The sequence below is a fragment of the Phodopus roborovskii genome, unplaced genomic scaffold (assembly GCF_943737965.1).
Source record: "Phodopus roborovskii unplaced genomic scaffold, PHOROB, whole genome shotgun sequence".
NCBI classification, from domain to species: Eukaryota; Metazoa; Chordata; class Mammalia; order Rodentia; family Cricetidae; genus Phodopus; species Phodopus roborovskii.
The window spans coordinates 2959596-3103774 of NW_026126645.1; the positions used below are offsets into that span (position 1 = coordinate 2959596).

At 47.2% G+C, this 144179-nt stretch overlaps 1 protein-coding gene and 1 pseudogene across 2 annotated transcripts; one reads left to right on the forward strand and one right to left on the reverse strand.

Moving 5' to 3' along the window:
* Positions 1-20137: 20137 nt before the first annotated feature.
* On the reverse strand, positions 20138-86386 carry Zbtb40 (zinc finger and BTB domain containing 40). 2 transcript variants are annotated; one of them, XM_051173573.1, is made up of 19 exons: positions 86238-86386; positions 55177-55915; positions 54446-54579; positions 45439-45601; positions 44740-44882; positions 40079-40271; positions 39774-39854; positions 38266-38402; positions 37192-37393; positions 36516-36649; positions 34737-34905; positions 33979-34425; positions 33094-33300; positions 30198-30362; positions 28336-28550; positions 25089-25251; positions 24371-24457; positions 22825-23051; positions 20138-21314 (listed from the first exon to the last, which is right to left on the reverse strand). In XM_051173573.1, the coding sequence occupies exons 2-19, from the start codon at positions 55862-55864 to the stop codon at positions 21120-21122; spliced, it is 3750 nt and encodes a 1249-aa protein (XP_051029530.1). In that variant the 5' UTR covers positions 55865-55915; positions 86238-86386; the 3' UTR covers positions 20138-21119. The 2 variants fall into 2 exon arrangements, with proteins under 2 accessions (XP_051029530.1, XP_051029529.1); XM_051173572.1 differs by having other exon boundaries at positions 28336-28553.
* A 15722-nt stretch (positions 86387-102108) lies between these two features.
* On the forward strand, positions 102109-102628 carry LOC127213269 (peptidyl-prolyl cis-trans isomerase-like 3; annotated as a pseudogene).
* Positions 102629-144179: the final 41551 nt, after the last annotated feature.

Here is a 144179-nt window from a genome sequence, read left to right on the forward strand (position 1 = left end):
TGGGGCCTGACAGCCTAGGGCTACTATGGGGGAACATATGGACTCCCCTTGGGACACTGCTGGTGTGATGGTGGGGAGACTAGACAGGCCAAGACATCTAGTTACCAATTCATGACAGCGAGACAGGAACACAAATTGCTACTCAGTGGTCCAAAGGAAAGACAGTGCAGGGACAGTGTGCATAGTGTGCATGTGGGAGCCAAGGGAGTGGCCTCAGGACCAGAGAGGGGATGACTCCCTTGAGGCCACACAGCTGATCTCCCATCCCTCACTTAGCCCTCCAGCCCCTCTGCAGACAGAGAGGAGGCCAGGCTATTGGCCTGTGCACAGGCCAGCTCTCCGAGTAGGAGGACTAGGGTGTGGCATTGTGAACTCCCAGCGGTGCAGGGGGACACACAGCTGGAAGGAGCTGTCGTTGGTGAGGTGCCCACAGTGGTTGGGTGCTTTGCCATGTCCCTGTGCACTTGCCCTGAGGCTGCCAGGGTCCCAGGCCACTTCTATTAGGCTCCATGGAGATTCATGGTGGGGAAGTGACCTGCTGAAGCTCAATCAGGAAGTAGGTGGGCTGAGATGTGGGCCTAAGATGCCAGCCAGTGAGGCTAATGCCCCATTAGCCAAGGGAGGTCCTGAGATAAGATTTCTTGGGATAACTTGGAAGCTAGAGACCCATTAAATGGCTCAGTTCTTGAGATGCCATTTTAATTTGGAATTGCCCTACATGCAAACAGGTACCCTGGGGATAATGGACAATCGGGGCTAGCCCTACCCCTCTGAAGAGCCCAGGCCAGATCCTCAGGGGCCCAGCCAGAGGTCCCTGTGTCCAGGGTGACCAAACGCCTACTAAGCTAATCTGCAGTTCAAGGTCATCTTGAAGGGAAGAAAGGCAGCTCCTGCCCACCCCTGCTGCCCACTGAGCTCAGGCTCAGGCAGGGCTGACAGATACCTCCTGTGAAAGCCTGGGAAGGGGCTGGCTGGGGAGAGGTAGTGACAGGTCCGCAGTGACACCATGTCTCCACAGGGAGTTTCCTGGGACTGCTATGATAGCTTCCTCTCTGGCTGTGGAGGAATGCAGGGTGGGGCACAGACCAGCCCTCGTGCTTTTTTGTGGCTTCCTGAGCAAGGTTTCAACACAGGGTTTCCTTCCCAGGAGCCCTGGGACTAATCAGTCTCCAAAGACCAGCGACTACAGCCAGCCCTGTTTAACTCTGTTGCTTCTTGTCTCCTGGCCACAGCTTCATGGGGCTTTTCTGCTTCCACCCCTGACCAGGGTGCCTTCCAAAAGCAGGGCATACCCCCTGCTTCTTAGCTACAGCAATGCCCCTGACCCAGGAAAAAGCCTTCCATGTCTGTGGTGTGGTTTCTCCTGGTAGTTCATCCCACATCTTGCTGGCTGTGGGCCCTACTACATGTGTGGCTCTCTCTGCCTCCCATGGACCTATGCAGGTGTCAGCTTGGACATCACCTCACCCCTTCCTTGAAGCCTTTCCTGACTCAAAGGCCCAATGTTGGGTAGAGTGAACCCACCCCCATCACATACCCCTTAGACCATCTGTCATTACAGCAGGGTGCTCTCAAAGCCAGCTAACTGTGCTGTTTGCTGGGATGTCGAATTCCACCCCAGCACTGACCATGAAGATACTTGCTCATTCTTTTACCCACCCACACTAGAGGCCACAGAACTGCTCTTGACAATAGAACAGAGGTGATGTGCCCACATAAGGGGGAGATCCAAGGACTCTGACTTACCCAGCCCTCTTACCACATAGTGCCCTCAGGTCTGAGCATTCAGCTCTTACTCCACACCTTAGATCTTCATATCCCTATTTTGCATCTGGCCTCTTGGCCCACCATGCCTGGAAGTCATGTGTTCTCAGCGCATTTGTAAAATGACAATCATGCCACAGTGTCCATTAATACAGTTATCTCCTAAAACAATGCCCGGTGCTTATGATGGGCTAATTGCTGGTGAGCTTTGTGCCACGTTGGGCGGTCTGAGAAGTACCCTAATCCTAGAGCCCACCAAACCCCATACTGGGCTTGGGCATGCTCTGTTCCTGTCCCCCAAACAGCTTGTAAACCCCAGAGGAGCTTAGCTCAGGCCCTGCCTCTTCCCCACTAGGGGAAAGGGCTGGGGGCTGGGCATGATGAAGTTGTCAGAGAAGGACGATGCTAAAGATGTAAACGAACCCATGAAATCCCGGGTGACAGCCGTGACCGCTGTAGCTCCAGCCATTAAGCACGGAGCTTTAGCGGCCCTGAAATACACCTGGGGCGCTTGTAGCTGCGCCTGCTCGACACACAGGCACACGTAGCTGTGCATGAGCATACACTTCTGCAGCTCAGGGGGCTGAACAGAAGGGTAAGAGGAGGGCGAGCAGCCCCTTGAAGGGGGACAGCAAGGCCCCAGACCTCCTTTTGTCCGCACCCTCTTCCAGGCCATATTTGACACATGTATGCAGCACTCGCTCTTCCTCTGTGTCCTTCTACAAAGGCCGTGGGTCACGGGCTACTTAATATCACACCTCCCTGTCCCCCAGCCCACCCTCCAAAGGTGCAGTCCAATGCCAGGCACTGGAAGAGATCAGGGACTCTGGGATCTGGGTTCCAACCTTGGCTCTGACTCCTACTGGCTAAAGGAACAGGGCCTCTTCTGCCCCGCCTCAGGGCACTCTGTGGATTTGTCTGTAATGGAGTACTGGGTGAGCAGTAGTCCCTGCAGCCTGGTAGTGGGCTCAGCACCTGCCTAACATCCCTGTTGGGCATCATGTCTGTTCACCCAGCACTAGACATGAGGCCCACGTAGGTGCTGAGGGAATGCTGCTGTGTGTGTGGGGGCACAGGAAGGGTTCAGATGCCCTTCAACTGTACTGCCCCACACCCAGCAGGTCTGCTGTGGCCTCTGGCTCTTCTCTTCTCTCTGGCTGCATGTCTCACCACTCCTGTGTCTGTGGGAGCCACCCTGAACTTCCCTTTCCCTGTCTGCTGTGGCCTTCTCTAAGCTGCTGTGTGCTCTCTCTCTCTCTCTCTCTCTCTCTCTCTCTCTCTCTCTCTCTCTCTCTCCCTTCCATTCATTGAATTCAGCTTCAAATCACTTAAGCTTCAAGTCTCCAAAAGACTCCCTGAGGAGGGCATGGCGCCACACTCCTGTAATCCCATCACTTAGGAGGTGGAGGCAGGACGGTAAGTGTAGGGCTAGCCTGAGCTACACAGTGTAATCCTGTCCCCCAAATCTAAAGCCTCCTGTACCTCCCCACTCAGGCCAGCCGTGTCCTCAGGGTTTCCCCAACCTTTGGGACATCCCATCGTCTCAGACTGGTCATGATGGCACAGCCATGCCAGGTCACATTGTCCTTCTCTTGAAGTGATGTGGGGACACCTTTTCTAATCAGTGTCTTTTTCTCTTGCTCCTAAAGGCCTCGGAAGCTCATCTTTCTACTTCAGGCAAGTGACTTCTGTCCTTTCCAGGGGTCATATGTCACAGATCACAGGAACAAAGTGCCAAGGACTTTTATTCTGAAGTCCACAAGTAGAAAAAAAAAAAAAACCCAAAAACAAAAGAAGGCCCCTCCATCTGGGCCTGATGGTAGATGGTAATAAGACCAAACCCAGAGGGCTTTTCACAGCAGAAAGATCCGTCTGGCAGAGGCCAGGAAGGTGGTCTGGCAGAGAAAGATTCCAGATACCTCCAAGTAGGAAGTCACCCTGTCAGGAGGGGCTGACAGCAGGGTCTGTGACCTTAAAGAGGCAGGTAGACATTTCCAGGGGACACTGAAGTGCAGGCGGTAACTGAAGGCCAGACCTGGGCCTGGGGCTGATGGTGGAGGCTCTGAACCTGTGGGCAGGGCAGGCATCTGCTGGGCTAAGAACCAAAGTCATGTGTTCTCAGCCCATTTGTAAAATGACAATCATGCCACAGTGTCCATTAATACAGTTATCTCCTAACACAATGCCTGGGGCTTATGATGGGCTAACTGTTACTGAGGACTATGTTGTGTGGTTTGCCACTGTTGCCATTCTGCTAGTGATCCTCTGTGGAACAGGTGCCATGGGCTGGGTGCTACTCAGGGCATACTGAATTTACCCTCACCACACCTTGGGAATCATACTCTATGCAGAATAGACCTAGAGGGGTGAGGTCAGCGGTCGTGGGTCACAGAGCAGCAGAGGTACAAAGATGATCCAGAAGCCATGACTGACCCCAGAGTGCCAGAGTGCCCCTTGGGCAAGGGCTCGAAGGGCAGGACCAGACCACTTCCTCTGTCCTTGCTGATTCCAGTCCCCCATCTGTGGGGGACTGTCTGTGCCTGGGTGAGGCTGGTAGCTAACTCACTGAGCTTGTTCTGTGGATGTGGCCTGCGGCTATGGTCAGGAGGAGGGACCTCCCTTTCCTGGTGACCCTTCCTGCTGCCCAGAGTCTCAGCCCACAGTTTGTTTCCCACCGGGACTCATTTAAGAGCACTGGCCAGCTTGCTAGGGGACTTCAAAGATAGTATTTGATGAGTTTTAGCAGCTTCAGCAAAACTCTAATTTGAATTTCAGGCGGTGGTGTGTGATTTCCTTGGTGACAGCTCCGAGGGATGCGCAGGCTCGGCTGTCATCCATGGGGCTTCTCCATTGCTGCCATGCCCGCCTTCCCAAGGAGGAAAGGCAATCTGTGAGGGGCCCAGCTCCATTGAAGCTGGGGAGGAGAGGATGAACAAGTGACTAGGAGGGGACATAATAGCCTAGAGGGAGGGAGAAAGTGGGAGGAGGGGGAAGAGGAGCAGGAGGAGCTGGTAGCGACAACCAGAAAAGGTAATAGGGGAGACTGGGGGACCTGGGGGTAGCAACAGAGACCAAGAGACACCAAAGTGTGGGGGAGGGGTGATTAGCTCCAAAGGGAAAACGAGAGAGAGAGAGAGAGAGAGAGAGAGAGAGAGAGAGAGAGAGAGAGAGAGAGGAGACAGAGACTGGCAGGCCAAAAGCTAGACTGAAGAAGAGAAGAGATCCAGAGAGATGGGAAGACTTGAAAGCCTCAGAGCTCTGAGGGAGACCCAGAGAACAGGAACAGGAAAGGGTGGAGGGAATGGCAGGGGACATCTATAGTGAACAGAGAAAGGCGCAGAGAATAGCCAGAGGAGACAGACGTCCACACAGCCAGCATGCATTTGCTGGACAGCTACTCTGTTCCTAGTGGACCCAAGACAGGTCCCATCCACAGGGCATGGGGATGGCTGTGTGTTGCTGCCCAGCCTTTCCTACTTAGCCCATGGCTGCTCCCAAGGTCAAGGAGCCATTGTCTGTCTCACTGTCCTGCTGAGAACTGACCTTCATCTGATGCCCTGACCCCCTTGGCTGGGCAGTTTACAGACAGGAGCTCTCTCTCTCTCTCTCTCTCTCTCTCTCTCTCTCTCTCTCACACACACACACACACACACACACAAACACACATACACTCACACAGACACAGACACACACACACACACACACACACACACACACACACACACACACACACACACACACACACGAGAGACTGAAGCCCAGGAAAGGAACTTTCCCCAGGTTCAGGAGCCAGAAAGGAATGTTTGGAACACTGACCTGAGCAACGGTCTTGGGGACAGAGCTAGGACAAGACCAGTAGTTGGTTTCCACCCTCTCCCATCCTCCTCCCATCCTCCCATCCCCTCCCCACCTCTGGCAAATGTTGGCTGAGTTTTCATTAGGACAAGATTTGAAGACATAATTTCCCAGAGTTCAAACACCTGCCAGGTGGATTAGGAGCTTGAAAAGGCTCCTGCCAAGGCTGTCAGAGGATTCTGACCCCAGCCGGAGGCCTCATCAAAGAGGAGGCCAGAGAATTCATGACACCACAGCCCGAAAGGAACGCACTCATTTCAAAAGCCGCGGGGGGCTGGGGGGACCGGTCAAGCTGAACTGCAGCCGATTATGGTGTGTGCAGAGCCCTCCCACGGCTGAATAAAAGACAAGAATGAAGTCCTGAAGATATTACCGGTTCCGTGCCTGGGCCCTGAGGACTCAGCTGAAGGCCCTGCAAAGAATAAAGACAGTGTTTATAGCCACAGCTGGCTGAGTGACCTTGGCAAGGCCTTGCTAGCGGGTGCAGGACCATCCTTGGTGGCAGGATGTCTGGATGTGAGTCTGGAGACCAGGTCAACCTGGTCACCAGATTCTGTTACTTACTAGCCCTGGGCCAGCCTCTGTGGGTCCCTGCTTCTACACCTGAAACCATATGCTGCCCGCTCAGAGGACGGCTGAGAGGATCAAGCGGTGACAGATGTGGTTAGCCACGTGGTGAAGGGAATTCACTCAGCAAGCATTTCCTGGGCACCTGTACCAGTCCAGCTGTGGGGACCCAGCAGCAAGCACAGCTGGCCATGTCCCTACCCTGAGTAGAGGCTGTCCTCATGGTGGGCAGAGACATAACATCAAGGCTCAGTTCAGAGAGAAACAGTAGGCATGTCGAAGGGAGGAGAATATGAGCTGCCCTGTGGGCACGCTGTTCTTGAAGGTTGGCAGACGCAGAGTAGTGTCAGGGTCCTGGATTGTAGCTCAGGGGTCCATCACAGCTGTGCCAGCAGAACCGAGGCTCTGATGCCTGGTCTCTGGGGCTTTATCCAGAGCCACCTTGGGAGTATATACCTCAAGGCAAGCCATTTCCCAGCTTGGTTGGGAATGGTGGACATACTTTGGGGGTGGTGACAGTCACTAGCCCTAGAGGCAACTTCTGATTGGGCACAGACAAAAGCAGCAGAGCCCAGGTTCCAGGACCAGATGCTGCTGTACAACAGCCCCCCCCCCAAAGCTGAGGGGTCACATTTCTACAGGCTCCCATGAGCAGAGAAGATTCTCCTTGCCCAGAACTGGGGCAGCAGAAATGGGGGTGAGGTAATCTGAGTGAAGGATGAGTCAAGGACAGAGAGATGGGGCTGGAAGAGGTCAGGTCTTGGGGGAGCCGGACTGGCGAGTGAAGCTGCCAGGACCTCATCTCAGGCGCCACGGGGGCCCTATCAGGCCTCAGTGTGGTCAGCTCTGTGTCCAGTGCAGGATCTGACAGCTGAAAGACCTGTGGAGAGAGAGAGAGCTCTGGCCCCCTGGGCTCTCCCTTCCCTACTGCAGGTCTTCAGAGCCTCCAGCCGCCCCAGCCTAACTCCTTAGTGCCTGGTATGTTTCTAACAACTCCAGGAGAGCAAGATGGTGGCTCTTGGGCAGACAGCCCAGGCCGCCCATAGGAAAGTCAAGCACAGGGAATCTGTGGGTGCCTGGACCCCCCCTCACATATCACCCCACCACCAAACACCTGTGTTCTTCCTGGCTCTGTGCCTGCTTTCAGTCACTGGGCTAAAATCCTGGCTCAGTCCTATCTGAGTGACTTCTGACAAGTGATTGCCTTCTCTGTGCCTACTTCCTCACCTGTAGAATGGGGACAGAATCTCTCCCTCATACGAGTGAGCTCGTTTATTACCAGGCTGTGATCTTTGAAAGAGGTGGAGGGGGTGGGGGGCTATGCTTACCTCTCACTTCAGAAGATAGCCAAGCCCAATCTGAGAGGAAAGTGATCTATCTGGGGGCACTAGGAACCCCCCATACCAGTACTGGAATTTTTACATTAAATCGAGGAGTTACTCTGAGCTGAGCTTCCTGGCTCCCTCATCCTACCTGTCCAAAGGGATCCGTCTACATAACTATCTGTGTGCTGGCACTGCCCATGGAACCTCGAAGCCTCTCCTCTCCTGGCCTCTGGCTTGGTGGCTCTGTGCACAGGTGTCATGCTGCCTATTTTGCATGCCCCTCACTAGATTGTGGGCTAAGAGCAGTGTCCCTGAGCTTGGCCATCATTATTTCCCAGCACCAGGATTGGCCACTGTATTCCCAGCCTCAACCTCCTTTCCTTGGCCTGGGCTGTCCCATCTTACTTTCAATGTTATTCCCCAGTGGCCCTTTTGAGATTTTTTTTCCTAATGCAAGTTTCATACTATTGATGAACTGTATGTCTGTGTATGCAGCTTGTGCACCTTGTGCATATCTACTTTGGAAGGAGCAAGATTTTCCGACCCAGTAGCTCATTATCGCCCCCTTAAGGATGCACACCCCAACCAAGGCTGCCCTGGTCCTGAGCACACATGCTGGGCTGGTATGATTGCCTCACCAAGGAACTTGCAGACAGCAAAATTGATGTCAGGGCACATTCTGCTGGTCAGCTGTGCATTCTAGGAGGACACAAGGTGCTGACACAGAGCCCTCCCCCAGCTTGGAAGATTAGGGCAGCCATACTGATCTTGTGAAGCTATGGGGTGGGGGTGGGGTGTCTGGGTTCCTGGGGCAGTGGGGGGTGCTCTGATCCACAACAGTTTACTGATAGAGGAACCTGGCAGTTGGAGACCTGGGAGGGGGAGCAAGAGCTGGAAGGGGAGACTGGAGAGTTTGTAACTGAAGTGAGAGCCCTGAAGTCAGGCTAGTGCTTGTTCCCTGCTGAATCTACTGGCTGGGTCTGACTCGGGTGAGGCAGGTCATATTAGGAGAACAGAAGGATGATGGGTGGATAGATAGACGGATAGATGGGAGAGCAAACTGACCCGTCTCTTCCCTACACTGAGTTGGTAAGTCAGAGCTGCAGCAAGGGTCTCCAAGGGGGTTTCTGTGATGCCAGGTGCCAAACAGAAGGCAGCAGAGGACTACTGGCCATCGTGTTCTGTAATAGTAAACAGGTTCCCCAGACTACAAGCACCCAGCATATTCCTTCTCTCCCCAAACATGCCTTTCTCCAGGTTCTCCCACAGCCCTCAAACCCTGTGGAACTATCCTGGACTCTTTTCTTTGAGATCCCATGTCTAACCTACCAGCAAATCTGCTTGCTTTCCTCTGCCACCCATCTCAGAATTTTGTTGTTGCTACAGTCTCATTCCATTTGTATAAAGCACTGCTGTGATAAGACTGAAGAACCCCTTAACTACTCCCCTACCACCCACCCTTTTCCTTATGTTTATTCTCTACTCTGCAGCCCAGCACTTCTGCTCAAAATCCTTCTCTGGCCATAGCTGTAAAACGACCCACAAGTTCCTGTGTAACCAGAGCCCTCGTTATTTATCTAGCTTTATCTCCAACTGGTCTCCTGTTTGCGGACTCTGCCCTAGCTATTTCAGCATTCCACAGGAATGCTCCTGTCTCAGGGCCCGTGCACCAGCTGCTGCCTCTGCCAGAAATGTTCTAAGATATTTGTGTGGCCACTCCCTGAAAGCTACCAGGCCTTCACTCCTTGAGTCACTGCCATGGCTAGGACAATTTGAATGTTGTCATCCAAAAGATCACATACAGGGAGCCTGCCATGGCTAGGACAATTTGAATGTTGTCATCCAAAAGATCACATACAAGGAGCTTCAGCTTCAGTGGAATGGTTTGGAGGAAGGGAATTAGGTGGTGGGATGCTGCCCTTGGCAGGCATTAACTCCAGTCTCACAGAATGAGTCAATTCTAAGTGAGCAGTGGTTAGGAGTCAAGGTCACATCATATGCTTGCTTTTTTTTTTTTCTTTGTTGGGGGGTTGTTTTTCGAAACAGGGTTGCTTTGGAGGCTGTCCTGGAACTCACTCTGTAGAGCAGGCTGGCCTTGAACTCAGGGATCCACCTGCCTCTGCCTCCTGAGTGTCAGGAGTAAAGGTGTGCGCCACCAATGCCCGCCTACATGCTTGGCTTTTTCTGCATATGGCTGTCTCATTTTCCTTTTGTCTGCCATGTAAGTGATACAGCCTTGAGGGCCCCACTCACTAGAGGACACATAGATAAGCCACCGACTTTCTGCTTCCAGAGGTGTATGCTAAGTCTATTTCAGTTGGGTGTGTTTTGCACATGCTTTTAGTTCCAGCACTTAGAAGGCAGAGAGAGGTAGGTCTACCTCTGTGGGTTTGAGGTCAGCCTAGTCTATAGTGAGTTCCAGAACAGTCACTGCTATGTAGGAAGCTTGTCTCAAAATAAGAAAATTCTCATATTCTGGGTTTTATTTTGATATTAATGAGACAGTGTCTTAGTGTAAAGCCCTGGCTAACCTGGGACTTGCTGTGTAATCCAGGTGAAGCTTGAATTTACGATCCTCCTGTCTTTGTCTCCTTAGTGTTAGGATTACACCATGTCAGGGTTATAAATCCAATTTCTTTATAAAGTACCCAGGCTCAGACATTATGTTACAGTAACAGAAAACAGACTAAGACACCATCTAAAATGGTATACACTGCCTGACACCTTCCTACATGTCCTTCCCCATTTCAATTCTTCCCCCTGGTGTTTATTCGCCACCAAGCCCACTCCTCGTTCTTTATCTGTCTGTTCTATTAAAATGTGAGCCCCACAGCACGGACTGCAGTCTGATTTTTTTTTTCACTGTGATTATCCTGGAGCCCACTCCCCCCATCAGGCCACAGTAAGTTCTCAGTAAATCCTTGTGGGCTGTCTGGATTCTAGTGTTCTAGAGATGTGTGATGGGTGTGATGGGGTGCAGTGCCTGGCTCAGGCAGCCAAAGATATGACATTCTCTTTTTTCCCTGCTGCTCTAATGCTGTTTTCGTGCTGGGGACCTCACAGAATCAGAGCTACTGTCTCAAGATAGAACGCTGAGCCATACTCCCAGACTCATGCAGTCTCAACCACAGGCTCTACAGAGCATCAAGACAACAGTAACACTACACAAATCGTCTTATGAGGGCTTGGTGAGTGACAGTCGTAGACAGTGAAATGGTTGTGATAGGGGACTGGGGGAGGGCTGACTGCTGATGGATAGGAAGCTTCTTTTGGGGGTAATGATACAGGGCTGTAATACAGAAGATTGGAAGCAGCCTAGTAGGGAGGGTCATGGCAGGAATGTGCCTGAAATGGCTCAACTTTGCACTTAAACTGAGTTGGCAGATTTTTATGCTACATATATTTTACACCAAAATAAATAAATAAATAAATAAATAAATAAATGCAAACCCAAAACTCCCAACATGAACATAAATGGAGCTCCATACTGTGTTTTCATGTTGTTGGAGGAGTGGAGGGACCGGCTAGTGATGGTACCCATCTAGAGTGGGAACATTTGTATAGGTTGTGGGGGAAGGGAGAAGCTGGGTGCAGGGGCTGGCAGTGGGTGGCCACAGCTGGGTGAGTGGCTCTGGGAGTGTGTGCATGTGTGGGGCACACCCTCATGTTTCAATTGCAGTGACCTACCTCGCCCCGAGGTTTAAGACCCAAGAATGGCTTGTGGGAATGTTGAGGGGGGGCAGCTCCCTTCTCAGGCCTCCCGAGTGACAGGATGAGGAGGTGCTCTGGCATCACCAGGCAGGTGTGGTCTAGAAGCCACATCTGGAAGCACTGGGTACTTCTCAATGCTCAGGCCCTGCCTCTCATAGCTGGCACCGAGGCCACAACCGTAGGTCAACAGGAATCTCCCATCACTCATGGGCATCAGTGCCCAGGCAAGGAAGCATGGCTCCTTCGTGCAGCAGGCAGGCAGCATCACGGTCCTCACACCCTGCCATGCTGGGCAGGGCTCTTCCCACTCTGGAAAACTACTTTCTTCCAGGCCAGCTAAGAGTGGTTGCAGGGCCACATCTGCTGTGGGGAGGCCCTTCCAGAACCATGGTCTAAAAAGGACACAATCCCTCCGCATCTGCATGAGGACAGACTTCTCCCAAGGCCTTGAGAGTGGAGCTGTGAAGCTGCCAGGGCACTGTACACACAGCACAAAACCTGGAAAGGCCTTCACTGCACACTGGCACAAAATCTCACTCCTTCCTCACATTGCAAGGGGCATCACTATACAAGGAAGTGTTGGCGTAGACGGAGCACATCACACATGTGGTGTGCACAGCTTGTGTGTAGATCATCTCAGTGCTGTGAGAGGGAGAGCCTCCTGGCTGCCTCATTGGCCCCCTTCCCATTTCTCTTCAGCCCTGGTCTACTACTGGGGACAGATAGGATGGAGAACATGGGACTCCCCATTGACACCAGTCTGACCATGAAACCTGAGTGACCTTAAGCAAGCTCCTTTTCCTGTGTCCTGAGTATCCAACTGGTCCCTCTGGATGAGGAAGGCACAACTGGGATGTGTTCCTGTGGGACCTCAAGGCAGGGGACAGCCTTAGTGCTGACATTGTCTTCTTGAAGCGCACAGTTGAACAGATGTCACCATTAAGTCAGCACCACCCACATCAGGTGCCATCCCTTCCTGACCTGGTCACCAGTGGGAATGTCATAGGCTTTGGAACCTGATGGCATAGCTGGGCTGGGAGATGGGTTCAGCCATTTGTGGTCCTTGTTCCTGAGCCTCCATAGAGTTCTCTGTTGTTCAGTGACAGTCACCAGCTGCATCTGATGCTGTGATGGAAATTAAAATCAGGTCCCTCAGTTGCACCACATTTCAAATACTATCAGCCTTTGTGGGTCTAGTGATTTCCAAATTGAATGACACGGTAGACTGTTCCCATTGTCATGGAGTCCCATGAGACACTGCTGATCCAGGGACCGGAACACAGATGTGGTGCCTGCACTGGGATTACTCACAGTAGAAGTGTACCCTGTTGTGATGCAGACTTCCTTGGGAAGCAGACTTAATGCCAGGCCCAGCTGTCCTGACTGCTGGTCTTCTCATGTGACTTAGTAATCTGCTTTCCTCAACTTCTTCACAGGCAAAACAATGCCATGTCCTTCCAACCTCAAGAGCACTAACGCCAGAATCAATGGTTAAATGACCAGAGGTGCCCTGAAATGTGGGGGCCCAGGACAGAGGGACAGCATGATGAGGGAGACCAGCCTGAGTATGGAGTCAGGGAAGCCAGACTCCAGCTAGTGAGGAAGCTTGGGAATAAGGCTGAGGTCTCATTCTCCATTTCTTCACTGCAGAGGGGAGGTGGAGAAATTCTGAATGTCCATATTATAAGGATCGGAAGAAAACACATATGAACCAGTGGAGTGCTACTAGGAAGGGAGGCATGATGAAATATTAGTTCTGCTCATCCATAACTGAGGGCGCCCTCTTAGGTCGAGCCTTTGCCACCCTCTCTTCCTGAGCTCTACCTACTACAGAGCCTGGAGTCTTCTGGTTGGGACAGAAATAGGGACAATGTATGGATAAGATAATCTGTTCAGTCCACATAAGAGATGGAGGCTGGAGGAGCGCTGGTCCAAGGCACCTGCCCAGTGGCCTCTGCCATCCCTGTATGCACACTTCAGAAGTTTCCAGAGTGTCAGCCATGCCCTGGCACCAGGGAGTAGGAAGGCAGCTGGGACCAGGCCTTGCCCTCTGATACTGTTTTTCACCTTCTCCTCCACAGTCCCACCTTATCTGAGCATTAGCAGCACCCTGTGGTGTCTTTGTACCGGACTCATCATGTGACCAGTTACTATGGTCTCTTCTGAGCACTGACTGCACACCAGTGACTATACCAGAGTCTTTTATATGTGACTGTCCATCTTGTCACTCTAAGAGTGTTCATTACCCCCATCTTACAGATAGGACAGCACATCCAAAGTGACACCTAACAAAGGACAGGACAGGGATTGGAGCCCAGATCTGAGTAACTCCAAAGCTGGCTTCTGCCCTGACGCTTTCTAGTGTCGTCTTCAGACCTGACACTGCTAGGATGGATGTTGCCATGGGAAACATTTTACTTTAGGAGCCCAGGATGAAATGAGAAGCCAGAGAATTTGCCCCCTAAGCTGCTGGGCCAATGAAGCTCCCCAGTGTGCCTTGTACTGTGCTTGAGCTCAGACCCCCCCCCCCAACATGGAGTTCTAGAAGGATCCATGATGGTACTGCATTTCAGGGGAGCCTTGACTGAGCTAGTAGGTGTCAACTGAATACTGGTGAAGCTACAAGGGGTTCAGTTATCAAAAACAGGAACAGGTCACTGGCCAATGCGCTCGCAGCAAGATGCCGCTGCTCTCAGCTGAATACAGTGCAATATTGTGTCTCTATTGCAAGGTAAGGAGGGAAAGGGAGCCAGCTTGCCGGGAATGCTGTGTATACTGGCTGTGATGGGAAATAGAATCAGGGGCCTGTCACTTACCTGGATGACCAGGCAGTAAGCAGGAAACACAGCAAGGTTACGAACCATCTCCAGGTCAGACAGCTAGATTCAAGCTCCAGCTGTGCTCACTGCTACTGTGACTTCTCTGATTTCCTCTTCAGTCACCTGGGAGCATTAACCTCTAACTACATGTGTACTGGGATTTTATGGAATGAGGATCTTAAAAGATCCAGTGTCCACTGTCATCACTTAACACCAGTTACTAATGATGGTAATATTTTTGTGTGTGGGTGCACATGTATGTGTGTGCATGTGAAGGCCAGGGGTCAATGTTGGTGCCTTCTGTGATCACTTCTCTGCCTTTTAAGGCCTTTTAAGACAGAACACTGAACCTGGTGCTCACTGACTGACTACACACAAGCTAGCCACCAAGCCCCAGGATCCTGTTTCCACCTCCCTGGCACCGAGATAATCTAAGTGCTGAGGTTTTGAACTCACGTGTTCATGCTTGCACAGAAAACGATCCACTGAGTTATCTTCCCAATTATGAGAATATTTCTTTTTTTTTTTAAAAAAGCACCTCCCCAAGACAAATAAAACAAGTGAAAATTATACATCTGTAGCTCTCACAGCTTTAGTCTAGACTGGCATGGTATTCTTGAACTCATGTCTGGCGTGTACTCCCTGTCCGGGTAACTAGGTCAAAGTTGCCCAGGCAGAGAAGCCCTGTGTCTTTTCAGCCTCATCTCAAATGGCCAAGGCACGTGCATGGGATCAGTCATTCCTAGGATCCCTGGTCTAATAGATCCATGCAGCCGTACACCTGGTGGTCCAGACTGTCTAGATGCTCCCACGTGTGCACTTGAGCAAGGTCAGTGCCGTCTTCACCCTTGAAGGGGGTCACAATTGCTGAGGGAGGCCTGAAGTCAGCCTGTGACAATCTAATAATCTCACAGACCCAAGCCTATCTGTGTGCCATTTTACAACATTCTTCCCTGCGTGCCACAGGAACATGTACACAGCCACCTTGTTCCTCAACTACGGTCCCTGGGCTCTGAGGCTGCTCCAGTGCTGGCCTTGAGAGTTGGCTTCTGTCCTGACCCTGCCTGAATCAGGCACTTCCATCTTGCACAGAGTGAAAAGCTGCTGGGCCCCGTGCCAGTCCCCAGGGCCCCTCTCCATGACGTCCATTTTTATCAGGCCCTCCTGATGGCAGGACTACAAAATCTTTCCTGGAAAGGCCTGCAGGTCCCTGGACTGACCTTGTCCGGATGTGTTTGATCAGCTGTCCCTGGCCTGCACCGGGGGAACCCAGTGCAAGGAGAGCGGCAGGCATGCTGTTTGATCAGAGCAGCTGGGGAGCTCAGGCTAGCTTGCTCAGCCTTCTGTTAATCTCATCTCAGAGGACAAAGAACGGAGGCTGTTCCCACAGACTCTCCCGCAGCTATCTATGGGAGCATCCTTGCCAGAGATGGGAAGCAGTGTGGGGAAGACAGCAAGCAGAGTACCGGCACTCCCCACTTTCCCAGAGAAACAGTTTGTCAGGTTTGGTCCCTTCCTCAAGGCTCAGAATCCAGCAGGGATGGAGCTGCAGAACTGTGGCAAAACCTAACTTCTGCTGCCAGGGTTTCCATTGTATAGCAGCTGGAGAGGAACCTGGGCAAGCCCCACCTCCCTGGGACTCCAGCAGCACTCGCCCCAGGCCGGTGCTGCTCTGGCCTGCCAAGCTGCAGATGGGCTGTGAGCAGGAAGGAATGGATGGAATTATAGTATATGCCACCCGTGGGAAACAACTCCTGCAGGACACATGGGGCACAAGCTCTGTTCCTGCTCAGCAAAGCGTGCCTGGGCTGAGTCCCATCTCCTGCGGCCAGCAACACCTAAGCACCCAGTGAGTACACTGTCCACAACCAGCTCTGCAGAGACAGGCACACCACAGTTGATGTGGGACCTATGTTTTAATAGCACTCAGTGAGGGAGCAAAAAGATTCAGAGAAGAGGGGAGCATGGTGTTGCACACCCTAGATGCCTCTTCTCAGAGAAACCCAAGCCACAGTGGTGATGACATCCCCCAGTACTTTATTCCTCCCATTTTTCTCTTTGTGTATACTTTGAGCCAGGGTCTCATTATGTAGCTGGCAGGCTTCAAACTCAGAGATGCTCCCGAGTGCTGGGGTTAGGCACTCACCCAGATTTTTTTTTTTAAAAGGGTCTTGCCAAGTAGCCAAAGCTGACCTCCAACTTGCTCTGTGGTCCAGACAGACTTCAAATTTACAACCTACCTGTTTCTTCTTCAGGAAGGCTGGGGAAATGAGACTTGTGTCATCACACTAGGCTGCTTTTCTTTTTTTCCGCTTTCGCCCGAAGACATCCATGATCATAGGCTCACAGAGAGTGAGACAATGAACAGTAGAATGAAGATGCCTGCAGCTTAGCCACGCCCACCACACTTGGTCCAGTGGTGCTTTTACTCTGCTGTGACCCTTCAGCTGTGCTGCAGAGGACTCCAGGAGCCCGTTTGTCCTAGGGAGGCTCTGGGCTTACTGTGTTGCAGCCTAGAGGCCCTGTTCTCAACCTCCCTTGGATTACAAAGGGCTCTGTTCCTCTTGGCTCTTGCCCATTCCCCTTGAACCTATCACAAACAACGGCAACCATTTCAGAGCCTTTGCACTCAGGTACTTTAAAATGTTAATGATTGTTCACAATCACTCTTAGGAAAGGTTTGTCCAAGGTCATCTTCTTAGGAAAGGGTGGGGCTCCCACTTCCATCCCTTGCCTCTATGCTGCGGTGCTGCCCCTCTCAGCCAGCGACCCTCATCTATTGGCTCACCAGGGATCCCTCAGCCCATTTCCTACTGTGTTCAAACCATCCAGGGCCAGCCCTCTCTATATTCCCCTTCCTCCAGGGCCCAAGGACATACTTCAATTAGCTCCCACAGCAGTGCAGACACTCAAGACTATTGGTCCAGATGAGACCTGGACCAGCTCTAGTCTCTCTGCAAAAATCTCATGTGGACAGAAGGGTGTCTGTGGGTTCTGCACACCTCCACCTATGTGCCCCAAGACTATTCCAGCAGGGTATGGGACCTGAGTCCTGCCTTCTCAGCCTTGGGGCCAAGCCTAGCTCGAAGATGCAGGCCTCCCCCCTTCTAGCACCACCTCTTGTCCCTTGCCAGTGGATAGCAATGCGACATCTTCAGCTCTGCTTATTTTAGTTATCTGTTGCACACTTGCTGCTTTAGGGGCCACAGAGATTCAATACATAAATGAAAAGTGGTAGATGTCGCAAGGGATCTCAAGGGATTCAGGGCAGGGGAGACAAGGACAGGAGAGAAAAAAGATTCTCCTTGTATAGGCTGGTCTGTGTGTAAACCTTCCCCACTAAACTCAGTAAATCCAGACTTTGACTTGTTCCCTAGCCAAAGAGTAGCCACCCGCCCCCCTTCAAGGAGCTGAGCAGGTGTCCCTCAGACCCCGTGCTCTGAAATGTGGCCCACACTGCTCTTTGGAAAGAGGATGTAAAATGAAACTCTGCACCATTAGAGTTATCTTCCCCGCTCCCCCTGAAGGTGCACAGTGGTCCTAGGACAGCAAGACCTTTGTCCAGAACCAAAAAGAAAAAGGGTCCACATCACTAGTCTCCTGAATACATGTACCACAATTGCTTCACACTACACACTTTATTTCTAGCCACAGTGCATGTTGAGGGGCGTTCTGACTTGCAATCCAGTTTCCACAACATTCCATGGGGCTGGTTGTACTGGTCATGGGCAGAAACAAGCATCACTGGCCTTGCTCAGGGCAACCATGGCCACTTTCATAATTTTGAGGCCATGTAAATTAGTCCAAGGAATTATTTCCTCAACAACATGGTCCCCAGAGAACGCACCCCTCTCCTCTTCTTTATAGGCCCAGTTAGACTAGAATAAGTTTGAGTTTCATTCTGAGTTTTTAGCATAAGTCCTCAGTGCTCCAAAGTCTCCATAGCAACAAAACTATTAACCTGCCTCTCACTCCCTTGGCCCCACATCTTTCACTTTCTTCCAGGCTCCCAAGTATCTACTGTGACATCCAGGGCCCTGCAGAACATGGCTAGGCTGGGAGAGCTGATTGGAACAAACCAGTGCCATTGCCACCACTGGCCAACTTTCTAGTTCCAAAAGAAATACTCCTGTCCCCTAGAAGCACTTGCCTGCTCCAAGTGAGGCTGTCAGCATCTCCATCTTTCCTCAGTACAGGTTCTCAGGCACGTGAAATTTAAAGGCACACTCTCCCACCCCTAAGAGAACAGAGATCTTTTTTCCTTATTTGGCATGTCTGTCCCTCATCCCTCAGCTCTGACCACTGGAGCTCAGGCCCTAGGGAAGAGACTGAGGAATACCTGCTGTGGTCGGCATGGGACAGAGGCTTCCATAGAATGGCCAGCACAGCACGCAGGCCTAGAGTTTAGGTCACAGACTTGGGTACTGACTGAACTCAAAGCTTTTCCAACACAGAGCTTCGAAGACAGAAGAGAAGTCTTATAAAACAATCAAGAAGGACTGTTACATTGGCCCAAATGCTCACAGCAGTCTCTGCTCTTCAGTCGTCTGCTTGCTGTCCATGTACTGATGACGGGCCAACCAGACATCAGCTTGGCATCTGCCTTCCCCTCTTCAGTGACTGGATCAGGCACCCTGAGGAGGCCTGGGGCCCCATTGCACAAATACACAAATTTCCAGAACCCGGAGACTATTCTAACTGCTGCCCAAGGACCAGGTAGGCAATATTCATGGAACCACACTTCCATTGTAAAAGCAATGTGGACTAAGGCAATCCATTAACGATGCCCTTGGTGGCAGTTCAGGCCTCTGGGGCAGCAGCGGCAGACTTTCCCCAAGCTTCTTTGGAGTCACTGTAAAAAGTCAGGCAGCTGATGCAGAGGCCACCGGTCACCAGCACAGAACTCACTCCCTGTGCTCCTATGAGATCCAGCACTGCAGTGTTCCCAGCAGAGTGTGTGCCAGAGCTGTGCATTCAAGTATGGGTGGCAAGCCTACCTGCCCCATGGCTCTCTGCAGCAGATGACATCTGGTCACTGAAGGAAGTGTGTGTATGAGCACCACCTGGGTCCCCAGGAAACCTGAGGCTGGGTTTCTCAGGCTGGGAAGGGTCTGACTCTTGGGTCTGTAACCTCCAGCTCTCCATATTCAGGCTGACTTTCCCTCACAGGCCCTCAGCAATGTATTATTTTGCCTTTTGTCAGGAAGAGACTTTTTTGATAACGCTCATAATGGTTCCTAACTCCACTTCATGGCTTGTGAGGTGCTGTTCCTGACAGAGCCTGGAAGCATGTGCCATTCCACTGTCTTTCAGTGGGTTACTTGATGTGGAGGGACCAGCACACCACTTACAGATCAAGAGCTCCCCTGGTTGGCTGCCACAGGTCCGAAAGCCAGTGGTGTGGGAACGCTGAGCTTCCAGGGAGGTGAAGCCTCGATGTTTGAGCACCATCTTCTGGTCAGGGTTTGGTTTCTGAGGCTGACTGGCTTTGAAAAACATTTACTTTAGAAAGGGAAAGATTCCTTAGCTGATAAATTCCAGCAACCTGCATACATAATGAGGAAGATAGGCTTGACTGGGATATGCTGGCCAGAGTTGAAATTCAGCATGGAAACTCACCTGGGCTGCCTGTGCCCAGCTGAGGCCAAAGGGGAGCCTTTGAACACACTGTCTGGTTAAACTGCTACCTCCTGTCCTCCAGGGGGACAGCTGCAGGGATGGTGGCATTAAACACTGCTGTCTGGTTAAACCGATACCTCCTGTCCTCTGCAGTGAGCCAGCTGCAGGGATTGGTGACCAAGCACCTCATCAAGACCAGACTTGACCCTCATCTCTGCACATGGTCGTGTGAGCTGCACTTGGCCAGAAGGGGCAGGCTTATCTCTGATAGCAGGTGGCTTAAAGGCAACAGACCAAATCAGGGCATTCCTTTCTGTATGAAGTCAAGCCACACTAGGTACCAGGGAGCCCTGCCTGATGGGCAAAAACTGTGCTAGCCCACTTCGATCTTTGGGCTTCTAGGAAAGGAAGATAAATGTGAGCCCTTCTCTCTAAGCAGCAGGAACCAACATCCACCTAATTGCACTTCCAACTGGATTCCACAAGCCATCAATTACCAGACTGTATTTCAAAAACTAAAGATAAAAGGCTCTGTGACACTCAGGCTTGAATGGAGCACCGATCTGCAGTAAGCCTGCAGCCAGGGGAGCCCAGAGAGCAGGCCGTGCACCAGGCAGGTGGGCCAGTGGCAGGAGAAGCAGAGGCCCCCTGGGATGCTTCTCATCCGTCACATGCAGACACAGGCCTGCTGTTCATTAGGCTATCACATGCTTCAGAGGAAGCTAGCAAGAGGTCTCCAGGCTGAGGAGACGTTTCAGCCTCAATTACTGGAAGGCGTGGAAGGCCTGAGGATCACAGGGAAGCTCTCCACAAGGAATGCAGTGAAGAACATCCAGGAAGACAGACGCAGCTGGATGACCTCCCAGCAGCAATGCTCCGAAGCTTTGTTTTGGGAAAGACAGAGCAGGAGGGCTTCCTGTACTATTAACATTGCCACCTGCTTTAGAGTCAAACTCTGAGGGGCACCTGAGCAGAAGGGAGGATGGGGAAGGGCAGGCTGCTAAGCTGGGTTCCCTGGAGGCTGTGTTGGTGCTTTACAGGCAGAGGCACTGGTGGTGTATGCAGGCTGTCTGTGGGCTCAGGTAACCCCCCTGCTCCTGAGAGTATCCAGCATGCTGTATCTCCTTGGCCACCTTGGCCACCAGGTCCCACCAACTACTCCTTCAGACTCCAATTTCAGAAGCCAGACTTCCCGGGGGGGGGGGGGGTTGGAAGAATCTGGGCCTGAGCCACAGCCTGGAGGACTGAGGCTGTCTACCACACAGGCGGCAGTGTTGGCGTCAGAGGGGATGGCTTACACACTGTCCTAGGAAAACAACAATGATCTCCAAGTAAGAGCATTAGGGTGGGGTTAAGCGGAGCAGCTTGCCACTTGGGACCATAGTTAGAGCAGAGCCCGGCTGGCTGTGAGCTTCCTCTTAGGTACAGTACAGTCCCCCTCTATTAGAGGGGCACCCAGTCACTTGGCCTCACCACAGATCAGGGTGACAGTACCGTCCAGCAAATCTTCCACAGCTACTGCCACAAGCTCAGAGCTGTTCTGAGATGTCTGGGAATCTGGCAAGGTCACAAACACCTGTGAGCCAGCAAGTTGAGTCTCCTCTAACGTGATCACCTGTTCGGCTGGGGCCACTGGCTCTGGAGCTTGGATCACCTGAAAGGAAAGACAGGAAGGCTGCTCCGGGCAGTGTCCACAGTGAGCTCCCCAGAATTTACATGGCTCCAGTCTCACACGGTAATGATGATATTTACGCTCTCACCTGAGGAGAGCAATTACTTACACCTAATGGGAAGAGGGAAGTTTCATACACCAGTGATGCAAAAGAGAGGCAGGCAGACAATTTAAATAACTCTGTGCACTAAATTGCTATAATTTCGCTCAGTACGCCACCTCGGGGTGCATGGACTCTGTGATTACACCCCAGTGAACACTGGAGCAGCAGCTTGCACTGGCTTCTCCTGTCTCAGGGATGGCATTGCAGAGTAAGCGCCATGCAAGAGCTACAAGGAAACAGAGTGCTCGACCCAGAGCTTGGACCTCTCGGAGGCCGAAAGACTTCTTGGTGGCTCAGCTTGGTGGCTCAACTATGGCTTCTTCCAGTCTCTTCAGTCACTTGGCTCAGTGGCTGGTGGGGCAGACACAGGCTCCTGTCCCCTCCACAGGCCACAGCTGCCCCTACAAACCTGGACACTGTTAACAATGGCCTTCCCAGCTCTTCTGTGGTCCCTGCTACACCTCCAAGCTGATACTTTTGACAGCTTGATGCCTTGACATTTCTAAGGCAGTATGTCCCCAAGGGCATAGCCACCTGGCTCCAGACGACCAGCTAGGGTTGGAGAATGGGCACTGGGGAGGAAGGCAGGCTCAGCTCTGTGGCAGGGTTGTGGGGATAAGTTAACTGTGGTAGCCAGTTACCAGGTATCAGGTATTTCTAGTACTTCTGTAAACTACCCTGTGAACTGACTTCCTTCCTTTAGGATTGGAGATCTCTTCCACCTGCAAGACACTTTGTCTAAATCTTGTTTCTAGGAAGACAGAAGGAGAGCAGCTCAAGGTGGGACGACAATGGTAGCCTCACCTAGAATCCTGCCCACATGACCTGTCCCGCTCCTGAGAGGCTGCAAAACAAAGCTGGCTTACACCTGGACAGTGTGACAGCTGGACAGAGACTTCCATCAGTATACAACCCTACCCTAACTTCTCTAGGAACTACTGACAGCCGCCAGAAACCAGTTTCTTTTCCTGTCTGCTGCCTCTGGAGAAGATGGGAGAGCGGAAAGCAGCAGGGAAACAGGCTGGCTCAGGCTTGGCCATCACATATCAAGAGGCAGGCTCTTCACCAGGTAAGTGAAGGCACCGGCTTACACAAATGCATACTGTTATCCAGCCAGGGCCTTGCCCAGCAGAGTACAGCTAGCCTTTTCCAGGGTTTCCTGATAAACCTCCAGATCTCACAGTGCTTTTCAGGAGGTGGAGAATGTGAGAGCTGGAAGGCGAAACTGCTGTCCCACCTTGGCAAATTCCTGTTCCAGCGTCCCTCCATCTGGAGGCCACCAACAGACAGGAATTTTCTGCTGTCTGATAGGCAGAACGGAGATGCAAAGATCAGGAGGGCATCATGTCAGGGACCTGGGAGAGCCCCACACAGTGGCCCCAGACTCACCTGCACCATCTGAGAGGCGGCTGCCTGGGTCTCAGCGCCCATTACCTTTGGGTGCTCAGACTCCAAGTGGCCATCAAGCTGGGCCTGGGAAGTAAAGAGCTCCCCACAGAGCTCGCAGGGGAAGGTGCTCTCAGACTGCTTGAAGTGCTCTGTGGTGACATGGTGCTGCAGCGCCCCAGGAAAGCGGAAAGTGGCTGCACAGTACAGGCACCGGAATGGCTGCGACCCTGCAGGAGGCAGAAGACATTGTCTGACTGCGAGGGAATGACGGCTCAGGGCAGGGGAGGGAGGAGCAGCGAGGGTGGGGCAGTAGATGTAGGGCTCATACACCCTCCTTATGAAGCTGCAGATACACAGCAGGCTAGGGCCCTCAGACCACAGTGCCATTTGCAGTGGATTTTGGCTGAGTCATCTCTACTGGTGCCCACTATTTATTCATTAGCAGACAGCCTGACAATGGAACTGCATTGCCTCTAACCCCAGAAGCACCTTTTCCTATGCTGGGAATTGAACTTGTGGCCTTGAAATGCTAGGCAGGAAGCCTACCACCGAGCTTTACTATCTGCCTCAGGAAGTACATCTTGAGACTTCTGAATGGGATGGATGCACCTGACTGTTGCAGTCTAGACTGCAGTCAGGTGCATTATCAACAACCTATATGCACAAACATCAAAGCTAGCAGGACCAGAGCCTGTGGCTTAGGGGAACATCTCTAAACAGGATGGGGCATACTTTTACCTCCAAGGGATTCAGCAGTCTAAGAGGGAGAAGGCTACATTCCAAGACTGGGGACCAAAAGCAGTCTAATTTTATAAAGTGTTCAGGAGACAAAACCAATGGCTTCCTGTTCTTTGATGGAACCCTACAGCTTGTGCCCTGTAATCAATGCTCTGATGGCAAAGTAACACTGGAAAAGGGACCAGTGGTTACTCTGTGATGCTCGTCTTCCCTTAATTTATGTCTTATGTTTTCTTTTTTATGTATGTACCTGAATAAGTGATAAGATAAAAATTGGTATCAATTAAGACTAAATACTTCCGGGTAGTGGCACACCCACTCAGGAAGCAGAGGCAGGCATATCTCTGTAAGTCTGAGGCTAAACTGGTCTACAAAGCTAGCTCCAGAACAGCTATTAACAGAGAGAAACCTTGTCTTGAAAAACAAAAACAACAATAAAAACAAAACAAAAATTAAAAAGAAAAAAAAAAAAAACCACTAACCACTTTGAATAGCCTACAAATTCTAACCATAAAAAAGGCACAGCTTTGTTGGCAGCACTTTTCCTTCTTGATGTTTCTTTAAAAGTGGTTCAATTTATATTGGATGAAACACAGCACCAGTGACGGTCATGGTTCCCACACAAAGCTGCATACCGGGGCCAGGCCTGAAGCTTCCAGGGCTTCAGATGAGGTTGGGACTGATATGCCTGCCATCTTCCAGACAAAATGGAGGCACAAGACCAAAAAAGACTTAGGCTGTGAATGGTGGAGCCAGGACTCACTCCCCACTGCTGAGCTCAGAGACATGCAGAAGAGGAGCCACTGACCTGAATGCTGGCATTTGACGTGAACCTGTAGCAGGGCTGGAGTGGGGAAGAGCTCCTTACACTGGTCACACTCATGGAACTTTAGATCTGTGATTGGGAAAGGAAAGAAGTGGTCAGGACAAAGGACGGCTCGTCTACAGCTGGAGGGGAAGAGGGCTGGGTGGGGCGAGGACCCACATTCTACATAGCATCTGCCAACTGTTAGAAACCTGTGCCTGTAGAGATCTGTGTAACCTATTGGTAGAGAGCACTGATCTGCTCCAGACTATGGATGCAAAGGGGGTTGTGAGAATTAAATGACAAAATATACAAAGTGCTCGGCTGGTGCCCCGCACATAGGAAATGCTCTGTAACTGACAGCTGCTGTGATTAACCCCAAATGTACCTGCAAGGGAGGTATTAATAACTTCCATTCTGAAGGGAAGAAAACAGACTCAGAAAAAAGAGATGTCACCTGCCAAGGTCATGCAGCTGCTATGTGCTAGAGCCAAGACTCCCACCGGGACCCATCTGCCATGAAAGCCGACACCCTTTCCAGGAGCTGGCTGGAGCTTGCACTGCTCTGTGCTAAGGGGCTTGAGAAGTGCTGCCACTTAAACTACAGCTCCTGATGTATGGGTGTGGCCTCCTCTGGTGAGCTAGGGCAGAGCAGAGGCAATCACCACAGTGCCTGGGCAGAGGACACGAGTCCGTCTACCCTCGGCTGCACCAGCGTCACCTGCATGCGCTGCTTTGATGTGCTTCTTGTGTTCGATGGTGTTGGAAAAGGTCTTGTCACAGGAGCTGCACTGTAGTGATGAGAACTTGGGTGACCGATGGTTCTGGGCAGCAAACACATCTGGGTGGTGGATCCGATTGTGATACCACAGGCCAGACAATTGCTGCAAGGCATTTGGCAAATATTAGGTTCTAGACAGTTCCAGCAATGATGGATGTTCTGAGACAAGTTTATGCCCCTGGAGGCTGATGTTAGGGGAGAGGCCGCTACAGGCAGAGCTCAGTGAACCCTTCAGTGAGTCCTCACTCACACAAGCTTAAGTGGGGCTGGAAGGATCTACCTGTGGAGGCAGATTGCCATACAGAAGGGTTAGTTAGGGACTTGCCCAGGGCCACATCAGCAAATAGCCAGACTAGGGTCAAAGCCTGGCCTGATTGGAACATGTACGTGTTTAGTACACTAGGCTGGACCTCAGAGCTGCTGAGGCCTGGGGTGTGTAGACTGGCCTGCTGGAACAAAGCCAGAAGCTGCATCCATCCCTCTCTGGGCCTAGCTCTAAAAGTGCACTGGGGGCATCTCTCCACAAGTCCTTGGGCTCCTAGGGACCACACCCAGTCTTACTCCACATCACAGAGTGTGGCCTGGTACCGCACCAGCCCTCCATATATAAATCAGAGGTTGTTCTGTCTAAAATTTAGTCATAAGCAAGGCCTGTTGTTCTCTACGGCTAGTTTCTGGCAGATATGTTTCCTTTCTGGGCCTCTGTGCCATTTCACTTTAACCACACATTGATCTTCAAAGTAAAACCCAGAGCCCTTCCCTGAGAAGCAAACAGCAGGCAGCTGTTTAAAAGTCAACTAAGTACCATACAAGATTCAGACACTCTGTGTTTCCCATCTTTACGTGGCTTTTCCCCTGTATATTATTTTACTCTCTCTTTAAAGACTATTGTCTTAAACGATTTACTTCTCTATGACTGTACCCATTTTCTTTTCTCTCTTTAGTATCTAAGCACCTTTTTTATGCACCTGTATCTGTTCAGAGGTTTTCTTGGTCTGGACCTGATTTTACTAAATGCCTACAGCTGCACACTTGCAGGGTTCTCTGATGCATGAGCCAAATGAGCCAAACCATAAACTGCTAAGCAGTGGCTAGACTCTCAGCTGCTAATATATGGCCTGGCGGCTAGCTCCACCCACCTTGGGTCAGTGTGAGTGGAGCCTCATGCCTGTGGCCCTGGCCTGAAGTCAGTCATTATCCCAATTTTTTCAAGAGTTTCCTAAAGATACTGTCGCTCCTCCCAGACACCAGGAAGCAATCTAGAGAATAGGATGGCTACATCCCAAGAGGTGGGGTGGGTAGTTTTTGGTCATTCTATGGGTCATGGATATTTGTCATCGTTTAGAGGGGTTGGTTACAAGTTCTTATTGGTCATGGCCAGGAAAAAAAAAAATGAACAAAGGAGATTAGAATCAGAGATCTCTATCTGATGGGAAAAAAGGATGTATAATATAAGAATTATGGGATAAAATTATTGACTTTGGAGTCTACTTTTGAACAACCACTACTCTCAAATATTTTACATTGGTATGAATTTTTGTATATTGATATGAATTTAAGGTTATTTTTGTTATGCTGTGCATAAGTTTCTACTCTTGCTTAAGGTACTGTACCTATGCAGCTAATTTAAAGTGTAAAGTTTTAGTCCTTGAAAGCTATTTAGGATAATAAAGAAGGCTGAGTTAGTAGTTAGTCATCTATAACAAGCAAACTTATAGTCATGTTAGGTATGTTTTCAATGTCATACAAAGATATATTTTAGATAGACAGGAGGTCTTCAAACACTTCAAAGACTGACAGAATATGGCATTTAAAGTGTTTTAATAACATAAGGCTTTTCATGACAGTGAGACACATCTATTCTTGGAAGCACCAATTTACTTCAAAAAAGGATGATGGGCATCAAAGACTCTCCATACAGAGTTAGATTTCTTTGTGGCAAGGTTAGCTACTGGGTAAATAAACTACCCTTGCCTCAACTGCTGACAAAATGCTGTCCAAATTGAACAAGCAGAACACAAAAGAAAGTGACTCCTGAACTTTGCCAAGACAAGATAGGATAGTCCTTTAAAATTCCTGCTTCATAGAAGTCTGTATGCTGGGCCTATAGGCTAAAGATGGATGCCACAACATTGCAGAGGAAACTTGGAGGACTGTCCAGGCAGCCAGCTGTCTCTGTCATTTATATAATTTTGGAAGTTGTTTGCCCTATATTTCCTGTTTACTCAGGTAATATTATATCCTTCTCCAGTCTCTAATGGAGTTGAAGACAAGATAATTTTTTTGTTTTTCTTGTTTTTGTTTTTCTTGTTATCAAATTCAAAATAGAAACTTACACAAGAGATGTAAAGTTTATAAGGTTGAGAAATATAAAAGCTTAAATTGTTTATCTAAGAAAAGGTTTTTAGGTCTAAAAGGAGAGTTTAAAGGATGATAATAAAGTCATGATAAAAAAAAGTGGTTTAGGTATAAAACTTTAAATTCATCAAGATAAGATAGATAATAGAGAATATTTTCTCCAAATATGCCAAATATAAATGAACTGGACATTGTGAGTATAATTATTACCCATATTATATTCTTATTATATATGTTTAATTGTATATAATTCTTACTGTACATAGTTTTACTGTGTTAGAGTTAAAACTTTTCCTTTTGTTTAGACAAAAAGGGGATAGTTGTACATGGTGTGAAGATACATTGTTGTGATTGGTTTAATAAAGAGCTGAATGGTCAATAGTTAGTCAGGAGGTATAGGCATGACTTCTGGGCAGAGAAAGGAAGTAGGAGGAGATAACTGAAGCATGCAGAGACACCAAGGGAGCAAATCAGACATACAAGACAGAGGAAAGGTAACCAAGCCACATGATAGAATATAGAGTACTAGAAAGAGGTTAATTAAGTTTTAAGAACTAGTTAGGAAAAAGCCTAAGCTAAGGCCTAGTTTTCGACATTAATAATAAATCTCTATGTCATTATTTGTGAGCTGGCAGACCAAAAAACACCTGACTAAAGTCTGCTGGGGATATAACCCAGGGCCTCATGGATGATAAGTGTATGCTCACTGAGTATACTCCAGGCCATGCCTTTTCAAAGTCAAATGGTCTGTCACATCTTGGAAACAAACTTGGACAACATGCAAGAAACAAACACCAATGGGGAGTAAGGCAGTGATGGGGGCATGCACCTGATAAGCCTTGTTGCAGATCCCACAGCTAAAGGGCTTCCCTCCAACATGGGTCACCATGTGCCGCTCCAGCATGGAAGGGGCACTGAAGATCTTCCCACATGTGGGACAGGGATGGTATTCTTTGGAGTGCACCTTGTGGATATGCTTCCGGTGATCCTGCAGTGTAGGGAAGCTCATCTTGCATTTCTTGCAGTCATAAGGATCTTCGATGTCTGCTTCCAGGCAGGGCATCCATGGGGGGGGGGCAGAGGGAGACAATAGCACAAGCAGCAGTCAGTGATATGCCACTGCTTCACACAGCAAGATGAAAGGATGCTCAGACTTCCTGTGGGGCCAGAGTCCAAGGACGCTAAGTCAGTGTGACAACAATCTGGCTCTACTTCCTTTCCCCAAGAGGCAGGAGCCCTCCAAGCCTTTGGACTCACCACCTATTTGTGCAGAGTCAAACTGCTCACCTCTACCACTTGCTTCCCGTCTTACATGTCAGACTCCCTCCAACATGAGTCTACTTACAGGGAGTATCATGCTTGTTCTCCCTGTTCACAGTGACAGGTCTGTCTTCCACTTCCCATCATACCCTCTAGAGTGTCACTGTGTCTCCTGCCAGGGGCAGTAAGGGGACAATTTTTTGGTCTCCAGTTAAGATCCAACAAGAAAGCCTTTGCACTGGGCAGGTGTGTTCAGAAGAGGAGATGATGGGAGATGTCATTCTGTATATGTTTCTCATACTGGTTAATGAATAAAGCCAATAGGAAAGCTAGATAGGAGGGACTAGGAGACAAGGAGGAAATAGGAAGTAGTAAGGAGAGTCAAGATCCATCTAGTCTGGAGAGACTAGAACCACCAGCCGCCTCTGGCTGGTAAGACCAAGTGGAAATACATAGAAATGGTTTAATAATTAACACGGAGCTAGCCGATAAGAAACTAGTAATGGGCCAACAGATTATATCAAATACAGAGTCTCGGTGTGCTTATTTGGGGCTGGCGCGGTGGCGGGACCAGACCAGGCAGCGGGAGGAAAAACCGAACTCTTTACAGAGGAGGGTCTAGTGTGAGTCTTACCTTAAGATTAGGAATATCAAGGTTTAGAGATCAACCATACCTTTTTCAAGGATCTAACTAGGAAGAGGTCTTATCTATACATCCATGGACATGCCAACTCCTCAGTGGGACTTCAAAATAGGAACTACTGCTGATGGACACCTTTGCCATCTAGATGACAGAGGACATCAATCTTTTTCTTAAAGCAACTGAAAGCAAAATATTTTGGTAATAAAATCCTCTGTCCACAAGAACGGTCCAAGTCATAGCTTCACCTGCATATAGAGTGACTCTGCTTTACTCAGCAATCCTGCCCAGAGAAACCTTCAGAATCTCTGGCTAGCTTCCCCATGGAATTGCCAGGTTTACACTGTCTTTTAAGGTACTCTGGCAGTTTCTATGAGCAACACTGCGGTCAGGCAAAAGTGGGGCCTGAACATTGGGTTTGTGTGAATGGTGCTCTCTAGGGTATGCCAGTGGGCTCTAGGGTATCAAAGATTAAGTTTGAAGATTAAGTGTTACTCTTTCCTGATCCTTCTACCCATCCTCACTTCTTCCTACATAATTTGCTTCTGCTAGTCAAACACTGTGATGGGAGCTAAAGAGACAAGGAGACAGGCTGGACAGAGAAGCAGGAAGCACACAGAGATATGCTAAGGAGGGACTCAAAGATTGCGGGTTTCACAACCTTGTGAGTGAGGAGAAGGCCCAGAATGAAGCCCAGCTCTGGCACAGTGACATCTTCGTTATGTCATAGGTCTCCTGAGTGTCAAGCATGGCCTGTGGTGCCTGACACTGCAATCGCAGTATGTACGTACTGTGAAAGGTGTGCAGGTGGATGGAGAGGCCATTGGCTTGCCGAAAGCCCTTTCCACAGTCCCTGCAGACATACGGCTTGTCCCCAGTGTGGGTCCTCACATGCCGGGACAGCTCGATGGATTGGGCGAACACAGCATCACAGTATTGGCATGCGTACATTTTCCCTGCAAATGCATGTGAGCGTGTGAGAACAAGCAGTACTGAACACGGACGGCACTCCTGCAAACAGAACCAACTCTAAAGCACACACCAGAGAAATGTCACTGGCAGGTGACATTACCTCGGGCAATGCTGGGTAAGTCTGAGGCACCTCATCAAACGCAGGTGCCTTGCAATCATAACCCATCACACAATGGGTGAGCACAACTGGATGGGGAACAAAGCTCTTGTCTCTAAGAGAACCCGTTTATTTATCAGGTTTCTGCAGAGAGAAAGAGCCCACTCCACTTCCAGCCAGAGATAGGTCCTTCTGTCCAGAAACGTGAGTTAGATCTTGTAAAACACAGTGTGATCTTGCAAAACACAGCCAAGACTACGGGAGACCTGTCTCACAACTAAATCTAACATGGATTCCCACTACTACAAAGGTGAGCTAGGGATTCAGAGGGGACAAGGCCTTCTAGTGACCCACTGCAGTCAGCCCACAGCCCTTGAATCCTTCACTTTCCCATGTGCATGAGAACGTGAGTTAAAAAAATAAGTGATGAGCAAGACTGGAGACCTGGCATCTGACACCAGGATCCCAGCTCCTCCCAGGCCAGGAAGCAGCCACTGGGGAGCAGGGTTGCAGATCAGCAAGCCCAGTGCTAGGCCCCCTTCAGCTAGAGCAGCAGCCCTGTTCCCATTTTTTTACTGACCAGGCTTTGAGTAAGATTTTGTACAAGTATGCACACGCATACAAACACATATGCACAGTGTAAACCCCGGCCTATCATCACTCTCATCCAAACTCTTTGGTGGCTTCTTATAGTCAGTGCTGTGACCGAGTCAAGTATCTTGCGATGAGAGACTGTACTATTCTATTGAGATGACCTAGGGGAATCCCAGATAAGAGGGAGGACGTAGAGTCCAAGGAGGAGGCCTACAGTAGGTGCAGAGGCTGGGGTGATGTGGCCCAGAGCCAAGGAAGCATCTAGAAGCTTCTCGGTGATAAACTGAGTCTCCTGATGAAACCATCCCAGATGAAACCTTGGTTTTAGCATTCAGGACCCTTTTAAAAATAACTACTTACTCCCTGCTGGTAATAACACATGTTATTTCAAGCTATTAGTTTTATTAATTCATGAAAACAGAAAACTGAAGTCCTTTCCTTGGCTAGTAGAAAACCCTGCAAATCTTGGCCTTTGACAGCCCATCTCTGAACACTGCCTCTTAATGTAGTCCCCTCATGATTCTGCATCCAGCTCTCTGTGGTCCATCTGAAGCTCATTTGCACTAAGGATGTCCCTCTGGCTGGATTGCGTATCCCTCTGAGTCCATCACTGATGGTGTGAACAGCACACACCAGCTCTGTCCTTCTCCGTTGCTCCCAGCCTTAGTTTCCACATGGCAATGATGGCCCTTTCCATTTCTGTCCCACATGTGTATAGCCCTAGCTGTCCTTGAACTCAGGGATCCACTTGCCTCTGCTTCTGGGATTAAAGGCAAGGGCCACCATGGGCCTGGCAAGCAAGTGTTTCCTGAGGGTCTTTTGTTGCCATGTACTGTTCTAAGTTCTCTGGGAAGACTAGCAACTCTGTCATCACAGAGCCTTGCGCTCTAACGCATAACGAATTATGATGCAGATGCCCTTCACAGGGGAAGCATGAGGAGAAATTATAAAACAAAAGAACCGGTTGAGAGCAGTTTTCACAAAAGAGGCCAAAGAACCATCACAAGAAGGTGTACCTGGGAAGGAAGAGGAGCAGAACCCTCTGAAGGGAAGGGCCCCGAGATAGGAAACGAGCACAGAAGGCCTGGACAAAAGTGCCTGATGGGCCTGAGGCCTGGCAAGGAAACTAGTGCGTGCAGCAGGGTGTGGGTGAACAAGCGTGATGAGCACAGAGGTCAGAGTGGTGCCGGGCACGATCATGGTCAGCCCAGCAGGCTCTCAGGACTCAGACTCCCACTGCAGATGAAAAGCCACTGCACTGCTGAGCAAAGAAGCGGCCTGCTACGGTCTAGTTTCAAAAGAAAAGAGGGTGCTGGAGACATGGCTCAGCGGTTCACAGCATTGGCTACTCTTCCAGAGGACTCAGGTTCAATTCCCAGCACCCACATGGCAGCTCACAACTGTCTGTAATTCTAGTCCCAGGGGATCTGACACCCTTACACAGACATATATGTAGACAGAACACCAATTTACATAGAAATAAGTAAATTGGTTTTTTTTTTTAAAAGGGTAGAGGGAATGCTTAGACAAAGATGCTTTGAGGCCATGGAAACCAGCCAGATAAGGTGATGGAGGCATGGCTACTCACACCTAGGAGCTCTGAGTCCTTCCCTGACCAGTCACTGGACTGGTCCCACCATGGTCTCCTCCACCATCCTAGGATGCTTCCTAGTGATGTACTGATAGGGTTCCACCCATCTCTACCCCTCCCCAACCCTTAGGTCAGCAGGTTCAAGAGCACAGAATTCCAGAATAGTCACCTTGCACTTAGCACAGCCAAGCCACAGAAGCATTCCATCACTTCTCTCTCTTGCTCCAAGGCTATTGTGAGTGCCAACAATGCCAGGATGCATGTTAATTTCTGCTCTAGCCCACTCTTCTGAAGTCCTCCTGGGGAGCATTCTACAGCCCATGCATATGGGGTTACTTATGCTTTACTTTTCCAACTACTGTGCCTGCCTACGGCCAAATGGGGTTTAGCTCCCCGAGTGGCACTGTGCAGGAAAAAGAAGGGTGCCCCTCACCTTCCGAGTGCTTCTTCTTGGTGTGGTAAGCCAGGGCAGAAGCCTGTGTGAAGGTCATGAGGCAGTGTTTGCACATGAATGGGCGGTCCCCGGTGTGAAGGCGCAGGTGGTTCTTTAGAGTAGAGTTGGCTGCGAACTTTGCCCCACATTCTTCACAGGAGAAAGGTTTCTCATCGAAGTGCTCGGTCAGCTTGTGGTACTGCATGCCTAGGTAGGAGTACCAGGCCCCCAGGAGAAACCATCCGTCAGTCAGGAACACAGCAGGAGGATGTTCAAACAAGCTGCATTTACCAAGCTCATGCCTGACCACAGGCCAGGCCACACTGGCTTCAGCACTGCCTGTCTTACAGCTCACTGGTTCACTCCCTGCTTCCCAGTCAGCTTAGCCTCACTCCCAGTTGAATCCAGTATAGACATTCTTAGCCGATCTTCTCCATTCACTCCTCTCATTTCATGTTTCATTGGGTTTACCTTACACCTGAGGCAAGGCAAACTGATTCTGACTTAATACCTTAGGGTTTCCATATCGATAAATTTCTTACCAGTAAGTAAATGGGATGTGGGCATCAACAAGCTAGACGTCAAACATCTACCCACAATTATAATCTGCGGGGTGTGGGTGTGGTGCTAGGTGTTTAGTTCTTCTTCTATCTACAAATCCCCTAACAATGCAGAATGGTGGGGTGCAGGACCGCCCTCATAGTTGGGAGAGCAATGCTCAGGGAGCCCATTGCTGAGCCTATACTCTTCTCAGAACAGCATCGAGCTTCTACGAACCTATCCTAGTGCCGAAGCCATCCACTCATGGTACAACCAGGGGGCCAGGCTGGAGCCCAAGCTACAACATCTGCAGCCACTGTCCTCTGTGACTGCCTTCTGACCTACCTGAGGCATGGGCAAACTCTCTACCGCAGAGGTCGCACGCCACTGGCAGCCGCTTCTTCTTCTTCTTGGGGGCGTCGGGCTCTCCGCCTGTGCTGTGGGTCTCCGGCTCCTTCTCCAAGTCCTTGGTCTCACCGCTGTCCTTGCACTGCACCTGTTTGCTCTTGGCCACCCGGCAGCGCTTCATGTGCACCTTCAGACGACAGTAGAAATGGAAGCTCTTGTCACAGGCTTTGCAGATGAAGCTCTTCTTGGCAGAGTCCGGGGAGGCAGAAGCGTCTTTCTCTCGTTGCTCTGGCACGGACCCAGGTTCCCCCTGATCCTTTTGTTCCACAGGCTGGCAGTCTTCTCTGGCTGCGTTGGCTGCCTTCTCCTCTTTGTCCTTGGCTCCAGGGTGAAACCTATCACTCACCGTCAACCTCTCCTCTCCATTTTCCTTGGTAAGAAACCCTGCACGGGAGAACACTCGTGGCTCTAGGGCTCGGCTTCTATTATGTTTTGCAACTTTTCTAACGCACGCTTAGACGTGACTGGATTATCTGGGTCCTCAGGAAACTTAGAAGTAATATTGCTGTCATCTTTACTTCCCACTAAACACAAATAGCACCATGTCACACCTGCGCTCCTGGCTGTTAGGTACCAAGAGCACATAAAAGGAGACATATCTTGAAACAGGACATCCTCTCACATCAACCACTGTTTCTTATACTCAATATAGAAAGTGCCCTGGGGTCTAGCAGGCCCCAACCCCTGTTCCTTACCAATATGTGTCAACTCCTGTATAAGGGGTTGCAGGCCTGGGAAAGACTTGTGGACATCACACAGGAGGTGACAGATTGCAGTGGCCGAGACAGATTTTTCCGTGGCCCTGCTTAGCACTGCTCTCAGAGCTGCTTCAGGGCTCAATGTCTCGGAGGGTATGCTCAGCATCTAAATGAAAACAAGAGACAGAGCAGTGTTAACATCAGATTTTCTTCACGCTCTTCAATGGGGGTAGGGGGTTGAATTCTAGAAGACACAGAGCTTTCTAGGTGGCTTACAATTCTCTGTGAGAGAAATGAACTTCTTAGCACCTGGCACCTCTCAAGGAGCTCTAAGCAAGCCTGGGCGGCAGAGCAGGATATAAAATTATAAAACTAAGTAAGCATGGGAAGCCTGGGAGGGGGGGCGAGCAGGGTGTAAGATTATAGAACTAAGCAGGGCAGGATATAGGATTCTAGAAGTGAGCATGGGAAGCCTGGGCGTGGGGGGTGAGGGGTAAGGGGTGAGGAGTAATAAGATTCTAGAAGCATGGGAAGCCTGGTGGGCAAGGTTCAGGATTCTAGATCTGCGTGCATGCATGCATGCGTGTGTGTCTATAGCATTTAGCAGCGGCTGCTTCTATAGAGAACAGGATAATTTTTCATAATATATAATTGTCTCCATGTCTAGAAGTAATTCTGCATAGAGAGTGGCTTCATATTTTTAGACACTTAGATGTACCCTTTTAAATATCATTTTTCTTTCATAAGAAACGGCGTTTTAAAGCAGGTTCAAATAGAGGCTTTAAAGAGGCCAGGAATATGATTTCAAAGCTGTCCTCTTTCAGAATGTTAGCACTGTGGGCAGAGTCAGCACACTGAGAAAATAAAGTGAGACCATCCACAGATGGCCATGTGGAACTTTCATTTCAGAAGGTATTTTATTTCTGCTTTTTTTCAGGTCTATCTAAATAACCCTGATGCCCCTGGAGGCAGGCAGGAGACTAATTAGTGAGGCTAAAGCGATCAACGGCAGAGGCCCCAGCTCTGAAGTGCACAACTCTCTGGAGAGAGATGGGCAGATGAGCCTTACCTCTGGAGCTCTGCAGGGGCATGTGCCGCCTTCTTCCTGTCTGAGAGGCAGCCTGAGGTGGGGCTGCTGCCAGTGGAGATGGTTAGAAACCTGCCCTTTTGTCTATGTGGATCAAAAGGACGTTCCAGGTACATCTGTGGTTTAATTTTATGTTCCTTTACTATCCTTCCCTGTTGGAGATGTACATACCCAGATCTGAACATCTCTTCTGAGTCTTCCTCAGCCCCCATCTAGACTTTCTGGGATGCCGGTCACATTGTGAGAGGCCTCGAAGAAAATGAGCTGGCACTATTTGCTGCCCCATATGGGCAAAGCTTAGTTCTATCTATGTTTATCTTGGCTCCTTCGAGAAGCCAGAAGAAAACATGCAATAAGACCAACTTCCTTCATCTGAGACCAGCTGCTTCTGAGAACATGATAGAGAAAGAGTCATCATTTCTCCAGCTGAGGCAATTGGAAGGTATGTTCGCTGGGCTTGTGTCACTGGCTTAAATTCTGGCTTCACTGCCTTCTCACCAGTGCCTGAGACCAGAAACGCGAACCACTCCCTCACCAGCTTCCTAGACTGGAAACAACTGTGGAAGCCTGCACTCTCCTATACGCAGTAGGTATACTGTAGAGAATGACGATGGCTCCAGCCATCTACCCTGCATAGTTCTAGAGAATTCGGTGACCCACCAGCCTTTACCCACTCCTCCACTCCCCACCTCTCTGATCATCTCAGCCAGGTGCTCATCCTCCGAAGAGAGGTGCCTGAGCTCTAGCATCTGCTGCATGGCCTCTGTGACCAGCTTGCTATGCCTCAGGATTGCTTCCAACACAGTGCTCTCTGGGGCAGTCACTGAAAGAAAGAGAGACCAGAAACTCAGCCAACCACGGGTGTCATTTTCTCCTTCACGTCTCCACTCCATTCTTCACAAAGACAACTTGTGTCATCTGTTGCTTCATTTGGACTAGGAGTGAGGAGGACAGCTAACCACTGTAGTCAGAACATAATAATGAATAAGGGCTTGTCAGTACCCACATCCCCAAACACAAATGTTCTTGTATTTCCTTTGACACAAAAGCCTTTGTGTGTTTTTACCACCCGATGTTTCCATGCATGTGGATGCTGTGGCCCTGTTTGAATCAGGACTCACTATCTAGCTCCTCAAACACCACTTTTTTGAACACACTCAAAACCCTTACTTCTTGCTTTCCTCAAGCACACAGCACCTTGGTCACCTACGGTCACCCCATTGTGCAGGAGAACTCAGAAACTTACTTGCCATTGCTTCTGAGGGGTGGGACACAGATGGCAACTGTAAGAGAGTCCTCTTATTTCCTGGGGGTCAAGAGTTGTCTCTACTGGGCCAATACCAAGGCAGAGCACAGACAACTCACCTGCCCGGAAGAAAGTCCCAGTGCCAGGTTCCTTTCCTATTTCCTCCAAGAGCAGATTCAGTGGGCAGGTCTGGGTCTCTTGAGCTGCTAGCAGCAGCTGCCAGATGGCTGTTGCAGGGAGAGTCTGCCTCTCCAGAGCTGCTGACATGAGGGAACTGAAGCCAGCTGAGCCAGGGGCCTGTTTCACGAGTGTCTCCATAACCTTCAAGATGCAACATAAACATGGGTGTAAGAGACTGGTCCTGAGCTGGGGCAAAACATTTAAGTCTCAGTACTGGGTCCAGGTGAATGTGCTGTGGAGGGGGAGGTCTTTTCAATATTCACCTCTCTTAACCTGGGACACTTTTAAAATCAAATTTACTTTGTATGTAAGGGGGTGGGGTATGGAGTCAGGGACACAGCCTAGTAGTAGAGAACTTATTTAACATACACGATGCCCTGGGTATGGCTTCTAACACACACACACACACACACACACACACACACACACACACACACACACACCACACACACACACTAATCTTAGCTGAAAGTCTCTGTTTCTCTGTCTCTCTCTCTCCCCGTGTGTGTGTGTGTGTGTGTGTGTTTTGGTTGGCTGGCCTTGAACCCATAATCCTCTTCTACTAAACCTGGCTACTACTGACAGAGTTCCTATCTATGATGAAGTTCTTCATTTTTTCTCATGAATGCTTCTCTTGATTACTGTAGAACTATGCAGTACAAAATACTTACAAAATATAACTATTTAGGCCAGTGAAGTGACCGAGGGAGTAATGACGCTGGTCACCAACTCTAATGGCCTCGGTTTGATCTCTAGACCTCTCCTGATAGGAGAGAACCGACTCCCACAAGTTGTCCACTCTACAAACTAAACAAACAAAACTTAAAAAAAAAAAAAAAAAAAGAAAAAAGAAAAAAAAGAAACTGCAACTACTCTATTTGGCATTTACCCTAAGAAAATGAGTCACCTTCCAGTTCTCCTTCTTGGCATTTCTCAACATAGCGGTGTATATGTATTTATAGAAAATGTAAATGTGTGTGTACATAGCCATGTCTTCCCTCCCTCCTGCTCACCTCTCTGTCTCCAGGGGCTAAGTTCTTCACACGTGAGATTGCCTCTAGCAGCACCTGGTTGTCTGTGAGGACCTCAGACAGGTTTTCCTGGAACTTTCTCAACAGCTCAGCGCCATAGTCCTCAGGGCTAGGGTGGGCTGTAGGGAGGGACAGCAGCACAATGAGACCTGATGCACCGGAAGCAGCCAAAGGCTTCCACAGACGCGCCAGAGAGAATAGCAGCAGGAGCACTGCTTCTGCTGCAGCGTGGAGGCCCATGGCTCGCCCCAGGCTGCGCACATAGCATTCAGGGCTCCTCTGGTCTACACACAATCTGTGCTTCAGGGTTGCTGAAACAGACCAGTGCCTGGTAGGAGCCAGGGACTGCCCAGCAGGCAGGTAATGAGGAGGCTGCACTCAGGAGAGGCTCTGAGTACAGATTCAGGGGGTCTTCCTTACAATGCCCAGGGTAAAGGATCCATGTGGTGATCCCAAACACCATTAGCCACCAGTACAGACTGTGCCTGGGAGGAGGAGTGCCCTTCTGTTTAGATGCCTCCTGAGCCCATCTGTTAGCTACTTCTTAAGCAGTATTTCCTTAAAGCTAAAGACAACACAAGCAATCTGCAATCTGCACAAAACCAAATCCTTTAGTTTATACATAGTTATGTTTTTATTTTCCTCTTTGACCCAGTAAATTACTTCTGGAAACTAAGCAAAAACAAAAAACAAAACAAAAAAAAACAAACAAACAAAAAAAAAACAAACAAACAAACAAAAAAAAACCTGAAGGCAAAGAACCATTGCCATTGTAGAGCCACGGTGATGAGACTGACAGTCCTAAATATTTGCTGAGAGCCTACTATGTGCCAGGTACTTCACTAAATGTTTAAATGATGTCATTTTGATGGGGTACAATTCTTACACCTGTTCCAGGGACAATGAGGTTCATAAAGTGAAGCTGCCTTCAGGTCAAACAGCCACAAAAGGCATCATGTTTCCAGGCTCGTGTAACATACCATGCATAGCTATGTGACAGAAAAGTATACAACCATCAAAAGAGATTGGAATTTCTAGAGATGCAAGAGGATTCTTTGAAACTGTTAAACAAGCGATCATACAACTAAAAGATAAGGTAATCTATGAATTCGAGCACACATTTCAGCAGCAGCACTGAAGGACTGGGGGAGTAAAACAACAGCTTATTTTCTTTTTCATTTTTGGGAAATGCCCCGCTGTGTGTGTGTGTGTGTGTGTGTGTGTGTGTGTGTGTGTGTGTTTGGGAAATGCCCCGCTGTGTGTGTGTGTGTGTGTGCGTGCATGTATGTGTATTACTATAAGCTGGAGAAAAGTCCTGTTTCCCAGAAAGCCATCTTGGTCCTATATGCTCTGGGATAGGCAAAGTAATTCCATCTGACTATGAACAGAAACAGGCTCCTTCCTCCAAGCTGAGGGACACAAAGGGAGCTACCTAGGGACTGTGGCACACAGCCAGGAAGGGGCCAATCAGGATTAAATTTGCCACTCACGTCCATCCACAGAGTCTGTTGGAATGCACAGTCTCCTGGATCCCTCTGTCTGTTCAGTTTCACAGGTGATCCTGGCCAGCCCTGTGGGAGGAGGGTCCATATATAAGCCAGAACCACAGAGACCCTAGGAGGGAGCTTGATGGAGAAGAGTCTCAGATCCCAACTGATCTGACAGAGAGCTTGCTTTGCAATGCAATGGCATTCCTTGACACAGCTCCTCTTCCTGGCATGGGCCAGAATGGAGCTGTGAGCTGTGATTTTCTGACAAGCAGCTCCTATCTAGAGACTGAGCAATTAACTAGTACCTGTGGTGCCAGGTGACTCTGCTCCTTTCTGCAAATTCTCCAGCAGGAGGCCCAGGTTTGGGAACGCTGTCCTCATAGCCTGGAGGAGCTTTACCAGGCTCTCGGCAGGCAGGGTCTTCTCTTCAGCCATTCTGTATAACAAACTCTCTATCGTCTCTTTGGGTGTTCTGCCCTCACAGCAGTTCAGAATCACCTGCAGGGGCATGCAATCAAGCAGACACTGTTACTGCGATTCAAAATGGATCTAACACTGCTGGGAAGCCAGCAAGAGAGCCTTACCAGATGCCCATCTCCAAGCCCTCCACAGTTGGTCTCTAGAACTACTTTTTATCATAGTCTGTTCCTTTTTCTGTTTTGTTTTGCTTTTTTAAAATTTCAAACATTCTCCAAATAAATAGCTCTATGAAACATGCCCAGCAGCAAGCCCACGTATAACCTTTGCTTCCAGAAGCTTGCATGGTTTGAAAACCTTTTTTTACAAATAGGTCTGGTTTGCTATTGTTATATAGCCCAGGTTGGCCTTGAACTCATGGCAATCCCCCTGCTTCAGCCTCTCAACTGTTAAAGGTACAGGTATGCATCAGCACAGCCAGATGAAAGCCCCTCATGCCTGGCAGGTGTGATCCAGGAAATAGTGCACAACTGACCAGCTCTTTGGGTCCTGTCTGCTAGAGACACCGAGACTGAGAAGTGAAAAACGGGCCAGCAATTAACACCGTTAAAAGGATTTTCTATCTTTGTTTCATATGCAATTCTGTTTATTTCCTTCCTGATGGGAGATGTCATTCTGTAAATATGTTTCTCATACTGGTTAATGAATAAAGTACTGTTGGCCAATAGGAAAGGAAGATAGGAGGGACTAGGAGACAAGGAGGAAAGAGGAAGTAGGAAGGAGGAGTCAACATGGAGAGACTGGGGAGACCAGACGCCTACCCCATTCCCCTGTAGGTGAAACCACGTGGAAACACATAGAAATGGGTTAATACTTAAGACAGAGCTAGCCAATAAGAAACAAGTAACTGGCCAACAGCATTATATCAAATACAGAGTCTCTGTGTATTATTTGGGGCTGGCGCAGTGTCGGGACAAGACCAGCGGCAGGCAGAAAAACCTTACTCCTTACAACTTCCATTTTATTTGAATACTGGCTACAAAACAATAAAGTGTTCTTTCAGACTATTTTTCTCATAAAAGCTTTTGTTTGTAGAGACCAGATCTTGCTATGGCTGCCCTGGTATTCACTCTGCAACACAATTTTGGCCTCAAACTCAGGGAAATCCCTCTGCTTCAGCCTCCTGAATACTGAGGTTACAATATGTGCCCCTAGGCTTTGTGGGTTTGTTTGTTTTGTTGTGAATTCTTCTCTGGGTGTATAAACACCCGCACCCCCCCCCCCCATGCTCTGTATACAAAGGTCAGAGGAAGACACTGGGTGTCCTGTCCTGTTCTATTAATGTCTATCTTGGCCCCTTGAGACAGGATCTTTCACTGAGCCCAGATCCTGGCCTGCCAGCCCCAGTGATGCTCTGCCCCTCCCCCAGCTCTGGGGCTACAGGCACACATGTTGACTCTGCCTATTTAGGACATGTGTGCTGGGACCCACACTCAGGTGCTCACGCTCATGCAGCTGTCTTACCCACCAACCAATCTCCCCAGCCTCTCAGTGACTGCATGTTTCAGCTGCACTCACAACTCAACAGTCCCACTCCTCTTAATCTTTTGTGGTTTATCAATGGATTTTTCTGAGCAAAAAGGACACAGGGCTCTAGGAAATATGCTGCACAATTAAACATGTGACAGACATTTTCCTATTGCTATAGAACTATTTCTCTCCCCCACCCCCATTTCTCTCCCTTTCCTTCTGAGGCAGGGTTTCTGTGTAACAATCCTGGCTGTCCTAAAACTTGTAGACCAGGCTGACCTCAAACTCACAGAGATCCACCTGCCTCTGCCTCCCGAGTGCTAGATTAAAGGTGTGTGCTACCACTCCCTGGCATAGAATTAATCTTCTGTTTTTGGTTGTGAGCCTAGCCTTTGATGGCTGAGCCATCCCTCCAGCCCTAGAACTATTTCTCAGTTGACCGTGGTGCAGTGTGCATACCATGGCTCTCACAGAACCAAGACAGCAAGGGATTATTTCAGTGTACTTGGTCCATGGATCCATAGCAACTGAGCTGTGAGCCTTCCTTTGGGGAATGCCTGCTCTCAGGAGACAGTTAAGCAGATCAGTCACAGAAGCATGCCAGCAGCTGCCATTATCAAATTAGCTCCGTTATAAAATAACGAACTGAGCTTTAAAACCAAATTGTCTTTCTACATGTGAAGGGAAGATATATAAAATAATCAAGTTGTCATATTCCTTGTTAGTCATTTTTCTTTGGATAGGGTCTAATATATGGCAGATACTAAGTGAATCATAATTTAAAATTTAAGAGTTTGTATTTAAATCCTGTAGTGACTTTAGCACCCACCCTTCACTCTTAAGCATCCTTCTGATGCCCAGTGAAGCAGCTCAGGGATGGCTCTTAAGGCCAGACTGACCCAATTTGTACCCACTTCTAGCTATTCATGCCGTGTGACTTTGGGCAAATTACACGTTTCTTGGAAGCTCGTTTTCCCCACTTGCAAATGAAGATAACTGTACCAACTCCCCGCACTGTCCTTCTGAGGAGCCTGTGAGATGAGGCTGCTGCTTACAGAGCCCAGTGTGACTGTTAAGGACACACGTGCTCCTTCAGAAGCATGCTGCCATTAGCCACAGGCCTTCTGCAGTGGTGCAGATGCTCTCAGTGAGCTCAGGCTTAGCAGAGCCCAGCAGAGCCTCAGCCTCCCCAAGCTCCCAGTTCTTATTAGCATGGTCCCTGTCCAGGAAGTTACAGAGCTGCTGGGGAGGAAAAGTCAGGACAACACAGGTACATCGCTTAACAGGCCATAAGCGGCAAACAAATGGCAACTATAGTTATTGCTATGCTTACGCCCTAAAGTAAGAAATTCTTCCTTCTCATTTTTTACAGAAAGAACTCAAGGCTTTTACAGAGAAAGCATGAAAAACATAATTTCATAAAAGAAGTTCTGAAAGGCCTGGTGATTGTTCCCCATGGTGCCAAGACACTGTGGCCATGGACTCAACATTCACCTCTACAAGTTGGCTTGGCTGGGCTGCTGAGTCTTCTAGCAACTGCTGCTGTGGCTGTATGACCCCTGCTTAAGAAGAGTTGCTGTGATTTGCAACTAATTTAAACTCTGCTCCAGCCTTTTCTGTCAAGTAAATTGAAAGTGACAGTGTGGTCTATCCTGCAACAGAGCTTAGGGCTGGGGCTGGTTCTACCTCTAAGTGCTGTTTTACAAGATAATGGAACAGCTCAAAGTCCACTTTCAGCCTACCTTGTCAGGAAAGGGCTGGGAGGAATAATTGAATGAAATCTCTCAACAGGGAATCAGAGGCTTCTGGTGCAATAAGCAACTTACTGAAATCAAGTGCTTAAGATTCCGCCTAATCTGAAAGCTCAGGAACAAAACATATTCCCCACCATATTAGCATTGCCTCTGAATTTTACAGAACTTTAAAACATCATCAATTTCCAAACTACATTTCTGAGATTAGAAGCTTCTTCCCCTGTCTGTCTGCCAGGACATTCAATCTAAGATACCTCAGGCAGCCTGAATCCAGGACCCAGCCCACTATGCACCCAGTGCTATCACACCAATGGTTTGGAAACATCTCTTCTGGGCATCTAAGTCACTCTCAGTTTTAAGAAGTAATGCCACGAAAGTTCTCTCTCCCACCCCTCCTTCTAGACAGACATATTTTTAGCACAAAGTTGAAATCGATAACACCAACAAATACAGTTATCTAGTTGCCCTAAGAAGTCATGCCAGCAGTTTTATGAGGGTTTTAGCAGCTAGCTGTTGGGAGAATAAACCGGTGTGACCTTCCTGAAGGGCAATTTGACAATGTCCACAAAGACTTTTACACTCTATTCTACAATTCCATTTAAAAATTACTCCCAGGAAATAATATCAAGAAGTCTGCAGAGCTTTGACTAAAGGATGTCCTCTGCAACATCATTTATAACACCAAAGTACTGGCAACAAATGCTCAAGAATAAAGAGTGAATGAGTCATGGGATGCCCGTTAGAATATGATAGTGCTCCCCAACCCCTGAGTATAGATAGAGATATGTGGTAGCAGAGAAGGGCCGTGAGTTTTTATTGCCTCATTCATTCCAGGACTCCAAGGAGACAAAGGGTAGCATTATGCTGCTAGCAGGATCCTCTCAATTTTTAAAGAATGTATTTTTGCTTGTTTTCTTCTGTATCAACATATTAGCCATGTATCATTTCTATAAACATGAGAAGCATCATAATTATAAATGTGCCACAACATTCAACTCTTGCTACAATGGCTTCCAGTAAAGTCAGAATCCCAGCAGTAATCATCTGCCCATCCACCTGCCCAGTGGCCATGTGCTGCACAGTGCACAGTATAAGTTATGGTGAGAAATGGAATGGAGTATGCGACAGGAACCTCCAATCAGCCAAGGTGATTACTATGTAGAAGGTATCAAAATATTGGAAGGCAGAAAGCACCTCGCGTAGCAAAGGTGCTAGGAACAAACTCTGCAGCAGTTCAGAAGGGGGCAGAGGCTTGACACAGTTACCCTTTTTTCGGAGACAGGCAGGAATTCCTCCTTGGCTGTTTCCAGGAACTCCACAATAGGTCTGAGCTCTGTTACACACTGGATCAGGTCCTCTTTGTGTTCTAGTAACAGAACAGACAAGGTCTTTCCCTCCCCTGCGCTCCCTAGGGGAGAAAGAATTAGAGACACACAAGAGAAGCTAGTCAATTTGAAGAAAATGACAGCGTGGTCTGTCGAGAGAGATCTAACAGAATAGTAAAGTGCTTCGGTGCACCTGAATGCAGAATCACTTTTGGAGAGGAAAATACTTTATTATTCTGTTTAAACTCTATGAAAGGAAAAATGTTTCATTTATCTGTCGAAATACAAAGCTTCAGAGCCAGCCAGAGGTTAACTTCTGGTAGGCAAGGCCACTGCTTTGTACCTAACCCAAATGAGAGCAACTTCAGCCTTTAAGTGCTGGCAGCGAACCAGTCACTTGAGGCGCTGCTTTGGACATTCGACTTTTTGAAAGGCATGAGGACAGTGACAGTAGCCTCAGTTTGTTGAGGTACCAGTCTAGATAACTAGGGCTGAAATGGGGATTCACAGGAGGCTGTTCATATTTAACATGCAGCTTCTGGGCTAGCACAAGAGCCTACATGAAAGCCAACAATGACACACACCACTGGCTGGAACTCTAAAAGTTGAGTCACTTGGGTGGCCATAATGCCCTCCTACCTTCTGGCTGTAGCTGAGACACCTTCTCTGCAGGTGTGGACTCCTGGTACAGTCTCATCAGAGACAAGACCACCTTCACGTCCAGGCTCCCATCGTGTACTTTGTCCAGGAGTCTCTGTAATGCTGAGCCTCCTCCTTCATCCTTAAGACATCCCATTATGGTCTGTGAACCAAGTACCCAGGGAGAAACAGATTAATTACCTACAAGAACTGTATCTGTGGCGTGAGGGCTCTGACAACTTGATCCTCACACCTCTCCATCAGCCCTGCACCTGCACCAGTTTGTAGGTATAGCAACCCAGCCAGCTCAGCCGCCAGGGCACCCACAGGCCCACTTCCTCTCTGCTGGTCCTCCTCTGTACTGGACACACATGCTAGCATGCTAGAACTGTTTCATTACTGCTTTCTCCTCGGAGACTTTCAGAAGACAGCAATCATGCTCCCAGGGCTCTACGGCCACAACAAGAAGAAACTAGCCTGCCACACAGTAGCTGTGCAGTATATTTTTAACAAATGTAATGCACTTCTTGCCTAATTAGACCTTTCTGAATCTACAACACTGGATATTTCTCAGGCAAAGATATCTGAATTTCAAATTGAACGAACTGTCATTTTACTATTTGAGAATGCAATTAAAATCTTGTGAGTTAGGAAAAAAGAATACTTTAAGTCATTTACATTCTGAATGATAGACTATTTAGAAAGACATGGGCCTTATTACTTTTAGATCTATTCTGTAATAAGGCTAACAATGTGTTGGCTTATAGGTGCCAGCTGTCAGAGAGTATGATTCACATATTAACTACCCCATGGTAACGGCTATATCTCCTCTAGAAAGGGAAAGTGTCAAAGTTTCTTCTGGAACCAACACTCACACACGGCCTGCCTTGCCTCTCACTTCATGCTGCCTGACCTTTCAATAACATCTGGCATCACTCTGCCTTGGTATCAGTTTTCTGACATCAGTGACCATGAAATACTATGGTTAGAAAACCATCTTTGTGGCCAGCCCTTTCAGCTTTCTCCCAAATCCATTACCATAGCAGGATCTAAAACTGCCTAAAACATTATTTTTGAGGAGACAGGGAATTGTCACACAGCCTGGCTGGCCCCAGCCTCCTGCCAACCCTTGCTTCTTTCCCTGAAAATCCTGTGAAGAGGCTCACTCTCCAGCCCTCTTCTGATCTAGAGCCACACAGCTCTGCAAGATATGCCTTAGACTCCAGGTCTCAGGGCCACACCCTCGACTACTTCAAACCACAATAAAGTATCAGCAACTCCAGTGGCAACATAAACAAAATGAACATGCCTTTCTTTAATTTGATAGAACATTTCTTACGTGAATGGGAGGAAGACCAATGGGATAGTAAAGTTAATATTTGTATTTTAACAAAAATTTATTTTGAAAAACATGAGGTCCACCATGTTTCCTTCATATAGTTGCATGCGTACTTCTTATAGTAACCTTTAAAGGGAGTTTCTTATGGTTTTGGTAATCTCTAAAAGTAAACTTGAACAAAACTAGTTTAACACTTCCATAGCTAAGAGCACTTGCTGCTCTTGCAGAGGACCAAGGTTCAGACTCTAGCATCCATGAGAAGTTCACAACCACCTGAAACTCCAGCTCTGGGGGAACTGATGATGTCCTTTCTCTTCTGGCTTCTGCAGGCATCTGAACATACTGCATGGGTGCAAGTGCACACACATTTTTAAAAAATCTACATAAAGATTTTATAAATAATTTCCGTTAACCTTAGGTAACATATCATCTACTTTAAAAACAATGAACAAGAAATGAAGACATCAGGTGAATGCTTTAAATCCCCTTTGGCCAAATTAACCCAACTTCTCATGTTTTGTTAGCTGGTCTACCATCTCTTTGGAGTACCCTTCACTGACAGCAGTAGGGATCCTGAGGTCAACAACATGCAAAACAGCTCCCAGGACTTCTGCCTCCAGGTGCATGTGACAGTGCAAGCATGGCCATGCTCTGCTCACCTGCTGTCTCTCTCTGCCTTGCTCTGGGAGATGCAAGCCACCATGTTTCGACTGCCCTAGGGAGAGATCACTGGAAAGAAGGGACAGGTCCAATTGCAGCAGAGTGTAGTGTGAAAGCACACCTTCTGGAATCTGCTAAGATCCTGGGGAGCTGAGCCCAGAAACAACAGTAGCTGGCTGACACTCCAGCTGCAGCCACATGAGGCTCAAATCAGGGACCAGCCAGGTTCCACTGAACTCTTGACCTGCAAAATCTGTGGGAATAAGTAATTGTCTCCAGGCTGCTGAATGTTACAGTGATTTCTCACCTAGGAAGAGCTAGCTCATAGTTAAGACTCTCTTCACTCCTAACACCCTCAGTAAACATATTACTTCCTCCGTTTTCCTTTTCCTCCCTCCCTTCCTTTCTTACTGATATCACAGTCACCCTATTCTACCCCAGGCCAGGCTGTTTCCTTTGCTCACCTCTGGCTCTCTGAATAGTACACATTCTCTCTGGGTATCCACTGTGCCTGGCATGATCACCTGAGCTGAGGGGAATGGAGCTTCCACCAGCGGTGGCTTCTGAAGTGCTCTCATCTGCTGTCTCTCCCTCTACAGAACTACTCAGCGGTGAAATTAAAACATTTGTTAACTTCATTGCTCAGCAGTGGTGCTGGGTGACCACCTGGGAGGAGGAGCAGGAGTGGGCTGATGAAAGGGCAGGAGGGAACCGTCAGCTGTCTGGACAGCCCCGCTCTTCACTCCAGCACTGACTGGACAGCCACATCAGAGCCGGCACTCCAGGCTTGCAGCCCCCCTTCTGCGACAGCAGCTCTGCCTAGACAGGAGTGCCAAGAGGGTGCCATACATTGTGCAGGGCTGCTACTATGTAAGGGAACTCCACGATCCCAAGTAAAACACAGCCTTGTCACTGGGAGCAAGCTCTTTAACCAAACACTACAACTTCATTGACTCTTAAGGGGTTAAAGGAACTTCAGTAAATCCATGCCAGCACATGTTCATATAAGTAGTCAAAATTAGCAAGTGAAACATAGGTAGACTAAAAGATGAGGCAGTTAGTTCTCCTTCTACAACACAGGAAAAAACATCCCTTCACTCACGCCTTTTCATTGGATTTCTATGCTTATCTCAAATGTTTCTTCCTAGGACCTCCACTTTTGTCTGGGTGACAGTCTTGTGCACTCTGTCCCCCCACCCCTTCCATGATGAGGGCCAGGAGAGAAAAATCATGATGATAAAGATGGGGCTGGGGTATAGTTCCTGGGTAGTGTGCCTGTTTAGCATACATCAGGCTCTGCTCAATTGCTACTACCAAAAATAAACTATGACACAGACCATAGATAATCGTTCCACATCATCTTGGATTTGCTGTCCACTCTGCTCCTCACACTATCCCAGGTTGCATTCCTTCTGCTATTCTAGATGAGCACTGGAGAAGCGAAAGTCACAGGGCAACAAACAGAGTAGTCTGAACGAAACCCTGGATACATTAAATCCATCTGCACTGGATGCTACTGGACCTACCAGAACTAGTCACTGAACACTGACTAGGACACAGGCAATAAACATGCCATTCTTCTTAATCTATGTGATTACTATGGGACACAGTGCTCACACGAAGTTTCACTGAACCTTTCCCTACAATTGCAAGCCTTTCTAGAGCTCTAGCAGTGTGGCCCAGCCTTGATGAGCAGAGAAGATCTTGAAAACTGCAGGCCTGTGAAATGACTGCCAGTTAGGGTTCTGAGAGGGTTACCCCAGCCAGTAAGCACTGTCCTTAGGACGAAAAGCTACACCATGCCACAAGACAAAGCAGTGCTACTACTGAGAACTGAGAACATGAGATTCCCAGAGGAGAAAACTAGCTTGCCTTTGAAATGCAGCTGAAGGAGAATGAATACTACCTGGTCTTCAGCTCTGGAAGTCTTTCTGGGATGTGAGATTTGAAAGTGAAACAAGACAGCCCAGAAATCAATAGTGGAGAACTTAGCTTCTTATTTGTGACAAAGATCACTTTGCTATACATACAATTAATGTAAGACCCTCAGAATGAGGAGTCTTCCAGGTTCGGTCAATACCCCAAGAACTCAATGTCCAGTCCAGTTGCTGCAAAATTCAAGAGGCTTTAATGAACAGGAAACGTTTGCGCAAACGGGCTCCTCCAGTACGCAGGCTAGGGAGAAGCCCCCTCTCCCGGGCACAGGTGTTTTTAAAGGCAAACCCACAAGCTTAGGGAGGGGGTGGGACCCTCTGTCCATTGAGTAGTGACCCTTGGAGGCTGGATGGTCTGCTATTAGGGTCAGCAGACCTTAGGGCCTCAGGTGTGCTAATTAATCTTGTCTGGGCAAACCAGAGTTACAGCTATCTCTTGACCCTATTTACCACCTGTTGACTCACAGGAAAGGAGGGGCAGTGTGAATTCTTATCATCTCAGGGCCTTGTGAGAGGAAGCTAGCAAATTCCAAGGAACAAATATTGGTTTCTAGGTTAGACCATCATTAACATTACTTTTTAGGTCTTTCATTAACTAATGCAGGGACATAGCCAGGAATAAGAGAAGACAAAAGTTATAGCACAAATTAAAAGAAAGTACGGGCTGCCTTGAAACAGGTTTTACTCAGCCAGTAACTACTTGCTTTCTTTAATGGCGATGGTAGTTAGACTGTGCGCACTCTGGCAGGAGATGCTCTCATGCCCCAGTCCCAGCAGACCTATTGTGATCAGTTCCGGCTGTGGAACTTCCCTGGGTTCCAGCACCCTGCCTCTCGTGTTTCAGCAATCATTGCTTAGGAAATGGCTTTGCCACGTTTCATCAGGTAGCTTGGGAGATAAACATATCAGGACACCAGGAGCCCATGTCCTCCCTGAACTCAGTCCAGGACATAAGTACATCTCCTGTGTTTCAACCAGAACCTGGTACCACTCACCAGTGGCAGCAGGCCTCAAATGGCACACATAGTGGGATTATTTTTAATGATGTCAAGTTACATCAGATTCCCAAGTTCTACTACGACCTAAGAATGAGACTCTCCAGAAGCTACATCTTAACAAGTATTCCAGACCATATGGAACCCACCATTGTTCTAGAGAGACCAAGGACTTTGTCTGAGACCCCACACCTGCAATTCTGGAACGTAGTTCCACTCAAGAGCTTGTTACCTTTGTGAAAACATGCTCCATAGATTAAGTCTAGGGGCACACAAACATCTCACATGCCAGAATAAAGCACATAGCACTAAGACATCATAAGGCACTCAGTGAAAAGGGGGCATTGAAGCTGCTTAGGCCAAAGAGCACCAAGGTAATTACAAATCAAGGCAGCTGCTGTGTACCTGACATTTTACAGAGATGTCATATAAATACATGATGACCCTCTAAGATGGCACCTGGAGACACTCCCGTTTTATAAAGTAAGAAACTATACCCATAAAGACTAGGTTGCTCAAGGTCACAAGGAAGTAGCAAGTTGGTTAAATAAACTATTAGTCTTGCAATGGAGCATTACCCCAGCAAGAAGAAGGAATGAACATACAATAGCACGGATGGGTCTCCACAAAGTATGTTAAGGGAACAGACCCCCACACACTCCGTTTATGTAATACTCTAGAAAACACAAACTAATCTAAATAGACAAAACCAATCAGTGGTTACTTAAAGCCTGGCCCAACTGGGGTCAGATAACTGAATGTGTGTGAGGGGGGTCAGGTGGGGTGGGGGGAGATGCTATTACAAAAGATTTGTTGACAAAATGTTTCTGAACATGCAACAGTAAGAAAATCAAAGTTAAAATCAAGTGGGTAATAAATCTGTGCAGTTTCTGGCAGTGCTCGCTTGGTCTGATGGTGTGACTTCACCGAGGCTTTGGTTCTGAATGTACAGTGTGTACTATTTGTTCTGCACACACTGGCATGCCAGGCAGAGCCACAAACGCTACCTCAAGCACCTCTGCCATCAGTCAAGACTACTGCTTCTGGGAACTACAGGAGTTTTACTGTCCTCACCAAGTCCCCTGCTTACAGAGACATATGGGAAACAAAGATTGAATATTTTTCTACCATCATTTCTCAGCATGTGAGTATTGAATTAGTGCATTTTGAGCTGTGATTTGCTAGAATGTTTGATTTTTCAAATTGCTGTTTAAATTGCTGACTTGTATTTTATTTTATTTTTAAAAAATGTTAAGTGAATTTTGGCAGAGATTAGAACAGAATTTCACATCATTTCTGAAATGGCCCTAAACATACTTGTGCCATTTTGTGTGAAGTCCAAGTACTCATCAACTCAGAAAATGTGAAGATGCTCTCTACATCCTGTAGTATCAAATATTCAGCCAAGGTTTAGTTCTTCACATAAAAATAGACAACCATCTAATTAGAATGCAAATCTGCTTTTATGTGTAATAAATGATGAAACTATATATACACCAAAAATTATCTTAAAATACATTTCTTGATGACTTATTGTCAATAAATGTTGGACTTGGCTATCTGTTTTATAGACCTGTATACCCAGGATCACACAAAATTTCTCAAACAAAAGTGGGTTGTGAACAGAGAAGGTTGAAGCAGCTTCACTTAGGGAGTAGGTGAGCCGAGGGGTGGTTTGCCAAAGGCCATGAGAAGATCTGGGGTGCTGCATGTCCACCTTGACTGTGAAAATGGTTTCTGGACACACATTGAGACTTATCAAGTCGTGTACTTCACTGCAGCAAAGCATGCCTCTCCAGAGCTGGCTGAAAGGGATAAGAGCAGGAGAACCTGGAACAAGATGGCTCCCATCCCCAAACCTAACTCAGCAATTCATTTTCTGAATTGATGGGGATCAAATCCAGGACCTTGTGCTAACTAGGCAAGACTTCTACCATGAGCTACATCCTCTGTCCTTATATTTAATTTAACCTTATGTTCTTAAAGACCGTTTCCTTTTGTATTATGTATTACAGGCTATAATGGTTTAAAATAGGGCCACCAAGTGATTTTTAAAGCTGGTATTCTGACCTTTACAATCGAGGAAGAAATAACATAAGCCTGTAATGATCACCAGCAGTGACTCAGGGCTGCCTGCCTGCCATCAGCACTGCCATCAGAAGGTTAGGACAAGAATTAAAACAGAAAGAAAAAAGAAGTGTTTAACAGGCCCTCATAAAAGATACATTTTTGTCATTTATTTTTCTTTTATGTGTGTATATGCGTGTTCTGGCTGCATGTATGTATGCACATCATGTTTGTGCATAGTGTCCACAGAGGCTAGAGTTATGGATGGTTGTGAGTCTCCATGTGGGTGCCGGGAACTGAACCCAAGTCCTTTGTAAAGTAACGAGAAATGGCCCAATGGTTACAAGGGACATTTTTAGGCACAGTGTTATCCAAAAATGGCAAAGTCACAATTCAAATAAATACAAGCATTACTAATCTTCGCACTGCTATCCAAGGAATGATGTTCCTTCCAAGGGAAGTGGAGAAAGGCCTAAGGGAGAAAATGAAGAGGTGTACCTAGAAGTTATCAAGGTAATAGACCAATGACTAAAGTGATGGATTAAGCTGTGAAGAGAACATGCAAGGGCAAAAAATATAAAACCATGATGTCTTTCAGAGCAATCAGACAAAGTGGGGGAGGGACTTACAACTTGAACCCCCTCATCCCCAGAGAGACATCAAGAGTTACCCAGAATGTAAAAATTATTGCTCTCAAGGCAGAGATTTATGACTATGGCCAACTACTTACTAATAATGGTTAAAATCAATACTAAATTTGTTTTCTAAAATGTAACCTACAATGGGCCAGGAAAATAATGAAATGCTGGTAGGCATTTACTGACAGAATTAGCAGTCAACAAGCCTATAGCACCAGGAAACCCTCATTCTACCACTCCCCACCAGATGGGTCAGCCTGCTGGAGGCCCCCTGCTGAGCTCTCAGCAGGTTCCTCAGAGGAAGCAGGTGGGCTTCTAAGTGCCTGTGGAGTGAACCCTGCAAGGTCAGGCGTGCAGAGCACAGTTGCCTTAAAACAGAAAAGGGCAGCTAAGAAGCAGCATGGCAACCATCTGGCAGCTTTCCTGTCAGGAGATTCCTAGTGTGTTTAAACACGTGGGTCACTTCCGCCTGCTGGAATCAGGGTAACTCAGCTTGCAGCTCTCTAAAGTCAGAATTCCAGCTGAGGGTATACTCGGAGGTAGAGGGCTTACTTTACACACACAAGATAGGCCCTGGGCTCTATCCTCAGGACCACACATAAAGTCAGAATCTTTGGTTTTTCATTCTGGCTGAGTTCTTATGTGCTCTGTGCCTTTACCAGGCTATTTAACCTCTTTGTATTCTCAGCCATAAAATAGGACATAAAATAGATCCATAATTTTTGTGAGGATTAAAGGAGATAAATTATGTATCAAGCTTAGCAAGCATTATTAAATAAATGTCTGCCATTTAATGGAAGGAAGAAAGGGAGGGAGGCGGGAGGGAGGGAAGAAGGGAAGGATGAAGAAAGGGTAAAAAGCTTTGAGGCAAAACGTAGACGAAAAGAAATAGGTTAAATTAAGTTATAAGAGCTAGCAAGAAACAAGCCTAAGCTAAGGCTGGCATTCATAACTAATAATAAGCCTCTGTGTCATGATTTGGAAGCTGACTGGTGGCCCAAAAGAAAGTTTGGTATAAGGCACCATGGTGCAAACCTGAAGTCCCAGCACATGGAGGCTGAAGCCAGAGGATGTTCAAGGCCAGTCTGGGTTACAGAGCAAGGCCCGGTCTTAAAACACCTGATTTAAAAAAAAAAAAAAAAAAAAAAAAAAAAAAAAAAGCTGGATTCTCATGGTGATCAAAATACAACTTCCTTTTTGAAGTTACTGCTTAGCAGTCTTTCAGGACCCTTCTTTTGGGAAGGGAGGGAGGTCATTCATGAGGAAAAGTGAAACCCTAGGTGGTTTGCATTTTTCTATTTCTGCCCCGTGAGGGACACCAACTTGGATTCCTGAGATGTTGAACCTAGACAAGTGACATTCAGAGGCACCTACCTCCTTCTGGGGGCTTTTAATCTCTGAGCATTCGTCCAGTCTTTTCAAGGTGTCCTGGTTGAGCAAGGCTGCATTTGAGAAGACACTTTCATGTTCTCGCAGGAAATTCAGCTGGTCCTGATCCTTCTCACACTCTGAGTGAAGAGCACAATGAACAAAACAGGGCTTTATCATGTGAAATGATGGGAAAGCATTTCAGACGAGGACCTAGCACATGATGGATAAGAAGGGTGCCAGCATTTCCAGGCTTTTTCTCCACACATCATCTGCCTGGTGATGGCCCTGGGGAGCTCTGGGAAGCCCAACACTGCTGTCTTAGTATTGCCTCTCTGCTCTGTGCTCACTCCGATTTTCAATACCAAAACAACAGACAGTTTCAAAAGAAGATCCCAGTGAGAGGCCGCAGCAAACTGTGGTCTCCTTCCTGACGGTGACCTCTGGCAAACTATCAGTGAAACTAAACATTTGCAGAGCGTGGTGACACATGCTTTTAATCCCAGCACTTGTTAGGTAGTGGCAGGAGGATTGCCATGAGTTAGAGGCCAACATGGTCTACATGGTTCCAAGTCGATTGGGATTCCATAGAAGGACTTGGCCTCAAAATATCAAACAATAACAAAACAAAAAATTTAAAAACTAAAACCACCAAATACTGTAATTGTCAACAGAAGTATGAATTTCAATTAAATATAAACTATATAAAATAAAATACAAAATGAAGTGACTGTTACCTGTTTCTGTGTTGGCTTCCTTTGCCTCACTTGGGATCTGTCCAACAGGAGAAGGGGAACATACTTCAGCTGCATGAGGAGTCGCCGCTGTGATCTCTGCAGCCACCGGGACAATGGGAGGATCTGATTTTATCTCTTGGGTGGCCACGTGAATTATGTCCTGGGTCTTGGCTTTCTCAGGGCTTGCTGGTGTGGTAGAAACTTCCAGGGAAGAAGAGGGCTCCCCAGGACCTTCAGAAGAAATGACTTCTACTTGAGGCTTCTCTGAGTCCTTGCTACCTGCCTCTGAGGACAGCACCGAGATATCCCTTACCACCTGCCCCTGGACAGAGCAGTTCACAAGATTGGTCAGAAGATTTTTACAACCAACAGCTACGTCAAACATCTGCAGGCTATCTGCTAAGGAGATGATCTTGGAGAAATTGTGCTTGCCCACGGGGAGCTTGCCAGTGTATGTCATTTCTAGCAAGAGGGCAAACTCCTCAGGGCTCACCACAGATGCGTCAATGGAGATGGCATCTGTGCCATCCAGCAAGGTTTTAAACAGGAGGCTGGCTGCTGCCAGGACGAGCTTATGGGCCCTGAAGTAGATGTTGCCTATGGAAATAGTGCAATCACAGAACCGCTGCTCCTTGCACAGGGCGTAGAGCTGCAGCAGCAGCTGCTGGCTATAGTTGGGGAGTTCCATGGTGTGGCTCCTTCCTTTCTCCCTCCGGACGCCACCTAGTGAGGATCAGCCCTAGAGAGACCCACAAAGAACTATGTTAAACAAACTAGCATTCAGGAAAGGCCTAGTGGGAGATGCTCAACAAGCCAAAGGACAATTCATTCATTCACTCATTTAGTGTTGCACAACAGGGAGGGGCAGGGCACCAGGACTCCTGAGTTAGCAATAATTATAGTCATAGTCCTACGTGATTAGTTAGAGTCAGGGACCATGCTTAGTGCCCTGCATGTATGGTCTCACTTTCTCCTCGTGGTGACTCTAGAAGTCATTTTTCCTTCCCTATTCCACAGAGTAGCTGAGGGGAACCCAGCTATGGAAGGAAGGGCCTGTGATCACTACAGGCTAATCTGGAAGCTGTAATTGCTCTGCTGTATGCCACTCTGCCCCCTAAGAGCGCTGGACAGCAGGAGGGACAGACATAGACACAGACTGGAAATAGAATGTCCCAGGACTCAAGCTGTCATAGTACTGGGCAGGGATCATTACCTCCCCTTGTATACACTTGTCACTTGGTTCATGCTTCCACTGACTCACTGGTCAGGCTCCCTGTTTCCTTTGGGGGCATTCCTCATCGATTCTCCAGCTCAAGCTTCCTCTAAATTCCAGGTGTACACTTCCAACATCTGGTGTGCCAGCTTCCTGGTGTTCCTTCTCAATGTCTCCAACTGGAAACCTAAAAGGTTTTTGAAACTTTATGTCTCCAAAGCTCTCTGACATCTTCCCCATTTCCCAGAAATCCTGTCCTAACTGCTCACCAAAACCCTATATTGGGCTAGAGATGGCTCAGTAGTTAAGAGCACTGGCTGTTTTTCTAGAAGACCCAGGTTTGATTCCCAGCACCTATGTGGCAGCTCACAATAGTCTGTGACATCAGTTTCAGGGGATCTGGTGTCCACTTTTGGCCCCAAGGCTACCAAACATGTATGCAGACCAAACATACATGCAGACCAAATACTTATACATATACACTAAAACAAACAAAAAATCGATAGTTAACCCCAATGCCTGTGTTTCCTCATATACTAGATCTAATCCTCGAAAAGCCCCACTGGCTCTACCTGCACTATATGAAATCCTAGTACCCCTCATTCCTTCATGGGCAGATCGAAACTTCTACAATAACCTCATAGCTGATCTCCATGCCTCTGCCTGTCCCACTTCTATTCAGCCACAGTGATCTACTCAGCACACAGTCAGAGCCTGGCATTTCTTTTGCACAAGTGCCTTAAATGGCTTCAGTGTCAGATCAAAGTCAAGGTTCTGATAATGAACTGCACCAGCCCTTCATAACCCAGCTGTCACCGGCTGCCTAACCTCCCGTACATTCTGCTCCTCCGCCCCCAGCTCCCTGGCTGACCCAGGAGCATATGGAGGACACTTCAGCCATAGGGTCCCTCGCATCCCTGCCAGGGTGGCGTTCTCACCTCCACCAGCACACTGCTCAGGGGCCACGCAGGTAGCGCATTTGTAATCTGAAATGCTTCAGAGCCAGAAACTAGTTCATTCTTTCTTTTCTGTTTGTTTTATGAGGCAGTGTCTTTCTTTATGTAGCCCAAACTGGTCTGGAGTTCACGGTCTTCCTGCCTCTGCCTCTCAAACTATAGAGATTACAGGGGCAGTGGCTTGTAGGTGTGTGCTGCCATTCTTGGCTGCAAATCAGAAATGGCACCAACATGTTATCACAGATGAAAATTTTCATGGCTGAGCTGGAGAGATGACTCAGTGGTTAAGAACATTGACTGCTCTTCCAGAGGACCCAGGTTCAATTCCCAGCACCCACCCGGCAGCTCACAACTGTCTGTAACTCCAGTTCTAGGGGACCCGGCACCTTCACATGGGCATACATGCAGGCAAAACACCAGTTCATAAAAAAAGTCAACATTCAAGTTTACTAGCAATAGTAACTGTGTGTAATGACCTGCAGGCTAGTGTTCAAGAAACAAACAAGAATGAATACTTGTAGTGAGGTAGTCCTTCTGTAGCACTGACCACGCCCATTGGGGGGTGGAGCGATGGGCGGAGAGGACCTGGGGAAGGAGGTCGGAGGGGGCCAGGAAGGCGCTCTCTTGCTGGCGTGACTCGGACAGGAGAGGATCGGGTTGAATTTCCTGGTGTTCATCTGTCTAGGTTGTAAGTTATTTCTCCCTGAATAAACATCTATTCGGCCTATTTGTTTATCCTGATCCTTATTTACCGCAATAAATACTGTGTTTGCTTATTTATTTGAATACCATGTTTCTATTTAGGAGCCTGTCTTTAAGTCTCTGAAGGCAGATGTTCTAAAAACCAATATATCCAAAATATTTCATGTCTAGAACATTCCCAGGTAAGAACACTTGGCCAGTGTCACTGTCCTCACCTCACCCTGCCCTGCTTTCACCTATCACACACCACCCACTGGTGTGTGGTGCTCTGGTTGTGCCTCACCTGTCTCCTAGGTAATTCCTAAGCTTTACTGGGAGAGGATCTTTACTACTCGCTGTCTCTGGGTGCTTGAAATGCTGCCTAACATACATATTGTTGGTGACTTGGTAGAATAAAACACCAATTAGAGGGAAGTATACAATGATGGGGGTTTGCATACATATTGTTGGTGACTTGGTAAAATAAAACACAAATTAGAGAGAGGTATACAATGATGGGGGTTTCAATATGCATGTAACAACCTAATTTTGAAGAGAGGAGTCCAGGGGTTGGAGTAAAACTTGGAGGAAGAGTATTGGCTGATTTGCATGTGAGTATGCATGTGTGTGTGTGTGTGTGTGTGTGTGTGTGTGTGTGTACATGATGTATATTCATGTGGATGAATACAGACATCAGTTTACTTGGCCCATGAGTTTCGGGATAGTCCAATGTCTCCACCTTCAATCTCCCCACTGAAGTACTGAGTATAGACATGCTACACATTTAACTTTTATGTAAGTTCTGGAGATTTAAACTCAGGTCCTCATGTTGTATGGCAAGCACCTTTACATACTGAGCCATCTCTCCAGCTCCCTGACCTGCATCTTAAAAGATAGGAAGTAAGAAGGGTTGGGGGCTAAGGCAGTGTGTGCAGGGCAGCCTGCAGAAGGCACGCAGGTAAGAAAGCATCCTCTTGGTCAGGAGGAACACTGGGGTGGAGGAGGGTTATAAAAACATCTGTGGTGTTAGAATATAAAGTAAGGGACTGGGAGAGTCAAGAGATGGGTCTGGAGAGGCACAGAGTGATGAATAGGCCACTTGGAAGAACAGGGGTTTTCTCTTAAAGACAAAGAGAAGCCACTGAAGGTTTCTGTAGTAGAAAGTCACGTGGTCAAAGACTCAAAGACGTACTTTAAATATGTTATTTCGGTAGTGCTGCTGCTTCTCTTTCTCCTTCATTTTGGTTTTTTGAGACAGGTTTTCTCTGTGTAGCCTCCACTGTCCTGGAACTTGTTTGGTAGACCAGGCTGGCCTCAAACTCAGAGATCCACCTGCCTCTGCCTCTCAAGTGCTGGGATTAAAGCTGTGCACCACTATGCCTGGCATCAGCAGTGTGTCTACAGAATTTAAGGAAGATAATTTAACAGGCAGACTCTATTGTCAAAGGAGATCCAAACAAACCAATGAGGGTCTTCACCAGAGGTGGAGAAAGAGGAGAGTCCTAGTGATTTAGGAACTGCAGGGCATGAAGGAAGAGAGAAACAACACCCCAGGTCCCTAGTGTGGTAAGCAAGGCACTGCCTGGAAGGTCCAGATGACACTGGAGGAGACAGACCATGAGGGTACAGCTCAGGTTTGGGTTTGTGGATTCTACAGTGATGATAAAATTATAGCATCTCCAGAAAGTAATGGCAGTAAAACCTCTGTTTCTAAGAAAGAGAGAAATAGTAGCTGTCTTTTTAAACAATCGTGGCTGATTCTCCTTTTACCCACCACTAGTTTTATTTTTCCTGATACCTGAGAAACTAATGTATTTGGAGTTCAGGCTCCACTGTGCACGTAAAGGGCTGATAAGGCACCACTGTCCTCACAATAAGCTGAATAATGGGAAGCCCTGATTAGAGAAGAGACCACTGTCTCCCTAAGATGGGTGCCAGGCAGACACAGAAAATCACCAGGAACAGAGGCCCAGTGCAAAAGCCTCCCTCCAACAAGCATGGGCCAGGAAAACCTGATTCCTGATGAACTGATGGAGGCCTAGAACCCAGGGCACCAGGCACCCTGAGCACTTTCCTGAGCTCTCCTTTCTGGAGCTCCACCAGCTCCCTCATGGTGACTTAGACCCACCCACCTGTAACTTTAGTTCCAGAAGCATGATGCCCTTTCCTGGCCTCCACAGGCACCAGATACAAACCAGGCAAACAAATGCAGCCAAAATACTCACACAAAGTAAATCTTAAAAAAAAAAAAAAAAAAGTTACAAAGTCATTTCTAAGAAATCTTAGACTTTGTTTCCAATTCTAGCCATCCACCCACACCTCATAAGTGCCATGGTGGCTGGCATTTGTTAATTCACACAATTGTTTCAGTTTTATCAGAGGCCCACCATGAGCATTTAGCACTATCCTTTGGGTACAGACTATCTTAACATCTATGTTTTAAAAAGATATGTGGCTATTTGTGGTGCTGCATTCGTGAAACCCCAAGCAGCGAGAAGGCAGGAGATCACCAACTTCTAGGCCAGTCAGGGCTGCACAAAAGCCACAGAGGACAAAAGTCCTGTGTGTTTCTAAAATGCATGAGTCCCCAGGGCTGAGTGACTGAAGTGACAGCAGCAGCATGAACAGCATGGGAATTTGTATCCATCTCATGGTACTCGTAGCAAAAGAAAAACGCTGCAGAAATTTAAAAAATTTTAAGCATTGTCTATGAGTCCTTGTGGTCAAACTAGTTAATATTTTTATTAACAAGAAGAAATAATAATGTAATAAGTTGATGAATAAACATTTGGGCAGAGTAAAGACAAATCAAATCAAATTACAGGATCTCTTTTAAAAACAATAACAAAGATTTTATTTATATTTATGCTATTTGTATGGGTGCTTTGCCTGCATGTATGTAAGTGCATCACACGCCTGCAGTGCCCGTGGAGGCCAGAAGAGAGTATTGAATCCTCTGGAACTGGAGGTATGGACAGTTATAAGCCACCATGTGGGTGATGGGAACCGAACCCAGGTCCTTTGGAAGAGCAGCAGTGCATTACATAATGAGTATACAGATACTAGAACATCATAAAGTTGAACAATAAAAGGAGAATGGAGGTAGTTATAGCCAAAAACAGTCAAGGACAGTCAAAGGCTACTCAATGAATGTATAAGCTGACAATATTAAAAGTTAAAAAAAAAACACTAAAACTAACAGGAATGCTAATTTCAGAATAGACCTTTGGCAAAAAGAGCACACTGAGGTAGTATAAAGTCATCTTTTCTATCACTACAGACACGGAAATGCTGGATAAAACCCACAAAAAATGCTTTTAAAATACATAGTCAAGTTAAAAAAAAAAAATTCCCCAGGCACCTGAAAATGAAAGAGACATCAAAATCAAAGCTAGAATAGTAAGTGGGAGTTGAAACCCATGGGGGATTCAAGCTCATGCACAGGCCCTGGACTTGAAGGGCGCTGCAGTAACACAGGCAAGAGATGAGACTTCCAGAAAGCAGAAGACAGGGAGCCAGAACTGAGCCCGGCATGAAGCCCCAGGCTCAGGCCCATGCCTCATGCTAAAGCAGTGCTGAGCACCAGGAAGTACACAGAAGCAGCTAGTCATCTAGACCTGACGCAGGGAGCCACACACAGGCCTTGCCACACAGGCACAGCCAGCATTCTGTGTCTTACAGAAATCACAATCAAGAATTATCACAAAAACTCACCTCTGGTATGCATCAGAAGAGACTGGGGAACTTTCATATTCCAAAGCAAAGAGACTCACACAGGGAAACAGAAAAACCCAGAAAGGATGCTCACCACCCCAGACCATGTGAAGAAGGTGGACGAGCAAGGCAACTGTATACAGGGTAAGAGAAGAAAGTTCCAGAGAAGTCCTTTGAAGTGGGGGTAAGAAAAGACTTCTTAAATAGTGCCCTACAAGAAACAGGAGGCTCATATTTTGAGTGTATAGATAACAGAGCTCCCTTACAAAGGTTCACAAAAGGAGATAACATCTGCAAAGTTTAAAGGCATCAAGGAATTTATAACTAGAAAATATAACAAATCCCTATAATCTTAGAAAAAAATTAAAACCTGCAGGGGAAGGGCAAGCAAAGAGGCTCACAGGCACTGATGGTATTCTTACAAAATAATGACTCGTTTTGTTTATTAGCTCGTTTTATCCTCAGAACACCTAAGGAGGCAGGCGCTGACCTGGTCCCTTCAGAGCACATACTAACACTAATACACATACTCTTCAGTGATGAGAAGACTGAGGCCCAGAGAAGTTGGCCAATTTATTCAAGGTCATATAGAAACCCACAGCAGAATCTGGGCTTAGGGTATCACTACTGGGTATGTAATCTATATAGCTGTTCTGGGAAGGTGGTCTGATAAAGAGTTCGGGAGACAAGCAGCACACATATGCCTTGCAGACTGGGAAACATTCTCCTGTGCACAGAGGCCCATTAAGAAACAGCACTGGCAGGCTGGAGAAACGGATCAGCAGTTGAGAGCACTTACTGCTCTTCCAGTGGACCCAGGTTCAATTCCCAGTACTCATAACTGTCCATAACTCTAAGATCTGACACCCTCACACAGACATACATACAGTCAAAACACCAATGCACATAATATAAAATAATAGTTATTAAAAAAAAAAAAAAAAAAAACAAGCCAGCACTGACTAGGAGGTATTGGTGCATGCCTTTAATCCCAGCACTTGGGAGGCAGAGGCAGGTGGATCTTTGAGTTCAAGTTCAGCCAGTTCAGCCAGAGTTGTTACACAGAGAAACTCTCAAGGGAAAATGAAGATGGTAGAAAACAGCACTCACTGAGCATTGTCTGTGACAGTAGAGAGATGGAAAGCATTTGTTATGTTCAAGACTGAGAGAATAGAAATGGAAGGTGTACACTACAGAAGATAGGCCACCAGACAGGAAAATGACCTGTCATTGAGACATAGACATAGAGAGATCTTCAATACCCAGTAGTGATTACAAAACCAGCAGGATGAGATACATCAGGCAATACCATGAACACAGGTTACAAACACATCAAAGGATATTATGTATCTGTCAAGACCACACACAACACACACAGACATAGACTGAATATATACTCACAGCACATACACACACAGCACACACACACACACACACACACACACACACACACACACACACACGTTGGGGGGGCATGTTGAGTCAGTCACAGAAATCCATTCATCACATTAGATGGAGCTGAAGAGAAAGGTACTTACTTGAAGAGAAGTTTGAGACAACTGCTCACAATAGACAGTAGAATTAAATGGACAGGAAACAGCTGGGTATTGGTGGCACACATCTTTAGTCCCAGCACTTGGGAGGTAGAGGCAAGCAGTCTCTGTGAGTTTGAGGCCAGCCTGGTCTACAGAGCTAGTTCCAGGACAGGGTCCAAAGTAACACAGAAAAACCCTGTCTCAAAAAACCAAAACTAAAGTAAAATAAAAGGCCAGGAAACAGAAAAGGAAAGCTAAGACTGTAGAAGAAAGAATTCCAAGCCTGACAGGCATCTGGTAGGCATTCCAGGCAGACATGCTTAAGACACGTAGAAAAATGTATCCTTTCTGAGAATTTTCTAAAATTAAAGACAGGGCTGGGGAGATGGCTCATTGAGTACATACCTGCAATCATGGGGATCTGAGTTTGAATCTCCAGCACTTGTGTAAATGCTGGACATAGTCATGTGTGCCTATGATGCCAATGTTGATTGGTGGGGTGGCAGAGAGAGGCAAATTCTGTAACCCTAGCCCAAATGGAAAGCTCCAGATTCAATGAGAGACCCTGTCTCAAGGGAATAAGCCATTAAATGATAGAACAGAATACGTACAACACTCCTTGGCTTCTACCACACTTCTAAGAACATACATGAACATAAGCAGCCTCCTAAAATAAATAAATAAAATTACAGCTAGACACATGTCTTTAGAATAAAAATTTCAAAATATTAATTAACAAGGAAAAAGAATTTTAAGCGAACAAATGAGAATGGCAGACACATTACTGACTTCCCAATCACGGCGATGGCGACAAAAAGAGATGGAGAAGCAGTGTCCTCATCCCCAGAGATAAGCCTATCAACCAAGCATGTACAAGGTGATAAAGTGCCATTTGAGATGAGCCTTAAAGTATGAGACTAGGAGACCATCAGTGACAGAGCCGTTGTGAGGGAAAATGAACCAGAGAAAAGAGATAAGGTAAGAGAAACAACAGCAGCAAAGAAGGCACAAAGCTCCCAGCTCAGCTAAATAAGAAACGCTGAGAGTACTGAGAACCAGAAACTCTTGTTGGTGAAAATATAAAATAACTATTTATGAAACTGCACAATTTATACAGTGGAAGGAGAGGCTCCTGTTTACATGACATCATGGATGCATTTTAAAGAAACTGCCAGAGAAGGCAGACACAAAAGAGCATCTGACTAGATGGTCCTGCATACAAGATGCCAATGTAGGCAAAGCTGAAAAATCAGGTGATGGCATCAGGAATGAGAAGCATAGGAGAACTCTGGCAGAATAGAGATGCTCTCCATCCTTTTTTGCACAGTGGTAATTCCTACTGTTTTCTCTTTTAGGGTGCCAGGTATAGAAGTCAGGGCCTCACAATGTTAGATAAACAAGTACTCTACCACTGAATTATCCCCATCCCCACCCCATGAGTTGGGTTTTACAAGCAAATCTGCCAAATTTCATCAAATACATACTGGGCATAGTGGTGCATACTTTTAATCCCAGCACCCAGGAAGCAGAGTCCTGTGGATTTCTGTGAGTTCACAGCCAGCCTGGTCTAGAAATTGACTTCCAGACCAGCCAGGGTCACACAGTGAGATCCTGTCTGTCTCAACGCTGCTCCACCCCCTAAAATTTTTTTTCAAGCATAGAATACTTAAGATCACTAATGGTGATCAATGATGGTGCACAGTTGCAACACCAGCCAGCTACCGGGAGGCTGAAGCAGAATTTCCAAGTTCAAGACCAGTCTGGACAATACAGTGAGACCTCCATCTCTAAAAGTAAGCAAGACAAACTGCTGATGCTGAGGGGTGTAGTCTCACACACCAACCACTGACTCTGGGAATTAAAGGTAAGCAACATGGAAGCTAAGAGAAGTAAGACTAGATTAATTTTCTGTGAGCAAGAAGATGCCCCAAATATCACTGGCCTGTTAAGCATGTGATGACATGTAAGAACATGTAGAAATAAAGGCTAAGCCTAGGGACAACTCAGTAGTCCCTTGCCTGGCATACATGAGACCCTAGGTCTGATCCCTCAGCAATAACAGAAAGGAAGGAAGAATTTACAAACCGAAGGTATAAAAAATAATAAGGAAAATATGACTAATTCAGTAGTGAGTGAGGGAAAAAGAAAGCAAGAGAAGTGTCCTAAATAGAAACAAAGTAAGATGGAAGTAATAAATCCATTAAGTATTAGTAATCACAATAAGTGAACAGGTGACAATTTTCTTGTCAAGAAGTAGGTATCCTTTGCTTAAACTTTTTTTTAATTTAATTTATTATTTTACATGTTGATCCCAGTTCCCTATCCCTCCCTCCCTCACTTTCTCTGCTTAAACTTTTAAAAACTATATTGTGTGTGTGCATGCATGTATGCGTTTCTGAGTATATTTGTACTTAAAATAGTACCTTGTGTGTTTACACTTAAAATAGTGTCTTGTGTGTGTCTGTGTGTGTCTATGTATCTACACTTAAAATAGTGCTGTGTATAGTTAAATATTAATGAATGAGCTATTTTTACTACCCAGAGGCTGTGAAATGTCTAAACAGTTTTGAAACTAACCTTCTGGCTTAAGTATCTGTCTTTAAAGAAACAAACTATACAGCCTTTGCAGACCACTTTGGGAATGTGAGCTACAGAAAGCCCAGAGCTCTGGCTAAGCTATACTTGAGAAACAAATTATACAACCTATACAACCTTTGCAGAACACTTTCTGCTACAGAATTCTGTTACTAAGTAAATGCATGTGATGATCCATACAAATGCAACTTGGGGGGAGGGAGCAATAGAAAGTCCAGAGGCTAAGTCATACTTGCCACAGTTTCCAACATGCTCTCCTGTTTCAGCCTAACTCCCTTTGCAGGAAGTTCCATGGAGAGAGAATAGAACACTCACTACAGTGTGGTTTGGGAGGTAAAGAAACTTACAACAGATCATTGAGTGTTGAAATCTCTAAGTCTTGAAGATTGACACAGGAACAATATAAAGTATGTTACAAAGCACTTGCAGAAATTGCTAGGCTGGGGAAACTGTCAGAGGTCCCATGGGGAAAACGTTTAAGCAACAAGAAAGAACTCCAGAAAGAAGGATGGTCCTCAAAGGAGTGCTTTAAAGCCTCAAGAAAAGGCTATACTGACTCAGAATAAAGACACCAGACAGAAGAAACTTAATTGGCTGAACCAAGTGCTGTATAATGACCCAAAACACAAATGGGAATTCAACACAAAGTAGAAAACTAGGCCAGCTTTCTAAAAGGGGCACAAAGAATATTTATTTAAATTTCTACCCTGACTCCTTCCAAAAAAGATTTGGAAGTCTTGGGTCCCTTACGTTCCACAGAACACAAACCAGAGAAGGCAAGTGGGTGCAAAGCCCTGTTTGGAGGGAAGGTGACATCTCTTTAAGGAACAGGGAAGGAAGTAACACTGAAGATTCCTATATCCAAATACACTGTGGAATTGAAAAGTTCTGCCTTCACAGCCCCAGGCAAGTTCCCCAGCAAGGCATCAGTGAAGAAAACCTCTGCTGCCACGACCGGAGAGCAGAGCGTCAGATCTCCTGTACTTACTTTCCCGAGAGTCTCGGCACAGCCCACACACATCATCTACTAGGCACACTGCTAGGTGCTCTGTGGGAGCCAGGTGGAATATAAATCAAGACCCTTGTCCACAGGGAGCATATGGCCCACCCAGCACCAGTAACACTCAAATGGGCTCAGTCTGTAAGAGACCAGAGAAAGGAAGGGGAAGGAGAGAATGGATGGGCATCTCCACTCCCCTCCGCTTAGCAGCAAGGAAAAGGAAAAGGTCGGAGCTGTAATTGCCATTTAGGTATGATCTTAACAGGTGGGGACAAAGATCAGGCACACTAGCCAGAGGAGACACGTGGGCCCATTTCTTGAGGGGATCCCATGGCACTGCACCAGACACCAATGACAGAGGTCCCCAATACACCATGTGACAGCAGCACAGTGGGTGTGGCCAGATACAGAGCCAAGGGTAGAGGCTCCAAAAGAAGAAGAATGAAACTGAGTCAGTGCATGGGGAATGAGAGGCAGGATGGGCGGATCCAGGAGAGGGACCAACAGCAAGGACAGATGCCCTGACATCCTACCCACATTGTCTCTTAGTAGCCACCTGCAGGTGCTCAAAGGCTGGATTTCTACTGCAGGAGAGAAAAGCTACTAGAATTCTTGGTCAAGGATCGTCAGTTTGGGTCCGCTACTAATTCTACCCCCTGCTTTATTGTCTCTAGTGATAAGTCCCACCTCCTTTGCAATCTTGCCTTCTGTCTCATTGCCTGAGCTCTGTGGCAGCCAGAGAGTCCAGGGACCTTGGAGAGCCCTTTCCATTGCTTCCCTGGTGCAGAAGTTCATTACTTTATCTATCATGTACTCTTGTCACCCAACCAGATGACCTTAGTCCAATCTCTTCCTTTTCAAGGGAGGAAACTGAGGTCCTGGGAGGCTGAGCTGCTCTCTGATCCTACTCTGCCTTAACCCTGTGGCTATTTAGTATCGCACAAACAACCAGAGCCAGGTGAAATAACTGGCACTCTCAACATAATTAGAGCAAAGATCACACACTCAGAGACAAGAAATGGGGATTGCTCCACACGAAAAGATGATTTAAAATGTAAGGTATCTGAGGAATCAGCTGAGTTAAAAGAGAAGCCCTGGCAATTATTTCTGAGAATGTGAGGAGGGTTGGTGAGGTTAGAAAAGGGTAACTGTAGCTTTCAGCAGGCCTGGATTTCTCAAGTTCAAAAGCAGCTGTCATTTGGTATCTTCTCTAATACCAAGTGCCTGATAGGCAGAGCTGCAGTGTAAGGAATGCAGATTTCTCACTCCGAGGTTCATGTGTGTCTCTCACATGGAACTGTTGTTTCTATTGTTATATCACCATCTTCATCACTCTGCCCCAAATGTGGAGCAGCACCTCAATGGGCCAGTGGTCTTTGGTAAAGGTCACTGGGAATTCCAAGCAGCCAGAATAGCTCCAGAGAACTCTAGCATGGGAGGGTCTAAGGGCTGACCCAAGCACAGCATATATCTTCAGGGATTTGGGAGGCTATCTCTGAGCAAGGAGATGCAAGATATATAGCTTGTTTATGTACTGGGATTTACAGCTCCCAATACCATCTACCCTATGTACAGATGCAAACTAAGACACCAAGATATTAAATACCCCGTGAAAGGACCAAAAAGCTAATAAATTAGGGCCAAGTCCTGACATTAAGCTGGGCTTCAACAGGCAAGCCATGGTTCTGTGCTCTACAATGCAGGGCCACACTAATTGCTAAGACTTAGCCATCCACCTCCTCTGCAGGCAATTTCCTCCCACAAACTGAGCTGTCAACTACAGGTTACTTAATGGAAGCACCTCTATTCTCTCCTCCAGGAGACTGGTCAGGGAACCCATCATATCTACCACCCAGCACCTCAGGAGACGGTGTTTTACTCTTCCCTTTAATTTTTCCATTTATTCTTTTGTTGAGGTTCGAGTGATCAAATTAAGGGCTTTCTAGGTGCTAACTGAGCAAATGCTGTACCACTGTGCAACAATCCCTACACTTGGTTTCTTCTTCTTCTTTTTTTTTTTTTTTTTAATTTTTAGTTTAGTTTTGGTTTTTTGTTTATTTTCTTTTATAAGTGCACTGGTGTTTTGCCTGCATGTATCCCTGTGTGAGGAGATCGAATTCTAGAACTGGAGTTACCGACAGGTGTGAGCTGTCATGTGGGTGCTGGGATTTGAACCTGGTTCTTTTGGAAGAGCGGCCATTGCTCTTAACCACTGAGCCATCTCTCCAGCTCCCCCAACACTTGGTTTTTAAAAACAGGTTCTTGTAATACAACCCAGGCTGGCCTCTCTAGTGCCACTGTATCTGGTGACCAATTTTTCTAAATTGCCAAGTCATGCCTCCTACCAGTATTAATGTCAGTATGGTCTTTCTTTTTCATATTCTGCCAATTTATATGGGGCTGTCACTTTTCAAAGAATCACTAATAGCCACCATAATGATGCACCACAGTACCGTTCTAAGCATTTCTTAAGCTTTTTAACACTAACAACTCAGAAAGGCATTAAACTCCATTCTCAACAAGGCCTTGACAGTGAAGATGTTAAGTCACAGCCCAAGGGCACCGGTAGTCAATACAAGCAGTGAACATCTGTCTGACTTGAAACTCAAGTCCTCTCCTCCACCACAGCAACTTCCCAGGCTTTAATGTGCCCAAGAATCACACAGAGATCTTGTCAAAGGAAATTCTGGCCCAGAAGTTCTAGTGTGAAGCCTGAGATTCTGCACTCCTAATATTTCCAGGTGACACAGATGCCACAGGGAAGCCAGGTACTGTCTGCCAAAGCCCAACCTCAAATCACATCCATTCATATCTAATTATTTTCAGTTATGTTAAAGCAACACTTCATTCATGTCTACCAACTTACAAGTCATCCACACATCTCTCCCTTTTGTACTGGCTCTAGCCAAAACAAGAACAAGAATAAATCTACAGAATACAGAGAATTCTATAGCCAGGCCAGCCTTAGGCAAACAGCTCCACAACCCCTTGGCACTAACCCAAGTGCCTCTGGCCTACATTCCAACAATCTGCTCTTCCAAGAGCCTCTCACATCCCCAGCTGCTGCCAATCTAACTAGACCCAACAAGGTTCACTTTCAGGATGAGCTGCTCCTTACCTAAGGTGAAGAAGGTCACCGAGACCTCAGTAAGCCTCTGAAGACTCACCGATGGCACACACAAGCCATTGATACATGCAGAACTGAGTACAGTGTGCAGATCTTGGCTCATGCCTCTATACGTGACCTACTGTGGCATTTCTTTTCTAAACACAATGCATCTGCCTTCCTCCACACAGCTCAACTTCTCGGCAGCCTACTAGCCAGATTCTGAAAGCTGCCTGAAACAGCATTCAAACCCGGTATTCTCTTCTGTGCTGTCAAAACTTAGAACTCAATATTGCATGCTGTTTGGGATTTGGCAATATCGGGAGGGCTTCAAAGGACCTGACACCAGTCCCTCTCCCCACCCAGCTCCGTGTCACTCAGCAGAACAAATTTCCTATCAGAGACCACATGCAGCTCCTAGTTGTCCCTCAGGAGTGGGTTTCAGCCCCCCAAAGCAGCTGAAGAAGCCCATCACATCTTGTGAGTGTTACAAAGGCTGTGCCCCACATGCACTCAGTGCTCACTGGGCCCCTGCGCACCGCACATTGTTCTTGCCCTCTGTCAGGGTTTCTGTGTAGGGCCATCTATCCCAAGACTCCTAGGACAGGAGTCATCAAGGGGATGAGCAGGAAGCAATTAAAACATCGTTTTTGGCCAATCCACTAGACCTGCCCTTTTCCAGATCCTTAACTCTCAAATGCCAAAGCCAGTAGCACAGGACTAATGCCTGGTGTATGCTAAGCATTTTCCACCCCCTTTAGTTCCCCTAACATCCCCATCAGATGGAGAGCTTACTATCTCCAGCTTACAGTGGAGGAAATTGGTATCCAGCAAGGGAACTTGCTCAAGACTGCACAGGAGTCATTAATGTTAGGCACAGCTTAAATGCAGATCTGCCCAGCTCCTTGCCCTTAAAAAAATATTATTGGAGAGTGGAGAGATGTCACCGTATACATGTGGAAGTCAGAGGACAACTCTGTGGAATCCTTTCCTTTCAGCTTTATGTGATATCCTAGTTAACTGTCACAGCCTAGAGTAACTGTAGAAAGAGGGTCTCAGTTGAGGGTCTGCCCAGATCAGACTGCCCAGAGCATTTCTGTGGGCACCGTCTTGAATGTTAATTGATGTAGGAGAGCCTGACCCACTATGGTCAGCAACTTTCCTCAGGCAATTGCTGTTGGGTTATGTACAAGGAGGCTAGCTAAGCACGGACCTGTGTGCAAGCCAGCAAGCAGTGCTCCTCCACGGTTTCTGCTTTTGAAAACTCAAGTTTTCTAGTTCCACCACTGTTTTCTCTCAGTGACAGACCATGAGCTGTAATGCACCCTCTCCTCTTAGCTGCTTTTGGTCAGGGTGTTTTATGACAGCAACAGAAATGGAACTATAACATACGGCGTATGGGATGAAGCTCAAGTCACCATACTACAGTCAGTGCCGTTCTCCACTAAGCTCTCCTCTCAGCTCCTGGCTCCCTGTTCTCACTTGCAACCTCAGTTTCTCTGGTTGCCAGGGTTTCTGGGCTCCCCAAGCCTCTCTCAGGAAAGATGAAGTGCTAGCCAGTCTGATGGGAGTGCCTCCATTTGCAGAGCCTTACTGAACTTTGCTAGAAACTGAGTGACGCTATTTATCTAGGAAAACGCTCCTGGCACAGGCCAGCGAGCTGGCTGCCAAGAAACTTCCCCACATGGCTTGAACTTAATTTACCAAAAGGTCTGACTTGGCTATCAGCTTTGCAGATACATAAACCCTAACCTTGCAAAATCTCACAGTTGGCTGGACTTGAGAAACACAAATTACTCAATATAAATCAAAGAATCAATTCATAATAATATTCTTTGCAGTTATCTAGGAGAAGATGCAAATAGCCGGAGCAAAAAACACCAGAAAGCCCTTTTCAAATCACAGAATAGAAGAGAAGGAAGTTGGCTCCATGGAACTGACATTTAGAGAAAACTCTGTAAATCACCTTGGTCATTAAAGTAAACGCCTGGCTCCAAATTCAGCAGGCAAGTTTTAGAGTCAAGGTGCAATGCCAACTGACAGTGTCTTGTTCTTTCTGCCATTGAGGTCCCATACCCTTCTGCAGCCTGGTCTTTCCTGTGACAGGTGCATACAGGATTCTGTTGAGCACTGGGCAAGAGCTGAGGTTTTGATGGCTCCATCAGAAGGCAAGGAGGACCCTCACTGACTTTGGTCAATGTCTTTCTTTTGCTCTGCGCATCTATCTGTAGCAGATCAGATCTAACCCTCTTCCAAGTTGCCTAAGAACAAGGAAGATCCCAAATCACCTTCATCCTGTCCTCTTCAATGTCACCAACACAGACTGGCTGCAACAGACTCATGCCTCATTCCCTTTCTGTCCCCCTTACCCCACTCCTTGGCTTTCTCCACATGCCTCATTCACTTACTACTTAGCCTACTTTCCCATCATTCATCACCAGATTAAAATTTGGAAATTAATTCATCAATGTATACCATCATGAAATGATCCTTTATAAGAAGGTGATGAAAGCAGAGTGTGGTGGTGCCTGCAACCTCAGCACACAGAAGGCAGAAGGATGGTGTGTCGGATGTCAGCTTGGGTTACCCAACAGGATTCCATCAAAAACAAAGAAATAAAAACCAGAAAACTGTGCAATTAGATTATGCTTAGAGACTACATAACTTAACCGATGAAGAGACTGACAGAAATTATGTGGCCTGCCCAAGTTGTCCATGTATCTAAGCAATGCTAGACCCAGAATCAAGGAGCCAGGTTTCCGAATCTTATGTTTGTGTTTGGACCAAAACTAAAACACCCAACTTCTAGCAAAACAACAGCAGGGAGGGCCCTGTGTCATAGCCCTGGACATGGTACACAACACAGTTTTTCTCCTTCTTTAACTGTGATTAAAATACCAACCATTGGGGCTGAAAAGATGGCTCAGTAGTTAAGAGCACTCACTGCTCTTTCAGAGGACTTAAGTTTGATTTCCAGCATCCACATGGCAGCTCACAACCATCTGTAGCCCCAGTTCCAGGAGACCTGATGCCCTCCCTGACCTCTGTGGGCACCAGGAACGAAAGTGGTGCATAGACATGGACGCAGGCAGACACCCATATACATTTTTTAAAAATTAGGAACATAAATATAATTTGGGGGCAATTAAATCAGAAAGATTTTTCAATGGTAATATTTAACTAGGAAGGAGTAATTCTGTAACATAGGACTCACTGTTAAACTTCCTTGGAAAATTCCATGACCTGGGTAAGTCACTTGAATTACTGAACTTTAGCATCTTAACCGTGCTGTCAACATTAAATACTCAGAGAGAGAGAGAGAGAGAGAGAGAGAGAGAGAGAGAGAGAGAGAGAGAGAGAGAGAGAGAGAATGTCATGTAGCCCAGGCTGTCCTCAAGCTAGCTATACAGTCAGTACCTTGAACTTCTGTCCCTTGTTTCTCTATCTCTCAGAGGTGAGATTTTAGGCAATGGACCACCCCATCTTAGATGCTCACATTATTAAAAATGTTAATGCAGCATGTTAATGCAGAAGAGGAACAAGGAGCTGGGCACTCACACCATGTTGAGGAAGCACGAACTAGCAAAGCATGTGGAGCCTACTCATCTAGAACTAGAAAAATGCCTTTTGACAGGATAGGAGTATCTGGGGATGGAAAACAATGTATTTATTTGTGTTGCTGCTTAACTGTTTTACCTAAATAAATTTACATATCAAGTATGTAATTATAGAAAATAAGTAATCCCTGATAGAAAAAAAAGCATACGTCATTTAAATTCATTCAAGGATTCTGTCAATGCAAAGGAAGTGAAATGTTCACCTGCGCTGTATTCAAAGCAAGAGTATTAATGGTAAAAAACAACAACAACAAATACAAAACACTCTGAAAACTTAAAATACAAGAGATTTTTAAATAAATATGGTATAGAGCCATACTTAGGAATATTATGCAGCCATTCAAATAGGCTTTTGGCTGGGGCATCAGGAGTATGCTTGCTTGGCTAGTATGTATAAGAACCTGCACTAAACACTCAGCACTGGCCAAAGTTCTCTATGATACCAAAGGACAAATAACCAGAGACAATAGAGAACCCAGATAGCATGTCATCTTAGCTTTTCAGTGCCAGGCATGGTGGCACACACCTATGACCTATGTACCTGGGCGGTAGGGACAGGAGAATCAGGAGTTCAGGGCAGCCTAGGCTACACAAGATCTCACAAACAAAACAACCAACTCTTCTATATCAAAGGACACCATTGTGAAAGTCAAAAGGTGACTCAAAGAACAGAACTACATCACTCAGAAATCATCGATCTGAAAAGGACGGCAAGGCAGAATCAGCTATGCACCAATGAGCCAACCAAAAATGAGCAAAGGATTGGCCAGGTGTGTCCCTTAGGCCAGGCAAAACAGACAATGAACACAGGAAAGAATGTGTGCCAGGCTGTAAGGAAACTAAAGGAGGGAAAACAAGTGCTGCTGAGCATGCACTGTGGCTGGAAACCTACAGAAGTGCGGGTGGGCCTGCAGACGGTGCAGCCACCCTGGGAAACAGTTTGGAAGTTCCTCAAAACGCTCAACACACTCACCAAATGTGGTGGTGCACACCTATAACCTGCCACTCATAAGGCTCCGGCACATAGTGGGACTTTGTTTCAAGAAAAAAAAAAAGTTAAACAACAAATGACTTAGCAGTTCCGTTGCTAGTATACTCACTAGAGAGCTGAAAACACACATCCACACAGAAACTTCTGCAATGGTATGAACTGGAACACTAAAGAGAGCAGATTGCCCACAACCTAATGCCCACACATCAACACCACACACATCAAATAGAAGAGAATTCCGCCAAAAAAAGAAGTGCATGCTGGCCGCATGCTACATATTACATGAGAATTGCAGACGGCAAACTCATGGAGACTGCAAAAGTGACAGTGGTTACCACAGACTGCAGGGAGGAGATGAAGAGTGACTGTGACAGGTTTCGAAGTGGTCTATAAAATGGTCCTGAAATTATCAAGTAATGGCTACAGACACTGAACCATACAATTCAAACTGAATTACATCTAAATGAATTAGAGCTAATAAATTACATTTAAATAAAATTTCTGAAAAAATTAAGACACTTTAAGATTTTTTAATAGTGTGAGAGAAATGCTGCTTTTTTTTTTTTTTTTTTTTTTTTTTTTTTTTTTGTCTAATTTTTAAAGACCGGGTCTCACTGTGTAAACCTAGCTAGCCTGGACCTTGTTATGTAGACTAGGCTGCCTCAAACTCACATAGATCTATCTGCTCCTGCCTCCTGAGGGCTGGAATTAAAAGTCATGTGCTGCCACACTCAGTATGTGCACATGCTGTGCACACAACAAACACAGGGGTTCATGTAGACTGGTCTACTTTTCAACCTCTGATCCTCCTGTCTCCACTTAAAAAGTATTAGCATTGCAAGCATGCACCACCATGTCCAGTGTGGAAAAATGTTCTTGGTCTACTAAAAGGAAAACAACCAGGACTTGATGAACTCTAGTACTTTAAAAGCAAGTGTATGTGAATATGTATTTGCAGAGAGAATACAAAATACGGTGGCTATTCCTAGGTACTGTCTTAAAAAGAGGTTCACTGACTTCTTCACATGGTTCAAAATGCACTTGATTTATTTACGGGTGCCAGAGAACAAATCTGGGCCTCCCAAATGCTAGGCAAGTGCTCTACCACTGAGTCTTTCCTCCAGCTCAAATATGTGCTGTATAGTCAGGGCGTTTAAAATTTGGAGGCCAGAGGTGCAGTTCAGTTAGTAGAGCACTCGCCTAGCACGCTTGAAACCCTGGACTCTAGCCCCAGCACCGTATAAATAGGTATGGTGGTACATACCTTTAAACATAAACCCAGAACTCAAGAAGCAGTTCAAAGTTGACCTTGGATACACAGTTTGAGGTTAGTCTGGGGTACATATGACTCTGTCTTTAAAAGAAATTAAAAACCTTAGAAGCCCACGTAAGCCTGTGTGGGTGGCTTCAGTCAGGGTCTTCTCCAACACAGTTCACTCACTGAACATTTACACTTCTGTTGTGTACCAAGCATAGTAAACAGGACACTGTGCCACAAGGGAACTTCCTTAAGTGTAAGGTAGGGCTTAAGCCCACACTGTATCAGGAAAGAGAAGTCACAAATTCCTTATATTATCCATAGACGTCCAAATGCACCATTCTCTGGGAGGAGTAGTTCTCTCTCCCCATAGTCAAACCAAACTATAGTGTGGTGTGAATTCCAATGGGAAAACAAATTATGTGACAAATTATGGAGTCTATATGGCTGTTTCCTCACCTCCCAAACAGGGTTACTGAAAGGCTGCCAGAGTATAGGCAAAGCACTGACTGTCAAGAGCATGGTATGACACTGGCTCACAACCTCCTATAACTCCTGTTCCAGGGAATCTGATGCCTCTGGCACCCTCAGGCGCCTGCACAAATATACCCTAACCCACACACATATACACAATTAAAAAATAAATCTTTAAAACTATTTAAAATTTTAAAAAGAAAATTAAGGATCACTGGGAAGGCTGGTTTCCACAGCTCCAAGCTGAGAACAGGCATCTGATTCCTACCCTGCCTCTAACAGCCACCCTAGGCAACTAATTACTTTTCCCAGATTCTCTCAATTCCTAATGAAACTCTTCTTGAGGAGTTCCACAAAATACAATGATGCAAAAACATCAAAATAACATAGCAAACTGCTCACACCCTCTTATCGTCTGACTAATTCGTAGAAACAAGTGATTCTGCACATCTATTACAACAGAAGGAGGCTCTGCAGGACTTAGGTGCCTTTCTGGGCACGCTGCTCTGATCCAGTTCATCCAAGATTACTCTTCAGACTCCACTGCAAAATCCCTGAGCAGCACAGCCGCTTAATGAGCGACTGGGGATTGTGACTGCATTATACTTAATGCCAACTTTTCCATCTTGCAGTCAAGAGTCTCAACAAGCAATCACTGCTTTAATGCTTTCAAATCCAGCCTCTTAGGTGTACAAAAGACCCTTGGCTTTGTCACTGATAGGCCTTTTGCTCTGACCTGAAAACCTGGATAACTTACAAGTTCTCATAACTTCATTATCTGACTACATCTTTCTTCAGCAGGGAATACATCTGGACTACACATTTAACACAGAGCCAAACTCTAACCTCCAAATCCCCATCTAATGTACAAATGAAAGCTCCCTGGCAAGGACCCAGTATCCCACTAAGCACTATGATTCCAGAGGCCATGTGCTCCACAGTAAAGGTCTGGAGTGTGCCCTCTGGACACAATGGCCCAGGGGTGAACACCAGCTTGGCTCCCTAATGCGCTAAGACTTGAAGCAGGTTGATTATTCTTGGGAACTCAGTTTCCTCCTTGGTAAAACCAGATGACAGCAGGGCTTGCCTCATGAGGTGTTGCAAGTTGATACATATCAACAGCTCCAGTAGTATCAAAGACACTCATCAGAATGAGCTGGTATTGCCCAGCATAGGCCACTGCTTCAAGGAGAGAAACATAAAAGTTCCCCTGCTAAAATGTCTGTTTTTATTACTGTGCATCATCATTTTAAGTTATATTTTTGTGACATATGTGTCAGATATTATATAATGGCTTTTGAGAGCAAAGACTTGATATAGTCCCATTGCTCATCTCACACAGCTGATTTGGGATGAAAGCCAGGTAGGAAAGGGAAACATAGGATAGTGTGAGGCCTCTCATAGAGCAGCAGGCTATGATCTGAGAAGTTTCATACAAAACCCAGCATATAATAGGAATGAGGACTTTCTCAGGTGACCCTGGCCCAGTTCTCACATTTCATAGCTGAGTGTTTTATCTTGCAGTTCCTTGATGATGGAAGTCTAGGAAGACCCTTCTTCCTGTTTCCTATCTTACATGTGCAGCTCCATCTCATAGTAATTGATCCAGGTCATTCTATGGACACCTAGCAAGTCAACTAGAGCCGGGGATTAAACCTAGGGTATAAATACTGAGTATAAATACTTACCCCAGCCCTAAGTCCATATTAAATTCACAATAATAAATAGCTGCTCCTTGGTACCCATCTGTATTGATTCTAGTCTGCCAGTTATCAAAGCCTTTGGATGCCCAAAGCCCACAGAACATTGTACAGAACTCCAAATTGTTCCTGCACATCCTTCTGTAAGCTTTCATCTCTTAAAGATGCAAATGCTATATAAACAGCTGATTGTCCAGGGAAGGAAAACTCTGTACATGTTCAAAACAGGTATATTCTTCCTCAAATATTGTCAATCCAAGGTTGACTGAATCCAAGGATGAGAAACCCATAGGCAAACAGGGCCAACTATATATTCTAAATGGCAAACAATGAGGAAGACCATCAGGAAACAGGGAGGACAGTTGTAAGGTTGCCATAGGGACCCATCTATAGTAGGTAACGTTCTTGTACCCTAGGCATGTATACATGTGGTCTTATACAATCTATGCAAAAATCAGTGAGTCAGTTTCTAATATTAATCTTTCTTCTGAGGAAGTGGAGGCCAGGCAAGATGAAGGTATTTGCCCAAATAACCAAGTCAGTGAGTGGAAGTCAGTAAATGAACTCACACTGTCTGGGCCAGAGATGAAACTGTTTCCAGAAAATTTATAAGGTCCAAGCTTGAGAATTTCCAATTCAATGAACCTTGGCAGCTTAGTCTTCTCACGTCTGGACAGCTTGCTACTGCTCAGAGGTACTGTATACACACAATAACCAAGGTGGGTTGTTTGTTTGTCTTTTTGAGACAGGGTTTCTGTGTGAAACAGTCCTGGCTATCCTGGAACTCACTCTGTAGACTGGGCTGCCCTTGAACTCACAGATAGCTGCCTCCCAAGTACTGGGATTAAAGGCAAGCGCTTGCTACCACTGCCTGGCACAGTAGAAATTGGGTGTGAAACTCCTATGTACAGCACTTACCTGGCATGCCTGAGGCCCCAGATTCCATGGCCAACACCAGTGAGACTGAGGACATGGACTCTGCTGTGTGATGCACTGGCACAGAGCGGAGCTTAAATGTTCTCACAGGCTCACTTCAGAACACGGCTACTGGGAGGTGGTGAAACTTAAAAGGTGGGGTGCATGGAAAGTCTGGGTGGGCACCGGGGTATATCCCAGAGGGGATAGCAGAGTCTGTTCCTCTATGCACTCCTAGCCTCACCACAGGCCCCAAAGCAACAGGGCTAACCACCCACAGAACAAACCATGAACCTCAAACCTCCACAACAAATGAGCCCAAACTCTTCTCTTTATGCCTTGCTACTTCCTGGGTATTCCATACAGCCCCATGCCCAGTTTCCCAGCAGTGGCTATAAATAGGGTATGCCTGTGTACCCAGTAGAGCCCTGGTGAGCTCAGGCCAATGTCCTTCATGATGTCTGGCAGTACACAGACAAGACGGTTTGCTCTCAGAGAGCTCATGGCCCAGCTGGGGAGAAGAGCCCTCTCTCTCTGCCTAAGTCCGCCTTTTCTTCCACCTTTGTAAAGAACAGAAGCACAGAGCCACTCCAGACTCCTGTCTTTTCTGCACCATGTCCTACCGCAATGTTCAGATCATTCGGCCCTCAGTACCCTCTGTGTGAGCTCCATGGAGCAACGTCATTCTCTTCTCCTGTGCTGGTAACTTCTTCCTTTGTCTTTGAAGAACTGGGAATTGCTTTTATCTCTAGCTTTCCCCCAGTCCATCACAAGGGAGTATAACAAGAGGGTTATCTTAAGGAACTAAAAAAAAAAAAAAAAAAAAAAAAAAAAAAAAAAATGCAGAAGTGTAGCTCCTCCGCTGCCTTTAACTCCAGCAAAGAGCCTGTGGGATTCCATCGTTATTTGCTCAAAAATGTTCAAAGAGAAATACGGAAAATTTCATCCTCACCATTCTGCAGCCCAGGAAAGAAACCCAGAACTCTAGGGGCCAATTACTCCACTGTCTGGACTTTGACCTTCAGAAGTCTCCCTCTGGTTTTAACCTGACTGGAACTGAGGGCATCTGACAGCAGAGGGCCAGCTGAATGAGCAGCTTGTGTCCAGGGTGGTCATACCTAATGACTGCCAAGCCCTCAGAAAAACACCCGAAAGTTGCAGTGCCATGCCAAACCTACAGGCTAATCGAGCAAATTTCACTGTCACTTACTTTAAAGTTGCTACCTTCATGACTTCGTGACATAGGGCTAGGAGCTGGGCACTCAAACAGGGGTGGCCCTTTGAAAATCAATCACTACCCAATGGCTCTAATGAAATCACAGGGAGGAGCCAGAGCAGGCAGCCGCATAGAGGCAGTGAAGCATGAGCAAGCCTGGCTGGCCGCAGACAGGAGTAAGCCACGTTCTAGACAGGAGGCTCATGCCAAAGCTGAGAATATAGCCATGCTGAGGACGGAGGCACTCCCGCCTTCCTCCTTTCTGCCTTGCCCAGAACAAACGAAGCTGACAATGTGAAGGGGCCTCTCACAGACTAAGCCCAGCTTAGCGTTGCAATTCTCCTATGGAGCCTTCAACATGTACTTGCCCAAGCCTAAGAAAGAGCTCATCGTCTTATCCTCAAATTATTACACTGAGAAATTTTCTTCATGGTTTTAGAAATGGGAGCAGGAAGAAGTTGGGAGATTCTAGCTCAGTGGTAGGGCACTTCCTAGCCTTTGTACCACCATAACAGTAATAATCTTTAAAACAAGACCAATAATTGGGACCTTAAATTGTAAAAATAAATACATGCAACATCACCAAATGGACTCATCAGGTTGTATTTATCTACACATATATAACAGTAAAATTAAGATATACATATATGTAACAATAGAATTAAGAGGTCATGAAGTGGAGAGGGAGTCAGGTTACATGGGAAGAACTGGAAAGGGGAGACTGGAAAGGGGAAATGATGTAAACACAGGACTTGTGAATGAAATTCTCAACTGACAAAATGTTCAAATAATCAGTACCAAAGTTCTAAAAGCTGAGGTCATTTTGTGCAATGGACACGGGGCTACAGTGTGGCATTTTCTTTGAAATGAGGATTGGCTCACAGGAGGCACACTATTACTGGCAAATCTGAATGGCCCTACTCATCTCAAGTAAAACTGGTATTCACAGGCTTCCTCTTCTGGTTAGAATCAGAAAATGTGACTATCTAATAAAATAGGTAAAAGCTCCTAGTGGCTGTGAGGAGCACACAAGACTACACGGCATAGTTATGTTAGACACCTAGTGCAGTGCATGACACTGTGTGTGTGTTCAACAATAGGAAGTTTTATTATGATATAGTATTTACTGTCCATCAGTGGCTGCAGATTTAGGAGTACCTGGGTGTGGATGCAGCAGGGACCTTTTCAGGTACAGGTCTTACGGCCTCTCACTGTCACCCTCTCTCATTTCCCCTTTTCTAATTTGCTCATCTATTTAGTGGGTGCATGCTGACTGCTTCCTAAATACAGGACAGAGTGCTAAGTACTGAGCAGGAAATGGTGGAAATAGACAATAGAAGGATCTTTGAGGGGGCAATGTAACAGGATGAAATGCCCTAAAGGGGTAGCTATGAAGCATCCGGTTACATGCTATAAGCTGTTGCAACATCCAGCACACAAGTCATAGTAGCTTTAACCAGAGGGAGAGGAAGGGGAGCAGAAACTAACAGAAAAGCGGCTTCACAAGCAGCAGTTTCTACCACCGTCTCCTGCTGACAAGAAGAAGAAACCGTGTAGCCAACTAGACTTCACCACTCTGCAAGATGGCATGTAATACACAATCAACCACCATGCAGTACAGATTTTTTAAAAACAATCATACCATGTCAATCTAAACAAAATAAAATTAGCAGCTGTGTGATAGGATGCATGCTAAGCATGTGCAAGGTTCTGATTTTAATCCCTGGCACTGAAAAGAAATGCATCGAATATTTTTAAAAAGAAGAAACAATCTGGGTTTGGTGGCATTCTGGAGGATTCTTGCAGGAAACTTCAAAGGACTCATGGATCCACCGAGAGCCAACATTTCCCTGGAGATTAACGATCTCTGTTTTTCACGGATTATCTGTACTGCAATTACTCTGTGTAAGGAAATGAGTTACTTGGCATCTCGATTTTGAGGATCCCAGTTAAGTAGCATCAGGGAAATAGAAGGAAAGCCACTTTCTTCCCTTGTCCTCCTTTTTCCTGAAGGGGCTGCCAGGGCTTCACACTGTGTGCTCTCTGCAAATGAAATACTGTACCCTCTGCAAAGCTTAAAGAAAACGACAGCTTCATCTCTGAATTTAAATGTCTATAATATTTAATTCTTCCTATGTGGTTAGTAGCTTGCTTCTCCACACTATCCAGATGATGACTTTGGAAGGTAAGCTATTGGAAGTTCAGGAAAGTACACACCCCAATTCAATTTCTGCAGAAAAATCAAAATGCTCTCAGGGTTGAGAGTTGAAAACAGCTGAGGGGCCAATACCTTCCCCAGGTGTTGGCCCAGGCGATGCTGGGGAGGGGGTAATGTGGGTACTGAGGATGAGGCAACAGGGCATACCAATTTGTTTTTCAATCTGTTTTACTTCAGTTCAGAGCATCATCTCAGACAGACAGCCCAGGAAAACAAGCCGCACTTTGGTTACTCTCAGTCTTCCTCAATCTGCAGATGCAGCTGAATGTTGCCAAAGTGCGGCTTGTTTTCCTGGGCTGCCGTCTGCACTGATGCTTTGAACTGAAATAAAATAGATTGAAAAACAAATTGGTATGCCCTGGCTCCTCCTGCAGTTTCATACCCTGCTTCAAAGCTGGCATTACCACCTACTCTTTACTGGAACCCAACAGACCCAAATCACAAAGTAGAAACAGCAAAGCTCAGATGGAAAGGTCCCACCCAAACCCAAAATAGCAATTTAATTCTGGGCTTGCAGTTCAATGCTGCATTAACATGCCACTCTGTGGCCAGCTCCCAGCTCCACTCACTGGCCTGGATGACATCTTCTGATGACATGCCTAACACGGTTATTGCATACAGTATAAAGCACAGCCTGACATCCATTCTTCCAAATGACAGCTCCAGTGTTCCGCTGATTTAGCACAGTCTATAGTTTCTCACACACTTGTTCTGGTGCTTTTCAAGTATTCCATACGATGGTAGAGATGCTACATTTTTGTTCTTTGAGACAGAGCCTCATGATTCTTGCTTTTTTTTTTTTTTTTTTTTTGCTTGCTGGCACCAGATTCAGAGATCCACCCTCCTCTGTCTTCTGAATGCACAGATTAAAGGTATGTGCCAGCACACCTGGTTTAAAGGGTGCTTCTTTATTAAGAAGGTAATGAAAAGAAACCCACAATTAACTGCAAACACACCCTAGAGTTTCCACCCAGCCTTTCCTCAGAAAGCCCCAAGAAAGTACAGATATTGGGGCTGAACGGGTAGCTTAGGCTCAGAGTGCATGTTTGGTGTGAGTCAGACCTCAGTTCCAGTCCCAAATGCTCCCCAAAATGCGCATATCTCTCATGGACAAACACAAACAGCCGAACAGTTCTAAGCTTAAAGCACTAAAATGATGAAAAACTTTCTGTGTACACAACTGTATAGCTTGGTTTTAAAAACTAAATTCTGGGTTGGTGGGATGACTCAGTGAACTAAAGGTACCTGCTGCCAAGTCTGTGACCTGAGTTCAATCCCTCGTGGTGGAACCACATGGTGGTAGGAGAAAACCAACTCCTGTAAATTGTCTTCTTCCTTTCACAATCACACTGCAGCATCCAGGCACCTACACACACACACACACACACACACACACACACACACACACACACACACACACACAGAGACACACATACTTAATGTAAGTTTTAAATAATTTAAAGGAACAAATTCCACTTGGGAAAGCTGTCCTCTATTTAAACACTAGAGAAATCTATCTCCCCCTCTCCCCAAAAGATAGCAAAACACACCTCCCTCCCACCCCTCATTTTGCTTGTAACACATCTGAATTCCCACTATTATTTAATATATCTGGGGCCAAATTTGGGTTAGTCTTTCCAATTAGATGTAATTACATGCAATAGCAAGCAAGAGGATAGGCTGTGTTACTAGTTTGAGACCAAGAAGACCACATCTCAGAAAGAAAACTTGGAACCTATTAAGATATTTTTCTCTTCTTCAATTAGCAATACAATTTTTTGAGGCAGCCCCACTGACCAGACTGTAAGATCAGACAAGAACTGTGCAATATGCCAAACCACCCAGTTCTACCAGTGCTCTTGGTGTAGAACAAATTCTCAAATATTTGCTCAATGGATGCTCAAGATTTGTATATTTACTATCTTCCTGAAAACATCAAGCTGTGGCACTGGGTAGCAGCTGAGGCCACAAAAGTAAGATGTGGCATTATTCTTGTGGACCTCACAAGCTGGCAAGAAAGACAACAGATGGAACACAGCATGGTATGATCTATTTACTTCAGCTCTATGCTCCCTACGCATAAACCATCTTTCCCCTGGGTAAATGTTAATCCTAACACTATCTGTGTCACAGACTAAGTGACAGTTCACATTAAGCCTTAGTGCCAGTACCTGGCACAAAGAAATAACTACTCATTTTATTGCTATGATGCTATGAGATAGGTGTTTGAAATTATTTTTGTCAGACCAGCAGGGGTAATGTACAACTGTAATTCCAACATTTGGAAGCTGGGGCAAGAGATCTCAAGTTAAAGGTGGGCCTGGGCTGCACAACAAGACCTTGTTTCAAAAAAAAAAAGGAGAAATAATTATTTCTATGTACCTGCACATCACCCAAGCTCATTGAAGAATTTAAATTACACAGAGACAGAGGTCATGGTTATCTTGTGCACTAATACATTTCCAGGACTCATACCTGCAAATAGTAGACATGATTAAATTCACTATGCAAGCACAGGTGTTTAAAAAAAAAAAACAAACAAACAAAAGCCAGATTGTGGTAGTATACCCCTTTTAATCCCAGCACTGGGGAGGCAGAAGCAGGTGATCTCTGTGAGGCCAGCCTGTCTACTGAGCAAGTTCCACGACAACCTCCAAAGCTACAGAGAAACCCTGTCTCAAGAAACCAAAACCAACCAAACAAACAAACAAAACAACTGTTAAATATTTGAGGGAGCTCGGCAAAGGGCACATGCCTGTAATCTCAGCATTTGGAAGGAAGAAGCAGGAGGATCAAGAATTTAAGGTCAACCTTGTCTCAAAAGAAATAAAAAAACAGGTTGGGAACTACCATCACAGAAGAACCATGTCTACATGACCGGTGGGTATAATTTATGCCAAATACTGAAAAACTGCACTTTGAGATTGCTTACACAGCTATAACCCATACCAAGATTTGGATATAATCCCAAGGAAAAACACTCCCAGAGGGAGAAAATTTACAGTTTGAGGCAACAGGGGGCAACCTAGGCTACAGGGCATTCCCAGTGACAGGCTCAAATTGCCAGCCCTATAACCTAGTACATCCTAAAACAGCTTAACCATACTTCTTTTGCAGAAGAAAAATACTTGCAACGTTATGCATAGACATAAAGTGGATGGTCTATTGCGCGCACTGGGCAGATGATAACATCGCAAAGCATGAGAAACTACTAGCTTGACAGTGTCATGGGAGCCAGGATAGTGTCAACTGCACACTACTAGCTCAATCTACTTGTGTCTCGGGCCAGACTTGGCAAACTTCTGTAAAGCGTCAAAGAGAAATGGCTCCGGCTTTATGGGCCTTTCCATCAAAGCAGAATAGAAGCCAAGCAACTGCAAGCTCTCCCCCGCCCAACGGCGGGCAGAAGGCCAGACAACACATAAACAATGAACATGGCTGCATCTCGGTGCAAGTTCACTTTTGGGAACTGAAGTTTTATTCCACACGACATCTATTTCCCCACAACTATTTTAAAACGGATAAACCATTCTTGTCTCTCAGTAAACAAAAGCTGAGAGCAGGGACCCGGAGGGAGCCCTGGGAGCGCGGACCACCGCTGGCCCGTAGCACGGAGCTGGGTAACAATGCCCGCAGTTGCCAGGCAGGATCCCGCGTCTCGACGACCGAGACTACGCCCGAGGTGAGGGCCATCCCCGGGCCACGTCCAGGGGACAGAGGCAGCTGTGACCGACGCGAGCCCGGCGGAGATCGCCACGTGCGTAGCCCGCAGTGCGCAAGGGTCCCGGGCTGCCCCTCACTCGGGGAGTCTCCCGGACCGCCGCCGCGACAGGGGTCTCCACGCAGAGTCCCAGCGCCGTTTCTATGGTTACCTGTTCAGTACCGATTCAAACTGCCGTTCTTTATTGACAGCGCCATAGAGGACACGAACACTCCTGCCCGAAGGGAACAATAAAGCTTTCTCCATTCAACAGCGCCAGAGACGCCAAAAGGGAGCCATCTTGGGGCCGGGGACGCTGAGGGGAGTGGCCCGGATGTGCTCGCTCCATACTCACGTGGTGCGAGTGGTCTCGCGAGAGGGCGGCGCCTGCATCACGTGAGCACTCTCCACCAATGGTAGGATCCCAAGGCAAGCTAGCGCCTAGTCTAGTCTCGACCTCTGACCTGCGCCACAGTGCTTGGTAGAAGTTTACCTCGAATGAAGTTTATTGGGGCAACTCTTAGGTTAGCAGCGAGGACACAACAAAGGCTTCTTAACGTTTTCCGTAACAGCAAACGCGGTCACGTGCGGGGCTTGGGCGCGACTGATGCCTGGACTGGGCTTGGATGTTGGCAGTGATTCTTTTACCCGTGTTCTCTTGTTTTGCTCACAGCCCCTCACACTCTTAGAACCCCGATCCTGGCGTCCTGGCAGTCAAACGTTTGTGTGTCGGATTCATTAGTCCCATTGGCACTGGCCAATGAACGCTGTCCCTGCATCACACGCAGACGTTTTGTCCCTGCTACCGATGCCCGGATCCAAGCTTCTCGTTGCAGTATCGAGCTCCCTCTGTGATTACAGCTGTTCTATCGGCAGTGACAACATTCGTTGGTCCCCAGCGTAGTTGCTGTCAGCTTGACTCAAAGCAATGCCGTTTTAAGACAGAAATTCAATTCATCGAGCAGAGCTGTCACTGGAATCGCTGCTGTCACCTGTCCTGTAGTACTTACTGTCATTGTGCGGTTTGCACATGCTGCCAGGGACTATAAACTTCGAACAGTTCTGCTCATTAGAGCACCCTGGCCAGCTGTTCTAGCTCATTTCTGTTATGATAAAACACCCTGACAAAAGTAACATAATGATTCAGGCTTGGTGGCCCACTCTTTAATCCTGGTGCAGCCAGAGGCAGGCCGATCTCTGTGAATTTGAGGCTAGCTTGCTTGTTCTACAGGAGTTCCAGGACACCCAGAGCTACATAGTTAGATGAAGGAAGAGGACCAAGGGGAGAAAGATTTATTTCAGCTTATAATTGAAAATTAGTCCATTGCTTTCGAGAAGTCAAAGCAAGATAAGGACAAGAAGTCAAAGCAAGATAAAGGCAAGAAAAAGATGCATCACATCCACAGTCTAAGAGCAGAGAGAAGTGAACGCTTATTTGCTTGTGCTCAGTTGAATTTCTTACACACTCCCCTTGTCTGGGGAATGTTGTCACCCACAGTGGGCTGGGTCTTCTGACATTGGTTAAGTAAAGACACCCCCTCACCACACACACACACACACACACACCACAGACATAGAGAGCAACCCAATGAAGACAGTCCCTTAGTGAGGCATTCTTCCCAGTTAAGTCTAGGTGTGTCAGGTTGACAAAGCTAAACATCACACCAGTTGTCACCTGTCAGTTGTTCACCCTGTCATCACTCAGCTATTCTTAACCACAGTCAAACCAGCATTTAACGGCCCCGCCTAGGACACAGTCACCTTTTCAGTCACTCTCGCTGTTATCCTCACAGGTCACCATCACCTTCAGCATCAGATTTGTCACTTTTGTAGCCTCTAGACCTTCACCTACAGCTGTTGTGACTACTGAGCCCTCCCCCCCCCCACATCCCCGGCTTCACTTATAGCAGGAGCCCCACAATATAGACTGTTGTGCTCAGCACATAGGTGATCCACAAAAAGCGGTAAAGCGGCGGCCACTGGGCCTTATGTTAATGTGGTTGGCTTGCATCTCGAGCAACGGATATAAGTCTTAAGGTCCTCTGCTCAACCAGGTTCTGCCTCACATAAGGGGTAAAAGGCGAGATCAAAAGAGGTCACCATGTACACAGAATTTTCATGACTTGGTGACAGAAAATAGGTTTGTTTGTTTGTTTGTTTGTTTTAATTTCCCTAGTCCTGGGGATCAAACCCAGGGCCTTGTAAATGGTACCCAAAGGCTCTACCACCAAGCTTCATCTCCTAATCCCAAGAATAGGATTTTAAAAAGCTTTTTTTCCTTATTTTAAAAGGAAGATATGAGATCAGGCAAAAAGTCTTAGCAGGTAAAGTCGGTGTCACCAAGCTGGATGACCCCACATGCTGAAAGAAAAATAACTGACAACCCCACAGATTGTCCTCTGACCTCCACAGCGCTGTGGCACATGTCTATCCATACACAAATAATCTACATGTAATAAAAAGACTCCATTGCCAGTGAGACGAGACAGTGAATAAAAGCTCTTCTCACACAAGCTTAACCTGGGATCAATCACCAACATCCGCGGGGAGGAGAAAACCTCTCTCCACATATGTGTACTATGCCCACACACATCATCATACATGAATAATGGAAATTAGGGTGATGGCCAGGAGTGGTAGTGCACTCCTGCAATTCCAGCACTTGGGATGCAGAGGCAAGCAAATCTCTCTGAGTTTGAGGCCAACCTGTCTGCAAAACAAGTTCTAGGACAGCCAGGGCTCCAGGGCTCTGTTACACAGAGAAACCCTGTCTGGAAACCACCCCCCCCCAATTAGAATAACAGGAAATGCCTTCCCTAGTACACATTCATACAAACACACACACACACACACACAGACAGACAGAGAGAGAGAGAGAGAGGCAGAGAGAGAGAGAGAGAGCCTTAACTGCAGTGTCCTGGTAACATTTACTTGAAGTTTTAGGTTGAGTATCCCTAATCCAAGAATATGAAATCCACTCAAGACTTTCCAGTGTTAATACAACATCATGAATAGAAAATTCCACACCAGATCTGTGGCAGGTTACAGTTAAAACGGGTGAAGAAAGGTCTAAAGAGCAATGGCTTAGTGATTAAGAGCAATGGCTGTTGTAACATAAGTTCTAATAGGTTTTAACAAAAGCCCAGAGTCAGATATAGGAGGAAATGCTGAGAGATCAGAGAGAAGAAGGAACAAGTCAAAGCTACCTTTACCCCACTAGCTTCTTAGCAGAAAAGAGCAAGTTCCTGTTTCCTCCAGCCTATATTCCTTTATCCGGCCAGCCATCTCACTTCCTGTCTGTCTGTATAGACCTCTGTGGTTAACTAGTGGCAAACTCCACCCTCTGCTCTTCAGACACGCTTTATTTGTACAAACAATATATCACCATAGGCTGTTCTTCCAGAGGACCTAGGTTCAATTTCCAGCACCCACGAGGTGGCTTACATCCATCTGTAACTCCTGCGCCAGGGGACCTGATATCATCTTCTAGTCCCTCAGGCAACAGATACCCACACAGTATACAAACATACATGCAGATGAAACAACACACACATACACATACAATGTGTACTGACCATCTGATTTTATATAGCCTTCAGTCTATGTATGTAAGGAGTACATGAAGTACCCATGACTTCCTGATCCAGTTCCCCTGATTTCTCATGTGTGGAGAATATTCCAAATACAAATATTCCAAATCTGAAACCTAAAATACTTCTAGTCCCGAGCAACTTGCATGAGACATTTTTTAGAATATCTTTTGCTTATTCTTCAGCAATTTCGGACATGTAAACATCTTAACCATATGTACCCCCACTCCCCCCCAGCCCCACCTCACCCCTGGACATCCCCTCCCACCTTCATGTTTTTTTTTTTAATTTTTGTAACCCACTGAGTCCAATTAGTGCTGGCTGCCTGATGGAATCCCAACTGATCTTGTGCAGGTAACCATGAGTGCATGGGTGCAATGGCCATGTCCTTGGAGGCAGGGTTGATGCATGTGTGTCTGACGTCATGCTAATCATCCAATAGACACTCCCAGCACTTTAACCAGTCCTGCATCTCTGTAGTGACTGCTGCCCACTGCAGAAAGAGGCATTTCTGGCCAAGGCCAAGAGGAGCACTAAGCATGAGACAGTCTTCTGGAACTGACTTGCCTGTAGTTCAGGAAGAGGAGCACAGGAGGTCTGGGAGTAGGTTCCACAATCGAATATGTGCCCTGTATGTGAACCTGTATTTCAAAACAGCAAAACTGTGGCTGAGCACAGTGGCACATGTCTGCGGTCACAGCTACTCAAGAGGTTGAGCCAGTTGGATCGCTTGAGCCCAGGAGTTTAAGGCAGTATGGATACGTAGGAGGACCCTGTCTGGAGGAGGAGGGTGGAGAGTGGAGGAAGCATAGCATTACAGAGAGCACTGCCCCTGACTTCTGGCTGATTGCCCCCATGGAAGAATAAGAAAACCATGTCTGGACCTTCTAATACGGTAGCCTCACTTTTCCGGCGAGTGACAACAGCTTTTGTAAAAATTACAGGAGCTTTCCCATTGGTAGAAATTTGGCCTTGATGGGTAAGACACTTGGGGAGTTTTCAACTACATCTACCTTAATAGAGTTGGTCCTTGGGCCACTGCCCTTTGTAAGATAACCAAGATGGTTCTAGTTAATCCATCCACTGTGAAGTCTCAGGAATGTGGGTCAGTGCTAGAGCCCTCGATTATTATTCAAGTGACCCCGTTTGATCCCCATCACCCCCCAAAAATGAACAAAATGAAAAGCTACCATTTCCACAGTGTTGAACATATACCAAGAACACCGAAGAGGGAGTTAAGGGAGCCATTGGCATTTCACTGCTGATGAGAGCAGTTGTCGTTTATCTCTTTATGTCTCCCTGATGCATGCCACGCCACACGTGTGTCTAGAGTATCTCATTGAATTCTTATAACCACTCAGTGACCTTGGTATTGTGAGGCTGGAACGATAGCTCAGCAAGCACTTAAGAACAGTTATGGCTCTTGAAGAGGACTTAAATTTGATTCCCAGTACTTATATCAGGCAATTCACAACCAAATACAACTCCAGCTCTAAGGAATATGATGCCTTCTTCTGGCTTCTGTGGGCACCTGTACTCATGGGCACATACTCCCTCCCCCAACACACATAGGTGCATAATTAAAATAAATCTTTTTTAAAAGAGGAAACTGACTCAAATAAAGAAAATAATTTGCCTACAAACACACAGTTCTTCAAGGTTTTAGGTGTTAAACTGGGAGGGCTGACTTCAGATTCTGTACATCCTTCAACCTTGCATATTAACTTAAGCTTTTATGTAATAAATATGTTCATTGTAAGGAATGGGAAGATTTCAGAAAAACATGGAGATAGTGGGAGGCCAGTGATTGTAAATCCCACTTAGCTCCACCCTGCCATTAGAGCTGAGCATCTCTCCATCTCTGGACATATTTACATTAGTGGGTGCCTGTGGAGATAATGACAATTGATGATAGCTTCTGTCCACTGATCATGATGTGTTGGGCATTATTCTAAGCTCTTTCCATGAACCAACATACTTCATTTACTCAGAGAGAGGTGGAGAGACATCATGTTATTTAAATGAGCTCGTTGGACATATCCAGGATTCACAGCAGCCAACCACCTGCTGATGTCTTCCCCCAAATCCGGTTCCTTCCTCAGTGGCATTGCTGACTTCCAATCAAATCCCAAGCCTAGAGTCCTGCTCTGCAAAAACTGAGTCTTTAAATAGCATTTTCCATGCAGCTGCTGCCGGGTCAGCTGTCTCTGCTGCTCCCCAAGGCAGTGGTGTTATTTGTGGAATCAAAGTCTGCTGCAGGCTGCACGCATGCTTTGTGTTAGTTAGAGCAGGTATCCGGGCTTCAAGTCCCCCTTCCTTCTTTTCCAAGTGTTAGTTTCTCTGTCCTTCTCTTGGGTCCCAGAGAAGCCTGGTCTTCAGATCTTGCCCAGTGGCCCCCTCAGTCCCAGATGGTGCTGTTGTTGGAATTTGTCAAATACCTCAGAAAGGTCAGCTGCTGCTCATCTGTCCTAGAAGACAAAAGACAAAAGGGCGGTCGTCTTGCTCCAGCTGCAATGCCCAGCCTGGAGCCCTGTGCCTGCTGATATATTATAGATGAATTTGGTGTCTCAGTTGGGCCCAAGGCCAAAGGCGCTCTCACATTCATAATGCTTGAATCAGTGTCTGTGCTGGCACAGTGTTCAAGCCCTTCATGTTTGTCTCACCCAAAATCCGAGGGGTGTTTTTCCCCTCAAGCCTGTTTTTTCTCTTCAGCTCAGAGAGGATGCCCCCATCTGCCATTCTCCTTAACATTTCTCTTTCTAGCCTTCAACCAGTCATCATCTCCTGTGGATTTTACCTCTGACTTGATGTCCAGCACCACAGGCACGCAGACAAGTTTACACACACACACACACACACACACACACACACACACACACACACGTGTGTACACAAACACTCATGGAGAGAGATTGTTTAAAATCTCTATCATCTGAGCCTTCAGTGATATATCTGTCTGGGGAGAGGTCACTGGGGATGGAGCATGGCAGTGTTCACAACCGTAAGTATAATCTTTTTGCTGGCGTAGGGCTTTGCCTTGGAGTTGATGGCTGGTGACCGATCAGGGTGTTAATTGCTGATGCTTGGAGTTACTGGCAAGTTCTTAGAACAAGACAACAGTGACTCTTCTGGCTAGTTTGATGTCAGCTTGACAAAGCTAACGTTACCTGAGAGGAGGAAACATCAACTAAGAAAATGCCTCCAGAAGATTGGGCAGCAGGCAAGCCTGTGGGGTATTTTCTTAATTGGTGAGGGAGGGGCAAGTCCATTGTGGGTAATGCTGCCCTGGTCTGGTGGTCCTGAGTTCTATAAGGCAGCAACTGAGCAAGCCATGAGGAACAAGTTAGTAAGAAGCACCCCTCCTTCTGCATCAGCCTCTGCCTCCAGATTCCGGCCTTGCTTCAGTCCCTGCCTTCACTACTTTTCATGATGAGTTGGTATACTGAACTGTGTGAAATAAACTCTTTCCTTCCCAAGTTGCTTTTGGTCACAGTGTTTCATTACAGCAATGGTAACCCCAAGTGAGACAGTGGCCTTCAGTGCATTGATTGACTTACAGTGCTAGGAATTGAAGCAGGACTTCTTGCATACAAATGCCCCACGACTGAATTACATCACAGTCCTTAGCTGACAGTACTGACATACGCACCAAAACAGCAGTAATCTCCTGCATAACTAGGTACGTTGCCAATAGCAGTATTTTGAAAGGAATCTTTATTTCCCCCTCAACAGTGGGTTTAAAATATTCAGTAATTCACATTGAAAACAGATGTGCACTTGTCAAGACTTGTTCTGTACCTGGAACACAAGCAAAGGAGAGATTTCCTATAATTCTTTTTAAAATTATGTTTATAAACTTTATTATAAAAACCCTTGAAAATAAATAAAAACGTCACATACCAAAATTAACCAGACCCAAAGTTTATACAACTCAGTGAACATCTGTGCATTCAGAGCAGAAGATGTGGAACCACACCTTAAAATTTACACATCTGGACTCAAATATGTTTTATGTTCTTAACCTCCCCTAAAACCAAAACAAAAGTCCATGAGTTAGAACTAAAAAACCAGTTATCTCTATCTCCTCCTTCATAACCCTGCTCGTTGCCTTCGGTCAATCCTCCCTCATTCCCTACATATCCATCCTGTCTTATTTCCCTCTCTTCATGTTACACTGCACCCACATGTGCATTGGCTTACACATATGCATATACAATTGGCTAGATTCCACATACGAGAGACAGCATGTGGTTTATCTCTGAGGTTGTGTGATCTTGCTTAATATCTTTCATTCAAGTCCATACATTTTCCTGCCAAGTTTTTAACTTCATTTTATTTAGAGCTAAGAAGTGACCCATTTTATATATGTACAAAATTTCCATTATCCATTCATCTCTGATTGTTTCGATTCTTTCCACATCTTCTCCAACATTTATCATCAGATATTTTTGATGATAGCCATGCTGACTAGAGTGAGGTGGCATTTCACAATAGTAGTTTTAACTTGCATTTTCCTGGGGGCTAGGGATATTGAACACTTTTTTTTTTTTTGAGATAGGTTTCTCTGTGTAGCCCTGGCTGTCCTGGAACTCACTCTGTAGCCTAGGCTAGCCTCAAACTCTGAGATCTGCCTGCCTCTGCTTCTCTAGTGTTGAGATTGAAGACATGTGCCACCAACCATCCAGCACTGAATACTTTTAAAAGTACCCATTAGCCATTTGCCAGCCTGCCTTCCTTTTTTCCTTCCTTCCTTCCTTCCTGCCTTCCTTCCTTCCTTCTGTTCTTCCTTTCTATTCAGCTCATTTGCCCATGTGTTGACTGGGTATTTAATTTCTGCATTATTTGTAATTTCTACACATTAGCCCTTATTTGAAGTGCAGCTGGTTAAGATTTTTCTCCACTCTGGGCTGTCTGTTAACTCTACTGATGATGTCCTTTTCTGTAGAAGAACTTTTTATACTCATATATCTGTTGATACTGGGGTTACTTTCTGTGATGTTGGTGTTCTATTTAAAAAGTTATTTCCATAGTAATGCATTTATCTCAGCACTAGAGAGGCAGAGGCGGGTGGATCTCTTTGAGTTCTGGTCTACAGAGCAAGTTCCAGGACATCCAGGGCTACACAGAGGAACACTCTCTCAATAAATAAATAAATACATAAATAAATAAATAGTTTGTGCCTACTTCAATATCTTAAAGGGGGATTACTCTATTGTGCTTTCTGCTAGAAGTTTCAGTGTTTCTAGTTTTTAAATTAAGGCCTTTGATCTATTTTGAACTGGTTTTTGTACAAAGTAAAAGAATCTGATTTTATTCTCCTGCAGGCAAAGTCCATTTTGTCAGCACCATCTGTTGAACAGGCCAACTTTTTCAAAGTATGTTTCTGCCTTCTTTGTCATGAATTAGGTGGGAATTTGCCATTTTATTTCCAGGGCCTCTATTCTGTTTATTGGTCTTCCTTTATCTCTCCCCCCATCCCCCAAGACAAGGTTTCTCTGTCCTGGCTTTCCTGGAACTCACTCTATAAACCAGGCTGGCCTTGAACTTAGAGATCTGCCTGCCTCCGCCTCCTGAGTGCTGAGATTGAAGGTGTGTGCCACCATCACCAGGCACATCACCTTTTATGTTTAAGCCAGTCTGTCGTTATTGCTATAGCTCTGTAGAATAATTACACCCTAGCATTGTTCTTTCTCCTTAAGATTGCTTTGACTATTTGTGGTATTTTGTGGTTCCATTTGAATTTGTACATTAATTTTTCTAAACCTGTGAGGTAGAGCATGGGAGTTTTGCTAAGTATTGCATTAAGTCTGCGTATTCTGAAGGGAAAGGTACCCTGACTGTTGGGAGCCAGGCTATACCTACAGCTGTGAAGGGAAGGTATCCTGGATACTTGTAACTGTGCAGCAAAGGTGTCCTGACTGTCAGGATATAAATATAGCTGTGTTCGGTGGGCCATGGTTTCCCCTCAGGAATGTAGCAACCCTGCTCCTCTCTGAGAGAGCAGTTACAGTCAGGTCTGCTCTACTCTGCTCGGGAGAAAGTTGTTACTTCCCTGCTTCACTCTTCGAAGGTGGACCCCTCCGCAGAAATGTAACAGTTTGCTTCTGCTCTAGTGGAAGTTGTTACTTCTCTGGTCCCGCCACTAAGGAAGTTTGCCAGCAGAGATGTCCATTGCTTTTCCATTCTGTTCCACTCTGGTTAAAGAAGGTCTTCACCCAGAATTCATTCAAGAGATTTATTGGGAAGGAGGAATCCAGGGTAGTGGCTGTCTCTGCCAGGGTAGAAAAAGGCATCCCCCAACTGAATAGGCACAGGACTTACATAGGGCTTCTTAGGGGTGGAGTTTTTCCAGGGTGAAAATTTTCAGAGTGGGAATTCATCATACTTCAATCCCTGAGTTTGGACAAACTCAGAGACGGGCTGAACTTCACACTCAGGAACTGGTTGGGCTTGTGCTCAGAGATTGGTTGTTTTTTGTGCTGAGTTGGTCAGGGGCAGAGTGTGTTTCTTTAGTGCTGGTTTCTGAGTCAAAGTGTAATTCTATCACTGGCTCTTTTTAACCTTTTGGCTGTGGTTTCAGGGCCAGGGTGTGTTTCTTTGACTGGCCCTCTTTACCCTACATACGTGACCCTTGCTGCCCTGGAACTCACTATATAGACCAGCCTGGCTTAGAACTCACAGAGCTCCACCTGTGTCTGCACATTCTATAATTCTTTAAGATTCCAGTTTTCATAATGGTAAATGAGTCTTGGCTTCTATGGTGGTTAATATTGATCATCAAATTGACTGGATCTAGAATTGCCTAGGTGATAAACCTCTGAGTAATCTCTGGGTGCACTTGTGAAGGATTGCCTAGGTTAGGCTGACTAGGGTAAGACGACCACCCTAAGTGTGGTTAGCACTATCCCCCAGATGCTGTCCTGGACTGCACAAAAAGGAGGAAGCAAGCCTGGACTTCATTCTCTGCTTCTTGACTGTGGACACAGTGTGACCAGCTACTTCCTGTTCCTATTGCTTTGAGTTCCTGTTGTGATGACCTATATATACCATTAACTGTGAGTTAAAATAATTGCTTTCTACCTCAAGTTGCTTTTGTGTGGGTATTTTTTTTATCATGGTAACAGGAAAATGAACAGCTCTGATTTGGACCACCTGCATTGGCCCCTCATATGTCCGCCTGTGATGTGACACTAGCCTTGACTTCTCTATAGGTGAGGCAGTCCTTGATGACTTCTTCCAGTGGATGTCGTTCCTCCCCATCAGGACTCCTTTATGTCACGTGACTGCTTTCATCAGTGATCAGAGCTATTGCTTCTGGGTCCCTTGTACCTGTGGAATCATGTCTTCTTCTTTTTAAAAAATATATTTATTATTATTATTATTATTATTATTATTATTATTATTATTACATTCCAATCCCAGTTCCCCCTCCCTCCTCTCCTTCCGCTGTTCCCTCCATCCCCTTCGCCTCCCATCTGCTCCTGGGAGAGGGTGAGGCCCCTAGGAAGTTTACTAAGTCTGTCCCATCACCTCATTGAGGCAGAACCAAGACACCTTCCTACCCCTCACACTTCTGAGTCTAGGCTGAGCAAGGCATGTCTCCAAGGGCTCCACTAAGTCAGTTTGTGCATTAGAGTTAGATCTTGGACCCACTGCTAGGGGCCTCATATACTGTCCCAGTCACACCATTGTCACCTATATAAAGGGAGTCTAGTTCTGTCTTATGCAGGTTTCCCATCTCTCAGAACGGAGTCAGTGGTCTCGAACTAGCTCAGGTAGGCAGAATCTGTGGGTTTCCCCACCTCACTCTTCTGTGGAGATGGATTCTTTCCTCAAGCCACACGTACCAACCTCTGGGAGCTTCTGGCCTTTCCTTTCCCATTTTCTCCCAGACAGCACAGAACCTACAAGTTGGGGCATGGCTCTGGTTTAGACTTTGGTTTACAGGAATGTGGCTGGCTTGATCTTCTGTCCAGACCATTCAACATTCCTCTGTATCAACAGTCGGTTTTTCTGTCTATGTTGTTGTTCCTTGCTCACTGAAGAAGTTGTTTTATTATCCATAATTTCCTTCATACAACTTGAGATCCTCAGTCAAGAAGCCTATATTTGGCCTGTTACAGTTCCTGGCTTTCTTGGACTTGAACACACAGAGGCCATGTAGAGTTATTACTTAGTCTAATGTCAGTGTTGTCTTAGTGAATAGGGAGAGAGAAGAAAGAGTGGAGTGACAAGTGTATTTGGATACAGAGGTCAGATGACACAAATTGGTTCAGCACATTATCTCTTCTGGGCATGGTCCATAGCAACACCAAACAATTAAAAAAGCAGCATTAAACAGTCAGTCATCAAAGGTCACCATAGCAGATACAATAATAATGAAAAGGCTTGAACTATTTGAGAATTGCCAAAACATGACTCTGGGACCAAAAATATGCACAAGCTGTTGGAAAAGTGGAGCTGTCAGGCTCGTTCAATGCAGGGCTGCCTCATGCCTTTGATTTACAAAACAAGAGGTACTTCAGGCTCAGGCTCAGGATAGCATAAAGAACTGGTCATACCTCGGAGACGTGTGCTCATCCTGCTCATCTGTTCTATTTCACAACAACAAGGAAATAAAAGCAGCCTAGCTATCCACGGATGGGTAATGAAAATATAACACACACACACACACACACACAGACCCTGGAAGGGGGGAGTAGGATTTCATTCACACAGAGAGGTAGGGGGGGTTTCATTCAGCAATGAAGAGAACCTGAATTAAGAAAGTGCAGGAAAAGAGATGGAAATGGGACCTATATTATAGGTCTCCAGCCTTAGCAAGACAAACTCTCTTGTGCAGATACTAGCTTTGAATTGTAATATGTGTGAATTTATATGGAAGTGAGTAGGGGAAAGTCAGGAAACTATGAAAAGGCCTATCAGATAGGTTGTAGTGGCATCTTGCCTTGCCAGTGATCTCCACACCCTTTGTGCGTGGTTTCAGATGCAGACCCTTTTAAGGTAGAGGTGCTTTGGGCTGGAGTTCTCTTGGGTTGCAGAGAACATCGAGAGCATCGGAAGAGTAGAGACCGCATCTTCTGGAACAGGGTGACCTCGGAGGTTATTTTCTCTTATCTATGTAAGTTCTTCCCATATAAAACACCTATTTATCATTTATCTCGGGCCTGGTGAACACATTTAAACCTGGCTTTAAGTATGATCATCATGTATGTGCCTGGTGCCTTTGGAGGCTAAAGAGGACATTAGATCCCCTGGAACTGGAATTACAAATGGATGTGATTGACCATGTGGGTCAGGTCCTCTGCAAGAGCTCTTAACCACTGAGCCTTCTCTTCAGACCCTTCCAGCATAGTTTTTAATATTATTTTGGGCTTCCTTTAAGTAGGTATGTGGATACATAGCAATTTTACATGTTTATGTGGTCTATTGTAGTATTTCACTACATATGAATAATAATAATTATATCAGGATAGTTAGCATATTATCTCCTGTGTATGAAGTGACAATGTATCATTTCCTTCTTTGGAGGACATTCAGCATCCTCTCTATGAGCTGTGATACTCGGCTACTAACCCTGGTTATTCAACATGTCGAGTCCTCTTATTTTAATTTTGAATCAAGTGAACATATATTACTTGGTTCATTAAAAACAAATGAGAAATATTTATCAAGTAAATAAAAGCAAAAAGAAAGCTAGGACAACAATGCATCCAAATGAACCCAAAGAACCACACACACACACACACAAAAAAAAAATGGTTTAAAAAATCCTTTTTCTGAGGAGACAGGGTGCTGTCATAGCACAGGTTATCCTGATGGTCCAATGTAGTAATACCTTAAATTCCTGGTGGGCTTCCAGAGCAAGGTAAGTGAACTCACAGTGGTAACTGCAGATGGGAACACATCCTCTCAGAAACTGACAGGGAGCAAAAGCAAAGGCATGGAGCATTTGAGCACACTTAATAAACTAGTAGATAAAAACCCCACCCCAAGCCCAGAGCACTGACTATCCCCAATCACACAGAGCCCAGAACATTGGCTATCTCTGACCACAGAACCCAGATCACTGACTATCCCCAATCACACAAGAGTCACAGAAGCAGATCACCTACTGATCTCCAGAAGAATGAATGAATTCCTAAGAGTTAAAGATTTCTGGTCAATTTGCTAAGTGATGAAGGAATCAATAATGAAAAGCTGCACAGGTCTGGAAACTCAAAATCAGGCCTCTATTCCCTGGGGCAAGTGTCAGGGGGAAATTAATATCTAAGACAGAGATGTACAGAAACCAGTAAAATGTAGCCAACATTATTAGGGAACATTATTCCTTTGAATGCATTTCTTAGAAGCCAGGAAGGTAAAAACAGGAGGGTTGCAGAGGGTTCTAGGCCAGCCTGTGGAACATGGTCAGACTTTGTTTCAAAAAAAGCTTAAAAAGAAAAAAAGAAAAAGAAAGAAAGAAAAGAGGTAGAAATGCCACATAAATGACCAGAAGCAGCTTGTGGAGGTGTGGTAGCTTGAAAGAAAATGGCCCACAAAGGGAGTGCACTAGTGAGAGGTGTGGCCTTGTTGGAGTAGGTATGGTCTTGTTGGAGGAAGTGTGTCTGTCACTGTGGAGTCTGCTTTGAGGTCTCATATATGCTCAAACCATGCCCATTGGGGCAGATCACTTCCTGTTGCCTGTGAATCAGGATATAAGAACTCTCAGCTACCTGTCCGCACTGTCTGTCTGCACACTGCCATGCCCCACCATGATGATAATGGACTGAACCTCTGAACTGTAAGCCACGATTAAATGTTTTCCTTTATGAGAATTGCTATGATCACGGTGTCTCTTCACAGCGATAGAAATCCTAACTAAGACAGAAGTAAAGAACCTGTTACAGACTTCTGACTCCAGAGACCTGTATGAGGTTGCAGGGACAGCAGTGGGTTCTTCCTTCCTTCCTTTCTTCTTCTTCCCCCCCCCCTTTTTTCCTTTTTTAATTTAAATTTGAAACAAAGTTATTTTACATGTCAATCCCAGTTCCCTCACCCTCCCATCACCCCCACCAAACCCCAGCCCATCCCCTTTCTATTCTCCAGGGAGGGTGAGGCCTTCCATGGGGAGCCTTCAAAGTCTGTCATATCATTTGGGGCAGGGCCTAGGCCCTCTTCCATGTGTCTAGGCTGAGAAAGTATCCCTCTGTGTAGGATGGGCTCCCAAAGTCCATTCATATACTAGGGATAAATACTGATCCATTACTAGAGGCCCCATAGACTGCCCAGCCCTCCTAACTAACACCCACATTCAGGGCATCTGGGTGGATCCTATGCTGGTTTCTCAGCTATCAGTCTGGGCTCCATGAGCTTCCCCCTTGTTCATATCAACATTTCCGTGGGTTTCTCCAGCTTGGTCTTGACTCCTTTGTTCATCACTCCTCCCTCTCTATAACTATTCCAGGAATTCAGCTAGTGTTTAGTTGTGGGTGTCTGCTTCTGCTTCCATCAGCTACTAGATGAAGGCTCCGGGATGGCATATATAAGGTAGTTGTCAATCTCATTACCATAGAAGGGCATTAAAGGTAGCCTCTCCACTATTGTTTAGATTGTTAGTTGGGTTCATCCTTGTAGCTCTTTAGGCATTTTCCTATTGCCAGATTTCTCCTTAAATCTATAATGGTTCCCTCTATTATGGTATTTCTTTTCTTACTCTCTTCTATTCTTCCCCTTACTCAATCTTCCTGCTCCCTTGTGTCCTCCTCTCCCCTCCTCTTCTCCCCTTCTCTTTCTCCTAGCTCCCTCTCCCCTCCCTCCATGCCCCCAATTTGCTCGGGAGATCTTGTCCCTTTCCCCTTCTCCCGGGGACCATGAATGTCTCCCTTAGTATCCTCCTTGTTTCCTAGCTTTATAGTTTATGCTGGAGAGGATATGGAGAAAAGGGCACACTCCTCCATTGCTGGTGGGAGTGCAAACTCGTAAGCCACTTTGGATTCAGTATGACGGTTCCTCAGGAAAATAGAAATTAGTCTACCTCAAGATCTAGTAACTTCACTCTTAGGCATATACCCAAAAATTGCACATTCATACAACAAGGATATCTGTTCAACTATATTCATAGTAGCAGTATTTGTAATAGCCAGAACCTGGAAGCAACCTAGATGCCCCTCAACTGAAGAATGGACAGAGAAAATGTGGTACATTTACACAACGAAGTACTAAGCAGAAAAACACAATGGAAACCTGAAATTCGAAGGGAAATGGATGGAACTAGAAGAAACCATCCTGAGTGAGGTAACCCAGTCACAAAATGACAAACATGATATGTACTCACTCATATGTGGATTTTAGGCATAGAGCAAAGGATTACCAGCCTACAATTCACTGCTTGGGTTGTTTCTTAGTGCGTTTGTCTGGAGAGCCCTCTTGCTGTCAGATGGGCAGCCAAAAGATTAGAAGCTCATCTTCAGTTTTTCTCTGCAAGGCTTCCTGGAACCATCAAGAGGGAGGATGTCTGTGACATTGCACACAGATGTGGGAAATATCGAAATAGAAGTCTTCTGTGAGAGGACACCCAAAATGTGAAAATTTCTTGGCTCTTTGTGCCAGTAATTACTACAATGGCTGTGTATTTCATAGAAGCATCAAGGGTTTCATGGTTCAAACGGGAGATCCAACAGTTACTGCAAGGGGAGGCAGCAGTACCTGGGGCAAGAAGTTTGAGGAGGATAGAGGATATCTGAAGCACAATGTTAGAGGTGTCGTATCTGTGGCTAATAATGGACCAAATGCCAACGGATCTCAGGTCTTCCTCACCTACGGCAAGCAGCCACATCTAGACATGAAATACACAGTATTTTGAAGGGCAATAGATGCTCTGGGGATTTTGTATGAATTGGAGAAGTTACCAGTAAATGAGAAGACAAACAGACCTCTTAATGATGCACACATTAAGTACATAACTATCCATGCCAATACATTTTCTCTGTAGCTATAACAGGCCTGGACAGATCTCTGGCAGACTCTTCACTGGAACACACCCACTGTGGTTTGTCCAGTTCTGATTATATCAGAGACTGTGGTCCTTCTCGTGTTTACAGTGATGATGTCCATCTGGGAGAGCTGTGGCGTTCACCCCCAGTCCTGAGCATATTCCGTACCCCTGCTGTTGTTCAATATGTTTAATTTAAACACACACACACACACACCACACACACACACACACAAGAACCTGTTACATCTTGCAGGTTGTCCCAGTCCTTTGCTGGGAAAAGCCAGGACAGACACTCAAGGCAGGAACCTGGAAGCAGGAACTGATACAGAGACCATGAAGGAATGCCACTTACTGACTAGCTTCCAGGCTCATGTTCAGTTCAGCTACATTTAGTATACCTCCTAGGTCACCTGCCCATGGGCAACATAATCCTCAGTGTGCTGGCCCCTCCCACATCAACTTTCAATCAAGACAATGCTCCTACCTAACTCTAGTTTCTGTCAAGTTGACCAAAACTAAGCATCACAGCAGATAAGGGTGCTCATTAGGCCAGCCTAATGCCATGACTTCAATCTCTGGGACCCATGGTGGAAGGAGAGAACCAACTCCAGGGAGTCGTTCTCTGACCTCCACATTCTATCTGGGGTGTGCCCCCGGTCCATTTTAAACAAAGAAATGAAGACAGGCAATTCCTGATAAAGGGAGAGCACATACAGCCCAGGATGGGGCTGGAGAGGTGGCTCAGCAGTTAGAGCTCATCTGCTCTTGCAGAAGACCCAGCTGGGAACCAACACTTAAACTCCAGTGGCTCCAGCTCCTAGGGATCTGATTCCCTATTCTGGCTTCCTGCAGCACCTGCACACACATAGCACACTGTATCGATACATAAAAAATAAAATAATAGGTGGCTGCTACAGAACCATTTGTACACAACAGCAAGAGTTTTTCTGTGGTAGGGTCTGAGCTATAGTGATGGGGATGATCATGATGATGCAGACAAAGAAGGAAAAGAAGGAGGAAGAAGATGGAGGAGGAGGAAGAGTTATTAACCCAAACCATTTAAAAAATAGTCTGTTGTCTCTGGCAACAAGAGGCCCCAATTCAAGGACTTGTGTTAAAGTCATCAAAGCCAAGTTTCTTTCTATCCTCAGTGCGTTATCTTAATCTGCACACTGGCTCTCCTCTTAGACACAAGATGGCTATAGTAGTTCCAAACTTCACATCATCACAGGCATGGTCACTACCAGAAAAGGGAATCTTTTTTTTTTCCCTTTCATTCTGCTTTCCTATTTTTGTCATAGAATCAAAAAATAGATAAACGAAAAATTAAAAGAAAATCCTCTTTCCTCAAAATCTGTTCTGCTTCCTTGGATCTGACATTCCCATCTAACCCTGTCACTGGCTAGAAAAGGGGCCCACCATTTCCACGGAAGCTGAATCTGCGATCCTCTGCAAGACTTGGTGAACCAAAGTCTCCCCTGAAATGTATGACTGAGTAAAGAAAGATGGAGGGTATCAGGATAACTTCAGGAGAGGCAATCGGCCATGTTAGGAACAGAGTGTGCCAACTTTTTTGAAAATCTAAAATAATGGATACATTCTTTGGGGAAAAATGTTGAAATGACAAATAAGTACAAGGCAAATAAAATGGAATAAAACATTCTTTGCTTCATCCATTTATTCAATAATTTAATCATTGAGTGCCTGTTAATTCTAGCCACTATTTCGATTCAAACACCATCAGTAACCATCCCTAGGCTTAATCAAACTGTCATCAGGTCAGGGAGATTTTGCAGGCAAATTCTACCAAACTTCTCCCGAACAACTCATTTCTATTTCTCCAAAGAATTTTACAGAGAATAAAGGACACAGTCTCCCAATTAATTGTTAAATCTAGTTAAACCAAATTACAACTAAATAGGTACTGTATGAGAAGACTATTATAAATCAGCCTATAGCTACAAATTGGAAATTCACAATTAAAAATCAAGTAGGGTTTATTTAGAATCAGGTGAATATACCAAGATTCATTAGAGAAAAGTTATACTAGATACAGGAAAAGCATCAAGTTGTGGTTAAAGTAGTTTTCTTGCCCTGATAATTCTCTCTATCAAAAGCCTATGGGGCTGGAGAGAATGCTTAGCAGTTAAAAGCACTGGCTGCTCTTCCAGAGATCTTGAGTTCAATTCCCAGCCACCACATGGTGACCCACAACCATCTCTAGTGGGATCTAATTCTCTCTTCTGGCATAAAGTTGATAGAGCACCCATATACATAAAATACATAAATAGATCTTTTTTTTAAAAGCCCACAGTAAAGCTGGGCATATTGACATATGCTTTTAAGTCCAACACTCAGAAGGCAGAGGCAGGTGGATCTCTGTGAATTGAGGTCAGCTTGGTCTTTATAGTGAGTTTCGGATCCGTCAGGGCTACATAGTGAGACCCTGTTGCAAAAACACTCCTCCCCCCAAAATCCTTCAAGATCCACTGCAGTTAGATGTTGTGGTCCACACCTATAATGCCAGCATTTGAAAGATGAGGCAGAAGGATCAGGAGTACATGAGCATCTTTGGCTACATGAGTTGTTCCCCCATTCCTCACTGTTGGAGCGCAATATTTACTTTGTGCCGCTGTACATTGGGAAAGTTTTAAGTTTTTACAGGAGCTCACAGCTCAGAGCAAACGCCTTAGATCTCTGCAGAGTCTGTGAGCTTTTTGAATGGTGCTGGCACTCTTGGGACCATAAGGATTTTTAAAAACCGGGCAGAATGCATTTTGCATTGTGCAATGGCTATGCACTTGGTGTGGAGTGTTACGATGTGAGTGTGAAAGCCCTCCCTCCTGCCATGTGTAAGAAGACAAGCTAGTGGTACCATTTTGGGAGGCTGTGGGACCTTTAGGAGGTAGGGTCTGAGCAGTGGAGGTGTGTGTTGCTGGAGATGGGTCTCTAAAGGTCACATACTGGCTGTGCTAGATAGTTTTATGTCAACATGACACAAGTTATAGTCATATGAGAGGAGGGAACTTCAATTGAGAAAATGCCTTCATAATATCAAGGTTCAAGCAAGCCTTTAGGGCATTTTCTTAACTAGTGATTGATGCTGGGGCATAGTCCATTGTGGGTAGGACCACATTGTGGGTAGGAGTGAAAATTGGTCCAGCCAGTTTGGAAAGCAGGTGTAGCCATATGCTGTCTAGTGCCATGGACCACTTTGTTGTAGCACAAGTTCTAGTAGATCTTACTAATAAGAACTCAGAGACAGATATTGGGGCTAAAGCTGAAGATCGGAGAAGCAAAGCGGCCAGCCACTTGAGAGCTCAGACTGAAAGGGTGATCCTGCCCTCAGACTGCATCTCCAGACGGCATCTTCTTCACCAAACCTCAGACTGCCCTGAGCTCCTGTCTCCTCCTGCCTTATCTTCCTTTCTAGTGCTGGGATTAAAGGTGTGGGATCCCAAGTGTTAAGATCACCTTCGTGTGAGCTACTTCTCTTTTAGACTGGATCAATTTTGTGTAGCTCAGGGTGACTGCAAATTAAGTGATCTGTCTGCCTCTGTCTCTTGAATTCTGGGATTAAGGGTGTGTGCCACCACTGCCTGACTTCTGTGGCTAACTGGCGTGGCTAGCTTTGCACTCTGATCTTCAGGCAAGCTTTATTTGTCAGATCATAAACAAACTATCACCACACTCTATATCACAGATCCCAGCTGTGTCCAGCCTTAAGGAAGCATCTGACCTAAACTCCCAGAAATGAATCACAGCGTTGCTACACCAGCACTCTGGGATGCAGCTTCAGTGTTCTTCAGTAGGGAATTATTCAATAAAACATAATGTGCATGACTGAAGAACCCAGTGTCACTGCCAAAAGGACTAAGCACACACCAGTCAACATCAGTGTACCTAAAAGAAAGGGAACGACAGACATGTGGCAGTTATGTTCACTAAACACACACTAGACAATCAAGAAAGTTGTTTAGCTAAGTAGCTACGTGTGCTCAAAATGTAAATGTGTCTGTATGCACAGACAAACTGACAGAAAGCCTGAGAATCATACCTATGGGATGAGAGGGATGGGGCAGGAAATAAGAGACAGATGGTAAAAGATGGGATTGAAGAATAAAATACTAAATCAAATGGTAAGTCTGGGACTACTGAAACCTCAGAAGAGCAGATATGAGCTCCATTCATCTTTGTTTTTTAAATCTTTTTGAGCTAGGATCTCAGGTAGCCCAGGCAACATGCAGAGCCCCAACTCACTGCAGAGCAAAGGATGACCTCGAACTTCTTATCCTTTGGCTCCGACCTCCCCAGCACTGGAATTGCAGGCCCAGTGCCGAAGATGGAACCAGGGCCCCATGAATGCCAGACGTGCACTCTGCTAGCTGGGCCCTTTCCTCAAACCCTCAGTTCATTTTTCAAGTCAGCAAGCATGAGTGTTGCAGACACCTGGATGCTTAATAATAGTTCTGAGAGAGAGAGCCTTGCCACAGAGTCCAGACTGACCTGGGACTCATAATCCTCCTGCCTCATCATCACGGGTGCTGGTATTATAGGCATTCACTACTGTGCCCAGCTAATGTTTCCTGAATGAGCAGATGATTTCTCCCAAAAGAACATCTCTGTGGGTTGTGCTTCCTCTTGGGATCTTGCAATGATTTATCAGAATATTTTCCTCTACTGGGCTCCACACCATTTGCCTCCAACTGTTTAATCTCATCAAGTGGAGTGCTCACAACTTCCAGTTATTTCATGCGAGGCCATTATCATGGCTGTCTTCGGTGTTGTTTTGTTTTTCATTTGGAGTTGTATTTCTAAAGCATCGCTCTCCCCGGCAGGTTTTGAGCCATCTGCCATAAAGGAGGCACTTAAGATTTCAATAGCAGCGAAAACAGATTAAGCAAAGGTTTGCCTTTCATGTGGAGTGTATTTCTGTTCCGCTTTCAGGTCTGCACCTCAAAGAGCCTTTATTTTGTTTCAGTCGATTGAAATTGAGGCCTGGGTACCGGATGAAATGCCTTCGCGCTTCTTTCAACTATTCCGCGTGTGGAGGAAATCTCCTGCCTCGGATATCCACATGGCTTCCTTCATGTCTCTGCTCAAATGTCATCATTTTTTTTATTTTGGGGTGTCAGGGCTTGAGCCCAGGGCCTCGCACATGCCAGACAAGTATCCCACCACTGAGCTACACCCCCAGCCCCAAAGGCTCTTTTCTTTTTTCTTTTTGAAAGCTAGGATCTCACTTGGTCTCCCAGACAGGCCTAGGACTCTGAATCTCTAGCCTCAACCTCTCAAGTCCTAGTTTTATGGGTGGGTGCTACCACTTCAGGCTTGAATACCATCTTCTTAACCCTCTATAATAGCATCTTTGTGGCCACACCACCCATTTAGCCTGTCTTGTTATCTTTTCCTCTCTCTCTCTCTCTCTCTCTCTCTCTCTCTCTCTCTCTCTCTCTCTCTCTCTCTGTGTGTGTGTGTGTGTGTGTAGCACTGGGTGTCTTTCTCAATTTCTCTCCACTATATATTTTTTGAAACAGGGTCTCTTGATGAACCTGAAACTTGCCAGTTTGGCTAGACTAGCTGGCCAGTAAGTGCCAGAACTCCTCCTGTCCCCTACTCCCAGCACTAGGATGGCAAGCGCACCACACCTGTAGTTTTACATGGGCACCAGGGGGGTCTGAACTCAGGTTCCATGCTCCTACAGCAAGTGCTCCACCAGCTGAGCCATCTTGCCCTGCTGGCTTTGATTTTCTTTCCAGCACCTCTTATGTCACACTGTGTGATTATATCTGTTTATGATCCACCTCCCCATGTGGGACTGTCAGTCCCTTGAGAGCAGGGACCTTGTCTCCTCTGCTTACCATGTTATCCACACATCAGGACATACCCTCAACACGTGTCTGCTTAAGATCAGAAATACATCACTTTGTGAAGAGGTATATACACACCTCTCCATCATATACAGCTTTGGGTCCAGCTCACTTCCTGTAATCAGCCCAACTCTGCCGGTCCTCTTCCCACTGACTGTACGTTGATTCCACTGATATTTATTGAGCCCCTGCTGTATGCCAGCTGTTGTGTGATTCTGTGACCAATGAGAGAGAGCAGGCCTCAGGGGCTTTACTTTCATTTCAGTGGTGTCTGTGACCTCACGTTTCTGAAGCTGGCCCAGTTATTAGCAGTTCGGGGCTGGTGAGATGGCTCAGCAGGTAAAAGTGCTTGCTGGATAAGCTTGCTGGCCTGGATTTGATCCCTGGGTCCCATGGTGGAAGAAGAGAGCCGACTCAAAAAATTTGTTCTCTGATCTCCACACATGCACCGCCACACACATGCAACACACACACACACACACACACACACACACACACACACACACACTGCATAGAGTTGACTTGTTACACACCTATAACCCAAGCTGTTAGGAGACAGAGTTAGGAGCATCAGAATTTGGCCAAAGATATATGAGACCCTGCCAAAAACAAAATAAAAACCTTACCCACCATTGAGTGAATGCTGAACACAGGCATCCTGGGAGACACCCAGGCTTGAACCATGTTTAATGGCTTCATAAACCTGCCAGGATCCTGCATGGCCCCTACCTGCTCCTCAGCAGCCTCCTAGATTGCTTTAGTCACTGTTTCTTCCCAGGGGTTGGGGTGGGATTCTCTCCAGTACACACAAACACAGTTTAAGAATTTGTCTGAACCTAAGACCCCTTCTCCATGACAGTCTTAGTACTCACTACCCATTTGCTAGAAAGGATTCACGACTGTCTTACTGTGTAGCTCAGTCTAGCCTTACATTTGTACCAATCCTCCTGCCTCAGCCTCCTGAGTGCTGGGATTACAGGTATAAACCATCTAGCAGTTTAAGGGTTTCTTCATCATTTTAAAGACAAAGAAATTAGCAACAGATAAGTTTAGAAACTTCTTCAAGGTGGGTGGTCAATCCAGGCATCGGACTCAGCCTTGCCCATCAACCCTCCACTCTCCTCCATTGACCACTTTGCCTCTAAGACACCTACAGATTCCCTCTATTAACTGGGGCAAACGTCCACCTCTGGTTATTATGGAAATTAAAATAGCTACCACAGTATTTAGCAAAGGGGCAATGCACAGCCTGAAGACCTTAGTTCTGTCTCTTCTCTCTGGGGACCACCCCTCCCTTTCCATTTCCACTCTCTACGGAGGGAGACTCCCAGGACAAGGCTGCAAGAGTTTAAAGCTGTCCCCTCGCATCTGTGGCCAGGAAGCAGAAAGCCACTGCTGCTGCTCAAAATGCTTTCCTTGATTCTACAGCCAGGAACTGGGGCCATCTACCATGGGACAGATCTTCTCACCTAACTTACACAATCAAAACACCCCTAAACACAGAGGCCTATCCAGAGGCCTCCTTCCTAGGTGATTGTTAGAGTTCATCAGGTTGACAGTCAACACCACCCAACACAGGAGCACCACAGGCTTGCTGGCAGCTTGGAACTCCTCAGAGACTGGTAACAATCTTGGCCTGAGTACTATTGCTTGGAGCAACGCAGAGTGACGGGTGTAGAGAAAGTAGACGGAGAAAGTCAGGAGTGGCGGCACACACACAATCCCAGTACTTAGGAGACAGAGGCAGGAGAATGGGGAGTGGGGAGCTAGCCTCAGTTATGTGTTGAGATGGGGGGGGGTCGATGGAGTCAGCCTTGAGAGGCTAAGGAAAGATGGATATCCAGATGGGCAGCTGAGTGGCTGAGGTGCCATTTGCAGTATGTGGCTGTCACCTGCCTGCAGGCAACTAAAACCTTAAGCTCATGAGGATGCTGCTAGGACTGCCCAGTGACTCTCAAACACACTGGCCAAAGACCTAGTTGCCTTCAAATCCATCTCCATTTTTTCCAGGAGCAGAGACTCCCTGTCAAAGTGGGAATATGCCTGCTGAGCAAGGGCTGCTGGGAGTAGCTGACATCAATGGTTGAGCAATGCAGGCTTCCTGGCTTCCAAGTGATTCAGGTTCCCAGAGGACCCCGAGAAGAAATATCATCCAATAACCAGCAAACATTCCTGGCCTCCCAGAGATGCAGTGTAACTAATGACCTTGGTGCTAATGACCTTCTGAGGAGCATCCAAGTGGGCACAAAGACAGCTGCAGAGACCTCTCCACCCGAGGAGCCCCAACCCCAGAGGCTTCAAAGGGCACAGTGCCTGGCTCCTCTCCCTGGCAGTGATTATAATTCTATTGTATTAAGTCAGTCAAGAATAAGCAGGTAGGACCAGACTGAATGTCTGCCTTCACTGGGCATCTGGCTTTGCTTCTGGTGAATCTCGGGACACAGTGTGATACCAGGCTTCCCTTCCTATCCACAGCAGCTCAAAGCACAAGTCTTCCCCAGACTCTGAGAGCCACCTTTTAGATATCACTGATTTGAGTTTTGTTTGGAAGCATGAGTAGTAAATAGTGGTCAATCACATGCCAACTTCTGTGGCCCAGTTGTCACTTATCCATGGGGTAGCTATTATACTAGAGGGGGCTAGCTACCTCACACAGGTCAAGTGCTTCTTGGAGAACATTTGATTTGCCCAGCTTAAACCTGAGCTTGTTTTGGGCCCTGGTAGGAATGCTGTTCTTTCTTGCCTGGCCTCTGGGCTTCATTCAGCACATTCTGTTCCTTCAGCCTAAAAGGCTCCATCACCCCCTCCTCCACCACCCCCTCCTCCACCACCCCTCCTCCATCACCTCCTCCTCTATCACCCCTCCTCCATCACATTTTCCTTCATCACCCTCTCCTCCATCACCTCCTCCTCCATCACCCCTCCTCCATCACCTCCTCCTCCATCACCTCCTCCTCCATCACCCTTCCTCTATCACCCCCTCCTCTATCACCCCTCCTCCATCACATTTTCCTTCATCACCCCTTCTCCATCACCTCCTCCATCACCCACTCCTCCATCACCTCTTCCTTCAACTCCTCCTCTTCCATTACCTCCTCCTCCATCACCTCTCCTCCATCACCTCCTCCTCCATCACCTCCTCCTCCATCACCTCCTCCTCCATCACCCCTCCTCCAACACCCCTCCTCCATCACCCCTCCTCCATCACCTCTTCCTTCAACTCCTCCTCTTCCATCACCTCCTCCATCACCCCTCCTCCATCACCTCCTCCTCCATCACCTCCTCCTCCATCACCTCCTCCTCCATCACCTCCTCCTCCATCACCCCTCCTCCAACACCCCTCCTCCATCACCCCTCCTCCATCACCTCTTCCTTCAACTCCTCCTCTTCCATCACCTCCTCCATCACCCCTCCTCCATCACCTCCTCCTCCATCACCCTTCCTCTATCACCCCCTCCTCCATCACCCCTCCTCCATCACCTCCTCCATCACCCCTCCTCCATCACCTCTTCCTTCAACTCCTCCTCTTCCATCACCCCCTCCTCCACCACCCCTCCTCCATCACCTCCTCCTCCATCACCTCCTCCTCCATCACCTCCTCCTCCATCCCCTCCTCCCTCTTCTTCCCCTTATTTCTCCTCTTTCTCCTTTTTCTTCCTTGTCCTTATTTTCTTCCTACTTTTTATTCTCCCCCTCGCTCTCCTTTTTTTTCTCCTTGAGTTACCAGGAGTTGAACCCAGGGATTTCCTTTACACATATCAAGCCAGCACTCTACCACTTAGCAACATCCACAACCCAGTACCCATCCCAAACTCATAAAGTTTAATTTGAGACAGGGACTTGCTGAGTTGCCCAGCCCGACCTTGAATTTGCAACCCTCCCACCTCAGCTTCTCAGGAGCTGAGATTACAGCAGTTCACTGGCACATCCACCTCCTGTTTCTTCTTTCCCTGCAGCCGTCTGCCTGGAAGGTGCAGGTCTACGGTCACACCCTCCAGCGGTGCCTGCCTGGCATTCTCACCAGTCCAAGATCTCCACTCCCAGTGCTGACACCCCATACTTGCTTTTCTCTCCCTAGACCTGTGGCGACAGGAACAGCAAACCAACCTTCCTCATATTCTAACTCCACATGGCCGTGGGCTCAGTTAATGTTTGTGGAGGCAGTGAAATCAACACCAAATACCATATTAGCAAAAAGGAAATGGATGGTTTCAAACCTATACATGACTGTAGAAAGGGTAGTGTTCCTTTAAACCCACCAGGGTGGGACACATCAAGACATGGGTGGTGGGAGGGGGCGGGACCCAAGCTTCTACTACCAAATCATGCTGACTTCTTTCTCTTCCTCAGGACAGGATTTAAGGGTCAGGCTGGCCACATGGGATTGAGGCTGCTCTGCCACTCATTTGTTGTGTGGTCCTGAGCATGGCAGGAAAGAACACATAGCAGGTCGGAAGCTCAGAAGGGCAGGCCCGATGCTTGATGCCTCCTACTCTTCTCCTACAGCTCTCAGCTGTACAACACGGGCAGTGTCATCATATGTCTTTAGTGGAGGTTTGGAGGGCTGAACAACCTGCCTTGGCCAGAAGCTAGCCATGCATATAGCTGGCCCTTCAATGCCTTAATCTCTCCCCAGGGCCTCCCTTTCAAACCCATGGCAGACCTGCCTCTCAGCTGGATGCTCCAAGTAGCTGAGACCAGGCCATGAGCTTCCATGCACAGCTAGCAAATTAATACACACACACACACACACACACACACACACACACACACACTGCTGGGGATGGAACATGGGGCCTTGTGCCTACAAGACAAGCTTTCTACATTGGTTCACGCCCCCAGTATTCTCATATGCAGGTTGTTTCCACCTGGTGCCTTCCCAGTCACTATGTAGGCAGCCTGTTCTCTGAAAGCCCAGGAGTTTGACCTTTTCCTTCTGCCTTGGTGGTAACAACAGGTTTATCTCATGAGGATGCAGCCCAGGAGCTGGACAGATCTGTTCTGGAATCACAGCCCTGCTGCACACCAGCCATGCATGGTAGACCTCCCCTCCCCTCCCCCCCACACACCCCAGAGCTTGGGAATGTGCCTGTCACATGGAGATGGAACCTCCTACCTCAGCAGCTAGGAGGATGAAATGATACAGGCAGACTGCCAAATGTAGCAAGTCAAATGCCCCAGGATGCTCTCTGGCCAATGTGGCCTCCAGATCAACACCCTTAGGTATGGCAATGACAGTGTAAGACTTTGGGTGCACTTGTGTTAGGAAATAATTTCCCATTGGAGGCAGCTTGTGTTTGGGTAGACAGACCTAGCCACAAAGGAAGTCTTTTGACCCTGCTGGCAGTAAAGGTCTAGAGTAGTGGTTCTCAACCTTCCTAATTCTGTGACCTTTAAATACAGTTCCTTGTGTTGTGGTGACCCCCCCCCCCAGCCATAAAGTTAGTCTGTTGTTACTTCATAACTATAATTTTGCTAGTTATGAATCATGATGTAAATATCTGTTTTGCGACCCACAGGTTGAGAACCGGTGGAGAGCTAGTCCAGCATGCACAAAGCTCTGGATTTTATCCTCAGTGCCACGGGCAGTCCATGCCTGCAATTCCAGCTTGGAAAGTGGAGGCAGGAGCAAAGAAGTTCAAGGCCATCTTCAGCTACTTAGTGAGTTTGAAGCTGGCCTTGGCTTCACGAGACTCTGCTGAAAGGAAGGAAGAGAGGGAGGGAGGGAAGGAAAGGATGGAAGGATAGAGGAAGGGAGGAAGGACGATCTCTGCTGGGAGCTGTGCTTGGCATGCCCTGACTCTCAGGAAGCTGTGGGGACACTGGTGGATTCACTTTGAAGCTTTATCTCACCTTAGTGTGAGTGACACCCGATTTAAATGGGCAGACCCTCTATTTTAGCTGGAGATTCTTGAAACTGTTTTTCTGAAACACAGAATATTCACATGGGTGCCCCACCGGCTGGTGGCTTGAGAGCTGCAGCCCTCCAGACCAGTCTCAGCCAAACTCAACTTCGGTTTCTCAGCCAACGGCGCCACCTTGTGGCCATGTCTGGTGCGGCTCTGGGTAATTTTAATAGGGCGTTATCAGGTGGTGACCACAATAGCACAGCACTATGCTATTAAGGACAGTTACAATCCCTGGTCACCCCGGATTCATACTACCCATCGGACACTTATGGGTGTCTACTCTTTTCCCCCCTCCTGTGTGCCTCCCCAGGCCACTGCCCTCCTGGGGAGGTTCTGCCTCAGATATCTGCAGCGTCCAGGAGGTAGGACGGCTTCTTCACAATTCCTGGGGATTACCTGAGGTAAGTCTGAGGCACCCAGTAACCTGGGTAGGCTCTGCATACACGATGGTTGTTGCTTTCCCCGGTGCCCGTCACAGCCACTCCCCACACCAGGAAGACATGTGGAGCAAAGTGTCTGGGGTTTGCTGAAGAGAGAAGCCACTTTGAATATCCTCTTCATTATCAATGTTGTCACCGTCATTCTCTGGAAGGTGTCTTCATGTGTTTGAGTCAGTTCTTCCCCCCATGAAAGAAATAAAAATGGAAAGGGCTCCATGGTTTCAGTTAGAGAAAAACACTGTTATAAAGTCCCCCAAATGTTTCTGCCTAATTAGTGGATAAACAGCTCTTGATGTTCATTCTTCCTTGTTTAGACACATTATCTAGCCAATCAACCATCCATCCAAACATTCAACCACCCCCCCTTTTTTTTCAAGACAGGATTTCTCTGTAGCTTTGGAGCCTATCCTGGAACTAGCTCTTGTAGACAAAGCTGATCTCGAACTCACAGAGATCCACCTGCCTCTGCTTCCCAAGTGCTGGGATTAAAGGCATGCACCCCCACCACCCGGCTCAACCATCCTTTCATGCATCCAACTCACTCCTTGATTCCTCAAGCCAGCTAGCCAGGCATCCTTCCATACATCCATACACCCACCCATCTTTCTGTTCTCTCAACAACTCAGTTTATCATCAAACAAAAAAAACCATCCTTCCCTGCATCCATTTAACCATCATTCCATAATCCTACTCTCCCATCCATCCATCCATCCTTCTAAGAATCCATGAATCTATCCATCCCATCCATCCATCCATCCATCTATGCATTCATCCCACCCCCATCCATCCATCTATCCATCTACCTCTTCCATTTGTAGATCATTTCCTCTATCTCATCTTCTATCTGCCCATCTGTTCACGTGTCCTCCCATATATCATATATCCATTTCATCCATCCTGCCATCTGTCCTTCTACCCACCCAGTCACTTATCTGCTTGTAAATCCATTAATGTCTAGTCACCTATCCATCCATCCTAGTCATCTACCCACCCACTCACCCATGTACCCACCCACTCATCTAACCGTCTATCTATCCCTGCCTATCCTTCCATACATTAATACATTTAACCTGACCCATCAGCCCTTTCTCTTTATCTAGTCACCCATCAACCCACCCATTTAAAAAGATCCGTTAAACTTCTGCAGGCCAGATCCCAGGCTGGTTACTGGGGTATAATGACAGTTAAGACAGAGTTTTTGCTCTGGCCATTTTCAGTCCTGTGGGGGAATAGGAACAAATGGTCGCTGCTATTTATGGAGCAGCTACTATGCAGCAGACTCTGGACTTTAATAATACACATCCAGCAAATATCTCATAAAGCCCCGGTAAGCAGGCTGTAGAGACCTCCCTCTCAGCCATCACTCTCCCATCTCCCGGGTCCACTGGCCAGGAAGTGTGTCAGGTACAGTAGGAAGAGCTGTCCTGAAGGGTGGGTCTCCATCAGGGAGCCTGTGATCAGGGATGACTAGAACTGGTGGTGGTGGGGATTGAAGGAAGGATGGGTGGAGGAGGTGGGAGTGGGGAGCCCAGGGCAGGGGGTCTTCTGGGTTTGTCTTTGCAGAGCAGTTTTGACTCCATAGTGTGTGTGTGTGTGTGTGTGTGTGTGTGTGTGTAGTATGTAAGTGAGATGTGGTGAGGGGTTAAGATGATGGTGGCTCTAACAGCAGTGTGGCATCTAAAAGGAGGACCCAGTGAGGCAGAGTTAACCATAACCTGTCTCTCTGCTGTGTCTGGAGAGAGGGCAGTGGCTGAGCAGGGGAGGGACTGGGAAAGGCAAATGACAGAATTCCCAAAACAGCCCATGATTCCACTGCAGAGAAGGGGGCATCACAAACAAGGAGTTCAAGGGAAGTGCAAGATTGGGGCACACAGCATCAAGAGTTCTATGTCTATTGCTGTCACTCTCCGTCCTCAGCCCCCTCCTACTCTGCCCGCTACATCCCTTGAGAGCAGGGAAAAAAATGGGCACAGGGCAGGTGCAGAGTAGTGAACCAGGCCTGAGCTTCCGGCTGGAGCTGCAGAGAGGGTGATGATCTAAGCTCTAATAGGTTCCACCTGCTGCTTCGTGTGACCTTCTATAATCCTCCAGCTTCAATAATACCCCCTGTGTTTCTAGAATGTTCTTTTAAATGGTGGTTCAATTTCCTTACAGGTTGAAATAATGGGATTAATTAAGAGGCTTGTGTCAGTGTATAAAGGAGCCAATGACCAGTGAAAGTTCCTTATCCTCTAGGTGCATCGCTTGCTCCTGCAGTAGCCACTGGGTGGCGCTGTCTGCCCACAATTCTTGCTGAGCTCCCCTAGTGTGCCTGATGTCTGAGCAATTCAGAGACTCTGAGCAAGTACCTGGATGACTTCTAGATGCTGCTGGGCCCACAGGAGCCGTATAGAGCCAGTTTGAGCTGAACCAGAGAGAGGATGTGTTAGAGACCTGGCCAGGAGTAAAAGAAGTCCTAGAGCTCAGTGTGCTGACTTGTGGGGAACTTGTGGGCAAATACTTCACCTCTTAGAGCCTCTGTTTGCACCTCTGTAGAAGGAACACAGTGATGTCTATCCTATGGGACTGTGGTAAGAGATGCTGTGCTTTGAGCTCAGATGTTCCCTGTGCTATAGGTAGTATTCTGATCTCCAGGGGTGGAGCCTAACGTCTGTGAAGCCCCTCCCCCCCCCCCCCACACACAGGACCTTAAAACTGCCTCAGACAGAGAGGCTGTCTCTGAACATTGCCACAGCAGCTCCATCACACAGCAGGGGAAACTGAGGCTCTGAGTGGCTGTGGCTTCCTCTTGGTTCTCCAGCTACTCGGTAGTCTGCCTGGAGTCTAAGCCTGAAGCCTTCTGTGTCCATGACCCTGGCCTCCACTGCTGTGTCTCATCAGGACAAATCCCAAGCTTCTCTGAGGAGGACTTCAGAATGTCCCTTACTGAGTCCTTTGGAGGTACAGGATCCCTGCCCAACTGCTTTCCTGTGTCCTTGGCCCAGTCACACACGTCCACAAGGTCAGTGATTCCTGGCTTGCCCTCCTCACAGGTCTCTCTGCCTTTGAATTTGTGTGGGATGCTTCCTGGGAAACAGTCTGCCCTGCGGCATGGGTGACTGTTGTGCCCCTTGATGGAGCCCTGGCCTATGCGAGGAAACTTGACTGTGGCTCTGGCTCCTCCATGTGCTCCCTCGGTGGCTCAGGGTGGCAGGCTGTGGTGAGTACAGCGATGGACAGGTAAGAACAGAGTGACAGCCAGGGAACTTCTGGTGTCCCCAGGCTGGGGTGCTAGGTGTCCCAGAGGCACGGTACTGTGGTACCTGGCAGGGTGAGGGGCTTCAGAACTGAGAGACATAGTTGTCTGGGGCTAACAGGCTCAGGGATAGGACCAGATAACCTGGGATTGGCTGGCTGGTCAGCCACAGGCTGGGACCAAACCCTGCCTTTCTTCTGGTCTCCTGCCAACTTGTTCTGCTAAGTCACCCTCCGGCTGGGCATGTGGTTAGGTCAGAAGACTAGGCTGAGGAGCCAGGGAATGGGACTGTGGAGGGACAGGGTGAGGCTGACCTTGCTCTTTGAAGGCACTAGTGGGAAGCTGAGTGTCCTCCTCTGACGTCAGCCCTGGGCAAATAGTGGCCACGGAAAGCAAATATTTTGAGAGTAAATGTGTAAAGCAGCGGCGCTTCAGGATGAAGTGACTGAGGGCTCCAGGCTTCTCATCTGTACTCTTCTCCTTGCTGAGGACCAGGGTCTCATCAAAGATGGAGGCTGGGGTGGGCTGAGGGCTGGGGGGGTGAATTAGGGAGATTTGGGGAAGTGGAGAAGTGGGGAGAGAGAGAGAGAGAGAGAGAGAGAGAGAGAGAGAGAGAGAGAGAGAGAGAGGAGTCCGGAAGCCCGAAGGACAGAGCTGTCCATCGGAAGCACCCATGGGTGCCAGGTCCCAGGGGACACCCCTAGAGATTGTCTCATTTAAGTTGCCCCTTGGCAGGCATTGCTGTTCCTACATGGATAAAGAAGACAGTCCAGGTCAGAATGGCGAAGCAACCTGCCCACATCCAGAGGCCCAGATGTGGAGCCTGAATCCTATCCCTGCTCTGTGTGGTAGGTTTCAAAGTTTGGACTAGAGCACCCTGCCTCAGACCACTAAGAACCCTTCTGTATTAATCAGGTAAAGGCTGTGGTCCTGCTAATCAACAATGGCTGGCTCTGAGTGGAAAGTTCAAGAACCTAGGAGATCTCAGTCCACAAGACCGGATGGCTCATGATCTTCAGTATACACTGGAATCCCAAAGAAATAGGCTCTAATGCCAGTGAAAGAATGGACTTGCTAACAAGGCTAGGGCAAGCAGGCAAAAAGCAAAAGTTTCCTTCTTCCATGTCCTTATATAGGCTTACAGCAGAAGACATGGCTCAGATTATGTCTGGATTAAAGCTGTGCCCTCCTACCTCAAAGATAAGGATCAATAGATCTTCCTATTTCAAATTAAGCAGAAATCCCTCACAGGCGTATGCCCTCCATTTTTGGATTTTAGTTAATCCCAGATGTAGTTGAGTTGACAACCAAGAATAGTCATTACACCTTCAAAAAGGAGATTATTTTTTAATCTTCTTGGACACTCAACATTAACCTCTGGCCTCATATTCTTACACACATGTATATGTGCACCCCATACACATATACACATGAACATACACACACAGATGCAAGATGATGCTCAGGCCTCACTCAGATTACGTAATCTTTGTGGAAGCTTGGGAAATTATTCCTAAAGAGCCAAAGGAGGCTCCCACCAGGACGTGGGGGAAAGTTCTCCATAGTGAAAGTCAGCCCTATTTTTTCATGAGGGGCTAGATGGTAAGTCTGGTGTTTTGAGACCTTCAGTCTTTGAGGCCACTCTTCTGTTCTGCCACTATAGCCTAAAAACAGCCACAAATGATATTCATGACTAAACCTGGCCATGTGCCAATAAAACTTTATTTATAAGTTGGCCCACAATAGACTCTGTCTGTGTGTCTCTTTCCCCTCTCTGTCTCTCTGTTTCTCTCTGTCTCATAGTCTCTCTCTCTCTCTCTCTCTCTCTCTCTCTCTCTCTCACACACACACACACACACACACACACACATACACAAACACACACACTCCACCCTCAAATAGACATGTGGTAAGTTCAGGCACCTCCTTACCCTAGAGAAGAGAACATGAAATTCAAGGGCTGGAAATTGTACATCTGATTGACAGAACCAGGAAGTCTTCTAGGGGTGGGGAAGAGTGTGGGGCTTCCAGTCTCCAGAGATTCCACACTCTGCCCCTAGGCATGCTAAACAACTTTAGAAGTCACTTTCCTCATTTACAAAATGAATGCCATTTTTCTAGTTCACATACTGGGTGGAAAACAGACTCCCTCACTCCTTCAAGCCATTCCTTCAGTCAACAATGAAATTAAACAGCTAAGCACTGCACTAAACTCCAGAGCTAAGCACAGCGAGGTCCTTTCAATCTGAAATTCCAAGGATTAAAGATTATTTCTTCCCACTATTTAAGAGTCACCACATGAGTAACGGACCCCTTGGCTCTTGTACTTTGTGCTAGGACTCTCTGTTGATCAGAAGTTTATCTCTTCCCTATGTACAGTGGAGCTTGGCAAGAATGTAGCACCAAACCCCACCCTCTAATTGACTCATCAGTTTATTCATGTATTTGCCTACCCACCCATTAATCCACCCACTCATATCCCCATCCATTTTCCCATTCATCTTCATATCCACTCATCATTTAATCATTCATCAACCATCTTCTTAATAATCTGTCCATCCCTCTTCCCAATTTTCTGTTCATCTACCTATCCATCTTTTCATCTATCTATCTACCTTACCAGTCATCCACCTTCCCCATAATCCATTCATCTATCTTTCTAATTTTCATCAATCCACCTACCCACCCACTCATCTATCTTTTTACCCATCCATTTATCTACCTATTAACCTTCCCAATCATGCATCTATCCATCCACATGGCCACTGTCACTTTCTATTTACCAACCCTTAGGCCAATCCCTTTCTATCCACCTACCATCACTGCTCTTCATCGCTTTCTACCTACTCACTCATACTTGCAAACCTCCGACCATCTCCGGTTGTTTATTGATCACTCACATCATGCCTATTGACCCACAGCCATGTGTTCTGCTGGGGCTGTAGTAACTGTGGTTTGGGTTGAAAGTGATAGAGTGCTTGGACTATAGGTAGCAGTCATTCTCAATGTTCAGAATTTGGGAAATTTCTGGAATGCTCTTGGGCACTTCAAGGAGGAATAGGATCGGCCTCTGAGCTCCTTAAGCTACTCACACCTCCTCTTTCTGAACAGAACTCCTTTGCCTGTTCTGCTCTGGCCCTAGAGAACATGTGAGTTCTTGGTCTTGAACTTAAGCACATTCAGGATCATCCTATGTGAATAAGTGAGAAAACTGTGACACAAGCACATGGATATTAAACAGCCGTGAAAGGAATGGAGTATTCACACATGCTTCTATGTAAAACTAAGTGAAAAGACTAGATGCAAAATAGTACACAGTGTATGACTCCATTCAACTGAAATTCCCAGGAAAGACAAATCCATAGAGGACATTGCTAGTCACTAGAGGCTGAAATGAGGTAGGAATGAAGATTTCAGGGTGATAGAATATTCTGGTGTTAGATAATGATAATGACTGTGTGATCTTAAAACAGAGACCACAGGAGTGTGCAAAGTAGCAGAATGGATTATGTGGTTAGAAACACACACACACACACACACACACACACACACACACACACACACACATTAAAAGCCAGGCAGGGTGGTACATGCCTGTAATCTCAGCTTTTGAGAGATGGAGGAAGAAAGATCCAGCCTGGACTATAGGAGACCCCATGTCAAAAAGAACACATTGAAAATTAGAAATGATATTCCTACTGTTACTGCATCTGTTCTTCTCCACCTCCTCGGGATAGCCAGTGTGGGCAGTGCTAAATATCTACAGAGGAGAAAAAGGGGGAGTCTGAGAGGATGAGGCACCTGTCAAGTAGGCTACATTGGTGACCTGCCCTCATGTGGATCTGCCTGGCCAGCCTGCAGGGCCTCTGTACTGACCCTGGCCAGCCTCAAGCCACCTCCATCCAAGCCCTGAGGGCAGTCCACTCAGTGGCTTGTTCAGGTCCAGTGCAGCAAGGAGTTTGGTGGCATGGGTTATGCCATGGCTTTCCTTCACTCCAGGGTTTAAGAAGCCTTCCTTCATGACTTTGATGGATATTTCTCCGTCTCTGTTCTGACCTGGGCTTCCTCAAATGCCATCTGCTACAGAGAGCAAACTTCTTCCTCACCTCATAGCCATTTGGCCCAGGCCTCCTTGTTCATGTCCACTGTGTCACTTGGTGACCTGAGGCCTGACTGCCCTTGGACTCGTGAACTTTCATTATTCCCTGGACAACTTGGTCCTGGAGCTGCCAATGACCTTCTAGACCCATTGGCATCTGAACACAGGTCAGTCTGAAGGGAAGGGGAATGGATGCTGGCACTCTGGTTTGGCTGTGGGAGGGGGTGGGTGGATGGCTTCTGAGAGTGCGCATCCTCCCCATGAGATTGAGGGGGACAGCCCAGGCCTGTGGCTGGGTCCCCTCTGACTCTCAGACTCTTCCTCTGTGGTCTAGAGTGAGCCTGGGGAGGGGGCACCAGATGGATCATTAGGTAAATGTGCTTGCCACCAAACCCGATGACCTGAGTTTGATCCCTGAACCCACAAGGTGGCTCCTCCCTTCCTGGCTGGGCGTTCTCCTGCCCCACCCTAAGCCTTGTACCCTCCCCTCCTCTCTTTTTGCTCCCAACCCCCCCCCCCCCGCACATCATTGTCCCCGTCTTCCCTCTTCCCCACTCTGGTCCTTCTCCCCACATGGGTTTTCTTCTCTCTCCCTTCTCTTACAATGCACAGCATAGATTATGCAGACTGGAAATGCAAGGAATATTGTCCTCTGTGCCGGAGAGGGGGTAGTCATGATTTCACTCCACAGAGACACAGGGAGATCGAAGCGTGATGTTCCCTATAATTAGACAGGAAAGTCACGAGACTTTTTAGCTATAGGCGGGTAGGCTGGCAGGCATCAGTGTCCCCCTTCCTCAGCCGTTCAGCATGGAGCTGCGACCTCTCACAGAGCAAGGACTTGGTTGCCTCAGAGACCGGTGTTTCCCTCTGTCCCTTCCGTCACACTTCACGTTTTAAATTTATATTTACTTATTTTTCTCAGGTCCTTGCACGTTTTCTTGAGACATCTACCTGTGCATATTCATGTGGGACAGTCGGGATTAGCTGGTATACTGGTGAGCACATAAGAAAATGGGTCTGCCCACCTTTGCTATCCTCTATCACTTGTGTTGAGAGTTTTCCAAGTCTTCTAGCTAGCGTGAATCCCTGTGGGCGGTGGGCAGTGGTCGCCCAGCTGTACTGTCGCTAGCCAGCTAAAGCAATCCTCTCCCAGCTGTTTCTGAACCTGTTAACCAGCCTTTCTCCCCAACCCTCTCGCCCCACCCCCTTCCTGCCCTGCTGACCACACTCCACTCCCAGCTTCCATGAGAGCAACTCCAGTTTTCACACGGGAACGAGCCTGCATTAGTCTTTGTTCTTCTGTGCCTGGCTTATTTCACTTCCTAACGTCTGCCAGGCTCATCCATGCTGCCTGGAATGGCGGGATCTCACTCTTTTTTATGGCTGAATAACATTCCATTGTGCCTGTATGTGTTCCTTTTCATATTGCTGTGACAAAATACCTGGCGAGAGGTATTCATTCTGGCTCACGGTTTGAGGGTGTAGGCCACCAGGCAGCAGGTCACATTATATCCACAACCAGAGGGATGGATGCTCAGCTCATTTTATCCTATGGATTCAGTCCTGGATTCCAGCCCATGGGATGCTGCTTCCCACATTTGGGGTGAGTCTTCCCACTTTGGTTAGCCTTGTCTAGACACTCGCTCACAGCTAGGCCCAGAGCTGCATCTCCTAGGCGGTCCGGTCAATCTGATATCAATATCAACCAGCACAATGGTTATAACCATACCACATTTTCTCTATCCAGTCATCACCAAGGTTGAGTCTGGATCTTGGCTACTGTGGCTAGAGGTATGGGGAATATGGAGGGTCAGGCTGACCTCCTCTCCTTTGAACATACCTGGAGGAACGGGGTCGTTAGAGTCTATGGAGGCAAGGATGTGGAGGAGAAACACCCGGGAACGCAGATGAGCCCCTAGATGGTGAACGGCACTGAGTTGCTTCAAACTATCAAAATAGAGCCAGCTTCTGGTGCAGCAGTCTCTCTCTGGGCATTTATTCAGAGACGTGAGACCTCTGTTCCCCCATGCTCATGTCAGTGTGATGCTCCACAACTAAGAAGTGGAGTTGACCTTGACCTTAATACCCACGGATGAACATACGGGGTGGGGATGACCAGACATGTACACATGAGAGAGAGAGAGACAGAGACAGAGAGAGAGAGAGGGGAGAGACAAGAGAGAGAGAGAGAGACAGAGGGAGAGTTTCTGTGTGTTGGGTGTGAGACCACTAGGCAGGCTGTCACTAGGGATGAGCTGGGGAGCTTTGAGAAAACTAAGGCAGGCACACGGAGGTTAATCCTCTGTCTATCTGGTGCAGATGATGCTGGGCTCCCAACTGTAGTGTGCCCAGGCTCCTGCTTCTGAGATTTTTACAAGGAAGTGAGAGTACTTGGAAGGGTGAACTCCTGGCCCAATAGGCAAAATGCAAGTGAAGCTGATTACACAAATGCATATGCACTTAGAAAACGTGAGCTGTCTTTATAGATCTCCGAAGCAGGCACAATGGGGCGTCAGCACCCATGCTTGCTGGGAGGCCAGGCAGACAGCAGCTGAGGTTGCTCTTCTCTGGGCAGAGCACCCCAGCCTAGGCTTGTGGGGGTGGGTGCCCTCCGGGCTCGCTGGGACCAGGAACACGTGGCTTTTATCTGTCTGGTTTGAATTAGAAGCTGGGTCTCATTAGCGGTTTCCTCGCCCAGCCTGGCGCCTGTGAGATGCTAACAGTTTATTGTTTCCTTGCTTTCTCTTTCTTATTTCTGTCTCTCTTTCCCCTCCTTTCTTTATTATCTTAAATTTCCGCTTCATGCCACAAAAATGCAAAGGCTGCCACATTCCCCAGGGGACGCGCAGACACAGTACCTCTCAAGCCTTCTCCATTCTTCACCAGCTAAATCAGGTGCCACAGGCCGGGGACCCACAAATGCCCCTCACAGGCACAGCCCCAAAGGTGTGTGTCCCAAACTGCCCCACACCTAATGTGTAGTCCCAGCTGCCCATCTCTGGTGACACAGGTGATGCTGCTGTCCCCCAGGATTCCTGGAGCCTGAGTCTCTTCCATTTGGTTTCTAACCTCTGGCCCACAGTTCATTCCTCTTCGTAATTCAGCCTTTGCAAGCTGTGAAGTATGTGCACAGAGAGCATTTATCTCCTACCACTGGAGTCAGAATAGGAAATGCCTAGCTCAGACTATGCATACAGTAAGTGCTTAATAAGCAACACTGTGTGTGTCACTCTGCTGAGGTCAGGGTCAGAGCGCCTTTTCTGAAGCATTTGGTCAGTCACGGTGAAGGAGGCAAGGGGACACACATTCATCAACAGAGCCATGGCCATCACCATCATCATCATCATCTCAATCATTGTCAACACCGCTAGAGCTGCTGTAATGGTCATCACTGTCATCGTCACCATCACTGCCATTGTCTCTCACTATAGCTTGTGAGTCTTCCCATTGTAAAACTGTTGGAGACAGCATAACCAGAAGAGAGGGAGGAGGGCTGACCAGGAATGATAAGATCAGAGATCCCTGAGCTAAGCGTTCGCCAGAAGGGCCTGTAGGACAGGAGATGGCAGATGGGGGAGAAAAGGCAGCTAGAGACTGTCTCAGATCTATCTGATAGTGGTTGGTAACAAGCGACACTGTGCTAGAGACCAAGGATACCTCTGATTATGTGACCCCCCCCCAGTGATCTCAGACAGAGGCAGTGTAAGCCCCTGACTGGAGCTGTCTCATCAAGTACGAGGGGAGACTGAGATATTGTAACAGAGTCCCATGCATGGTCACCTTGTCTGGCTGGGACAGCTTGGGCCTGATAGATTGGACGAGGAAGTACCCAGCAACTTGCAAGTGGCTTCATGAAACTGAGCTGGGGATTTGAGGCCTGGAGATATGGGGATATAACTCTAGGAAGTGGCTTCCACAATCCAAGGTGTGTGTTTCCCACCTCCTCCTCTCCTTTTTTTGGCAGCTTCGAGCCTAGACCCTTTCCATCCTGCCTAAAGGTCTTGTTCCGGGACAACATAGGTTCCTGTTTGTCTCCCTCCCTGGCTGTGGCAGCCTCTGCATCTGCCTCCCTTTCAGAAGGATGAAGCTAGTACACCTGGGACGGTGTCTCCACTCCCTCCTAGGCTGTGTTAATTACTTGCTTTATTGCTTTGGCAAAACACTTGGCAAAAGCAATATAAGGAAGGAAGGGTTTATTCTAGCTCACAGTTCAAGGGTGCATAGTCCACCATGGCAGCAGGGTGGGGGAGTGGGGGTGGGGGTGGGGTGGGATGGGGCAGGCATGGTGGCAGTAGTGTAAGGCAGCTGCTTACATCGCATCCATGGTTGGTAAGCAAAGAGAATTGAGTGCTACTATGCAGCTCCATCTCTCCTTTTTACCTGGCCCAGGACCTCAGCCCATGGTGTGGTGTTCCCCACATTCAGAGTGCATCTTCCCTCCTCAGTTAACTCAGTCCAGAAATTCCCTCGTAGCCATGCCCAGGGTGGACACTGAGGTGGTTCTAGACCCTGCCAAGTTGACCGTCCACATTAACCATTGTATAGGCTCTGTCTGCACCCCTCGTGGGCTCTGTTTGTACTCCAGCATCTGTTGCGCCCTCCCTGGGTGTAACTCCACCTTCATTCTGAGTTTGCAGGGAGCATCTCCTGCGCTCTGCTGACCCTTGTCGGCCTCTGCCCCACTCTGCCTTCTGCCTGAGATTTTCTGATTCCTCTTGGAGGTATGCTGCCACCTCTCTAGGCAGATGGTACCCTTAAGTTTGCCACTCCTCCTTTCTTCGTCCTGAAGGTACACAACACCCAGGTCACCCGGTTTCCAACCATGGAGTTGCCCTGCCTTCCCCCCTCTACTTCCTGCCTGTATCCATCCACCAGTAGATCTGTCATGCAATGCTTTGGGTCCCTGGACCCAAGCAGCTGGCTCCATCCCTTGGTTCCCTGTTGTGTGCTGTGCCCCAGCCCAGCCCAGTGGTTTTTTAAATATAGACATCAGATCTTAAGCCCTCTCTGCCTAAAGTCTCTAGTGATTTTTAGGTGATGCCATAGCTGTCCCTGGCAACCCTGTCTCTCTTTTGCCTGCTGCAGGCCCACCATTCTCTCACTTGCTCTTTCCCAGACCCAGCATCCTCCTTCCTGTTCCTCAGCCTTGCGAGCTTGTGCTAGGCTCACCTAGGGCCACAGTGCTTGCCATTCTCTGAGCCTAGATCACACTCTACCTGTGCATACAACTCCCTCTCTGTGTGTTCAAGTCACCTCCCCTAAACTCTGCCATCCCACAGGCCTTTCCTGCTCTGTTCTTCATAGGACTGCCTTCCCCTACTCTGTGATCCAGCATCCATCACTGTCTCTCCCTTGAATCAGGGGCTTTGCCTTGTTCTGTTCTCCCCATGCCTAGCACCAGGCCTGGCACACAGCTAGTGCTCAATAGGAATTGATTAGATGATTGAACAAATGAGCGTTCCGGAAACTAGTGTTCATTGAATGAATGACTGTGTGGTTGTGCTTTTATCTTTTAGATGTTGGTGACAAACTTGTAGCTTGCTCCTCCTGGTATTTTATATGACGCTCATGAAGCTGTGTGACCTCAGGTAAGTGACTTCATCTCTCTGGACTCCAGTTTCCTGGTCTGTAAAAAATGACTCTGGCATGCTATCATGTCCTAGGTTAGTGGGAAGATTAAAGGAATGAACGGATTAAATACCCAGAGAACACGGCTTGGCACAAAGTAAATGCTCAGGAAACACGCTAGCTCAGCATCACACTGGTTCTGCACTGAGTGGCTGTGTTAAGACTTACAAGGCAGGGCTCCCAGCAGATGCAGTGCCACCTCAGGCTGAGCCCAGAGAAGCCTGCTTGCCTGGCCCATCTCTTGTCTCAGACCGGGAACTGAGGGATAACCCAAGAGCACGGACCAGATTGAAATCAGAGCCCACTCCATGCTGGCAGCTCACACTGCCGGAGTCTGTGGTTGGCCAAACTCCAACGCCTTTCTTTGCTGCCTTGCTAGTTGGCCAGGGCGCCCTCATCCTGTGCTTGTGGGTTTTGCTTTATTTCTTGTGGTCTTTGGCTTTTTTAATGTTCCAGATTATAAAAGTAATATATGCCCAGTGTGGGAAGTTTACAATGAGCATAAAATTACAAAGGGTAGGGGATGAGCAGGCTGCAAACCAGCATGAACGTTTGATGCACTTGCGTAAAATGTTTTTGTTGATTTATAAAGAGAGATGGGGCTGCCAGGGAGAGGGAGAGGGGGAGAAGAAAAGAGGGGGAGAAGGAGGGAGGGGGAGAAGGAGGGAGGGGGGACACTTAGACTGATGGGAGGCTTGCTGAATACTGCATGTCTTTTGAATTTTTTTATAACAAGCATATCTTATTATTTTTCAAAAATAAAACTTGGATAATCATTTAAAAATAGTAATCAAATAGTTTTTAGCCCCCTTCCTAAAATGCTGTGTGTCTTCCTCTTTCATTTCTGCCTATAAGTTGAGCAAAACTTGTGCCCCTGGTTGGGGCTTGACTTTGGGGTCTCCAGGGCTTCCCAAAGTATGGCTCTTTATAGCATGTGAATTCAGCGGAGCACTCCATGAGGAATGAACTAGTAAACATCATTCTTCCACAACCTCCACCTCAATTCCAGGTTTCCTACCTTGAGTGCCTGCCCTGACCTCCCTTCACGACAGACTCTGAACCGTAAAATGAAATAAACCCTTTGCTCCTGAGCTGACGCTGAGTGTGGTGTTCATCACCAGCAGAAAGCGAACCAGGACACTCGGCTAGTTCTGCTTGAACCTCTTTTTTATTGTCTCAGCTGTGGGCTCTACTTGTCATTCTATCACCTGCCTCGCCTAAGTGGCAGTGGTAGTCCGCACCTTAATCCCAGGGCTCAAGAGGCAGATGCAGGTGGATCTCTATGAGTTTGAGGTCATCCTGGTCTATAGCGAGAATTCTGGGACAGCCAAGGCTACACAGAGAAACCTTGTTTTAAAAAAAAAAAGTTAAGCCACATTGAGGGAGAGTTGAATCTATGTCAGTGGTCTCAACTTGTGGATCACGACCCCCTTAGGATTGAATGACCCTTTCACAGGGGTCACATAGAATTCATGTTGAGGGTCACCCCACCCCAACATGAAGAACTGTTTTAAAGGGTCGTGACATCAGGAAGGCTGAGAACCACTGGTCTACCACATAGCACACATTACAGGAACAGAAGGGGAGACAGTAAGGGAGACACATCTTCCCTGCCCTGAGCTAGGCTGCAGCCCTGTGTTTGCAGGTGCTTGCCCACCTTCTGGGCATCACCCTGGAGGTTCCTGCACCTTCCCTCAATAGACTCTCTTCTAGGTAGGAAGTGCTGGTGCTGTGAAGCCCCGGGTGAAACAGCACTCAGTACACACTGCGGGTGGCAAGACAGGCTCCACCCTACGCACAGGAGACAGAAACACTCACCAGAGGGCACCCGCGGCCTCACCCAGTCCACAAACCATGCAAAGTATAACATGAAGAAGGAATTTGTGATCAAAAGAAATACGGACCTGGGAGGAGACAGACAGAGGGGCAGGACGGGAATGCCGTCTTAGGCAGAAGAATCTGAGATGGACTCCCTGAAGAGTATTTGTCAGTGATTGCAGCCGTGGCAATACTTGAGAGAATGGCCAGCACAAAGGCCCCGTGTCCAGATTACGCTATGCAAGGGCAGAGAGCAGATACATGTTACAGGGACAGAGGGACAGATGGGAAAGTTGTACATGAGGTCAGAGGGATAGTGGCAGCCACTTCACAGAGGGTTTGTGCAGGGTAGGAAAGAGAACCCTCTGTTCATTTTGAAAGGAATCTTAATGACGGCTAGGGATATAGCTCAGTGGTTAGAGTTCTGGCCTAGCATGCCGGAGGCCCTGGGTTCAGTCCCCAATACAACAGACATGGCACATGTCTAATCCCAGCAGTATGGATGTGGAGGCAGAAGGATCAGAAGTCCGAAGTCATCTTCAGCCTTAGAGCAAGTCCCAGGCTAGATCAAGTTCCAGAGGACCCTGTCTCAAACAAAACAAAAAAAGTCCTTCTAACTGCATATGAAAGACAGGCTGTGGGGACCCAGATCCAGCAGTGGCTTGGACCTCATCACACACCAGGTGCAGAGGTGGGAGGTGGACAGAGGCCAGGTGTTTTGGTTTTCTAATGGACTCCCTCCCCCATAGAGTCAGAGTAAGGGATGGAGGAATGAGAATGATATGTGAGAATTCTCTTCTGGATCCACATTTTCATAGCATGTCCACCATGACAGAACCCCAGGGCAGTCAGCCTCCCTGGAACATGCCCAGGTCTCCCCAGATTCCTCTATCCACTGTTGTATGGATTCACGTACTGGCATATATACAAGCTTAGGTCCTATACGCTGGCCTCCTCTATGGTTCTGCTTGGAACCTGCATGGCTGTGGGTTATTCATTCCCAAAGCTCGTTGGTCCTTATGGTATGCACTAATGTTAGCCGAATGAATGAGACACCGGCATGGGCATGTCCAGGAGAAGGAACACCTAGCAGAATCCCCAATTGTGATGCAGGATTTGGCCATCAGCCAGTTGTGGCACTGTGGTAGGAAGGCAGAGGCAATGGGATGCTGGCTCCATCCTGGGATGAGGAGAGACACTGGAGATGGAGATACAGATAGTGGTTTAACACCAATAGGCACTGGAAGCCTTGCTCTGCAGTGTCAGCTGGACTGGCCAAGTGCCAGTCTGGGATCTGGCTACTACAGCTGCATGCTGGTCACCCGATAACTGTATGCTCTTCCAACTTTGAACTTCCTACTCTCTTAATCAGATGTCTTGGGACATGTCTTTTACCCCATGGAGGTCCCTCTAGCTAGAGGGACCATCTGGGCCCCCGCTGGCTCCAGCCCAACCCTGGAGGCAATATGTGTGATTCTCTCTTGCCCTCTGCCCGGGACAGAGTATGGCATGCCTGATGAAGCCAAGAAGTCTCAGTGTGTCTTATTGAGGCTAGTTGTCTCTCTGCACATGTGGGGTCTCCTCTCAGCTGAGCTGGCCTCAGGACAAAGGATTCTCCATCACAGGGGCAGGTCAGCTTTTCGTGCCTGGTGATGAAGTGAAGTATAGGGTGATGTTTGTTCTGGTTCTGAGGCCAGGAAGAGAGACCACACAGGCTGTCTGACAGACAGGAGGAACACTGTCAGAAGAGCCCTCCACCAGGCCCTGGGCACCAGTGGTCCAGGATCAGTGTATCTGTGCTGAGTGTCATTGGAGGTCTCCGGCTTCTGGAGGCTGGACTATGGTGTGGAACCTTGGCAGGATGGGACGGAACCATCGCAGGGGTAGAGCAGAGCTCTGGCAAGGTGGGGTGAAGCCCTAGAGGGGTTGGAGAGACTCTACTCCCAGCTGGATGCCAATGTGTGACTTAGATTGAGTTCCTGGCCTTGGATGGACCTTCATTCCTTCACAATGGCCTATTGAGACCTCCCTGGTTGCCACTGTAGGTCTAAGTGGCTGTTTCCATGCCCCTGATGTTTCTGACTGTTGCCATGGAGATGTGAGGGTTTGCTGAAAAGCATGCTCCTTGTTACTGCAGTAAAATGCTCGACAGAAACAGCTCAAGAATGGTAATGGACATGGTTCCACTGTGGTGGAAGGCAAGTGCAGTGGTTTGGATGAGGAATCCCCCATAGACTCACATGTCTGAACACTTGGTCCCCACGTGATGTGTTCCAGGCAGCAGAGCTGGAAAGATGGAGCCGCCTAAGCCCTTTGAAAGGGAAGCCCCGAACACCGGACATGGAGCTACAGGATTTGCTGCTTGCCCTGCTGGATTCTAGTCTCACTTTGGCCCAATCTTTCTTTACTTTGTGCTCTGTGCCATTATGTGTTAGAAGTATGTTATTTTGTTTTGAAAACCGGTCACAGTTAAGAGACTGCCTTGAATCTCAGAGGAGGAGACTTTGGACTTCTGAGTGGTGTTTAGACTATTAAAGACAATGGGAACCTCTGAAGTTAAACCAAATGCATTCTGCACCATGATATGGCTGTGAGCCTATGGGGCCAGGGCTGGAATGTGGTGGTTTCAGTGAGAAACAGCCCCCTATAGGCTCAGGTGTTTGAACACTCAGTCCCAGTAGGTGGCGTTGTTTGGGGAGGCAGAGTCTTGCTGGAGGAAACACTGTCACTGAGTGGCAGGCCTTATAGCCCAGCCTCATTTCTACTTCTTCCTCTCTGCTCCCTGTGCATAGATAAATGTGATAGCCCGGATTTCTCCTCTTCCTGCCATGTGTGCATGTGTGTATTAGACAGGACACTGACTTCCAGGAAGCATCGTACTGAAAGAGCCTGATCAGACTGGCTGGTACTGTTTACTGTTTGCAGTGTTTGTTGTTCGTAGTGTTTTGCTGTGGTGCCGGAACCTTGTGCCAGGGCCTCTCCTGGTGTGAAGGTCGGGGTGAGGTGGCAGCTGTCCTCTGGGGGTGGCAACACAACAGCATGGGTCTGTACTTACCTACAGGCCTGAAGCTTGGCTACATCACTGCCGAGCTGCCCCAAACAACTGCCTTTGCCTGGCTGGGCCTCATTTCATCATCTGAAAAGTGGGGTGATGGGAAGGGAAGCTGTCCCATATCACAGAGTCAGGGAGAGGATTGTGTGAGCCAGGGTTTCCATAAGTGTGGACAAGTGTCCCTTGTGTCATGTTCATTAGTACATAAGGCCACCCATGGGAGATCGTAGAGGCTCCACCCAACCCCTGGAGGAGGCGAGTGAGCCTGTGAGGACCCCACTGCTGCCATCTCCCCTGGTGTCCTGGAGTCCATGGGTACAGCCTGGGTGGGGGCTCTGGCATCCTCCAGAGATGACCAGCAGTGCAAGCCCCAGCCCTCTCTGTCCCTCAGAAGGACACTGCACTATGAGTCTGTGCCTGCTGGGAAACCCACTGCAGGGTTATCATCTCTGCCTCCGGGCGGGGGGGGGGGGCGGTAAACATCTGCCTGGAGTAGCCCTGGGAGCTCTGCAGCCTCCATCAAGTCCTCTCTGGTTCTTCCCAGCTCAGGGAAGCAGCCCCATCCCCGCCCAGGCTCAAGAACAAGGCTATTGAGGCCTCCTCCCCCAATGGCATGGAGATCCTTGCTCTGTCTCCCACAAGCCCTGCCTGGTCCTCATGGGCTTATCTGTCTGAAGGGCAGACATGCGTCCTGGCTTCACAACCCAGGCTCCCCTCTGATCAGCTTGTGACTCACAGCTCCAAGCAGAACACTTGGCACAGGCAAAGGCGGCGGCTGTCTGTGTTCCCAGGCCCTCTGAGGCAGCCCAGCAGTGACAGTATGATGGGGGGCCACCCACCTACCCAATTATCTCCTCGGTGGGTGCCTGAGATTCCACCACAAAGATGTCATTCTTTTGGAGGACATTATTGTCTTATCTAGTCTCTGCTCTTTAAGTATAAGCCCCGCAGGACCCACAGCATACCTGAATGCAGATGAGCATGTCAAAACATTGTCCTTCCCAGCAGGAGGGATCCAAGTTCTCAGGCTCCAAACTCAACAACCTTTTCCAATGCCACCACTTTCAGTCACTCCACAAACAGAATCTCTGTCCCTGCTAACATTGTACCCAAGGCCCAAGGCAGAGCCAAGCAAGGCCCTGCCCTGCCCTCAAGGTTTGGAATGGGAACAGTTACTCCGTATTCCTGGCTCCTTGCAAAAATGCCTCGTTTTCAGAAAGAACTCATGAAATGTTGAGAGAGGAAATGAAAATGTTTGACTAGAAATCGAAGGCCATGCTGCCTGGGAAGGTGGGCATGCACCAAGTCTTGCTTTCTGACTCTGCTGTTCCACTTGTGGTGTGATCTCAGGTGAGTGCCCAGTTCTCCGCCTCAGTCTCCACAGCAGGAGAATGGGCGTCTTGAAGGTTCATTGGGGGGGGGGATGCGCTGAGCTCATCTCTATAAAGTGCTTGGAACACTTCCTGCCATATATTAAGCACAATGCAAGCGATTGCTCAACACTAACAGCTCAACAAACACAACTGAATACACATGGGCAGCATCTGGGATGTTTGTTGCCTGGCTAAGAGCCACCCATGGCAGGGGTAACAATCACTGTCCTCAGTGGCTGGCAGGGTGTGGATGCCAGGCAGGGCATGTGCTAGGCTGGCTGTGCCCTCCTCAAGGCATCCTTGGTTTTCAAGCCGGCGCTGTGTGCCTCTGAGGTGGGAGCCGACCGAGCCTGTGGGTCTTGGCGTCTGAGTTCTTGGAAATATGGTTAGCATAGCTGCTGTCAGGCCCCTGGTGGGGCACATTTTTTTTTCCCCCTGCCTGTTTGGGTGCAGACAGAAACTGTCAATACAAAACTGATCTTTATGGGGGAAGAGATGAATGTGCGAGGGTGAAAAGGGGGGCAATGGAACTAGCTGGAACAACCTGTACCTCCCACACCTACCCCAACTCTGTGACTGACACTCGGTAAATACTGTTAGTGACGCCTGAGTGTGGCTTGGAACAGCCAGTCTCTTCCTGGTCCCTGGAGGGCACGTGCTGTGATCTGTCAACTCCACACCCTGCCTTGGTGGGCGGGGCCCCAGCAGACCTCTCAGATTGTCTCTGCAGATTGGCTGGTTCCTGGGGCTTTCTCTAGATCAGTGCCTCCCTTTGTTCAACTGTTCCAGCACTCGCTGACAGCCTACAGAGTCGCTCGGCAAACTCTGCAGTGAAGTGGGCATTGTGCTATGGTCTGGGGACCACACATGTATAGTCTAGAAGGATCTAGACTGGCATTTAAAGAAAGAATTTAGCTGTTATGTGGGTGAAGGAGGAAAAGGCTGTGAGTGCAAGGGACACTGGCACAGAACGCAAAACCCTAAGCCACCCCAGGGCTGGAACTGGGTACAAGAGGAGGCCGTGAGCTGGGCCAACCGGGAGAGGAGGGAGAGAATGACCTGGGTCCCTAGGAGGTGGGCTTGAGGTAGAGAAGCAGCTAAGAGGGTTTCAGTCTCAGAAAGAAAAAAAAAAAAGTGGGTTGTTGCTTTAACGTATAAAGCTGTGTCTTTTCTAAGGTTTTCTAACAAACAAACAAACAAACAAACATAAAAGCACTGTTCCAAGGCCTGGGAATGGAGCCCACTGTCTTTGATGTGCTAGACAAGTTTTATTCTACCACTGACTGATAGCCCTGGCCCTCAGAGATAGAATTCACACACAGAAGAATCCACCCCCAGAATGGCCTTGTCTAGTCTTTGCTGTAGAGATCCACAGGCATCGGCTGTCTGGCTCACCTCTCCCCCTGCTTCTCACATTCCTTCACACTGTGCCCCGGGGCTGCGGTCCTTTCCACTCCTGAGCAGTATGCCCTGGTACTAGCCCATGGTCTGAGGGTCTCATTGTGTTTTCTCCAGCAGATGGATGTTATCTTTAGAGAAGGCTGCTTCTACCACAAAACTCATGTCCTTGATGCCTTTCCTCCTAGAGACTCATTTCTCAAGGAAGGGGAGAGTAAGGAGAGAACACAGAGCCTAGGCTGGTTTTCATAAGTTCAGGCAGTCAGGTGACACCAGTACTCAGCAGGCAGAGTCGGGGAACTACATAGCGAGTTGCAAGTCAGACAGGAATACATAGTGAAACCCTGGAGAAAGGAGCCAGAGCTGGGGAGACTATTACAGGTTAGATCTCAAATATCCCCAAGTAGCACGTGTCCTAAATGGGAGAGACTTTGAGTGTGTGTGTGTGTGTGTGTGTGTGTGTGTGTGTATGTGAGAGAGAGTGTGTGAGAGTTGTGTGAGAGAGTGTGTATGAGTGTGAGAGAGTGTGTGAGTGTGTGAGTGTGTGTGAGAGTGTGTGAGAGTGTGTGAGAGAGTATGTGAGTGTGTGAGAGTGAGTGTGTATGAGTGTGTGTGAGAGTGTGTGTGAGTGTGTGTGTGCGTGAGTGTGTATGTGAGTGTGTGTGAGAGTGTGTGAGTGTGTGAGTGTGTGAGAGTGTGAGAGAGTGTGTGTGAGTGTGTGTATGTGAGTGTGTGTGAGAGAGTATGTGAGTGTGTGTGAGAGAGAGTGAGTGTGTATGAGTGTGTGTGAGAGAGTGTGAGAGTATGTGAGTGTGTGTATGAGTGTGTGTATGAGTGTGTGTGTGAGTGGGAGTGTGTGTGGGAGTGTGTGTGGGAGTGTGGGAGTGTGTGTGTATAAGAGTGTGTATGTGAGTGTGTATGTGAGTGTGAGTGTGTGAGTGTGTGAGAGAGTGTGTATGAGTGTGTATGTGAGTGTGAGTGTGTGAGAGAGTGTGTATGAGTGTGTATGTGAGTGTGAGTGTGTGAGTGTGTGAGAGAGTGTGTATGAGTGTGTGAGAGTGTGTGTGAGAGAGTGTGTGAGTGTGTGTATGAGTGTGTATGAGTGTGTAAGAGAGTGTGTGAGTGTGTGTATGAGTGTGTGTGTGAGTGTGTGTATGAGTGTGTGTGTGAGTGTGTGTGTGAGTGTGTGTGTGTGTGAGAGAGTGGGTCATGACACTGACTCAATAGACTGACCCACTGATGGCTCTACAGCCGTGTGGGTTTGGAGGACGGTCTGTAATGCTAGGCCTCCTCCCACTTCCTGGCTGGCACCAGACAAGTTGGGCCCCACTCTTCTGCCCTGCTTTGCATCCTCATCAGAGGTCCCAAAGCAGCTAGACCCAGGCAACCCTGGGCTGAGGCCTCCAAAATTAGGAGCCAAAATATGCATCATGCCACCTTTCTCAGGTCTTTTGTGACAATGATGGAGCCTTGTGCAGAAGGAACAAAGTGGCTTTTCTGTTTCTATCCGAAATGCCTTTTGTAGTAGTCATGGGTCAAGCCTGACCAAGAACATAGATGGGGGACACAAGGACACAAGGAATCACCTACTCTTGCGAGAATGGCACCTGAGGATGGGCAAAGGTGTGGGAGGAAGGGGAGGAGGAGAAAGGATGGGGCGGGGGCACTGCTGGACTTGCTACAGGGCAGACAGGCAGCATTGGCACCCACTGATGTGCCCCAGATATTTTAGAGCATTTGGCTATTCCCATCTGTCCTGTGCCGCTGGTTCCTGTAGACACCGAAGGAGGGTCTAGAGCAGTGTACCTCAGATGCCCTGTTGGTTCTGGCAACTGAAAGACCTTAAATGTCTCCAGGGTGGAGTCCATAGCACCGGATAGGATTAGGACAAGGAAGCCACAGGGAGGTGATAGCTGGGCCACCATCAGCAACAGGGGATGTGGGCACATGCCGCAGGCCAAGAGGGGCCCAGGCCAACACAGCATTGCTCGCCAAGTCAGAGGCCAGATCTCAAAGACCAGTGAGTCAGACACCCAAGGCCAGAGAGGTAGCCGTAGGCCCCCATATGGACAAGCAGCCACCTCGGCCCACAATGCAATGTCTTAGAACAGAAAGACAGTGGTGGTGGTGGGGTGGGAGTGAGGGGATGGAGAAGGCTTGAAGACAGACCCGTATCAGCAGAGTCATCGCCAACTCATAAAATCATGTTTGTCCAATTATTATCCCCAAGTCAGCCCCACAAGGGGACTCAAGAAAGCTGGGGTCAGTCACAGAAAGTGAATGCTTGCTTCTGTTTGGTAGGCTGAAGGACACCCGCATTTTGTAAACATCCCCGGGGATGTAAATGTGTAGGCAAGGTTGAGAAAATTAGATGGTGGAGGAAACTTGAGAAACAGCTCCTGTGACTCATCAGGCAGGCTGGGAAAATGCAGGCTACAGCAGGCCTGGGGCAACACAGGGACCCGAAGCAGATGCCAGTTGAGGACCACACTTTGGTTGGGGGGGGTGGAATCAGGGTCTGGTGATGCTCAGATGTCATGGGTTGGATGGGTGAAAGCAGAGAGAATTCCAGGTGACCAGCCACAACATCTGAGAGGCTAGGTGTTGTTCTTTTGCTGCAGCTATTGCCTATGAAACACAAACATGAGACTCAGAGCCCACATGGAGTTTATTGAGAGAGGGGAAAGAAAGGGGGGTAGCTGGTGGCCAACCAAAAGCAGGAGAGAGAGAGAGAGAGAGAGAGAGAGAGAGAGAGAGAGAGAGAGAAGGAGCAAGAGGGAGGCGCGCTTGGCACACTTGCTTTAAAAGGGAAACATACGCACGTGTAACTGAGTCCCCTGGCAGCCAGGTAAAGCTTGAGCAGCCAAGTAAAGCCTGACATGGCAATGACATGGCCATGAGCATCCTGCCCATCATCAGGGGCAGGGTCAGCAGACTGCTGGTTCCCAACACTAGGGGTCTTTGAGACATGTTGGGGCCACTGCTGAACTGACACTTAGAGATGGAGTGAGTTCCACCTTAGGTCCTGATTACCAGAGCAGCCTGTTTGGCCTGGACAACAGAAGACCGTAGATTCAAGATACAGACACCACAGTCAGTGGTTCATTGCTACAATACCTCTCATTGACCAGCGAGCACTGGGCTCTAGTTTGAAAATTTTCGCATACATTACTTCCCTGAAAGGTTACAGTGACCCATGAAGTACATAGCAAGAGGAGTCCCACTTTACACATGGAGAGACAGAGGCATAAAGAGGACGCTAAAATGTCCCGCTAGTGACTGGGACTGGCTTAGCTTAGTTTTGAACTCAGATCATTGGCCAGAGGTGCACACATTGAACAATATACCATGTGGTCACCAGAGAAGGAATTCCAATTCAAACTCTTCTAAACAGAATAAGGAAGCCATTGGTGGAGTAACTTTAAAGTCAAGGGGGCAGATCCTAAATCACTGGTGGGTTTTGGTTAGGTGCTGGTCTGATGTCCAGACCCTGTTTTATCCATGGCTCAGCTTTCAGAACCTATGGTGATGTATTGTTTATTAAAGCCCTTGAAGCTCAAAATAGCAAGGCAGCCATACTAGTTAGCCACATAAACCAGGCAGCGGTGGCACACACCTTTAATCCCAGAACTCAGGAGACGAAGGCAGATGGATCTCTCTGAGTTCAAGGCCACCAAGGCTACACGAGATTGAATCAGTCTAAAAGAGTAACAGAGCTCACACCTTTAATCCCAGCACTTGGAAGGTGGAGACGGGAGGATATGGCTGGGCAGAGAAAGGAATAAAAGGAGGAGGATACAGGAATTCAGAGCTTTTTGCCTCTGAGGATTCGTGGGGACAGGATTGTCATTTCAGCTGGGTAGTGGTAAGTAAGAGCTAGTGGCCGGCTGCTTTGCTTCTTCGATCTTCAGCTTGAAGCTTGAACCCCAATATCACTCTCCGGGTTTTTAATTATTGTGTTACAAGCACCACTATTTCTTCAGCCACTTTGATTTATGCTTGATGATGGTACCTGAGGCTCCAGGCTCAAACCTCATCCTTTCAGCAAAACCAATGGAGAAAGCTGACTCTTACTGCCCCAGCATCATGGGCCATGGGCCACTGCACAAGTCAGTCAAAGGTACCCACCAGAAAGGGTCCTGGATGACACAGATGCCTACAGGAGCAGGCGGTTAGAAAGACTCACTGGAATTCTATTTTGCAAGATTCTCATTGGCTACACCCACTGTGAACCTTTGACCATTGTATCAATAATGTCCTCCGCCTTCCCTGCTCAGCTTCTCCTGTGTGTGGTTTATTTCTTCATTTCTTTTAAAGAGCCATACTTTGATTTTGGTGAAGCCCCAATGTGCCCACTTATTTTATTTTTATTGTAGAAATTTATTCTTTTACGTATAAGAGTGTTTTGCCCACATGTTTGTATGTGTACCACCTTGGTCTTTGTTAGGTTTCTATTGCTGTGAAGATTCATCATGACCACGGTAACTCTTATAATATTTAATTGTGGTGTCTTGCTTATAGTTCAGAGGTTTAGTCATAGAAGGGAACATGGTGGCATGCAGGCAGACATGGTACTGCAGGCAACAGGAAGTGGGCTGTCTCACTGGGCATGGCTTAGGCATGTATGAGACTTCAAAACCTGCCTCCACAGTGACACACTTCCTCCAATAAAACCACAGGTACTCCATTAAGGCCATACCTCTTAATAGTGCCACTCCTTTTGGAGGCCATTTTCTTTCAAACCATCACAACCTCCATGCCTAGTGTCTGTAGAGGCCAGAGAGGGTGTCTCCCTGGGACTGAAGAGTTTCAGGATGTTGTAAGCCATCATGTGGATGGATGCTGGGAAGCAAACCTGGGTTCTCTACAAGAGCGATGAGCACCCTCAACCACTGAGCCGAATCTCCAGCTCCCCTGCCCACTTATTTCACATATTTTAAACTTATGAACAATGTTTTAAAATTTTATTTTATGGGCACTGTTGTTTTGCCTGCATGCTTGTCTGTGTGATGGATGGTTTTGGGTCCCCTGGAACTGGAGTTAGACTGTTGTGAGCTGCCAGTGTGGGTGCTGGGAATTGAACCGGAGTCTGCTGGAAAAAGTAGCCGGTACTCCTGACCACTGAGCCATATCTTCAGCCCAGATAATGTTTTTTTTGTTTTTTGTTTTTTGTTTTTTTTTTTTTTGATGCTGGATTGAGGACATCTTTGCTGAACCAAAAGTCACAATGCTTTTCTTGTAGGATGTTTGCTTTTTCACGTTCTATCTGTGGCTACACGCCCACTCTGATCCACTTTGCATGCATGGTGTAGGAGTCAGCTTCCGGGGTGGAGGGGGCAGACACATTCATCCTGCATCAGGAATGCTTTCCGTTGTCTTCGGTTAGAGGACCTTCATTTTTTAAAATTATGAATGATAGGGTCCACAGTTGTCTTCTGGAGACTGGGGGCTCTTCTTTGAGTAGCCAAACAGCCTAACCAGGTCTGAATTTCATATTTTGAGGGCCCCTGTGAAGAATGGCTGGATTTCCCATGTAGTGCTCCAAACCTCTGCCATATTTGATGGGTCTTGGCTATACTGAGTTTTGTCTGGCTAGTTGGGGGTATCATCTTAGCTCTTTAGCACTGCCCTGATCTGAGATCTAGTTCCTTGAGACACACCAAGCCAAAAAAAAAAAAAATCTAGAAATGAGGGATTGGGACCCCAACACCCACAGGTGCCCTTGAGGGCAAAGGTCACAAAGGTCTCCTTCCTTGTCTGTCTTGCTCAGTGCATTGGAAGTGGGATGCCACCCAAGCATCTCCATGCCACACATAGGAGGTGGAGTCACAGGGTCAAATGTAACCCCCTGGCCATACCCTGGCTTTACTGAGGTCTCCAAAATCCTGGCCTGCTTCATGTTCTCCTTCTTTGGGGGCCATCAGAACCTGACTCAGTACATCTCCTATCCTTCCATCCAGGCCCATAGGACATGGGCTGGAGGGGGGAAGGGGATGAGGAAGGGGTGGTTCCGTCTCTCTCATGTCTGAGATGCGCTGTAGAAAACTAACTGCTGGCATTAGGAAATAACAAGCCAGGGACTTTCAGGATGTCTCAGGGGGTGGAGGTACTTGCCACCAAGCCAGCCAGTATGGTGGAAGGAAAGAGCCAACTCCTGAAGGTTGTCCTTTGACCATACAGGCCATGGCACCCATATGCCCACATGCCCTACATCAAGTAAATATTTTTAAAATAAGACAACAAGTCACATTTACTGTATGCCTTACTGCTGCAAAGCCCGTCCAATATTCGTTGTGTCCCTGAAAACTGCCCTGTGCATCTGGGACTTAGAGTACTTCTCTTTGGTAACCGGACTACTATAGCCATGAACCAGCTCCCAAGAGTCAAACTACCCCACCCCCAAAGTCTCCTACCCTCCCAATGCTGCTTGTAGTGATAGAGCCATTTCTGAAGATGGCCAGAGGACCCAGGCTTCTTTCCCCAGCCTCTGATTCAAAAGAGGAGATGTAGGTTACCTCAGCCTTCAGACCGAGCAGGCAGCCAGCAGAAAATTCACTCAAGAGAAAAGACACACATCCCTGTTCAGAGAATGGAGGAGGCCTGTTCTGTGTTCTTCATTAAGTCACAAAAGGAAGGGCCGACTGCACAGGGCGTACAAGCTTCCTGCTCCCGCCACCCCAGACTCCTGAAACATCTTTATCCACTTACTCTGGTCTCAGGAAATTCTCTCCCAAGTCACTTTTATTGGAGGCATTAGATGCAGTCTCAATAGGGAACAGATGAGAACCATTCACACCACATAGTTTCAGAAGGATGTTCGCGCAGGCTTGTTTCATCCGAAGAGCCTGGCCGATCCATGGATAGGACACTGCTGGGAAATGAAGTTCAGGAAAGTTCTAGAAATCAGAGTCATCAGCATAGGCTGTGGCACACCAAGCAAGATCCTGGGAAGTGATGGATCTTGTAGAGCTTCGAATCCCATCCATAAAGCGGCTGTCCTTCCTTCTGCTTTCACAGCTTCCTTCTTGGCCAGAGATCCCATCTTGAAGCCCAGAAAGACTCAATCAAATCTCATCTGGCCAAGCCGGGAACACAGCACAGAGATGCTGACAGGGAAGAGTGGCAGCTGCTTGGCGACAGGAGGCTCACTGTGCAGAAAATCCAGTTCGGCAGAGATCTTACTCCATTCCCCACAACACAGCTTGGAGCTGGCCGTGTTGCAACAAATGTTCTAACTGCTGAACCATCTCTCTAGCCCCTGTGCTATTCTCTTGCTGTGACAAAACAACTTAAAGAAAAGTTTGTTTGGGGGGTGGGGAGAAAGGTTTGTTTGGGATCACAGTTTGAGGGTGCAGTTCATCATGGGGAGGGGAGGCATGGAGGCAGGTATGTGAGACAGCAGCTCACATCGCATCTGCAGACAGGGAGCAGAGAGAGATGGAGGCTGGTTTGCTTCCTCCGTTTGTGCAGTCCTGTTCCTCAGCCTACAGGATGATGATGCCCATGGTTTAAGTGGGTTGTCCCATCTCAGTCAACACAGTCTAGACCCTGCATGCATTCGTTACTAGTGACAGAAACACAACACAAGATGGCTCAAGCAGAGAAAAGAACTATGAATGCTCTTCTCTAAAATGCCAGAAATCAGGGCCCTTTATTCATGCCCGGCATTCAGCCTTGAGCGCTGTGGCTGCCCGCAACCCTCCACTCTGCGTTCTTCTCTGTTGGCTTCACTCTGGTGCTGGTTCCTTGTTCTTGCTTTGCCTGTCAGGTTGCCCACCAGCTTCAGGCTCAGCACCACAGCTGCTAAGAAGATGCCTCATTCATAAGGGAAAACACCTGAGAGACTTCTCATTGGTCTAGTCTGGGTCACATGCTTATCTCTGAGCCAATTACTGATGTTGGGGGGAGTTGGTACCATTCAGAGGCTGTGGACCCTTTCCTCCAGATAGATGGAAATCATGGATAGTACTGTATTTTAGCAGCTTTTGTTTTCTTATGGACATGACCGTAGTGAGTGGTGGCAGCAGGAGAGCAGAGGCAGTAGCTGGACAAGCTTTCTAATACCCCAACTTTCCTGCAGGCCTCGGGCACTGAACCCCTAGCTCTTCCTGGGCCGGGATGTCTGAAACTCTTGGACCTAACTACTTGACAACCAGACTCGGTGACACTTCATTCTTCTTATTCCTCTGCTTGTGTTTTCATTACCAGGTAAGTCATAGCTGCTAAAATTGGGCAAAAGACCTTTTATTGTGCCTAATGTTTTAACACCACCCCACAAAACACAGGAGGGTGTCTCTCTGACAAAAGCTTTATATAGCCAGAGGAGGCTTCCTTGTATCAATCACCACACACCTATGCAAATGAAGGTTTGTGTCTGCACCAAGCACCGCACAACTTATCCGACAATCGGTTGCATTTGCACCCGTAGCAACCCTGATTCTTTCTTTCGTTTGTTTGTTTTGTTTTTCAAGGCAGGGTTTCTCTGTGTAGTTTGGAGCCTGTCATGGCACTTGCTTTCTGGAATAGGCTGGCCTCAGACTCACAGAGATCCACCTGCCTCTGCCCCTCAAGTGCTGTGATCAAAGGTGTTCGTCACCACCGCCCAGCTGCAACCCTGTTTCTTGAGCACCAGTCACAGCAGTTTCTCTGTTAGGCCTCACTGGGGAGCGCGTCCTTTCGGACCTGAGTAGAAATGGTCGAAGCATCATCTTTGAAGTTTGTGA

What these genes read in the sequence shown, in the direction of transcription:
- Zbtb40 (XM_051173572.1), bottom strand. Translation starts at nt 55,864, where the DNA reads ATGGAACTCCCCAACTATAGCCAGCAGCTGCTGCTGCAGCTCTACGCC. An exon ending in AGAGTTTGCCCATGCCTCAG is followed by an intron (nt 33,301 to 33,978) that starts GTAGGTCAGAAG and finishes ACTCCTACCTAG; the next exon opens with GCATGCAGTACCACAAGCTG. An exon ending in CCACCTGCACACCTTTCACA is followed by an intron (nt 28,554 to 30,197) that starts GTACGTACATAC and finishes CCTGCCTGGAAG; the next exon opens with CAGACATCGAAGATCCTTAT.